The sequence below is a fragment of the Micromesistius poutassou genome (genome assembly GCF_964030765.1).
Source record: "Micromesistius poutassou genome assembly, chromosome: 18".
NCBI lineage: Eukaryota > Metazoa > Chordata > Actinopteri > Gadiformes > Gadidae > Micromesistius > Micromesistius poutassou.
Window position 1 is genome coordinate 4563245 of NC_140288.1, and position 143589 is coordinate 4706833.

The 143589-nt window shown below is 45.7% G+C and overlaps 7 protein-coding genes and 2 pseudogenes across 11 annotated transcripts in view; 7 read left to right on the top strand and 2 right to left on the bottom strand.

The window, feature by feature from the left end:
• Positions 1–2969: 2969 nt before the first annotated feature.
• LOC311363304 lies at positions 2970–8055 on the top strand (annotated as a pseudogene). The gene is made up of 3 exons: positions 2970–3507; positions 4116–4712; positions 7986–8055. The product of its transcript is annotated as an uncharacterized misc_RNA (transcript).
• Positions 8056–8129: 74 nt separating this feature from the next.
• Positions 8130–18819, top strand: stom (stomatin). The gene is made up of 7 exons (XM_084483108.1): positions 8130–8477; positions 9229–9338; positions 11274–11346; positions 12654–12736; positions 13181–13384; positions 15452–15586; positions 16071–18819. Exons 1-7 carry the CDS (start codon positions 8414–8416, stop codon positions 16257–16259), a joined length of 858 nt encoding a protein of 285 aa, XP_084339234.1. The 5' UTR covers positions 8130–8413; the 3' UTR covers positions 16260–18819.
• A 133-nt stretch (positions 18820–18952) lies between these two features.
• gsna (gelsolin a) lies at positions 18953–37711 on the bottom strand. 2 transcript variants are annotated; one of them, XM_084483106.1, is made up of 17 exons: positions 37584–37711; positions 32188–32388; positions 31430–31584; positions 31046–31207; positions 30352–30501; positions 29890–29979; positions 28750–28882; positions 26731–27035; positions 25684–25817; positions 24951–25041; positions 24707–24733; positions 22695–22865; positions 21917–22091; positions 21324–21445; positions 20984–21061; positions 20772–20832; positions 18953–20214 (listed from the first exon to the last, which is right to left on the bottom strand). In XM_084483106.1, exons 2-17 carry the CDS (start codon positions 32381–32383, stop codon positions 20045–20047), a joined length of 2220 nt encoding a protein of 739 aa, XP_084339232.1. In that variant the 5' UTR covers positions 32384–32388; positions 37584–37711; the 3' UTR covers positions 18953–20044. The 2 variants fall into 2 exon arrangements, with proteins under 2 accessions (XP_084339232.1, XP_084339233.1); XM_084483107.1 differs by lacking the exon at positions 24707–24733.
• Positions 37712–39994: 2283 nt separating this feature from the next.
• Positions 39995–52800, top strand: LOC311363217 (serine/threonine-protein phosphatase 2A 55 kDa regulatory subunit B alpha isoform-like). The gene is made up of 10 exons (XM_084483185.1): positions 39995–40221; positions 41671–41742; positions 44210–44307; positions 46058–46223; positions 46880–46992; positions 47742–47919; positions 48769–48933; positions 49501–49670; positions 50410–50501; positions 50964–52800. The coding sequence occupies exons 1-10, from the start codon at positions 40215–40217 to the stop codon at positions 51310–51312; spliced, it is 1410 nt and encodes a 469-aa protein (XP_084339311.1). The 5' UTR covers positions 39995–40214; the 3' UTR covers positions 51313–52800.
• Positions 52801–53090: 290 nt separating this feature from the next.
• Positions 53091–65915, top strand: LOC311362922 (BCL2/adenovirus E1B 19 kDa protein-interacting protein 3-like). The gene is made up of 6 exons (XM_084482832.1): positions 53091–53447; positions 59005–59248; positions 61235–61313; positions 62020–62123; positions 62588–62737; positions 63024–65915. Exons 1-6 carry the CDS (start codon positions 53363–53365, stop codon positions 63070–63072), a joined length of 711 nt encoding a protein of 236 aa, XP_084338958.1. The 5' UTR covers positions 53091–53362; the 3' UTR covers positions 63073–65915.
• Positions 65916–72691: 6776 nt separating this feature from the next.
• On the top strand, positions 72692–89790 carry LOC311362889 (dihydropyrimidinase-related protein 2-like). The gene is made up of 14 exons (XM_084482782.1): positions 72692–72871; positions 78746–78834; positions 79844–80028; positions 80401–80565; positions 81155–81216; positions 81594–81674; positions 81861–81929; positions 82602–82722; positions 83327–83483; positions 84081–84222; positions 84709–84879; positions 88050–88229; positions 88983–89160; positions 89662–89790. The coding sequence occupies exons 1-14, from the start codon at positions 72830–72832 to the stop codon at positions 89751–89753; spliced, it is 1734 nt and encodes a 577-aa protein (XP_084338908.1). The 5' UTR covers positions 72692–72829; the 3' UTR covers positions 89754–89790.
• A 10570-nt stretch (positions 89791–100360) lies between these two features.
• Positions 100361–103006, bottom strand: LOC311363305 (alpha-1A adrenergic receptor pseudogene; annotated as a pseudogene). The gene is made up of 2 exons: positions 102079–103006; positions 100361–100812 (listed from the first exon to the last, which is right to left on the bottom strand). The product of its transcript is annotated as an alpha-1A adrenergic receptor pseudogene (transcript).
• Positions 103007–109153: 6147 nt separating this feature from the next.
• On the top strand, positions 109154–112995 carry LOC311362937 (transmembrane protein 230-like). 2 transcript variants are annotated; one of them, XM_084482850.1, is made up of 4 exons: positions 109154–109290; positions 109935–110046; positions 110915–111037; positions 111446–112995. In XM_084482850.1, exons 2-4 carry the CDS (start codon positions 109948–109950, stop codon positions 111584–111586), a joined length of 363 nt encoding a protein of 120 aa, XP_084338976.1. In that variant the 5' UTR covers positions 109154–109290; positions 109935–109947; the 3' UTR covers positions 111587–112995. The 2 variants fall into 2 exon arrangements, with proteins under 2 accessions (XP_084338976.1, XP_084338975.1); XM_084482849.1 differs by lacking the exon at positions 109154–109290 and having other exon boundaries at positions 109806–110046.
• A 422-nt stretch (positions 112996–113417) lies between these two features.
• Positions 113418–143589, top strand: part of LOC311363306 (uncharacterized protein) — a 40469-nt gene continuing 10297 nt past the window's right edge. The window contains exons 1-12 of the mRNA XM_084483263.1: positions 113418–113481; positions 118506–118604; positions 119108–119308; positions 127751–127897; positions 130930–131078; positions 131513–131630; positions 134882–135023; positions 135878–136023; positions 136645–136787; positions 138470–138610; positions 141480–141596; positions 142337–142490. Coding sequence (XP_084339389.1) covers positions 118550–118604; positions 119108–119308; positions 127751–127897; positions 130930–131078; positions 131513–131630; positions 134882–135023; positions 135878–136023; positions 136645–136787; positions 138470–138610; positions 141480–141596; positions 142337–142490 — 1513 coding nt within the window. The 5' untranslated portion in view covers positions 113418–113481; positions 118506–118549. The remainder of the gene's footprint in view (positions 113482–118505; positions 118605–119107; positions 119309–127750; positions 127898–130929; positions 131079–131512; positions 131631–134881; positions 135024–135877; positions 136024–136644; positions 136788–138469; positions 138611–141479; positions 141597–142336; positions 142491–143589) is intronic.

Genomic DNA, 143589 nt, shown 5'->3' on the forward strand with positions numbered 1-143589 from the left:
TCCGCATTCACAGGGTTCATTCATTTAACCGGCGTGGCCACGAGCATTCCCGCGCGCGAATCTTTTTTCCGTAGGATGGTAGGGGAAGGTACCGCCTTTTTCGCCGCTGATTGGTTAGAAGTGCTCTCCTCCGATTGGTTATTAGATTTGGCGGCAGGCTCTCCTCCGATTGGTTATTTGATTTAGTGGCTGTCGGCTAGTTTACCACCAACAGTAGTAAACAAACTCGATCGAACAGTGATAAGTGCGTTCCGTCAGAATTAATTTTCACATTTTCATAGCCTGTTTAGCTAGTCATAGCTGTTTGGAGGACTGTTGTGATGAGAGGGAGAAGCAAGTGCTAGTGATGAAAGAGGCTGTGAAACCGCTCTCCAGTGGTGTGTATCTGCAAAGGAAATTGCAGTGCCCCTCAGGCAGAAGTTGCTGTTTAAATAAATTAAATGTAATCTTAGTAAATCAACCATATTATTTCAAAAGGCTCTTTTGAAATGAGTCTTTATTTTTAGTATAGGTCATTAATAAAGGTAGAAATTAGAACCTATCAACACTACGAACAACGCACCCTGACTGTAAGCCTAACCTTAACCATTGAATACCTGTGATACCTGTGGCAAAACCATTTATTACTGGAGCTACTGGAGCTGCTCCCTATCATTGACTTATTCCTAATCCTAACCTCAAGGTGATCCGGTATGATGGTCTCCAACTCCTCCTTTGCACAAATATGACACCACTTAACTGTCATGGCTGCACACACACACACACACACACACACACACACACACACACACACACACACACACACACACACACACACACACACACACACACACACACACACAATAATGTTTAACCTACAGTTAATATCTGTTTCTGTTTTAAAACACTGGTGTTTAATCCCTGCTCATCAAATTGCAATTGCTTTTTAGTTTTATCTACTTATTAAAAAAACAAAAAACACCACCATCACTAGCTTCTCTCTCATCACAAAATTCAACCAAACAGCTAGGACTCATCTTAACACGATCTAAACAGGCTATGAAAATGTGAAAAATAATCTCCCCCAATCAGATATGACTAACTTAACAGGCTATGAAAATGTGAAAATCAAATCTGACGGAACGCACTTATCACTGTTGGATCGAGTTTGTTTACTAGGCCTACTGTTGGTAGTAGACTAGCCCGCCACCAAATCTAATAACCAATCACACACACACACACACACACACACACATTAATTACTAGTAATGTTTAACATATGTATCTGCTTCTGTTTTTAAACACTGGTGTTTAACCTCTGCTCATCGAATTGCAACTGTTTAGTTTCTTTTACTAACCCTAACCCTAACAGGCTATGAAAATGTGAAAATCAATTCTGACGGAACGCACTTGTCACTGTTGGATCGAGTTTGTTGTTTACTACTGTTGGTGGTAGACTAGCCGACTAAATCAAATAACCAATCGGAGGAGAGCCTGTCGCCAAGCCCTTCTAACCAATCAGCGGCGAAAAAGGCGGTACCTTCCCCTACCATCCTACGGAAAAAAGATTTGCTTCCCGCGCCGTCGGTCTCCCCACGCCTGCGCACCAACCTTCTCGCTTGGTACGGTGGCTCACCTGTGACAATGCGTACGAGCATTGCATATCGTTCTACATCCTCCCTCTTTAGTTTCTATGCCCATAGAACTTAAATAATAAATCACAGAGGTAGTGTACTGAACTCTTAGCAAGGCATAATTGGTGGGGACAACAAACCCTGCCTGTTTATGAGTCAACAATATACATATGCAGGTAGATACAGCATGCAGTGCAATACATCCCTTTTTTTATGTTTAGCACACAGTAGTAGTTACAAGAAGTGTGTCCTTCCTTTTCGTTTTTCTTTCTGAAAAACAACAACCAACAGTCCGGTAGAAAGCCACTGTAACAGTCAATAAAAAATAGCAATCCGGTGGAAAGGCACTGTAACAGTCCATAGAAAAAAAACACAAACAGCCCATAGGCCTTGCACTGCTTATTGCAGGTACTTGGGCTTGCATACGCGTCCCGCTCGTGTGACGTATAGATCTCTGGCAGGCTGCTGGAGGGGTGGCGCCGGCCCTTGCACCACCGCGCCATCGCTGATGACGTCTCGGGCTCTGACCGGAGATGTAGGAGCCCCATCCTGTGACGGCTCACCGGTCAGCGGAGTGACCGCAGCCTGGTCGCCGTTGTCCACCTGATGTGCTGGTGGCGGCGGTGCCTCCAGGACAGGCAGGAGGTGCCTCCGGTTCCTCCTGTAGTCGTGTCCGCCCGATTCAACGATGTAGGACCTCGGTTCCTTGCAGATCCGCTTCACTGTCGCCAGACGGTCATGACCACGCTGAGTCTGCATCCGTATGACTTGACCTTCAGATAGTGGGCGTAGAGGCTTGCTTGTCTTGTCGTACCACACCTTCTGATACTGCCGCTTGTTGAGTTGTGCTTTGACAGCATCACCATTTTTGACAGCGGGAGCGAGGAGTGTCTTGCTGAGTGGAAGCGTGGTGCGCGTTTGCCTTGACATCAGTCTATCGGCTGGCGAGCCAAGTGTCGTGTCACGCGGAATGTTCCGGATGTTGAGCAGGTTCAGGAAAATGTCCGTTCCATCACGTTTGGACTTTTCTAGCAGCTTCTTTGCGCTGCTGACAGCCTTCTCTGCCAGGCCATTAGACTGCGGGAATTCTGGGCTGCTGGTGCGGTGGACAAAGTCCCATGTGGAAGCAAAGTCCCATGTGGAAGCAAAGTCCTTAAACCGCTGGCTCGTGTACTTAGCGCCGTTGTCCGAAAGAAGCAGGTGGGGGCATCCGTGAACTGAGAAATGCTGCTTTAACTTTGTTATGACAGTGGTGGAAGTCATGTCTTGGATGAAAGGAAAATGATAGAAAGAGATTCGTCTGAAGTAAGGATAAGAGAAGAAGAGGCCATGGAAATGACGAGACATAACACAAATATGAAAGACTCAATAAAAGAGTTAAATGAAAAGACACGTCAAGACATTGCAATGAAGATGCAATTCATAGAGCAGAATGTTCTTGATGCACAAAAACAGACAACCAACTTGTAAATTCAGCAAAAAGAAATGGAAGAGCAGAAATTGGAGATTGACACACACATCAAACTGTTACAAAGACACAGAGAAGATCTGATCAATATGAAATCGGACATGATCTTACAAAAACAAGAAATTCAAAAGAATTGGAAAGAGGAGATTCTACTGGAGAAACAAGATCTTCAAATGGAAAAGGAAGCAGTAGACAGGCAAAGCAAATATCTGGACACAGTAAGAGAAACAATCAACAAAGACAACCTTGATTTGGATACCATGAGGTCTGAAATCCAGAGAGAAAAAGAGGCACTGAACGAGACAGAGAAAAGATCCGGGAAGAAACTGAGATACTAGAAAGAGATCAATCTTGTGTGAAATCAGAAAAAGAAAGCCTTGAAATGGCAAAGGTGGAACTCCAAGAAAAGCAAGACAAAGTTCATAGTTGTTATGATATTTTTAGTCCAGGAAAGGCCGCCGAGACAGGGTCGCTTTTAACTCACTTTATTTGGTAAAGGTTTTGGTCTATTGTCTATCGTCTATGAAACAAAAGGAGAGGAATGGTATATAACACGTGCGGAGCGTCTCTAAGCTTTATATCTAGGATACGCCACCCAAGAGATTCTGGCTTCTTTCCGTTCAGCTGTTGCTTTTATAGTGAGGTGTGGTAGACTTCTTCTATAACGTTAAAAACTTGCTCACTTCATCTGTGTGTCCGTTGTTGCCCCCTATGTGCAAAAGGTCGCAGCTTTTCTAAATGTGCTCAGTGCTGCTTCCTGTGGCTATGAGCATATTTACCTCTCAATTGTTGAATGTGCTCGGTGCTGCTCCCTGTGGCTCATGTGAGAATATTACCTTCTAATTGTTAAATGTGCTCAGTGCTGCTCCCTGTGGCTCATGTGAGAATATTACCTTCTAATTGTTAAATGTGCTCAGTGCTGCTCCCTGTGGCTCATGTGAGAATATTACCTTCTAATTGTTAAATGTGCTCAGTGCTGCTCCCTGTGGCTCATGTGAGAATATTACGGCTGAAATGTATCGCTCTGTACATAGTTTACAGAGCGACTTGAACAGTGACAGAGCAAAGATGGACCGTTTACTTCTTGAAGTCCAAAAGAAAATCCAAGAACTTCATGAAGAGATACGAGACATGGCCCAAAAGCAGAAACAACAAGAGCATCTAGACAGTGAATTCAAAAGATTGGCGGATGACCTCCAAATTGAGCAGGAAAATCTGATAAGACAACAAGAGGAAATTCACCTTCTTAAGAGTGATGTCATGAATAAGAAGGAGGAGCTTAAATTGATCATGGACAGAATCTTTGAAGAGACAGCACACCTTGAACAAGAGAGGCTTGATATTGACAAAGAGCGAAGAAAGGCCTCGGATGAAAGGAAAATGCTAGAAAGAGATTTGTCTGAAGTAAGGATGAGAGAAGAAGAGGCCATGGAAATGACGAGACATAACACAAATATGAAAGACTCAATAAAAGTGTTAAATGAAAAGACACGTCAAGACATTGCAATGAAGATGCAATTCATAGAGCAGAATGTTCTTGATGCACAAAAACAGACAACCAACTTGGAAATTCAGCAAACAGAAATGGAAGAGCAGAAATTGGAGATTGACACACACTTCAAACTGTTACTGTTCATCATTGGATTGTTTAAGTTCACATTAGTTAATGTGGACTTCCACACACTTAACTTGTTTCTACACTCAACTGTTTTGGTCTTTAACATCCTAAACTGGCTTTATTTATGAGTGTAACAGCCCACGACCAGAGCAATACTTATATTATTCCCCATTGGCTGATGGACAATGTATTCCTGAGAGGAAATCAATGTAAACGTTGTATTAGCTGGTGTTGCAGTGTTGTGTCCTCATCCCCATCTCAGTTTATTCTTTCACTTTCTTTCCTTTTTCTACCTACTGAGACACATGCTGTGACGATCGAGAGCCAGTGTGTCAGTATACGGGAATGTCAGTTGACAGCCATTATAAGGAGGAGAAAGAAGCCACCGGTATTGGAGTGGAACTGTCAGAAGAGGAAGAAAGCTTCCCAAACAAACGTCTCAACCAGGTAACACATATGTCTACACACCCCATCCCTAGTGACTAGTTGTTTTCTCAAAAGGAACTCCTTTCAAACAATAAGGACTTCTGCTTAATGTATGGATTGTCCCTATATGTGACCAGCTGTTACCCATAGCAATGACCAATATCATTTGAAGCATTGGTTTCAAAGTTCCTTCATTCATTCATTCAACCTCGGGAATCTCGGGAATACATTGAGGGGAAAAACCCTATTTTTTAATGATGCCAATTGATCAAGAAGACATTAAGCAACAACAAACAACAAAATAAACACAAAAACCTATAGTTGACTAGAAATAATCTGTATACAGATAGAAAAGAAATGGCCACCCCATCTCCTATTGCAATCCTGCCTATTCTAAAGTAGTTATATTCATTTAAAGATACCTCAGAATCCCTGACATTTTTCTTAAGCCACGTTTCAGTGAATACCAACATATCAGGGTCCATTTGAGAGGCCCGAATCTTGAGATTAATCAAATTTCGATATCGAAGCCTTTTCTGTTTTTAAACGTATGCAGATGGATTTAGGAGTCTGGGGTCGACTCAGACCCACGCAATGCAAGCAATGCACAATTCACTAAAACGTGTTCATTACAAGGCAGAGTCATTGTAAATCACATTTAATCACATTTTAATAGGTCACATGAAATCTTAACCAATTATTCTGAATTCTGGAATAGCACCAAACACACATATGTGATGCAATAAGGGCAAGGTGGACAATGTTTGTCTCTATATTGGATGGATTTAACCTGGCAGAATTATTTCGATGATGTTTTATTTGGTGATATTTGTGCAATATTATGGCTTAATCCTCACCTTAGTTTCGTAGCTTTCCACACACATATGTAGTAGGTAATGCTAGATGACTAGATGACACTAGATGACGCATTTTCTCCACATTTTTTGGAACTCGTAACTCAAGGATACAATAATAATAAACCTCACACACATATTGGATGTGCTCTGACTTTTGACACTTTTGATTTTGACTCCAATCATCTCGTGATTTTCCTATGGCTAAAGACGGAAGAGGCAGGAGTAATATGGGAGAGCGATGATTCAGATGACCTCTCCCAGGGCAACTCAAAGGACAAGACGTTCTCAGCAGAAGGGCAGGATTCCATTTTAGACCAGTGAGTCATTTATTGGATTATTTTACACACAATGAATACTACATACTACATCTTTAGGTCAGGGTTATACACCTGTATCTCTTAATGGGGCCAAGATGGGGATTAGACTTAAACCATGACTACACCCGTTTGCAATTGCATTAGATCCAGATCTGTTTTCCTTCTTCATGTTCATTGCTGATATGACATCACCTATTGGTAATCAATCGATTCCAAATCAAATCCGATTCTTTGTTTGTCTCTTTATTTGACTTTGAAATATACGATTTCTTTTAGTATTTACCGAAGAAAAGTCAACGGCCAATGGCATCAGGGGAAATAGACCAGAACGCTCGGCAGATTAGTGTAACCTATTTTTTTTTTTTATAAAAACGGAAACTAAAATAATTTTAAAAATGATATACTGTGTTTTATATGGGTTTAAAAGTATGTGAAGTTTACGATATAAACTCATGGTATATTATTCTAATATTTCGTGCATTAGAGTCAGTGCAGGAAGTGCTTCCATCGCTCGTCTCACATGCGTTTGTCCATGGCTACTAGAAATAAGCAGCAGAAACGTAATTCAGATTTTTTTTTTTCAAGTAAGACTGTTATAAAAAGTGAAAATAGTAATGACTCTGCTCAACCAAAATATGTCAACAATAACGATGACGACACTGCGACTGAATCGGCTTCAACGAATGAGACAAACACTGTTCAGGCTAGTGTTATTAGCATGCCAGCCTCCGCCAACATGTTGGGGTTGGGGTCGGGGCCTATAGGTCCGTGGGTTAGGGTCAGCATGGACTGCTCATGAAGGTGGGAGCATCGGATGAGGATCACTGGAGATGACTAGAACCAACCAACCTAGGAGGACATCTCCAGGCAGGAGGATTAGTGGGGTCTGAAGTAGGCTAGCTTAGGTAAGCGCAATGCAGCATATCATAATTTATGCCTGCTTTTTGCGCTGTATTACCAACAGAACAGCTCAGCTTTTCTATATTTGATCTCAAATGTATTCAAACTTGATCACATTAGCTATCTGTCTAACACTTCACTTTATTTATTTCCAACCATTTTACATGTTTTAAATGGATGTTTACATTGTTTACTCCATTTATACTCTGTTCAAATCCCTTCACTTTATATAAGCCATTTAACATTTCTTCACGTCTTAAACTTTGTGGCTTTAGTAAAACATATTTTCAACCTCACTTTGCACTACAGCTCACTCATTTTCTGCAGGAAATGCATTTTCTAGTTTGCATCTGTTTTGATTTATGAATGTACACCCCATATGATATCCCCCAAAATGTATCTCAGTGTCAGCAGTGAATATTCCAATTATCCAATTAATTATTGGAGATCCCAATTATTTATACTTGGTGTTTACGATTAGACAAATGTTAAATTGTCACCAATCAATAGATTATAAAAAATAAAGGATCAGGATGAGACCTCTGAAGAATAAGGCCCGCCTCCGAGGCTCCATCTAGTTTCGATTGGCTTTTGGGATTGTCGGTGCCGTTAAAGTAGTAAACTATTATAAATGCTATTTTAACGGCACCGAAAATCCACAAAGCCAGTCGAAACTAGATGGTCAAAGTGTGTAGTTCAAAACGTGACGCAGCATTTACTTCTTCGCCACCTGCTGAGTTTGTTATGTACGATCATTCATAATAAACCCCATGTAATCTCCCATAGACATATGACCGAGGGAACCGGGAGCCTCGGGAGCGGGTTCTTCAGAGGATTCTATAGGACAGTGACGTAGGGAGACCCACCCTGCCCTGCCCCCACTCCCCTCCCCTCCTCTCCCCTCCCCTCCCCAGCCAACGACGTCTCACACCGAGACAACACTGCGTCACAACCCGAATTTAACCCGTTTATTCCTCCGACAACATCGTAACCATCTCCGTCTAATAATGCATGTAAGATAATTCTACAACGTGGTATTAGCTCAACTGTTAATAATAACACATCTGGCCCAAGACCGCCTGTCAATCACAGCGATAGGGGCGGGGCATGTCGAGTTACGAGAAGAGGAAAATAACAGAACCGGATTCAGCGCGCGGACGCGGACCGTCTACAGAGACAACGTTAATCGGTTCATCGGCTCAGAGAGAGACGCTATGGCTGGAGACGCGAGGGAATCCAACGAGATGAAGGAACAGAGGCGACGCGAACGGCAGTCGGGTATGTGGATGGAAGGCCAGACCGAATTAAGCCGATGTAAACACTCAGATTACGGTGAACGGAGCGCTAATCAGCCTAAAAAAGGTCCAGGATGATCCCGATGTCACTTCGGATCAACGGAGCATATTGTGTTCACTGTTGGCCTGTTACCATAGTCCTCGTGGTCTGGCGTACTGGGGGGACTGGGTTTGCATTGTTTTGTTATTACTGCGACGTTCAAACTGGTTTCCAGACCAGGTTTAACGGTCTTTAGATTCAGACGTGGTGATCCTGAAGGTTTAACGCCTCTACCTGATTACTAATAAACCCTAATAACAGAGATTATCAAAGATGATCCATTGATTGATTAGAAACTACTGAGGTTAATTCGTTGGTCTTTAAATATGTACAGCTTTGTATCAACTTTTAAATCGACTTGTTTTTCTTTAAAATATACCTGTGTCTGTGTAAAAGAGTTTGAATGAGTTTACATTCATTAACAATTAGTCAACATTAGTTAATGCAGTAATAAGCGTTAAGTAACAGTTAACTAAAAGTCTAATAATCATTTACTAAAGGTGTTCACTAAAGGTGCATTATTAATACATTATTTATTAGGTGTAGGGTTACCCTAACTCCAACTTAACCCTAGGCCTGAATGTAATATAACAATGCTTATAACTGCACTAACAAACGTTCATTAATTTATGTTATTTTTTGTATTACTATACACAAAGTGTATTTTATTCATTGTGTTCCGCTTTTTCTACAGCGTTGGACAACCATGACGATTCCTTCGGCCTGTGTGGCTGGGTCCTGGTATTGTTCTCTCTCCTGCTCACCTTGGTCACACTCCCCTTGTCCATTTGGATGTGCATCAAGGTCAGGCCAAAGCAAACCCTCTATTCCCTCTACTTATGCCGCTTTTCCACCGCCAGTACCAACTCGACTCGACTCGACTCGCCTCGACTCAACTCGGTTTGGTTGCGTTTCCATCTAAAAAAGTACCTCTTCAATGTGGGCGGGTCGTAGAAAAGAACCTCTCCACCATGGGCGGGTCGTCATTAGGTTTTAATCACGGGAGATGCGATTCCCGGGAAATCTGAATCTGATCAAGACTATTTCCTGATTCCCGGGAAAGGTTATGATGGGAAATAAAATAAAATAAAATAAAAAGCGCAATGACTGCGCGTCTATTGTTGTCATACGGTAACGTTGATAGAGGCGAAACTCGAGCCCTAGGAAAGGAACGACACTGAAACGAAACAGCGAAACGCCGGTCCGTGGACTCCAGCCACGCCGGACACACAACCACGCCCGACACACATAACGACGCGCAGCCTAACTCTAGCCCCGGGAAAGGAGCGACACACACGACGAAACGCTGATCAGTGTCCCCCTCGGGAGCGGGTTCGTGGACTCCAACCACGCCGGACACAACTTAACTTGAGTGAATATTCCCATTTACAGCCGCTGGCCAATCAGTTACCAGCAGCCTGTTTACGTCACACAAAAGTACCTACTCCGCTGGCATGGAACCTCGACGGAGGTAGTACTAAAAAAAAGTACCCGGTACTAGGTACCAGGTACTTTTTTTGCCAATGGAAACGCAAATAAGGCGTGGCGAGTCGAGTCGAGTCGAGTAGGTACTGGCGGTGGAAAAGCGGCATTACACTGCACCCGCACGCCTTATGTCCATTATTATGCATTGACTTGGAGTGGGCTCCACAAACCAGTTATGCCTCTTTTCCACCGACAGTACCAGCTCGACTCGCCTCGACTCGCCTCGTCTCTGCCCGCCTTTTTTTGCATTTCCATTGGCAAAAAAAAAAAAAAAGTACCTGGTACTTTTTTTTTGTACCACCTCCGTCGAGGTTCCAAGCGAGCGGAGTAGGTACTTTTGTGTGACGTAACCAGGTTGCTGGCCACTGATTGGCCAGCGGCTGCAAAACGGGAATAATCACTCAAAGTTAAGTTGTGTCCGGCGTGGCTGGAGTCCACGGACCCGCTCCCGAGGGGGACACGGATCGGCGTTTCGCCGTGTGTGTGTGTCGCTCCTTTCCCGGGGCTAGAGTTAGGCTGCATGTGGAAATCAGATTCAGATTTCCCGGGAATCCCGTCTCCCGGGATTAAAACCTAATGACGACCCGCCCACGTTGAAGAGGTACTTTTTTAGATGGAAACATGACGTGCCTGGAACCAAACCGAGTTGTGGCGAGTTGAGCTGGTACTGTCGGTGGAAAAGTGGCATTAGACAACTATCAGTGTTAATTGAAATACTCTATAGCAGCAAATAATATTTCCGTCTTTGCCACAATGAACACAAAAAGACAGCTTAGGGGGTGGAGTGTCCATGGTTTTGTACCGACCAAGGGGTTGATCTGAGCACTGGATGACTACACTGATGATTAAAGTTGTTCTATTTAAGTTGCCAATCGCCGTTGTTAAAGGGGACACATTATACCACCGGGCGTGAGTGTGATTAGCCATTACAAGCCGGTTTGAAAATGTGCCTCTTCTGACATCACAGGTGGGCGTGTCCACCTAGATGTGTGCTGGATGGATCAGTCTATCAGCCTCCCCGGTGGACTGTAGCAAACGTTGCTCTATCCAGCGCACATCTAGGTGGACATGCCCACCTGTGATGTCAGAAGTGGCACATTGTCAAAACGGCTCGTAGCCGCTAATCACACTCACGCCCGGTGGTATAATGTGTCCCCTTTCAAGAGGAGGAAAGGGTCCTGATTAGGACAAACGGCAGACGTTGTTTGTGAACAGGCAGTGAAACGGCACCATGCACTTTGTGCTCCTTAACAGATCGTCAAGGAATACGAACGAGCCATCATCTTCCGCCTGGGCCGTATCCTGCGAGGCGGGGCTAAAGGCCCAGGTGGGTCCTCTTGTTTATCTCAGTGTGACGCGCACCAATGTCGATTCAATGGACTTCACACGATAGGTTTACAGCCTCAGTGGTCAAAACACTCTGATCTAAACACAAGGAGCTTTTCAGCCTTTTTAGCGGCGTAGCCAACGCTGGCAGCCGAGGTAACTCATGTGCACCGCTCCCTAAATGTTGCTGCGTTTTAATTTACTGTGAGTCACTTTGACTCAGACAGAGCACATTATCCTCTGTGCAGCTCTGCGCTAGGGCAGTCTCTCTTGCTGTATCAAAAGCAGAGCCCTCCCCTTGTCCTCTCTAATGCCATTTAATCAAACGGTCGATGGCCCAACCCTTTCCCTTGAAGTCATCTGTTGCCATGTTGTTGCTATTGTCAAGATGTGATGTCACGTCGTTGCCCGTGCAGAGCTCAATGTTCCTGTTGCCCTGAATACGTGGAGTCACGCGAATGTTCCCATGCTGGGCCTCTGTGTGTAGGCAGGTGTGTATCCATTGTGACTATCTTCATCGTGTACCCATCGATTGGCTCTCTTGAGGGCAATTCAGTTCCCCCATTGGTCAGTTTAATTCCCACTGCAGCTTAGGCACAGGAGCGGGCATCTCCCAGAATCCTTAGGGGCATTTTATAAACAGATGCTCAGCCCCACCCCCACCGGATTCCCGGAGTTCCCCGGGAGCCTTTGGCAAATTTAAGTCTAGTGTTTGGTGTCTATTTCTACCCTGGTTTCCACCCCCACACACACACGCACACACACGCACACACGCACACACACACACACGCACACGCACACGCACACGCGCACATACAGAGCTGTTTGGTCCTGAAGCCTCACGTCGTGCCAGCACAGGTTCTAGGCTCCGTGTGAGAACCACAGGCCTGGTGTTTAGTCCGTGGGCTACAGGGAGGTTTTATTGGGTTTCCTGTTGTAAAGAAACACGCTGAAGAATGTCGGCAGAGCCCTGCGGTGGTTGTGAGCGGATGTTCCCAGTGTGCCTCCTGACTCGATGGGCGGTGGTTGTGGGAGTAGAGCAGGAAAGGAGCGGTATCTGGAGGGCTGGAACAAAAGGTCACTCAACGGAGGCTGTATTGTTGTATTCAATTATGTTCATTTTATTCAATATTTTTATCTTCAAATTAAACATCCTTATGAGACCCCAGTGACAGGTCCGAAACCAAACATAATGTAATTATTTAGTGTGTGTGTGCGTGTGTGCGTGTGTGCGTGTGTGCGTGTGTGTGTGCGTGTGTGTGTGTGTGTGTGTGTGTGTGTGTGTGTGTGTGTGTCCTTCCTCCCCAGGGCTCTTCTTCATCCTGCCCTGCACTGACAGCCTCATCAACGTGGACATGCGCACCATCACCTTCGACATCCCCCCGCAGGAGGTCAGCATGCAGGGGCACGCACACACACGCACGCACGCATGCACACACGCGCGCACACACACGCACGCACGCACGCACACACGCGCGCACACACACGCACGCGCGCATCTTCACACTCAAACATACATCTATACACAAGTGCACACACACACGCAGATATGCGGCCTGCTCTACATCATACAACACGCACACACACACACACTCACACACTCGGCACTTCCACACACACACACACACACACACACACACACACACACTTGGCACTTCCACACACACAATCGGCACTTCCACACACACACACACACTTGGCACTTCCACACACACAGTCGGCACTTCCACACACACACACACACACACACACACACACACACACACACACACACTGGTGTGAGCTGCTGTAAACACACAGTACCTCGGCCTCACCTCACTCTGCGGTCCCCGTAGGTGCTGACCAAGGACTCTGTGACGGTGAGCGTGGACGGCGTGGTGTACTACCGCGTGCAGAACGCCACCCTGGCCGTGGCCAACATCACCAACGCCGACGCGGCCACGCGCCTGCTGGCCCAGACCACCCTGAGGAACGTCCTGGGGACCAAGAACCTGGCGGAGATCCTGTCGGACCGCGAGGAGATCGCCCACAGCATGCAGGTGGGGCCCGCCGGGGTCACGGCGGCGTCGTCTTCTGTCGGAGATGACTTTATTGTTTGTTGTTGTTTATTTACTTTTTCTTACTTTTATTTAAACGGGTTACATACAAAGACGTTTGGGAGTTGTATATTTATGAATGAAGTTACTATATTCTGATCAACTTTAACACCTGGGTGAATAAGAGGGAAAAAAAAAGTTTGTTATAAACGTCAGAGTATTCTTATGAATGCGACCTGTGGGGTGTTCCACAAAGCCGGTTTTATCACTTACCCAGCTAAGTTAACCCAGGGTTAGCGGCAACCCCAGGTTTTCCGTTCCAAAATGACCACGGCATGTAAGTTGCTATAGAAACATATGCTCTCAATCAAACCTGGTCGGAGCAGGTTTTGCGCAGGTTAAGTTGGGAAGACAACCCGGTTTTGCTCAGAGTAGGCTATTTAAACCCGCGTTTATCGCAGCTTTTACGTGTTCGCCTGTTGATATCGGAGCGCAAATAATTTGTGCAATTCACAGAGAGAGATTAATTAGACCACGGCTCGACATATTGTCCTTTCCGGATGACTTTTTGCTGGAGAGATATCGTTTTTCACGTGATTCTTTGATATATTTAAATAGCCTTCTCCAACCCTACATTGCAAATGTTACCAATCGTGGATCTGCCCTCAGTTCACTACAAACTATTTGCATAGCTTTCCGTTTTTTTGCGACGGGTAGCTTTTTGTACAGTGTAGGAGATGCTGAGCACATAGGCAAAGCTACCGTCTGCCGCTCAGTGCGTCTGTCTTGCGCTGAAGCGGTTGTTGCGTAACTTTTCCAGGCCATAAACCCACGACACATTAAAATGGAATTTCACCAACTTGCAGGTCAGCATTATCTACTTTAAGTGTTCCCAAATGGCTCCGAAATGATCCTTGTTGACTCACAGGGCAACTTGCAGGGCAATTCGATGGGGATCTCCTAGGAGATCGAGGGTATCCATGCCTCCCGACGCTCATCACCCCGTACCCTAACCCCACTCCTAGACCACAGACAACATTTAACCCGGCACACAGCAGAACCCGCGTTAAGATTGAAAAAACATTTGGGATATTGAAGTCCAGATTACAATGCCTACGTGGACTAAGAGTTTGTCCGGAACGGGCATGCGATGTAATTGTTGCATGCGCCGTCCTCCACAATATAGCCACTCTGCGCAAAGAGATGCCTCCCCCCTTTGACCCGTTCCTCGAGGAGGAACACATTCCGCAAATGTTGGTAAGGGCTGACGAAGGATGCGAGACCACATTTGCAGAAATCATTTCAATTAAAAAAAAAAAACACACCAAACACTGTTTTCTTCCATCATTTTTATTCTTTAGTTGCTGAGGGAGGAAAAAGAATAATTAGTACCTTGAATAGCAATATCATCATCGTCCACTTTGAATTTCTGCTCGAGATCGGTAAAATATGCGGCCCGTTTCGCCATTTTGATCAAAATGGCGAAACGGGCCGCGTATTTTACAGATTTTACCAAAAAGCTACCCGTCGTCGATTTCCATGATCCATACAGCACGTCTTTATAGGTTTGCCGTGAACGCGCACAACTCTGTTAACCAACCCCGTGTTGATTGAACGAATTCATAACCGGTGCTGTGGAACCGACAGCTCTGGGTTAGTCGGCACAGGATCAATCAACCTAGAGTTCAGCGTTAACTCTGTGTTCGTTAATCCTCCGTTCTTGGAACACCCCACAGGGGAAAGGTGGCAGGGGGCCCAGAAAGTTAGTGCTCTGAAGAAGATTTCAGTGTCACGCAAGAAGGGTTGCATTGCAAAAATGAACCCTATTCCAACATGACATCATTGTGAACAATGTTATTTTGAATAATTGTACTCATTAAAAGAACATCCAATACCAGATCAAATGGGTGACGTAATCGACAGATGATGTTGTACTTTCAATGATGGGCTGATCTGTCAAGTGCCAAGACATAACGGACGCACAAAAGGAAGCCAGGGGCGTACACATCAAACAGAACAAGAACCGTGTGTCAGTTCGAATAACTTTTTGTGTGTGTGTGTGTGTATCAGTGCACGCTGGACGACGCCACTGACGACTGGGGCATCAAGGTGGAGCGCGTGGAGATCAAGGACGTCAAGCTGCCGCAGCAGCTGCAGAGAGCGATGGCCGCCGAGGCGGAGGCCAGCAGGGAGGCCCGCGCCAAGGTGGGCTCATCCTCCGTCTCTCACTCACGCACGCGTTCATTCGTGCTCATTCATTCACTCATTCATTTCTGTGTGTGTGTGTGTGTGTGTGTGTGTGTGCGTGTGTGTGTGTGTGTCCGTGTGCGCGTGTGTGTGTCTGTGTGTGTGTGTCCGTGTGCGTGTGTGTGTGTGTGTCCGTGTGCGTGTGTGTGTGTGTCCGTGTGCGTGTGTGTGTCTGTGTGTGTGTCCGTGTGCGTGTGTGTGTCCGTGTGCGTGTGTGTGTCTGTGTGTGTGTGTGTGTGTGTGTGCGTGTGTCCGCGTGCGTGTGTGTGTGTGTGTGTCCGTGTGCGTGTGTGTGTGTCTGTGAGCGTGTGTGTGTGTCCGTGTGCGTGTATGTGTGTCTGTGTGCGTGTGTCCGTGTGCGTGTGTGTGTCCGTGTGCGTGTGTGTCTGTGTGTGTGCGTGTGTGTGTGTGCGTGTGTGTGTGTCCGTGTGCGTGCGTCCAGGTGATCGCGGCGGAGGGGGAGATGAACGCGTCGCGGGCCCTGAAGGAGGCGTCCCTGGTGATCGCCGAGTCGCCGTCCGGCCTGCAGCTGCGCTACCTGCAGACGCTCAACACCATCGCCGCCGAGAAGAACTCCACCATCATCTTCCCGCTGCCCATGGACATGATGCAGGCCTTCATGAAGAAATGAGGAGGGAGGCACACGGCTACGCACACACTCACTCACTCACATACGCTTGCACTCAACACATACACTAACGCACTAACAAACGTACACATGCTGACACACAAACACACACACACACACACACACACACACACACACGTACTGACTCTCATGCACACACATGCTGACACACACACGCACATGCACGCACACACACGTGCTGAGATATTCATACTTTTAGTATACTCTTCTATGAAATATACTCTTCTCTTTGGTCCAAGAGAGCAAAGACTTGTTTCTACTTAATTTGCAGACTGGGAGAATTCATTGCCCTGACATAAGTTGATGCTATTTTAAAGGGAAATACCACTGTAGCCACGTCTGTGCTACTACTGCTTTATTCCGGAACGAAGCAATCAGCGGTGGTCGCTCCGTCTTTATGACGGAGGAGGAGGGGACGCCGCGGCCAATGCGTACAGTACACGTTTATCTGATGAATTTATCTGTCTGTAGCCAATGCCAAGCCCCGCCCCCCCCCCCCCCCCCCCGTCTGTAGCCAACGCCAAGCCCCGCCCCCCCGCCTGTCTGTAGCCAACACCAAGCCCCGCCCCCCTCATACCAGAACCGCCGATCGTCACGTCGCTATCGCCTATTTGCAAAACGGGACGAGTTGTGTGATTAGAAGTCATCTGACGTTGTCGTTAATCGGAATATTTCAGAAATTCCAATGAAGCTTTCCCTCTCTGAGACGAGTAAAACGAATTACCATACGCAGTATCACGTTTATAATTTAATTATCACTAATGCCCTTTGTTAACGCTACAACCAAAATATCGCCATTATATTATATCCCACCTATTCCTATGATATATGATCATACAGGAGTCATATTGCGAACCGGGAACCCCCCAAAAAACTGCAGTATTGTTGATCTATTCCACACCGACGATATGGAAGTGAGACGGTAGGGGGCCGACTGCGCGGCTGTGGACACTCCCGTCGCCCTGTGCCTGAAGCTTCATCCATTCATCTGGTGTCTGGTGTCCGTGTTTACCACAGGGGCCCCACGCGGGCCCCATCGGTGCTGCAAACACACACACACACACACACACACACACACACACCACTCTGACGCCAAACTGACACACAGCTCTAAACAGGATTCAGCACCGAACACACACACACACACACACACACACACACACACCACTCTGATGCCAAACTGACACACAGCTCTAAACAGGATTCAGCACCAAACACACACACACACACACACACACACACGGCTCCAGCACTCAGATTACATTGTCGAGTTTGATGTTTTTAACCACTGCCATTTTGTAGAGCGACGGGGTCACTGCTCCTCTTCCTCGAGCTGTCTGAGCACTAATATCTTTAATGTATTTACATGAACATGTATTTCTCATGTTACGTGCATTTGAACTAAAACCTCCTAACATCAGCTTAAAGCCTTAATCGCCACCGATTCACTAACAACCTCGTATTACTGATACTATGCATTTCCACCTTCAACTGACTTTCATTGAGATTTGAAATCCGTCATCTGTCATGTACACTTTAACATGAACACACATTGAATATGTTCGGATGTGTGTATACTAGGGGTGTAACAATATACTAAAGTTCACGGTTCGGTACGTACCTCGGTTTTTAAGTCACGGTTCAGTGTGTTTTTTCGGTATTTGATTTTGATTCGATTTATTAAATTGTATCAAACAAATGCCTAACACACAAATGAAAAGACATCAATATAAATACAATTGAGGATAAAAACACAATAAAGTCCAGGACTTATTTCCATTGTGGTCCTCAACACAAAACATCAGGACAAGACAAGACACTAACAGAGTGTGTGATCATCAATAAAAACAGAATAATTTTTCTCGGTACGTACCAAAATGAAACATGCATCGAACCGTTGAATACGAATACGCGTATCGTTACACCCCTGGTGTATATATATTAAGACACGTTATACCTACCATGCAAATATGCCAGTTGGATTAAGCTTTGGACACGTCTTCTTTTTCATGTTGTATATTGTGGATGACCATGTTTGAATGTGATAGTAGCTCTCTAACTTGTATGTTTATACTGCAAATAACCAAAGTTAAGTTTTTGTCACACTATTAACCATGGCGTGCTCTGTAGCATGTCAAGGTACTCAAACATGTTTTTGCCAAGTTTCTGTCCCAACGCTTAACCTGGTCTGCTACTAAGCCGGCGGCTTGTCTCTTTATAGAGCATCTCAAGGCTAGCCAGGTTAAGAAGAGTTTAGGTAAACATCACACTACAGAGCTTGCGTGCCTTAAGGAAGACCGATGTCGAAGTGTGGGCCAGCTAGTCAGGTTCTGCTCATTCCTACAGAGGTACACAGTATTGCTTTAGGTCTTTATATCTAGTCATGCCTGTTTGTCATATGAGATTTTGACGTCCTAATTGACCACTTCAAAATGGTGCAAGCCAGGGGTATTGTAGAAATATAGTCAATATTATTATTACTATTTTAAGTTTACAATTGCATGCTAGTTTTAGATTATTTTAACTATGTACACGGTCACGGTATGTGGTGTCATCCTGTTGTATTTGATCGTACTAATAAAACATATAAGGACACGTGTGTGTGTTCTGTGCTGACATGGTTGTGACTCAAAGGGGAACCAGTGTAAATAGTAATCCATACAGAGACAAACACGCTTCTTTCAAAGGTTTATTGGAACATCTTGATTGGTGTGGGCACTATGGGAAGGCCCTGTCTGGAAGTGACTTGTTTTGATTGTTGTCAGCAGCAAAGCTTTAGATTCCTGCTAAAAATAGAGCGGGCTGCAGCAGGGCCCAGTCACAAACACAGATGTAGGCACAGGCAACGAGCGAGGAGAACTGTTTTCTTTGCTACAAAGGCCCAGAGCCAGACGCCCCCCCATTAGAGAGTATCGGGGCGTCCAACAGTTGTTATTCAGCAGCAGTGTAAATACTAAAGCGTAGTTGAGAAGCTAAACAAGACCCTGGGATACAAACAGAGGTTTAAGGCATCGGTTGTATTGCTTTGGAAAGGCTTCGGAAGATGTTCTTGGCAGTGAATTTACCAACAAGCAAACGGCTTTGCACCTCACGTGATTTCTTCATCTCTCTCGTAACCTTTCAGAGGGGTGAGTTGTACCGAGGGGAATACAATAAAAAAAATCATATCAACAAAACGTTTTTTGTTTTTTTTAGTGGACAAAATGTGCAAAAGGCTCCCCTGCGGAAACTGGGGTGCATTACGTGAAACTACATATCCCATGATCCTCTCTGTTGGCACAACTTGGCATGCAAGACTTAAGAGTTAATAAATTAACACGTTGTGTGTGTGTGTCCACGAGTTATCGGCAGTCCTTTGAAACATTAAAAACTGTAAAAAATAAAATAAAAAGAAGCAGTTATCTTAAAAGTTATCTTATGGCGTTCTGATTAGTTGCCATGATAACGGAGTCCTTAAAGGTGCCTGACGTGATGCCACCACGTTTGCTACAGTCCACCGGGTTGGCTGACGGACTGATCTATCACAGCGCACATCTGTGGTGGACACGCCCCCTGATGTGATGTCATAAGGGGCTGATTTCCAAAACGGCGTGCAACGGCTAATCACACTCACACCTGGTGGCACGTCACGGGACCTTTAAGAGAACTCTTCAGGGCTGGTTCTAATTGGCTGTAGTAAAGGTTGAGCATCAGGCGGGGGGGGGGGGGGGGGGGCGGTAGCAGCGCGGCAGGACTAGTACTGGGGGGGGGGGGGGGGGGGTCACAGTTCAGAGGGCCAGCTCAGCCATGGCCCTCTCCAGGGGGTCGGTGGTCCAGTAGTCGTTGTCCCACCCCAGGAACCACCCGGTGAAGGTCGGGGGCTCGAAGGTCTGCTTGATCTTCACGATGGGGGTCCGGCGGTCGCGGTTGGCCGGGTCCGTCTCGATGTAGCGCAGTGCTGGTGGGGGAGGGGGGGGGAGGGGGGAGGAGGGAGGGAGGAGGGGGAGGGAGGGGGGGAGACAGGTCCGGTCAGTTGTCACAGACCCAGGTCCTCATGTTTAAAACACTCTCACACATCGCACCAGACGCGGGGTGGGTGGGTGGGTGGGTGGGGGGGGGGGGGTGTTCATGGATTGGGGAAAGTGCTCGGATGTTCGACTCCCGAAGCAAAGGTCACGGGTTCGATTCCCCGATGTCCGCAGCCGTCCTGGAGCACGACGCCCCTTAACCCCTACCTGTTCCTTAAGGTGTATCTAATCCCCTTAAGTCGCTCTGATTCAAAGCACCCACTAAATGACTAAAGTGTGTTTGTCAATACTGTATAATATATAGTAATCACTGAGATTACAAATGTTTAATGTCAATTAAAATTTGCCACAAGACCTCTATAAATATGGATGTGAGTGGCACCACTTGGATTCACACAGGCACACACACACACACACACACACACACACACACACACACACACACGCGCACACACACACACATGCACACACACACTCTCCTCCTTACCCGAGGCCATTGCTTCAGTCTTCTCCTCCTCCTGGGCTTCGTTTCCGATCCACACAAACACCTGGAAAAACGCCGGCAGTCAGACCAGTGAATTATTAACCATCTGCGTGTCTCTGTGTGTCTCTCTGCCCGTCGGCTGTGGACGGGCGGCGGCGGCGCGCGGCGTGCAAACCGGGCCCCGTCCGACCCGCCGGCCCCGCCCCGGCACTCACCTGGTCCCAGGTGTCCAGGATCATGACGTCATCGGTGGCCAGGTCGTCCTGGGTCAGCTCCCCGGGTACCTCCTCGATCTGTGTGAGAGAGACAGAAACCATGAAGGGATTATTATTCATCCACGTTACAGGGGAGATTGGGCTTTGTTTCTTTTTTTTGGGGATTTCTTCTTCGCGCTTTTCATCGCGAGCCGAAGATGATGCAGTATCCGTCGGCAACGTGCAACGCCGGGGTGCGGCGGTCGACTGCGCTCTCTTAGCATCGTTCTACCGTCTTGACACAGCAGGGGGCGTCCCCAGCGGGGGGGGGGGGGGGGGGGGCTGGGGGGGGAAGACGTACGGTGAAGTTGCCGGTCTTGTTGGAGCAGGCGAACAGCCTGGGAGGATGGGCGTCCATCCTGTTCTTGAGGCGCGAGGACGTGCGGTAGGCGCTCTTGCCGCCCAGGGCTTCCCAGAAGTCGTCTGTTGAGGGGGAAAAAAAAAACGAAATGAGTTGATGAATAAAAAGCACACACACACACACACACACAGTCTGTTAAGATGAAGGCAGGTTCAAGCCTCTGAATTCATTTTCCTTTTTCTTTCTCCATTCATACACCTTTGATGTATTAACTATTTTACATAATTCTGATGATATCATTGTTGGTTCAAAAAAATATTTAAAAAAGTAAAACATTCAAATTATTTCTTAGTTGTTGAAAGTGGCTCCATCAATTTCTGTAGCTGCTTTTTTGTAAAATCCTGACCCCTACAGGCGCCTATAGGTTAGTGCAGGTGAGCATTACCGCACATGTAAATCAGTTGAGGATCAGCAATTCAAGTGTCTAACAACATGAATATTATTCTCGAATGTGTGTACTTTGGTTGCTTTTTTAAATGCTGGGTTTATTTCTGTCTTTCACCGGGGTTGTGTGCGTGTGCATCTCCTCTCACCGCTCTCTCCGCCCTCGGGCAGCTCTGCGGCAGACACCCCCAGTATGTCACACAGCTGGAGGGCCCCCTGCTTCTCCGCGTCGCTGGCCCCCTGCCCGCTCCACAGGAAGCAGCCCCCAGGGGCCACCACAATAAAAGCGTCGTTGGAGTTCAGGTTGGCGGACGTTGCCTCGAGCTGGACGAACGCAAAGGTGGAAAATAATAAAATTATAATAAATCAACAACAAATTGAATTGTTTAGACGGCGTGTTGGAGCTTCCTTTCACACGCTGTATAAATCTGTTATTAAATACAGATTTAAATTAATCAAAAATGGAATGTGATATAGGCTACTGCACATTTGATAATAAATATCCCATTGACTTGATATGAGTGGATAATGTGTAATGTATTATGAATGTTCACAATGGTTACAGTTAAGACTTGCGTAACTCGACAGTATAAAAGTATCAAACATATGTATTGGGTATTAGGCCTGGGCAATAAAACAATATATTATCGTATCGTGATAGACTTTTGATCAATATCAACATAAAATGTGTTCAATATATCTCGATAAGAGACTGGACCAGTGTGTTTAAAGTGTTTAAATCCAGCATGGTAATTCCTAGTCTTTTTAGGTCATTACAATTATCAATAGCTATCGATATCGATCAATATGATCCAGTTATATCGTGATACGTCTTTCAGCCATATCGCCCAGGCCTATTGGGTATATATATATATATTTATATATATTTATTTGGGTTCCAAGTGGATACATGACCATCCGGTGTACCTCCACAGCCCGCGTGTGTCCGGTGGAGTTGGATCGGACTTGGAAGAGGCGGGTCTCCGCGGGCTCAGTCTGACCCCCGTCCCTGGAGGTCCCCCCCCGGTACACCACCATGGGCTTCCCCCCGAACAGGCTCATCAGGTGGGCCGGCTCCTTGCCTTGGACCACCCTCACCTGGATCACAAGCAATCACACAGACACACACATGGGTAGATGGACAGAACACACACCCATGTGACACACGTACACATATAGACACACACACACACACAAACTCAACATTTTAGACAAATCAAAGTATTATATACTGTACAATACATTATTATATACATTTTATATAGTAACATGCGACAAATCATGCTTGATTGTTTTGAAAGGTTGTGCATGATTTGAATAATGCTTAAAGGGTTAACCCTGACTACATGCGCTTACTTTGTCGAGGTTAGATTTCAAGCTTAATTTGCAACCCTGTCGTTTATTTTCCCCCGACGCAAGGTCGCGGAGTTGAGCTACACGTTATGTCCTGGTATAACAGTCCACGGAATAAACCTTCTGTATCCCGGACACTAGGGGGCAGTGTTGGCTACGTCTGTCAAGGCCACATATTTCAACGCTTAACAGATGTAGCATGTCTATATACATATACAACGGACGTAGCATGTGTCTACATACAAACATATTTAGAATATTTTTTTCATTGAGATTGTCATCAACTGAAGGAGTTGTCTGTCAGATCAGCTGTGGAAACAACACATGCTAATAATAATAATATATCATGCACATTTCTGTTTGAGAACACAGATTACGATTCTGTGATGCTGGGTTTAAAGTAAACTGCTGTCTCTTTCACTCTATTAGGGTTTACAGAGCATTATGTGTGTAGTTAAAAACCCATATTTAAAAATATGGGTTATTTTAAATCCAAACTAAATAAATAAATTATTTATTTTGTTTGGATGACTGCATGCATTTTACTGCTACTGCGCTTTCATGCAGTGAAAACCATTTGGCCGCAGAAGGGTGGACCAGTGCTTGAGAACTCTTCCACACGGTGGATTCATGCTGGTGAGTCAGCTGGTTCCCATTTAGTTATAGTGATTAGGACGCTTCTGGAACAAAGACCATCTCACATGAAAACATTCATCACCGGTGTGGACCGGACTGGGAGCATATCGTTTGACCACATGTTGGCATGCACGATAACACACACACACACACACACACACACACACACACACACACACACATTGTGAATAAAAACATGGGGTGAGGGGAAGACAGGGAGAGGAAACAGAGAGAGAGAGTCGAATAAAGAAATGGACAGAATGACTCGGATGAACTCCTATACAGAGCCAGGGTGTGGTCTAAATTTGAGTTTACTCATGTCCTACTCGTCAGATTTTTGTCATCATATTATCAAGTCTGTTTAGTTTACATTAAAAACACAGGAGTGCTCTATAGGTGTGTGTGTGTGTGTGTGTGTTTACAAGAAGGAAACTCTTGTAATCATCAGAGCTGATACATCCTGTCCTTGGCTTCCCCCAAACTCATTTGCTTGTTTTCGCTTGTTTTTCGCTTGTTTTCTTCCATCCAAGAGCCATACGTGCACAGAGCCTTATCCCCTCTAGATCCTAGGATTATAGGAACGCAATCTGGAAGCTGGAGGACATGATTCTAGAATTGTGGGGATTCTGGAATCTCACTGATGTCCTTGCATCACAGAGCTCACGATGCAAATCCATATCTCTAGGATCTAGTAGACGCTGGAAGGGAGAATGGTGAGATGTAGACTATTCTAGAAGGGGGAATTCTAGATGAGCAAAGGCAATGTGACAGAGTCAGATCATTGGACTACATTTTACGAGTTCTTCTAAGAAATAGAACTTATAGAAGGAAAAATTGCCGAATCCCCAAAAGATCTGACCTCTGCTACATTACGTTTCCTGGGTCTGTTCTGAGAGTCATAGGACAGAGTTTGGGAGGAGAGGAAGGGGGCGGGGGGGGAGAGATTCTACCTGGGTGGTTATGGGTGCACCAACAACCTGGAGAGGGCAAGGAGGAGCAGGGAGGGAGGAGAGGAGCAACGGGAGGGGAGAGAAGCGTAAAGGTGGTAACGCCACCAGGAGGGAGAGCAGAAAAAGTCATTAGGCCGGAGAAGCAGGAGGACGGAGTAGATCATGTGACAGAAGAGCAAATGAAAACGGAGTGATGGCTCCAGGCGGCGGCCCGGGTTGGCGTCGCCACCTGGGCGGGGTTTACCTGTACTGGCCCACCGCCAAGCTCGTCGTCCAGCTGAGCGCCCAGGATGGCCGACGCCCCGATCTCGTCCTGGCTCGAGTCCGCCCCCTGCCTGGGACACAGTGAGCAAAGATTTAAAGGTCCCGTGACGTGATGCCACCAGGCGTGAAAATCTGCCCCTTATGACGTCACAGGTGGGCGTGTCCACCTAGATGTGCGCTGTGATAGATCAGTCTACCAGCCTACCCGGTGGACTGTAGCAAACTTTGCCCATCTATCTGTCACACATCCAGGTGGACACGCCCACCTGTGACGTCATAAGGGGCAGATTTTCAAAAAACGACTTGTGACGGCTAATCACACTCACACCTGGTGGTATAATGTGTCCCCTTTAACATCTGGTATTTGAACAATATGCATGTTACCATTAGGCATGTGAACATTCAGCATTCCGACTACATCTAGAATGATAACATTTTACCACGATAACATCTAGAACGCCAAGATCTTACCACCCGAAATGGTAACAACGGTGACGTATGTCAAGCTAACGTCTTACCACGCTAGCATGCTAAGATGTTAGCATGCTAGCGTCTATGAAGCTAAAATGTAGCGTGCTAACATTTAGCGTGCTAACACTGAAGGACACCATCTCAAGGGGCTATCCTTGAAACAAAGAATAAAAAGAATCAACATCTCAGCACGTTAGCATTTCGCGCGTCCATGCTACGGACCGGGCCGCTCTCCCCCTCACCACATGTAGATGATGTGGCCCTGCCGCCCGGCGTGGTGGTAGTTGTACTGGATGATGTAGCTGTCTCCTCCGTAGAACTGCCCGTAGGTGGACTCGTCCACCGCCGCCTTGTCCGAGCCCTCGATGCGCCAGATCTGTACCAACACGTACAGGAGGGGTTAGAACGGGGGTGTGGACAGATCAGCAGGTCAACAGATTAACATACGACTACGTAGACAGTAGGGGTGTAACAAAAAACGATTTGTATCGGAAAATCGATTTTGATTTAAAAGATGCGAATCTTCTGAATCGAACTGAATCGAATCGTTCCATTTTAAAAATGTATCGTTCCTGAATCGTATCGTACCCCATGTATCGAGATACGCATCGAATCGTCTTTTATTGGAGAGATGCACACCCCTAGTAGACAGGTTAGACAGACAAGACCCAATACACACAGACTGGTGGACAGACCGGACTGTCACGGGGATTGTTCAGCATGACGTCACATCACAATTACCACCTCTGTTTCAGTTTAGAGTTTAGAGCAGGGGTCGGCAACCCTAGGCACGCGTGCCACCACTGGCACGTGGCCGCATAATCATTGGCACACTTGAAAAAAATATATAGAATTAATTAATTACTAAAATACATAGTATTATTCAATTAATATTAATTAATTAATTATTAAAAGACATAGTATGATCCGTACCCCATGAAGTATCCTGATACACAAACCCCGATCTCCAAGACAGACAGAAACGGACAGACAGACAGACACCAAACAGACAGACAGACAGACACCAAACAGACAGACAGACAGACACCAAACAGACAGACAGACAGACACCAAACAGACAGACAGACAGACAGACACCAAACAGACAGACAGACACCAAACAGACAGACAGACAGACACCAAACAGACAGACAGACAGACAGACAGACAGACACCAGCCAGACACCAGACAGACAGACAGACAGACAGCCAGCCAGACACCAAACAGACAGACAGACAGACAGACACCAAACAGACAGACAGACAGACAGTCCGTCCCGGTCCCTGACCTGCTTCTCCCCGGTGCCGTCGTCCACCATGCCGTGCTGGGCGGCCATGGGGGCGGAGTCGTGGAGGGTGGCGGCGTCGAACGCCACCTTCTCGATGCGGGCGATGCTGTTGGAGATGTAGGCCACGCCCATGCCCTCGGTCTGCTCGCGGTCGCGCCAGTTCTTGAAGAACTGCTTGAAGAGCGGCGTCTCGCCCATCTCGGGCAGGATCTGCACCTGGGTGTGCTTGGGGTAGCCCATCTTCTTGATGAAGTCGTCGGCCGCCTTCATGGCCGCCTTGCGCTCCTCCATGTTGGCGTCCTTGCCTGGTCGGGGGGGTCAGGGGGGTCAGGGGGGGTCAGGGGCTTAGTGTTGTGCAAGTTGACACTTCACGTGAAGAATAGTAGTTCAAAGTTCAGTTCATACAAAAAGAAAATGAATACATTCCCGTTCATAGTTCACCAGTTCAGTTTTGGACTAGTTCATGTTCAGTTCATTAACAGTTTTTTTTTAGAAACTGAAGAAAAACTGTTGGAGTGAGTATTTCTGTGCTTATCTTTTAAAATGAATCCTCTGCATTACCTGCTGCCCATCACTACAATCTCAGATTGTTGTGGATATTATTTGTACACCTGTTTCATTCATCACAACTAAGGCATTAATAAACATGTCATCTGGACCTAAGTATCAATTCAGAATGTCCCAAAACTGAACTAGTTCAAGTTCAAGTTCTTTAGTTAAAAATATGTTACGTTCAGTTCAAAGTTCATAGAAAAATTAACTTGTTCAATGAACTAGTTCTGTTGAACTAGTTCATGCACAACACTGGTCAGGGGTCGTCGTCGTTGTAAGCGTAAGCCGGCAGGACAGAGGAAAGGACATTTCTTCGGTAACCGTCCCGCCCTACTACTGTTCACTTGTTAGTGTAATGTTGGCCATCTGTGTTTGTTCGTTAGATTGCTCAAAGGCGTTGGATGCACCACATGACACAACAGGGATGGATTCGATTGACCTGATTTGATTGACCTGGAAATTAATTAAATTAAACAAATCGATTTCAATCTTGAGGATTTTCACAAACAATGTGTCAGACAGAAAAGCTCAAATGAGCACACAAAGTTACAGTGGGAGGGTTTCATCTGGCAGAGACAAACAATTACTCTTATATATATATACTATATTTAGTACTATCACTATCTTCCGTCTTCCTATTACTCTCAATATAACTATCTTCCTATTACTCTTACTTTAATATCTATCCACTATCATTACAATTCTTCTGAGGGTAGGAACTTGTGTGTCACGTAATATACGTGACACACCCTGCATGTCGTGTTGTGTCTATCCACTAACTGTGGAGCACATGATGGAATCAGACTGTAATGGAAAATGTTTAAACAGATTTATGTATCTGTGTTCCTGTTCTCTTGTTTTTAACTGGATCTATGAGATCATAGAAATAATGAGTTGAGTCTTTGGCTTTTTCTTTTTTTTTACCATTTGAATCAATAGTGTGGCCAGGTGAGCTGTGGGTTTAATGAGAGCTCTGTGAGAGGCGCCAGTGTGCAGCCCAGAGCTGTTTACGGGCGGAGTACACAACGTTTAACTCTCTTCCTTGTGAAGGGAGGCTACCGCCTGGGCCAAGCAGGAACAACACTGACTGCTGCTTTGCTCATGTTGGCACACTTCAATTTACTGAGTGGGACCCGAGGGACTCCTAGACCCGGTGGTTATAACGTTGAACGCTGTGTGATGGAGGCGTTTGTGATCTGGGATCCAGGCGTCCTACTGCGTTACAGCAGAACCTCTGATGGGTGACGGCACGGAGCCTGGGCCACGAACCAAAAAGTGATTCGTGCAAGTAGACAAAGCGTTCAGAAGGGGATTTATGCATGTGTGTTAATACAGTGGCCAGTCACACCGAGTTGATTCTGAATGACTTTGTGTAAATGAATGTCTAAATGAATCGGCGCCACACGTAGGACCATCCCTTCACGTACATTCAGATGTCACGCCCAGCACCGTCCGCACAGAACTGACCTTTCCAGACGAAGATCTTCCCGTCGGAGCCGTGGTCCAGGATGAAGCAGTCGCTGGACTCCAAGGCGCTCTGGGAGAACGGGTTCTCCGCCGCCACCAGGGCGATGGCCATGTCCCCGCCGGAGTTAGACACCTGGACGCCACAACCGGGATCACATGAGTGAGCCACCATCATCACGACCGTAGTTAATGTAACCACCATCATCACGACCGTAGTTAATGTAACCACCATCATCACGACCGTAGTTAATGTAACCACCATCATCACGACCGTAGTTAATGTAACCACCATCATCACGACCGTAGTTAATGTAACCACCATCATCACGACCGTAGTTAATGTAACCACCATCATCACGACCGTAGTTAATGTAACCACCATCATCACGACCGTAGTTAATGTAACCACCATCATCACGACCGTAGTTAATGTAACCACCATCATAAGTTAATATAACCACCGTCATAACCTTAGTTAATATAACCACTGTCATAACCTTAGTTAATATAACCACTGTCATAACCTTAGTTAATGTAACCACCGTCATAACCTTAGTTAATGTAACCACCATCATAACCTTAGTTAATGTAACCACCATCATAACCTTAGTTAAAATAACCACTGTCATAACCTTAGTTAATATAACCACTGTCATAACCTTAGTTAATGTAACCACCATCATAACCTTAGTTAATATAACCACTGTCATAACCTTAGTTAATATAACCACTGTCATAACCTTAGTTAATATAACCACTGTCATAACCTTAGTTAATGTAACCACCATCATAACCTTAGTTAATATAACCACTGTCATAACCTTAGTTAATATAACCACTGTCATAACCTTAGTTTATGTAACCACCATCATAACCTTAGTTAATATAACCACTGTCATAACCTTAGTTAATATAACCACTGTCATAACCTTAGTTAATGTAACCACCATCATAACCTTAGTTAATATAACCACTGTCATAACCTTAGTTAATATAACCACTGTCATAACCTTAGTTAATGTAACCACCATCATAATCTTAGTTAATATAACTATCATCACTAAAACCAAATACTAAAACCAACACGAAGATAGGACGGGTGCAGGCCTGCTGGATGGTGACAGATGTTCGGGGTCTTACTTTGTAGAGTTTGGCCATCTTGCGGTTGGAGGCGTCTGCCTTGATGTCATCAGAGGCTCCTTCAGGCAGATCCGGTTTAGGGCCGAGAACCTGAAGACAGACGCACCAGTGTGTGGGTGAGCAACACGCACATGTGTGTGTCACGTGGATATGTGTACATTTGTGAGTGTGTTTGTGTGCACGTGTGTGTGTGTGCATTTGTTAAAGTGTATATGCACGCGCACGAGTGTGCACGTGTGTGTGTGTGTGTGTGTGTGTGTATGTGTGTTTGCGTGGATGTGTAGCAGGAGGAAGTTGATTAGATAAACACAAATCATTAACCGATCATACATCATATCATACATCATCCCCTCCCTCCTCCCCCACTTCCCCTCCCTCCTCCCCCACTTCCCCTACCTCTTCTCCCCCCCCCCCCTCCCCTCCCCTCCTCTCCCCCCCCCCCCCCCCTCTCCCCCCCCTCACCTCCAGCATCTGCTCCCTCTCCATCCCTTCGTCGCAGACGTAGACGCGGGCGCGCCCGCTCCGCTCGTTGTCACGGATACCCTTAGCAACCGTGGTGGCCTTGAGCTTCTCGAAGCGGTTGCTCTGCGATCCACACCACTGGTAGATCTCCTGGACAGGCACGACGAGCAGAGCACAGAGTCAACACAAGCCCTACCCTGCCGTCAACACAGAGTAAACACAGCCGGGTTTATGATGATAGGGTCATCAACGAGGGTTTATGGGCATCGGTTAAACACCGGTCGGACGATAGTGTCGCTCTGCAATCACACGTGTTTACACCTCGCCCAGTTATTAACTATAAACGGAACACCAAATGCATCATTCAAACATGTGTATATCTAGTCATTCAGTTGACAATTTTATGCAAAGTCACTTATTGTCAAAAAACCTGATGAATTACTATATTGGTCGAGTTTAATCAAATGCTACTTGGAATGACATTGTGTAATTAATAAGAAGGTAAGTGTGAGGACATCTTGCTCATGGGTCCCTGCTCTGTAGGCACACTGCACTGTGAGGGTTTCGAACCCAGAACCTTGCTGATGGGAGTTCAACCACCGCTAGTCTATCCCGCCTCCAGCAACAACACAGTGTAACCATAGCGACCACGCTGGCTGTGTCCGGGACTCGTAAACAAAGAGGGGGGTCGTACCGCTCCCAGGTCCAGGATGAAGCAGTCTCCCTGGTTGAAGCTGTCCCAGCTCACTGGCACCTCCGTCGCCCGGACGACGCGACGACCCTTGACCTGGAGCACCCGCTGCATGATGACCTCGTTGGTGACAACGTGCTTGAAGCCGGAGGCCACGCCCCCAATCTGGAACGGAACAGAGACGCACCCCGTCGTTTCAAATAGCGGCGGTAGTGTTAATCAATAATTATGAAGACATAAATACGTAATATAACATAGTCAACATTGATCAAAGAAACAACTGTCAAAATTATGACACTGGTGTATTTGGCAATGCTCACTAGTATTGGGTATATATTGCTAGGTCATATAGTGGTCATATAGTGGTCATAAAGCATGGACTCCTACCATGTACTTGATGCCCGACTTGAAGTAGCCCAGGAAGACCTTGGACTCGTGGCCCTGGACCTCGCGGTACTGGATGGGCTGCCCGCCCAGGTGGTCGTCCATCTGGACGGTGAAGATGGCCGCTGAGCCGCTCTCATCCTGCGTGCAGAAGTCCCCTGGTATGCCGCGACCACAAGGACGACACGGTTTAACTCGGTTCTCTCACGCCCCAGCGAGGAACCAGGCCCTGGAACACACCGCCGCACCGACGGGACAGGGCGGTGTGGTCCAGAGGGCCACTGAGGTCCTCGGTGGACACAGGCTGCGCTCCAATAATCATTCCACGTTGCTTGATGTTCGCTCGCCCTCGCTTCCTAAATCTCCAGATGTGCTCCTCGATCTCCGTGGTTCCCACTGTCCCGATTCGTAGTAAGCTAGAGAAGCCGTCTTAAGTGGCTGCAGAAGAAGCTGCTTAAGCTATATTTGAAGTATGTAGTTAGGCATTCGCCCATCAAGCAAAGCTGACGGTTGTGATTGGCCCAGATCAAACACCTAAACAATTAACATACTCAAAGCGTAGCTGCAGTTCAGATAAACAATTACAATTTCCGAGTCACTCACTCTGCCCTAGATTCTGGCCCTTTTTTATTCCTATTAAAAGCCACGACACCTAAACCAATACTTCAGCGTCACAACCACAGTTTGTAAAGTACAGTCTCAAACCCCATGGCTCGTGAACCAGCCAACCACGATCACGTTTCGTCCTCGTCGTCGCTCACCCAGCCAGAAGTGGAGGTCGTACTGCAGCTTCCCGGAGCGCTGCTTGATGGTGTTGAGGACCAGGTAGGCGTCCCCGGTGTAGAAGCTCCCGTACAGGTTCTCGGGGACCGGCACCAGGTCGAACTTCTCGATCCTCCACACCTGGAGCCCCGGCGTCTGGCCCGCACGCTCAAACTCGGCGTGGTATGCTGCCATGCTTCCTGTAGGGGGGCAGGAAGGAGTTGAACCCGGGACCTCTAAGGGACAAACACTCCCCTAGGTCTCAGGGAAGACCCCTTAAGAAGGACCACAGGAGAGGGAGTCCTCCTTTGTTTGGTTAGGAGCCCAATAGGGGCCAGAATTGGCAGATAAAATGGTTGTCAGATCTTTGGGCCAGGGAACTGTGAGCGTCTGCCACCGGCTACTTGGTACGTTTTTTGTGCGAATTTGCCTCCACACACATTGTCGCAGCCCCATCAACGTCTGCCCGTAAAATCAATGTTCCAGCGAGCGTATTGCGCATTGCACCACGCTAAGCGATGAGCCGTAGTTTTCTCCTTTCTTCGTCCTGTACGGACAGACAACCCACTATTGAAGACCATTTAAACCTTTCAGTCAATAATCTCAACTATCGGCATTCGCCCAAACATCATATGCCTATCAGATGACTCCCAAGATGAGTCCTGACCCAAAGGCTGGGGACACACCGTACTGCGCGGTGTAGGACAGTGTTTAAATGATGACCTAGAGGGCACACTTTGAGGGCTGTAGTGGATCACCGGGTAGAGTGCGTACCATTAAGGCTTAGTCCTTAGATACCTTCCTGTCTCACTCTCACTGTGTCTGTCATGAACAAAGCATAAAAATGCCCCCAAAAAATATAAATGAATTATAACCTTGTTTATTATTATAACCCTGTTGCCATAGCTCCCAGGGAACCAGCCTGCTAATGTTTCCAAGATATTCACTCTGGGAACTCTTGTTTTTGGTACTGCCTTTTTTAAGCGTGAGGTACTGCCATGGAAACAGAGATAAACTGCGGGGGTGTAGTAGTTAGCTATTAATACAAGCAGCAGGGTGACTCAGTGGCACACAGCCCTGTGACAAGGACTTCCTTCTCTGGGCAGGAAGGGCTGGTGGCAGTTTTGACTCAGTACATGGTGATAGGGTGACTAGGAGCTGTATGTGGCAAGGCATGCTGCAGGAGATACAGTATGTGGTGCAGCTCATGCATGGTGCATGAGATGCATGGTGTAGGAACAGATGCTTTTATCCAAAGTGATACATCTGAATATTTAACTAAATAATGGTCTAGGTATCTGTCTCTAGGATGGAAAAACATAAGACGTAAGGGTTTGAATCCTGGACCTTTTTGGCTGGTCAACCACCCTGCTGAACCACTACTAGACTATGCTGTCTGGCTATAGGCGCTTGTGCAATCTCCATGCAAGCACCTATAGTACGTACATGAATAAACACAATCACTTGCATGCATACGCACAGAGACACACCCACACACATACACACTTGAGCCATATCTTTCCACTGCATAGACGGCTTGCGGCCTTGAATTAAGTGTTTGAAGTGGGTGCTTGTGATACACTGTCTTCAAGTGAAAAAACAAGCTGATTGTTGTTGTGGCATGCATTGCTGTGTCTGAAGCTGCTATGAAGTACTGTGTATTGGGGAAAGGACAAGAGACAAAATTCATCTCTTGATGTCGTACTTCTGACCTGGTATGAGGGACAGCCGAGTGAAACAATGTTGTGTGAGTAGCCCTCTGTGATTGAACAGAGGGAGCCGATTCTTCTGCATAGCGAGCTGCCCACAAACATGGGAGGAATCCGGGACTCTGGAGAGAGGGTTCATGAAACCAAGCCTCCATATTTGGGTTCCCTTCTCAGCCGCCCCGTGCCAAGGCCAAGTTCACACAACACCATTCCGTCTGGTGAACCTCGGAAACCCGGTACGTTTGTTTGCATGACGGCTAACGCGTCCGACTGGCTGCCTACAGACTTGATTTGTTGACATGTAGAGTCTGGGTTTCAAGTTTTAGTACTCGAGTTGCATATATAGTAGACGCTTTGAGCAAAAGAGACCACATTTTGAGTGCGTACTAAATAATTCCATGTGCTGCAGGAATCAGTTTCTAAAAATGATATCATATTATGAAAATACTTTATCATCATACTTACATTTTGACGTGGATATTCACATAGCTCCCAAATAAATAGACAAACTTTCCGTAGTCATTTTAGATTTCTTCAAATGTAGATTTTTCAATATCCAAACACAATTAGCCATGAACAGCAACAAGTCTTGTGACCCAAAATGGAAAATCCCCTGACAGGACAAACTAATAAAATGTTATTAATGTAATAATACTCGACTTCCCTGTCTATATTTCTACTCTGTCCTTTGTACATAGTTGTTATCTTCACAAGGAAGTTGCAGCTATGCGTATCCACTTCTGGTGGATAATTACAATGATAAACAACCTTTACGATTGGGGAACTAAATCCCTGGTACCCGACCGTTTTGCTTTATAATTTCAGAGTTGTGTACACAACAACACCTCCACATGCACACACCTAGCTCATCTGTTCAACAGATGAGCTGTTTGGGGGATGGGGGTGGGTAGCAGGAGCGTTTGGGACGTACAAACAAAATAAGTAAACTGACTTTTACAAAAACCAAACTATATTAAAGTGTTTATGAAATGGTAATACGCCAAACCTGCACGTAGACAACATCCTGTGAACCCATAAAGAACTACTCCCTGATGTCACGCAGAGACATCAACGCGCCAAAATAATTTTATTCATTTCTCTTTTCTCTTTTTTCAGCTAAACTAGACTGACAGCTAGACTGCCATTTTGCATCATCCCTTAAAAGGACATGACATTCCCTTGGATCCACTGAAAGCAATTCCCATTGGTCGACCCCCCCCCCCCCCCCCAGAAAAAAACAAAAACCTCTTTTATAAAATCCTGTGAAATATTGAGTCGTGTGGAGAAGAAGGGATTTCCACCCAACAGGGGAGTGGTGGGTGTCGCTCTTTCAGAATGCATTTCAGTTTATACAATTTCAGGCAAAACTACGTTATTTGAGTGACTACCGACTACAAAAGTGTCGGCTCCTTCAGGGGGGCGAAGCGTGGCTGGCGTCTGCGCCCGCTGAAGAGAAGTGGAAGTGTCTATCGGTGCACACAGTCAACTCAATTACCCACACTGCCAGTGAATCTGAACTCAACAATTTACAATTTAGTACGGAGACATCCACCTGTCTGAGGGGGCTGAGAGAGGGACCAGAATCAAAGATCAGAGCGTTTAATAGACCTGTGTCTATTAACGCAGGATTCTCTCACCGCATGGCAACATCTGAGAGAATCACTTTCAATATTTCTACCGAGAGGTGACAAGACAGTAGACGAGCCGATCCTTTGCAGCGTGCATTTTTTGGGGTTGTTCTGGGGGATATGATGGGGGGCAGGAGAGCGAAAGGTTCTGGGTTCGAGCCCCGGTGTCGCAGCAAGACGCCCCCTCAACCCAAACCTGCCCCTTAACCACATGTATTCTGATTCACTGTATATAATTCCCATTGGATAAAAGCATCTGTTAAAGAGTTAAATCGTCTGGATGAATTACTTCAGTCTACCAAAGAAAGAGCCATTCAACTCTGTTTTAGTTTGAGTGTGTCAGTCGGGGGTCCGAACGCAGGTTGAGGCATGAACAGAACAGGTCACATGACCAACAGGGGTCGCGTCTCGTCGTGAAACAATCCTACCCGCCGGTGGGACGGACCCCTACGGGCCCCTTCCCCTGAACACACGCTCACATTCCCGGTGCAGATATGGATCAATGGAGTCCATTCCAACACGAGCGGGCAGCCGAGAGCCCAACTCGAACACGGCCGGTAGGGCGAGAGATCAGAGGTGAGAAGAAAGAGAAGAGAACGGGACGGGGGGGAAGAATACGACGGAAGGAAGAGAGGTGAGGAGATGAGACGAGAAGAAAGGGGACGAGAACAGAAGCAGGGGAGATGATAGGAAAGAGAGAAGGAGAGAGGGGAGAACAGATGAGATAAGAGAGGAGAATAAGTGAAGGGAGGAGGTGGGAGGAAGGGAGAGGAGATGAGATTAAAGGAAATGTGCTAAAAAAAAAAAAAAGGGTTTCAATTGAGTGCAGTAAATGGGACAAACTATTTTAAAAGCCATATTGTTAAGTGGTGCAAAAGAAGAAAAAAAAAAAATCAAAGTTGATTTCAGACTAAATGTGCACTTATGATGTAAACAAAGGCGGTTTTAAGGTTTCTCCTCAGTGTCTGGGGGCCATTCCAGTGTCTTTATATGGTGGTGAAGAGAGATTCCCGCAGCAGGAAGGAGACTTAGGAGAGGGTGACTCACTCTCTCCCTGACCATCATCGGCTGAGGCGTCCTCAGCTGTTACTAACAGGCTCGCAGGGCCGAACACACACGCACACACACACACACACATATATATATATATATGCAAATACACGCACAAACTCGAGTGCATACGCAAACATATATGGGCACACACACATTAACACACACACACATACAGACATATGTATGGTGAAACACACAAACAAAAAGCATGTGTTTGTGTGTATGCCTTTGTGCATGTATATGTGTGCGTGTCTGTCTGTCTGCCTGCTTGCGTGTGTGTGTGTGCGCGTGTGTGTGTGTGGCTGTCTTCATTTAAGGCTGTCTTGTATGTTTCCTCATTTAAAGGGTCCTCTCTCGTGTGTGAGGCAGTTGCCTAGGTAACAGGAAGTGTGAACACAATATAGCGGTACGTTAAAAAACACATCCGGTGCGACCATATATATAACAACTTCCTCTCTTGCCCAATATTTATTTCCTCGTTTCTATGGAGACCTGGGGCATCCCATCATGAACAACACAATGTGGGAGAATGCAGTGAGTCCAATCTAGACACACACACACACACACACACACACACACGCACGCACACACGCACGCACACACACACACACATACACACACAAAACCCTTTCAAACACAACCAACCATCCACCCAGACTGGCCACAGACGTCTCTTTTCATCCCATAAACTGAATATATTTTTCTCGTCAATTCCTCGTCTCTAAACAGCGCTGACGTTTCTCTCGTGTTGGGACGAGTAGGCCTACAGCAATAAGACATGGAGGTACAGGGTACAAAGCATATATCTAACGCCACTGCAAGACTACACGCCGGTTCCAACATCCAACCCATCCCTTTGCGTTTGTTATTGCGTGGAAGAAACAACGGGTCTCATGCAATGTCATCGGGTATCATATTACAGTGTCATAATGTAAACTAACAGAGCTGCATAGCTGTGCAATGCAGGCACGACTCCACTAAATGTTTGATTTATTTTCCGCTTACCTATTGAGTAGGCTATTGACGAATGCGATAAAGGCTGGTTCTCCTCAGGGACACGTCTTCACTGCTGCGGGTTTAGAAAGGCTCTGATTCGGCAGCGTCTGTAGTTTATAGGCCGGGGCGGCTCCCCGTGACGACACAGCCCGAGTCTGTCCCACTGGCGGCTGCAGTGGTGGGACCATGTCGTAGGGGGGCGTAGAGTCCAGACCTGCCCGGACACACTCCCCTACTTTCCCTGATTTCAACCATGCCAACCCCCCCCCCCCCCCCCCCCCCCCCCCAAAGGGAGCTTATTACGGAATAATAGTGTCATCCTGTTGAGCTCCATGGCCGATATCTATTTCATGTGGGTTGTTGCTTCCAGAGTCAGACAAACTAGATGTGAACGGTCAGTTGATTAATAAGGAAAAAACTATTAAGAAATAATGTAGTCTGTCGCTTTTTATCCACAACAGCAACAAGAACAACAGTGTCACCTTCTGGCATCTCTGATAAACACACCCCTGTTGCTGACCGGCTATTTTAGTGCTTAATATTTTGTTGGAAATAATCTGTAACCACTGGTAGATTTTTACAAGTAGCTTTTTATTAAGTTAGGAAACTTCCAAATAGTGTATCCATCTGTTCAGATAAGCTTGACAACTCAAAATAACATGGAAAACACTTCGCGCACACCCCCGACCAGAACACGACGGTGCAATAGTGCCCTCTAGAGGACAACACAATAAACGCAATCATTTAACATTTATTTTTCAGATAAATGGAATTGTACTCTCCTCTCAATTTTTTGTGGTCTTCAAACACCCAATGCGTATGTTTTATCATAACTATTAAATCATCCACACAATTTTTACTAACATATGTCAATGTATTTGAGTTGTTTTTGTTTCATTCTATTACACTTCCTCTTTATATAGATGATGGATGCTGCTACCTATTTATTCCGTTCACTCGAAGGATGTCTCTTTCTTTGCCTGGTTTTGTTAATTATCTTTATCGTGCTTGCGCGGTTTCTCTTACCCTCCTGACGCTGTGAACACCTGAATCTCCCTCCAGCGCCTCGGGAGGAAGTGGTCCCCTCTGTGGTGAAACCGGAGTGTGGTGTAGCCTGGCGGTGATGGCACAGGCTACAGAGCGTATTCTGAGTCACCCAAACGGCCCTGGTTGAAACTTGGGTTGCATTTCCACTGGGAATGTGAGATGTACATTCATGTAATGTATTTTGGGAGCTGGGGGGGGGGGTCGCCTCACTCTGACGTTTCAGATCTTGTAGGAACAACGCTGGCAGACATTGAGAGGAGAGGATCCGTCTGGAATGGTTTTTATTTCTCGCCAAAAGCCGTCAATCACTCATTCGTCAATTCATCGTCACTCGTCGATCACTCATTAATCAGTAATTACCAATAATAATTAAAGTGTGTAATTAATCATTACTCATTAAAACATTCACAATTGATAACCCCATTCGATGAGTGACTGCATGCCTCTAAACAAACACACACAGAGAAACACTGATGCACACACACACACACACACACACACACACACACACACACACACACACACACACACACACACACACACACACACACACACACATGCCAAGTACCATAAGAAATAGAAAGAATTCCTTGGAGTTAATGGATCTTGTCATGTTTGGGGGACAGGTAGTGAAGTAAGTCTTGATTGTTAGTATTTTCTCACTTCTGTTAACTGGTAAATCTCTGCCTTTCCAAATATTAATATTAGATTGCACATTTATAGCATGGTTATTGAGACCATTGTGTTACAACTATCAATGAATATTCTGGACAGTCCAGATATGGACGCCGCAAGACTCAATTTTAATTACAAATCAACATTAAATAAAAACATTGCTGCCACTGCCACACATACATTGGCAGTGGCAGCAATGTTTGTATGTACATTTTGGCCCCCATTGCACTCCTGATCACCCCTTGAAGGAGGGATCCCCCACTCGTGAGTTCCTCCTCCAAATTTCCTCCTTGCTAATTAAGGGAGTTCTTTTTCTTCTCTTGGGGGCTAGGCTATAGGATCGGGGCAGGGGGTGTCATAAATATATGGGCTTTTAAACCCTTTGAGACTGTACCGGTGATTAAGGGCTATACATATACAATTGAATGGTATTGAATTGAACCAACAAATAACCACCCGCATCTACACACAAAACACCTCCTTCCAAGGGTCCCCAGGCAGCAGGAGCCCCCTCCATCCATCCATCCATCCATCCATCCATCCATGCATTGACAGTGAATGGCGATTGTCTTGCGCGCCGCTCTGAGTTGCCTTCGGGCGTGCGTGTGCGTGTGCACAACAATAAAGGCGAGTTTGTGCGGATGCAGTGGTGGGGAGACAGTATCGGCAGATGAGAGAGAGCGAGCGAGCGAGCGAGAGAGAGAGAGAGAGAGAGCTAGTGAAATAATTATTAACACACACACACACACACACACAGTTAGAAGACGTTGTTGGGGGGGGGGTTCAGACTAAAAAAGACGAGGTCGGCTGTTGGTGGTCGAACGCACCGGGGCTTTAACACTGGAAAAGTTCCCGGGTCTTGACGCGTGGGAGTGGGAGGACAGATCGTGACCGCCGGAGACGAGCCCCGCTGTCACAATGGCAGGTAATACCACGTGAAGACGGACTTAATGGACACATGACACACCGGGCAACTCACTACTATCCGTTGGATTGTGCATGCAAAGTTTACACTGATTGTGTCGGAATGTCTTCGCAATGACTGAGGCTGCTAACGCTAGCGGACCCGTTTAGCCTCACTAGCAGCCACGGCAAGCAAACTAAACTAACTCCTGGCTAGCGTGAGCTATCTGTGAAGCTAACCAGTTCCATTGCTTTGCATTGGAGGATGCTAGCCCACGGCTAGCGTGATCCGGAGCTAACGTTATCGCGTTCACTGTTCCAGGCGTTGGGTCCAGGAAGCTAACGCTAGCGGTGCTAAGTTAAAGCTTGTGTTTCTCTGCAGGTGTGGTTACTACAGATGTGTGTTTATGTGCGCGTGTGTGTGCGTGTGCGTTTAAGCCAAATCACATCCACACTGAGAGCCTGGATGCAAAGTGCGCTATAGCTTTTGCAAGTTGATTGACAAAGTTTTGAAACGGACCTGAACATGGACACTGTGGCTAGACAGCGCTAGCATCAACTTTGACATTGCAGCACTGCTGCTAGACAGCACGCCGGGCCCACTTTGACTGATCACATTATAATATTCAATTTATGAATCGGCCTTAAGTGCACTCGAGTGCGTTATCCGATGTTCAGACTGCAGACTGAATTGAGGATAACTATGAAGGAAATTTACACTGTGTGTGGATGGAGTGTGTATCCATTTGCAAAGCATACCTTGCATATTTGTTTCTCATTGTGAACATGTGCTCCAAGTTTACAATCTGCATGTTTCTGCATAATTATACAATATCTCTCCATGTTAAACCGTGTGTCAAATTGAGCGACTCAATGCAATGTTACTGGATACTAGTGACATCATGGCAGTATGAAACTTGTTCAATTGTGTAATATATGCCATACTTGATCAAAACAATGCCGAGTGTATCGTTGGGCAATGTGCATTGTCGGTGTATAACCTGTTCAGGCCCCTGAGGGAAGTAGTCATTCGCGTGTTTCAACTTGAACTCTGTGAATATTTATGCAGGCTTCACTACAATGTAAAAATGTTGGCTATGTCATAATGTGAGATTCTTTGGAACCTAGGCAGTTATTCATCACTGGCATATCTGGAATTTGCACATGAACAGAGATCCTAAATGTTCCCCATTATTATTATTATCATCATACGTTACATGCATGCTCCATATTTTATTAGGAGCCTAGTGGCCAAGACGGTCCCCATGTATGCAGCCCAACCTGTAGGCATCCAGGACTAAGATTAATGCTCATTCATTTATGGATCACCATTGACTACACATTTAAAGCCTGCTCCTTAATGGTGCTTACTTGCTCAGTAAGGAATCTTGTTGGGATGGAGTAGTCGTGGGATTAAACAGTGGAAGATGTTTTATATTGTGACACCATTTTTGTTATATTTGCTGTACAGGAGGTGGGAGTGAAGACATGCAGTGGTGTTTTTCTCAGGTCAAGGGAGCCATCGACGATGATGTGGCTGAAGGTAAGACGACACACTCAAGGGTTTCAGTCAGGTCTTAGGCCCGCTCTGGGTGCTGGGACCTCAGTGTGTGTGGAGCTGCAGCTCAGGTTGAATTAATGGGAATGGAAATGCATGTTCTCTGAGGGCTGCGGTACACAACTGTGTGTGTGTGTGTGTGTGTGTGTGTGTGTGTGTGTGTGTGTGTGTGTGTGTGTGTGTGTGTGTGTGTGTGTGTGTGTGTGTGTGTGTGTGTGTGTGTGTGTGTGTGTGTGTGTGTGTGTGTGGTGGATTTGAGCGATGTGTCCCACTTTACGCCATGTCAGTGTAATCAGTGCGTCAGGAACGGCACGAACCATATTGAACAAGTAGAATTCACTGAATTCTACTTGAACTCTGATAGGTCTGCCGTTGTAAGTAACAATATGTTCCCAATGCCTCGGATAAATGTAGGTTTAATTCTAAACCTATAAATAGTATTATGCTTGTACCGTAGCACAAACCCAGTTGGCAATAATCCCAGAGCCGTGTGTGTGCCAGTGACGTGTCACTCTCGTCTCCTACGACACCACTGGATGGAGGCGGTCAGTCAGGGCCATCTGTGTGGCCTCGCTTAGCTCCTCAAAGGCTTTCAGAAGCAGGACCATCTCCCACTGAACCCCCCCCCCCCCTGAAGAAGCAGGCCTTCAGGGCAACGTCCTATACACAAAGAAGAGCAACCACAACCTTTAGTGTGTGTGTGTGTGTGTGTGTGTGTGTGTGTGTGTGTGTGTGTGTGTGTGTGTGTGTGTGTGTGTGTGTGTGTGTGTGTGTGTGTGTGTGTGTGTGTGAGAAGTAGGTTAGTTCTAATTCTCCGTCTGCTCTACATACCCTGGCGTCCTTGTGCCCGCGGTCTGGCTGGGCGGACCGCGCTGGTTCCTTGACGGCTGAGCGAACAAGGGATTAACTGAACGCCGGTCGATGGTCGCGTTTTCATGAATGCACTTTGTGTTATGGGGATATTATGCAACGGGACTGTCGGGTTATTAGTTTGAAACGTTCAAAAGTGAACGACAACAGCGACAGAATGTGAAGGGATGACCGCTTTTTGATTGTTGTGTCAAATATGCATTGTGTGTTGCAGAGATATTGACTTAAAGTAATAATGCAGCCTACAAACACTTGACATAGTTTTAGAAAAACCTGTTGTACTTGTACAACACACCCCAGGGCCGATGTCGGAAATATCTGTTGAAAGTCTTCCCTCGGCTTCCCGCATTCTGCTCCAGCGTGCTATTTTTCCCACGTTACCCAGAATGCCGCCCGTCACCCCCTCTCAGCATCGCGAGGCAACATCCTGTCAATTGTACAGCTATACATTAAATAAACGATTAGAAGGCATTTTAACACGACGTATATTCGAACAATACGATACAATGTCAACAACCGCCTCGCGAAAACGACACACAAAGGGCTAGCCTGGCAGCGCTGGTCTCCGCTGGCCCAGCTGTGCGTTCTGGAACACACTATTGCAGTCGTTTGCATGTTGGAACCCAGATGCAGCAGCCGTATCTGGGGCTCCCCGACTGCCACAACAGACCACATCGTCGGGGGGTTAACTGTGACTACCTGGCCATTTCCTCATCGACCAAGGCCAGGCCTCACCAGCTGTACGGAGATCGTGGCCACGCCCCCCGAGTAGTTTTCATGTGGGAATGAAACTTAGTATCAGCTGCTCGTGTTGGAGGTTGATGTGGTTTAAAGACCTACCCCTCTGTTCAAACACATTGCCACTGCTACATAGGGGTGTAACGATACTCATTCGTACCGAAATTTCGCTACGTACCGAAAAAAAAGGTTGTTTTTTTTACTCAAGTTTTTATTGATTATCACACTCTCTGACTGCCTCGTCTTGTCCTGATGTTTTGTGTTGAGGACCACAATGGAAATAAGTCCTGGACTTTATTGTGTTTTTATACTCAATTGTATTTGATGTCTTTCCATTTGTGTAAGGCATTTGTTTGATACAATTTAATCAATCAAATCAAAATCCAATTGTTTAATAAATATAAAATAATAACAACTGCCGTACCGAAAAACACACCGAACCGTGACTTAAAAACCGAGGTACGTACCGAACCGTGACTTTAGTGTATTGTTACACCCCTACTGCTACAGCAGTGTCTCTCTGTGGTGTAGTACGCCACGACGTTCTTGTAAAACCAATGTCGGACTAGTCGGGTAGTTGACCAGCGGCACCCTTTTTCTTTTATGTTTTAAATGTTATGTAAAACAATTGCGGTGTGGCGTCCTTTTGCTTGATAGAACCTTGATAATTAAGTCTGGATTCTAAACCAGACTTTGAAAGGGCAAAGTAACGTGTGTGTGTGTGTGTGTGTGTGTGTGTGTGTGTGTGTGTGTGTGTGTGTGTGTGTGTGTGTGTGTGTGTGTGTGTGTGTGTGTGTGTGTGTGTGTGTGTGTGTGTGTGTGTGTGTGTGTGTGTGTGTTACAGCGGACATCATCTCCACGGTGGAGTTCAACCACTCAGGAGAGCTGCTGGCCACCGGAGACCGGGGCGGGCGAGTGGTCATCTTCCAACAGGAAGTAGAGGTGTGTTTCATACCCATAGTGACAGGAAGTAGAGGTGTGTTTCATACCCATAGCGACAGGAAGTAGAGGTGTGTTTCATACCCATAGCGACAGGAAGTAGAGGGGTGTTTCATACCCATAGCGACAGGAAGTAGAGGGGTGTTTCATACCCATAGCGACAGGAAGTAGAGGTGTGTTTCATACCCATAGTGACAGGAAGTAGAGGTGTGTTTCATACCCATAGCGACAGGAAGTAGAGGTGTGTTTCATACCCATAGCGACAGGAAGTAGAGGTGTGTTTCATACCCATAGTGACAGGAAGTAGAGGTGTTTCATACCCATAGCGACAGGAAGTAGAGGGGTGTTTCATACCCATAGCGACAGGAAGTAGAGGTGTGTTTCATACCCATAGTGACAGGAAGTAGAGGTGCGTTTCATACCCATAGCAACAGGAAGTAGAGGTGTGTTTCATACCCATAGCGACAGGAAGTAGAGGTTATTTATATACTGATACCAACAGGAAGTAGATGTTATTTATATCCTCATACCAACAGGAAGTAGAGGTTATTTATATACTGATACCAACAGGAAGTAGAGGTTATTTATATCCTGATACCAACAGGAAGTAGAGGTTATTTATATACTGATACCAACAGGAAGTAGAGGTTATTTATATCCTCATACCAACAGGAAGTAGAGGTAGGGTGGTTCAGAGTAAAATCTCAGTTTTACCACTGCATTGAATTGTTGTGGGTCTCAGCAATTCCCTCCTCTGTGATATTAACCTTTACAGAGAAAACTGACCTCAATTGTGCACTTGAACACACACACACACACACACACACACACACACACACACACACACACACACACACACACACACACACACACACACACACACAGAGGGATGTATATTGTCAAAGAATACAACACAAAAGAGACTAGGGAGACTGTGTCATTAGTAAAGTGGATCTGGTCACCTCGCTGGGAGAGCCATTCATTGGTTTATTTCTGCTCTGATAAATCCAGAACATCCCATAGTTTCACCGCTAATTTAACCTTTTCACGGTCAAATGCTGTGGCAACCTCCTTTCTAGTCAACATCTTGTCCTGAATCCCTCTATTAATGTACAGCATGGTAAATATGAATGTATAGTTTCAAGTTACTTGGGGCGTGTGCACAATAGTAGAAGTTATTAATGGTCAAGGAATGCTTTACATTTCAGCCAGCGTCAACCATGCAAACAAGGAAAATAAAATAAAAACAAATGGATATGACGAAAGATATAGGGAAAGTTAATAACAGACCTGCCATAATTAATTAATATATATGCAATATAAATGCATGAAATATTTCCCTGTGTGTCTTGAGTTCCGATACGATACTTCATTAATCCCCCGTAGGAGAAATCAGTTTGTTGCAACAGTAGAAAAACTAAAAAATAAATAAAATACAATAAAAATACAAAGTACTAATACAAACAAAAGTAGACGCTAAGGGCAAATGCTAAACAAAGCGCTAAGGTAAGGAGAAGACAAGACAAACACAACAACAAATGGGACAAAACAAAACGGGACGGTATAAACAGCATAAATTATTAATGATAAATGTGTGTGTGTGTGTGTGTGTGTGTGTGTGTGTGTGTGTGTGTGTGTGTGTGTGTGTGTGTGTGTGTGTGTGTGTGTGTGTGTGTGTGTGTGTGTGTGTGTGTGTGTGTGTGTGTGTGTGTGTGTTCCTCCCCTCCCCTCCGCCCACGGCCCCCCGCTGCAGAACAAGCGCGTCCCCGAGTACCGCAGCGAGTACAACGTCTACAGCACCTTCCAGAGCCACGAGCCCGAGTTCGACTACCTGAAGAGCCTGGAGATCGAGGAGAAGATCAACAAGATCCGCTGGCTGCCCCAGCAGAACGCCTCGCAGTTCCTGTTGTCCACCAACGGTGGGGCGGCGGCGGCAGCGCCTTGTTTCTTTCTGTGTTTTTTAAATTTATTTTAATCACCGCATCCAACAACTTGTTTTAATAAGCGTTCAACCGTTTTTCTCCCCGTGTGTCATCCTGGGACACGCCTGTTTATGGGGCGTTTTTCCTGCTCGCCGTCATTTTTATCTCTCAAAATAAATATTCCTGGTAATTCCCTTTTGATTGTTTATATATTTGTCATCAGACAAATATGAACGGTGACAAACCGAGGGATGCATGTTTTCAGTTTCTGCCGTGTGGCGGGCTAGAGTTTCAGCCATGCTGCCTCCCTCCGTCGGCCGTCTAAAAATAAAACCGGTCCACTTTATGTTGGCAGGGCGCCCGTGTTGTGGCTGAAATTAATCTATGTTTTGTGTTTCGCTGTATTCATCCCTGCCACAGCAATTTGTTAAACATTGTCTTTACCCACAATCCCTCTGCTGTACCTGTGGCCTAACCTTTATACGTCCTTCAGTGTAAAGGACGTACAAACCATATTTTTTATTACACAAACAAAGGTCTGAATTCAGGACTTTCAGTGTCCTCTTCTAGTCCTTAGGTAATCCATTCCCATGTACGTTGGCTTGAAAGTTCAACTCAATTCCTTTTTCCTCGTTTCTTCTTCAATGTTCCAGATAAAACCATCAAGCTATGGAAGATCAGCGAGCGAGACAAGAGACCGGAGGGCTACAACCTGAAGGAGGAAGACGGTCGCTACATCAACCCCGGGAACGTTACATCACTGAGGGTGAGTCATCCTCCAGCGCACCGGCAGCCAGCATTACCACCTGCTGGCGTTACAACGCTCAGTTATTTATCATTGTCATTTTTATTAGTTTGAACATTTAGAAGAACTCCGGTAGCAAACGTAAATTCCCTTTTGGGAATGAACAAAGTACCCTATCTATAGCAGCGGTATTGAGGCTTTGAGGAAACAGGCCAATTTGATTTGTAACCTTTTCAGATGACCTAGATTCCCATCAGGATGTGTGTGTTTGGTGTTGGATGTTGGCCATTGTTGGTTTGTTTCGGTCTTCACTAACGCGTCCCGGAGTGCACGGCATCACGCGTCACTCTTTTAGGATCGTACTGTGGACTGTTATATTATTCATTCACCTTTTCTATAGTACGTTTCGATTGGAATTTGTGGTTTTGTGTGAAGCATGCTTGATTCTGTCTGCCTGTAATTGCTCTCCTAGTTATCGTGCGAGGAGGAGAACCTGTACTACATTCCTTTCGGTCTGTACACTCAAACGGCGTTCTTATACGTTTGGAAAGCCTCCAAACCTGTCATTCCAATACCTTATCCTTGCTTCACATCGTCGGACTAATCGTGGTACATTTGTTACGGCCATCACTTTCTGGGACCCTCCTTCTGCCAATGTCTTGCACGTCATTGTCACTCTCGCACCTCACACACACCACTCCACTTTACACACACAATTGTATCTCCCATGGGTCAAACCATTAAGCTGCCCCCACTCCTCCTCCCGCCAGGTGCCCGTGTTCCGGCCCATGGACCTGATGGTGGAGGCCAGTCCCAGGAGGGTGTTCTCCAACGCCCACACCTACCACATCAACTCCATCTCCGTCAACTCCGACCACGAGACCTACCTGTCGGCCGACGACCTCCGGGTGAACCTCTGGAACCTGGAGATCAACGACCGCAGCTTCAGTATCCTCTCTCTGTGTGTGTGTGTGTGTGTGTGTGTGTGTGTGTGTGTGTGTGTGTGTGTGTGTGTGTGTGTGTGTGTGTGTGTGTGTGTGTGTGTGTGTGTGTGTGTGGTCGGGTGTTAGTGTGTGTGTGTGTTCTTTATCATTTAGGGACCTATTAAAACAGCCTACACCTTTTTATCTCGCTTTAGTAGCGCGGTGGAACTGCTTTGAAGTGTTTTCTTATCTCAGGTGGCCCACCCACTCAACATGACTATTGTTGTATTGGTTTGTATTCACATCCAAATCTTATGCCGTTTGTTGGACCGTCTTCTAAAATCGTGAGTGTATTGTGTTAGTAGGTTTACTATATGTAGGGATTGGCAGCCCTTTCCCTGGCAATTCAGAATACTTGTACTAATCCTGAGGGAAATGTTTATCAATGTGGTCAGGCAGAGTATGACATTGTGGACATGTCATGTCCATTTTATTGGAATCGCCCTTAATCACAGTTAGTCTCAATGGGCTTCACAGGCCATATGTGTACAACACCCCCTAACCCTAACCCCCAAAGGGAAAGATAACTCTTGAGAAGGGAACGCAGAGTGGGAAATCCCTGCTTCCAGGGATTGTTTGGAGTGCAACGGGTGCACTAATCGTCGTACATAGTAGAATGACAAAGCAAACTTTTGAAATACAATGTACTAAAAAGACAAGATAATAATCGCCGTCTTAAGCTAACCGCTTCAATCTTTTCTGTGAGCGTTTGCGTTCGTATTCGTCCCGTTCAACCCTCACACACACACACACAAAACAAACCCGTCCTCCGTCCGTGCGTCTTCTCCTTGACCCCCCCCCCCCCCCCCTCCAGACATCGTGGACATCAAGCCTGCCAACATGGAGGACCTGACGGAGATCATCACGGCGGCCGAGTTCCACCCCCACCACTGCCACACGCTGGTGTACAGCAGCAGCAAGGGCAGCATCCGGCTGTGTGACATGAGGGCGTCCGCTCTCTGCGACCAGCACACCAAGCGTACGTCACTTCCTGTGCCCCTCGGAGCGGACGGCCCTGAGCCGCTCGGCACTTCCTGTCGCGGGCGACTCTGGCCTCGACCCAGTGGTTGTTTTTTTTTGTTTTTTTGATCTCGTTTGTTTTGATCACGAGACATCGCTGTGTTACACTTGATTTACGTTGCTTGGTGGGAAAATGTTTGTGAGAATGTGAATAGTTTAATGATGAAACGTTAGTAGATTATATTGATTTATTATGTTAAAACCCATTTTCTGAGTGGATGTGGTTGCGTACTGAGCTGTATGGGCAGGAGGTGAGTAGGTATATGGAGACGGGACGAAAAACGTAGGAGGATGTCATGGGAACAGCTACTGAGTGATTTCTGACTTGTTAACGGACACGTTGACTGGTTGTGTTTCTGCCACACAATCACAAAAGCATCAGAAATAATCAACACTCAAAGTTAACGTTATCTGAAAGAAAAGAGAAACAGCCAGAGTTCTTTGATGGTGTTAAAAGGAACTGAACGTGGTGGTGTGTTCACTGACTCACCGTGTGACCGCCTCTCCTCCTCCTCCTCTCCCCCAGTGTTCGAGGAGCCCGAGGACCCCAGCAACCGCTCCTTCTTCTCTGAGATCATCTCCTCCATCTCGGACGTCAAGTTCAGCCACAGCGGGCGCTACCTGATGACCCGCGACTACCTGACGGTGAAGATCTGGGACCTGAACATGGAGAACCGGCCCATCGAGACCTACCAGGTGGGAGGACCAGTGACGTGGTTCACTGTTTGTTCATTCAGACATTTTAACGTGAAGGGTGTTTTCCTACTCTAAGAATATTCTAGTATCGATTGTAAACCCGACATCCCAATACTGAAGTGAATCCTATTGCAGTGCATATTGGAATTTTTCAGAGTCGTGTCATTTCAATATATTTATATTATATTTATTATATTTACGTTTCAATGCATATTCCTCATGGGTCATTTCAGTATTCTGTGCAGTCAGAAGAGGATTGAAACACAGTGCATGTACTGCCTCATTTTCCGTCAGTACATCACAGGATATCTTCTTGTCATTTGATGACTGACCACTAGAGGGTGTCCTAGCTGGGTAGAGGGTAGAGGGTGCAGATTTACTTCTGCACAAAACATCTCTTCTGAAACGTGTGACATATGAAACATGTTTCATTCAAGAAACGGCCAAATTAAAATTACTTTTTTTATTTCAATACATTCACTATGAACAATGTGTAAGATTGAGTCCCCCTCTGGTTTTAAGGTCTGAGCCTTTCAGAATGAACTCAAGAACCGTGTTATAGGATTTGCTTTTAATTTATGACATTATCGCACTGCCTATCGATCAGCATTGACCGATATGACAGATATCAGATATCAGATATCACAGATATGTCCAGTTTATTTTGAGCTACACGTTAGTTGTAATGTTAAAGTTTAATAATGGTATAAATATTTTCCCTCCTTCTCAATCTCTCCAGGTCCACGAGTACCTGAGGAGCAAGATGTGCTCCCTGTACGAGAACGACTGCCTCTTCGACAAGTTTGAATGTTGCTGGAACGGAAACGACAGGTTGGCATTACATACCGGCAGACGTTTTATTGTTTTTTTTACTAATCTTGTTTTGAAAATGCAACCATTTCACCACCATGGTGAGGACTGGCGTGAGGATGAGAGCCATTACAAGCCATTCCAAAATGAATCCACAATAAAACATCCCAGGTAGGAGTGTCCATCCGGATGTAGGTCCACTCTGGTCCCCTAAACGGACCGCACTAGCTGCTGGACTGGAGTCGGGTCCATCCATCATAACGCTGATCTGGGGGGGGGGGGGGGGGGTTATTTGTGATGTCACAAGTGGATAGATTTAGAAATGGCTTGTATTGAGACCTCAGAAGAATAAAATAGGGGCCTTTTTGAGTTGCCTTGTCCTTCCATCGCTGGCAGTTTATTCTCCTCTCTCGGTCTCTGTCTCTCTCTTTCTTCTCTCTGTCTCTGTCTCTCTCTCGGTCTCTGTCTCTCTCCCTCGCTCAGCGTTGTCATGACGGGCTCCTACAACAACTTCTTCCGGATGTTCGACCGCGCCCAGCGGCGCGACGCCACCCTGGAGGCGTCCCGCGAGCACAACCTGCCGCTGCAGCTGCTGAAGCCGCGCCGGGTCTGCACCGGCGGTGGCGGCGGCGGCTGCGGCAAGCGCAAGAAGGACGAGATCAGCGTGGACAGTTTGGACTTCAACAAGAAGATCCTGCACACGGCCTGGCACCCCAACGACAACATCATCGCCGTGGCGACCATCAACAACCTCTACATCTTCCAGGACAAAGTGAGCGACCCGGACAGCGCGGACGACCTCTCCGCGTCCGACATGATGTGTACGATCTGAGGGCCGCTCGCCCGCCTGGTTCCTCTTACTCCATTTTTTTTGTTTTGTTTTTGTTTTTGTTTTGATCCCGTCTGATCTCGAAGGCCCCTTATCGACCGCCGCTCGATCCCCTCGCTGTTTCCCCCTCGCTGTCGAGACCAGCGGTTGCTAGGGTCAAGTCTGTCCCTCGGTTGCCGAGGGCGTGTCTATGGCAACGCAGACACTAGAACCCTCCAGCTTTTCATTGACCGGTGCCATTCTTTGCGTTTCCCCGTTTTGTTGCTCAAACTGTCGCCCCCCCTCTTTCCTCTCCGGGCATCATGTGTTGTCCTGTCTGTGTCTGTCTGTCTGTCTGGTAACGGATGCACTTACTTTTTTCTTGTCCTTATTTCTATGAATATATTGTAAAAACAAGAAAATTCTTAAAAACATACTAAGATTTTTTTTTTCTTGATATTTTATCCTGTGCCATTTTTCTTTTCTTTTTTTTAATCACTAAAGGACTGGTCTGTGTTCCCATTGAGCAAGAAAGTGTGTGTGTGTGTGTGTGTGTGTGTGTGTGTGTGTGTGTGTGTGTGTGTGTGTGTGTGTGTGTGTGTGTGTGTGTGTGTGTGTGTGTGTGTGTGTGTGTGTGTGTGTGTGTGTGTGTTTCCCCCACAGTCATAACAACACTTTGTTGAGGTTTCCCCCCCCAACCCTTCCCCCCCCCCCCCCCCTCCCTCGCCGCCTCACCCTCCATCTTTGAGGACGTTTGTGTCGTTTCAACAAGAGCCTGAGACGCGGAGGGAGGGGTCCAGCTCCCTCACGGACCCCCGGTGACCCCCCCCCCCCCCCCGGCGCCGGGTACCAGGGGGGGGTCGGGCGGTCACCGTGTTCAACGAGAGGATGCGTGTCGTTGGCTTGGACCCTGGGCGCGCGTGCTGTCTCTCTGGACATGTTTTGTATTCTTTATTTTTTCCTCCCCTTTTTTTAGTTTTGTCTATAAAAAGGAGAAAGTAAGTCAGGTTTATACATTCGAGAACTTGTACAGAGTGTTGTATTTATGGAAAGGAACAAATACCGCACTGGGTTTAATGTGTCCGATGAAGCTTGACCTTCCTGTACTTTACGCAAGTATCGTCGTTTCTCAGAATACCAAAACGCTGAATCAGTACTTCTTAATACCGTAAATATATGAACATACAGTAGTTATCTTTGATCGGTGCCATATTGTTTCCTTGACACTGGATGCCACCGCTGCACTCGGCAACTCAAGGACCTGGTTTTCTGTGCCCTCTTTAAAGTGCATAATAAGATCTTGGCTCGAGGCATTATGTGGATTTTAAGATGTTTGAAACTACTGTAGACGATATTGTTATCATGTTGTGGTACAATATAGGATGCACTAAAAACAGTTGATGTCTCCTAGTACCTCATTTAAATGTTAGCAAAATCTCACAATAATGTCTCCTGTTTATAAGTTTGACAAAGACAAGTGTGTTTTCGTTTTAATCTATATAACAGAAGTTAATAAATTAACTACTTTTTCAATTTTGTGAATGACTGATTTTTGATGTCTCCTGGGTTTATGCCATGTGAACCTATTCATATTTATTTTGATTAACATAATTCATATATATTATGTTATTTGTGTGGGGCTGTTCGCATTGAAGCTTTACACATTGAATCTTTATGTAATACAATATATGGCATGTCACAATAAGTCACAGATGACGGGCCTGAGCTAATAATTAATCATAGCACAGATTTCCTAAGAAGGGATGGTTACTGTTGTACAGTTCCTAACATACTCCGGGCACATTTCTGGACCAGGAGTGGCGGGGTCAGATTTTATATTCTGCGTAATGTGAGTCTTCCGTCTTTGTTATTGTGCTGGCGTCATCACACAGCTCCAGGAAGACGCGCAACACACACACGCCCCGCAGCCCATGGTTGCATTGCACTGGTTTGCACGACCGCTCTCCCGACCAGAGTTGATACAGGCCATCCCGGTCCGGTTTGGTGCACGCTGCGTTGCGCACGTCTGCATGTGCGCTCGGGAAAGTAGTGTGTTGCGTTGACGGTCTCTCTTATGCAAACCAGCCAGTCATCAGACACCATGTCGGACGCTTCTTCCACTTCGTCCCCAGATAACCACGGAGACGCGGGACTAAACGGTAAATAGAGACGTCGCTCTTTACTGTAAAAGTCTGGCATTCGTTTTGTTTGTTGGTGGATGTGTCCGAGTACACGTTGGTGGATTTATGGGGGGTTATAACAAATAATTCGTAATTAAAAGTCTCTTATCAGGTTGGGTTTTTCAATGAAGGGCTTGGGGGGAGGAGTAGGAACGCTATGTTCCGCTTGTGTATTGACAGCCGCTCGGCCAATAGCGTTTGAGAAAGTGTCCTTTGCGTTTGACTGATGACCGAAAAAGCCAATCGGTGATCCTTGTCGTTACATGGAGGCGGGCTTAAGATGTTGTCAACAAGGAGAGAGATTTACGTAAAAAACTGGTTAATATATAAAAATAGAGAAATATGGTCTTTTAATGCGTTCAAATGTAATAAAAACATAATTGTGGCTTAGGAAACAAAGTAATTGTTTCTAATTGTGTATTTTGTGTATAGGTAATTCTGATTTGTATACATATTGTCAGCCAATGCGTCGAGCCTCAGCAATTTTAGTAAATGCTTTGTGAATTTGTTAAAGGTAAGGCTACGGATAATATTCATTAGAGAGAGGAGAGACGGACGAATATCCTTTAGTGCATTAAAACAACATGAAACAATATGCCTACGTTTGTGTTTAAATGGTCCAGTGTGGGAAATGTAGGGCGCCTCTAGCGGTCAGGTTGCAGATTGCAATCCCCCTTTCCCACCTACGGTGGCCTGTACTTGCTTGTATTGTGGAATTTGCCAGGAGGTACTTTTTATTTAGTTACTTAGTCTGCACAACTATAGGTCGTAGCTTACATTCTACCATCTCTGCAGAGATTGATACGGATGTCTGCGTCCAAGAGAGGGTTAAGCTTCGAGGACACTTATTTATGAAGCCACGTGTATTTGGATGTGGGGAGAAGTTGATGTCCACGTCCAAGAGAGGGTTAAGCTTCTAGGACACGTGTATATGACACCATGTGTTTGTGGACGCGTGTGGCAGTTCATGTCCTTGTCACAGCGAGGGGGCTCCTACGACACGTGTGTGTGTGTTTGTGTGTGTGTGTTTGTGTGTGTGTGTGTGTGTGTGTGTGTGTGTGTGTGTGTGTGTGTGTGTGTGTGTGTGTGTGTGTGTGTGCGTGTGAGCGTGAGCGACTGAAGGTGTATGGAGCTGCTGGTCGGCAGTTGATTTTGATGTCCGCATACCGGAGGGTTAAGATTCTTGGATTGTAGCTAGTAGTCAACTCGTACTACTCGTAAAACAGGCCAATATATCACCAGTCAGCTCAGTGGAGGAGACTCAGGCTGTAACAATTGCACATGAAAGTACACAACTTTAGTTTTTGCCCCCCCCAAAAAAAAGGTACAAAGTCAACAGCATTAAAATGAGCCCGAAATGAGCTCTTCTCTCTGCTCATCCCGGTCGCAGTCGGACCTGCATGGGGACCTCTAGGCTCAGCTCAGGGCAGAGGCCAGCCGGTCGGGGAGAGACGGAGATGGGGACCGGAGAGCGAGCAGACAGAAACATCATCCGAGCCTCTGCTGGATCTTCCAAGCCACGCTTGTTTTTTTTGTATATTCTGCCACTTTCTGAGTTTGTTCAATGGAGTGTTGCTACGACCAGGGGTCAGTGATGGCCTGGCCCCGCCGGACCCAACCCGCTGCCGCTCAGCGGAGGATAAACACTGAGCACAGCAATCAGGCCGGCATTGAACCCGGCCTCATTGTTATGGGGAGCAGAACAAACATGAACATTATTGTTGATCATCTCATTTAGCCCGTCAAGCAAGCCACGCCCCCTCACACCATTTGTATTTATAGGGGACTTTGATTGTTGTTGGTCAACTTGTGTCCTGGGCCTGTGTACACACTTTACACAATTTTCTTGTAAACCAACACTGCCCAACACTGACCCAAACTATTGACATGATATTCTGGGGGCTGCTTTCAGGCAGGGTTGTGTTTGACCACAACATGGGGGGGGGACAGTGTCATCATGACTATTTATGGAGATGGTTTTGAGTTGAACAGGAGGCGAGGAAATGCGGGTCAGGTTCTTATTATGCCAAAGGCCAAATGAATTGAAATGCTCCAGTGGTGTGCAGGGATTTGAATGTACATACACACACACACACACACAGGCTATGTGGCTATCAATAGATATTACGTGAGATGTTTGTTCACCTACATGTTGATACATGGCTGATAAGGATTTCAACTCGATTTTGAGTCAATCTTGTTACAAAAGCCAATGACTCACTAATAAAGTAGTGTTACACACACACACTCACACACACACACACACACACACACACACACTGTCGGCTGTGTGTGTACATCAAAATCCCTGCAGGCCAGTGGAGTATTTAAATGCATGTAACCTTGTGTAATCTAACACCGTACCCGCCTCTTTAACACCTCCTAAAGACCTGTTCACATTTGAACCGTTTTCTCAGTAGTGAAGTCAGTGTCCTGTTGTGGTGAAACGGGACCACAACATCCTCCAAAGGGGCCCCTCAAAGTCAAGCGTCAAGTCAATAGCTTTGGTGTCGGTGTTGGTTTACAAGGAACCACAGGTGTGTACAGAGGCCAGCACTGTGATGGAGAGTCTGTATGTTGTTTAGTTTTAATAAGTGGAGCGTTGTCTCCGTCAGGTTGGGTTATCTGGCCGACCCATCTGTTCACTGGTGTTACAGAGTTCCCCCCTGTTGTTCACCTGCTCCCTGGGGTGAACCGGGCACAAGGACTCGCTTATCTGTACCAGAAAACTCCTGTGTGTCAACAACATCCCTCACGTCATGATGTACGGACAGATGCATTAGGGGGAAGGGGCGGAAACTGTGTTAAAGGGCTGAGTGGAACTGTATTCTGGCCTCAGTCGAGAGGAGACTAGTGTATGCATACATTAACACAGGTTAATTATTGTGTGTTTTTTTGCATTTAGAAGGTTCGTCTGTCCTAGGCAAGGCAAGGCAAGGCAACTTTATTTATATAGCACTTTTCATACACATGGCAGACTCAAAGTGCTTCACATAAACATTGACATACAATAAAAGAAAATAATAGATGAGAAAAGAAGAAAAAAAAATAGAAAATAAAGGCAAAGAAAAAAAGCAATATCTCATAAAGAAATTTGCCATGACAGCACACATGTTGACCCCAAATGTTAACGCCTTGCATTTCAAGTCCCCAGTAACCCTAAACCAAAACAATCCTAGTCTCTGTGTTTAAACTCCAGAGGATCAAACTAGAGACAGTGTGTGTGTGTGTGTGTGTGTGTGTGTGTGTGTGTGTGTGTGTGTGTGTGTGTGTGTGTGTGTGTGTGTGTGTGTGTGTGTGTGTGTGTGTGTGTGTCCGTCCGTCTGTCTGTCTCGAGCAGCTGATAACGGCTCCGCGGCCCGGAACGTTCGGTGCGCTCGGGCGTCATGGCAACGCGTCGGGAGCTGGCGAGGCGCGGACAATAGGCTGTCGACGCACGGCAACCTGGCCCACCGCCCGGCATGTGAACTAATCCAGCATGAGGGGCGATCTGCTGAGTCGTGTGTGTGCGTGTGTGCGTGTGCGTGTGTGTGTGTGTGTGTGTGTGTGTGTGTGTGTGTGTGTGTGTGTGTGGGGGGGGGGGTTACTAGAAGGTACTATCCGGGGTTGGGGATCGTGTCACTGACCCCCACCACCCCCCCCCCCTAAACTTAACAACAGTCCTGCCCACCTCTTCCCACCTAGTGTTTATTTAGCAGTGTAGGGGGTCATGTGGGGGGTCTGTTTTTAAAGTTCCTAGGCGGAACTCTCCAGTAAAAAAAATTTAAATGAATGCCATGTTATGTCCCGGACGGTCGTACGTTTTTGCAATATATGTGCCCTGCCCTCTTTTCGCCTCCGCTGTGTTACATTTATAAACGGACTGAGACGTGGTGTGAGCTTGCGTGCCCCGGGTCACGTACCCGCCGGGCGGGGAGGTGGGTCTGCTCAGCCAAAGAAAACCCCAGGGCACTGCGCGGGGCACTGCGCCGGGCTCTGCGCTCCTGTAAATAACACACCGGGAAGACTTTAGGCTCCAGCCAAGCGGCAGCTCCGGCTCACTGGCCCGGCTCCTGAAGGCTCCTGAAGGCTCTGTAGATTAGTTTGGATCTTGTCTTTTTTTTGTTTTTGTGTTTTGTTCCACGTGGTCGTTCTGTACGGGGAGCGACGGTACATGTGCCGAGGCGACGGTCAACCATGTATGAAAAACACAGCAGGCCTAGAAGTTCACACACTAGTCAACTAGTACGTTACTCACCACTAGTTTCACCACCCGGTCAACTAGTCTGTTACTTACCACTAGTTTCACCACCCGGTCAACTAGTCCATTATTTACCACTAGTTTCACCACCTGGTCAACTAGTCCGTTACTTACCACTAGTTTCATCACCTGGTCAACTAGTCCGTTACTTACCACTAGTTTCACCACCTGGTCAACTAGTTGATTACTTACCACTAGTTTCACCACCTTGATAACTAGTCCATTACTTACCATTACTAGTTTTAACCACTAGTCAACTAGTCGTGGACAGCAGAATTGATCAGATAAATGATAGAGAATGTATCATCCTCTATCATTGACATTGGCGAATGTCAGCAAGTAACATGTTATGACCAACACACCGGATTAAGTGTTGATCGTGACGCCACAGAATGCTGTAGTTGTTCTATCGTGCTCAATATAAAACGCTAGGCTAATGTTTATGTGTCTGTTATGTCTGTCGTCACGGCAACCCAGCTGCCGGTGGTGAAGCCAGGGGTGGCCGGACTCTGGATGAGGTTAAAAAACTCCTGAGCAGGACACCCAACCCTGAGCGCTCCCGACGAGCTGGCTGTCACACACCGCCGTCGGTGCGGGAATGTCTGTAGGAAGGCTTAAGCTAAGCGCTTTGAGTGACCGCTGGTTAGAAAGGCGCTGCATAAATGCAGTAAATACATTTACTAAAACATACGTTTTTTATTTTATTTTCGAACAACCAAATGATTATTTGGCCCAGTGGAATGCTTGATCCTTCTGTGTCAGAGAATGTGACCTTCTGTGTGTGTGTGTGTGTGTGTGTGTGTGTGTGTGTGTGTGTGTGTGTGTGTGTGTGTCTCTCTCTCTCTCTCTCTCTCTCTCTCTCTCTCTCTCTCTCTCTCTCTCTCTCTCTCTCTCTCTCTCTCTCTCTCTCTCTCTCTCTCTCTCTCTCTCTCTCTCTCTCTCTCTCTCTCTAACTAGTAAAGCATGCAACGACCTGTCTCTTGAAAAACCGGCTGGTTTCGAGTCTATGGTTTATTGTTTTGATTATTAGGCCTATGTTGGCCTTATGTTTTTATGTTATTGTCCTTTATTAGGAGCCTCTTTTTAAATGTGCTGGTTCTGAATCAAAGTGTAATGTACATGAACCACGCAACAGGCTAGGCTAGATAAATCGCTATGCTAAAGACGACAGCTATTGATTGGGATTCAAGTGAAAATTCAATTAAACGCAATTAACCAAAGAGACCAGCATCCTGCCTTGATGACTAGGGGAACGTCCCAGGGCTGAGTCTCTCTCTCTCTCTGTCCTCCCTCCAGGCTCCTGGGTGGAGCTGGAGATGAACAGGGGCATGACCAGCCCCAGCCAGTCGTCCTCCGAGGGGCCCCAGGCCCCGGGGCCCCTGCTGCCCCTGCTGCCCCTGCCCGAGGTGGAGGAAGAGGAGGCCATGGCGGGGGGTCTGGAGCACGTGCCCTCCTCCTCCTCCATCCACAACGGAGACATGGAGAAGATCCTGCTGGATGCGCAGCACGAGTCCAGCCGCAGCAACTCCTCCTGTGATAGGTGAAGGGGAGGGGGTCTTCTTTCTTCTGATTGGTTAAAGGGACATTATGGAGATATCTGTCAATTAGTGCTTACCTGAACTTACCCAGATTCAGTTTTGTTTCAATTTCATCTTCATTCATACATCTTTGTATGTCAAGAAGGGGAGTTTGCTAGGTTAGCGTTTGCTTTCTGCTAGCTGCTTCCATTGACTCGCAGAGCTAGCCTAGCTCCTGTTCAAGTTAGGGGGAATACGATTTTAAAGTCTTTCCAAGGATTTTCAACATGTACTGATTAGTGCCAACAAAACCATAACAAGATTGTAACTACTATTTTGACTCTAGTGGTTGCAACAACTTGCAAGATCGTTTTTTGGAAAACAAAAGGCAGATTTTCCCTGTAATAAGGTTTTATTAACAGCCTGGAGAGTTAAGTTAATTATCTAGAATTACACATCAGCACCTCCCTGGTGTTTAAATAAACTGCTTCATTGTTGTACTTTCTCTCCCCCCAAACAGCTAAACAGTAATGTGTCTGAGCCGTGAATTAGTATTAAGGCCGTAACTTAGCTGGTTACATTTCAGTGAGTGGTTTCAGCAGAAAAAACAACTCTATCTCTATAAATATCTATCTAGAATAATTACACAATGCCAATTCCCACAGCACTAGAATAATCCTAGGAAGAACCCTGTATTGGCAGGAATCGCCTCCATAAAAGTATCATTATTTGCCGAAGGTGAAGTGAATAGTGGGGGATAGCCTATAGTGCGCTATTCTCCACTATTCATGAAGCCTGAGGTGAATGATTGTTTTAGTATATACTACACATGAACGCTCCAAAAATAAACAAGATAACACTTTTTTACCGGGATAAATTCGTTTTAATTAGCGGTTTATTTGTTTTTATTAGTGTGTGACGAGACGACCGAAAACAATATCCCGAGTTTGAGATCTCAATCTCGGGATATTGCACCCCGAATATCCCGAGATAGCGAACCAGTCAAATTGCGCCATCTCAGGAGGTCGACGTGTAGCATATATACTAAAAGCTGTTAAACCTTCAGTTTACACGCAAAAGTTCCACACTGCTAATAGCACACGGCTTATTGCTGTAATTAAGTAAACAGCAATTATTCAAACCTATAAATGTCTGCTGTATAAAAACAAATGCTAGTAGGACGACATTTAGATATATTGAGTCCTGTTTCGGTAAACTCCAGCCACATCTTACTCACCGTATCGTCATATGATACAGCTTATCAGCTAGGGGTGATGACAGCGGTTGATGACTCACCTGCAGATGCTCATTTAGACTCTGACGATGCTGAAGAGGCTGACCACCACTCTAAACTCATGCGGACCCGGACACAGGCCAGATTATTGCAAGTTCACTTCCACAGTTTACTGTGTTGAGTAAGGTCACCCACTAACAGTTAACTCAGAGCGACCATTCGCAGTTACCAGTGCTTCACCATAGGGGGTGCTATTCCTGCGGATTGATGTACTTGTTTGGTTGCTCTTTAACAACCTTCAAACTGTAAAATCGTAATAAATGAAAATTGTATTAATAAGCTTCCGGACGCATTAGGTATCCAAAGTGCTAGAGTAAATGCATGCAGGGACCGAATCATCTAGTTTCATTGGCGTGTACTTATTGATAGTGAACTTGCGTACTATAAATGCAGTTGTAACCGCATCAATAAGCATCCAATGCTAAATATTATGGAAATATATGTCATATATATACATTAACAATATTATTAGGATTCATCCACGATAATTATCTCTGGTATGTGTGCCACACATGTCTACATAAGGCCTCAGGTTTAGTTTTAGCTGCCATGTTAAACCTGATTAACAGTTCATTAACTGGTGGAGGTCGAACTATGACCTAGATTCAGGGGTGTAGTTTGTCCAACGGGTTCAGTGAGGCTGATTCGTTTCCCATGCAGTGTTTTTGTAGATGATGAGTTGTTTGTGTCTTTAACTGTTTGTTGCTCTGCTCAGCCCGCCCAGGCCACACAGCCCTCAGGATGAAGGGCAGATCATCTTCGATGTGGACGCAACCAGCCACAGAGGCAGCCAAGTGAGTGGCTGTCTCTCTCTCTCTCTCTCTCTCTCTCTCTCTCTCTCTCTCTCTCTCTCGCTCTCTCGCTCGCTCTCTCTCTCTCTCTCTGTATCTCTCTCTCGCTCTCTCTCTCTCTCTCTGTATCTCTCTCTCTCTCTCTCTCTCTCTCTCTCTCTCTCTCTCTCTCTCTCTCTCTCTCTCTCTCCTATCCCAGTCACGTGGGTATCGATGGTTGTTTGTAGCCATCGGTAATTCTGTCTATTTTTTTCTGTGGGCGAAAATAATAGTATTATTAATGGACAGCTTGTTCGGTGCCATTGGTTGTTCCACACCAGCCGAAGTACAAAGCTATTATTAGACGTGTTGTCATTGGGATTCTGGTTGAGCTATGGTAATCCAGCTCTGAGGAACCCACACGCACTCAACATACACACCCAAACCTTTGAGACACACAGCTCCGGCCGAATCACTGTGTGTGTGTGTGTGTGTGTGTGTGTGTGTGTGTGTGTGTGTGTGTGTGTGTGTGTGTGTGTGTGTGTGTGTGTGTGTGTGTGTGTGTGTGTGTGTGTGTGGTCCATAATGTCCTAGATAAGGCAGGGGGACGTCCTGATAAAGCTGCTTGTTGTATATGTTTGTTTGAAAGAGGAGGCCGGTTATAATGAGAGGGACTTCCTGGTGACGTTTGTTGTTGTGACTTTCCGTACGTCTGTGGATGTGTGTGTAGTCAGAAGAAGAGGTGGTGGATAAGGAGAGAGACATGGACATCCTGATGAAGGACACAGACTGGGTCGCTGATTGGTCGAGTCGACCAGAAAACATTCCTCCAAAGTAAGAGTCTGATTACTGGCCTTGTCCATTATGACTGATGGACAGACAGATAGACCACTTATCCTTTCAGGCTCTAACTTACCTGTAGAAATATGATCTTAGGATCTATTTTTATATCCAATATGCTACTAAAGGTCATTTCAAGAGTGTAGCAAGGAACGACAACCTTCATTTACTTAAAGTAATAGTCAGAGCGACTCCCAACTTTTAAGCGCAACAACAGAATTATCCAAAAGGCAACCAGCAAGGGTTATTTTTACTTATTTAGATTACTCTCTGACCCTAAGGGATTTACTTTAAAGAAAACATTACGAAATACTCAACATACACAACAACGATCGCTGCAGTAAAGCGCATTTATCCAGAGCGCTTTACAGTGTGGGCTGACATTCACCCATTCATGCACACATTCCCCCGCGCCCCTCTCTAGCGTTAACTGATAACTGATCGGATAATTCCCACAGGGAGTTCAACTTCCGTCACCCACGGCGACCGGCGACGCTGAGCATGAGGAACACCGGGGCCATGAAGAAGGGAGGCCTGTTCTCCTCCGAGTTCCTCAAAGTCTTCATCCCCTCGCTGCTCATATCTCACATCCTGGCCCTCGGACTCGGGTAAGAAGACCGAGGATGGCGGTTGAACGGTTGAAAAATACATAAAGATAAATTGTCACGGTTATCACCTTTTAAAGAAAAACCAGGAGGATGAATCGACTCGTGGATGGGCTTGTTTTATTCTTGAGAACTTTTCTAGTTCAGATGTTTTTTAATGGAGTAAATAGCTGGAGTAACATAGTAACATATTGCAGGTTTAGTATAATATATATTATCATTCACGGACGATTTTAGGTGCAAAGCGAGAATTCACTGGTGGATGTTTCCTCTCTCCTCCCCTCACTAGGGTGTACATCGGTAAGCGGCTCACCACCACAGCCACCAGCTCCTTCTAGGACCACCTGAGCACATCTGGAGGGGTGGGGGGGGCCTCTGTGGTGGAGGACGGGGTCATGACCTCTCCCCTCTCCCCTCTTCCCCTCCTCCTAGCTCTCTCCCTTGACCCCCTCCCCCCCCCCTCTCTCTCTCTCTCTCTCTCTCTCTCTCGCTCTCGCTCTCTTGCTCTCCCTCTCTCTCTCCTTGTGTAGATACCCTTCCCCCTCTCTACCCCTCTCTCACCCATTTTGTATACGCTTCTCATGGAATCACGATTACCGAGGTCATACACTACTCTCTCTGTCTCGTGTCGTTTGTTTTCATGGGCACGGTATTACTGCTACTAAACCAAGTTCTACTTCTACTCCTCTGCTTTTACTTTGACTTTCTACTGCTGTTAATGTAACATGTTGATGAGCCGGTCGTAGGAGCAGGGGAGAGTCATCCGTTAAAGGGAAACAGAGGGAGAAGCAAAAGGAATTAGGACTTGTGCCAACACTCAATCAAACCACGCCATCGGACAGGAGAATGCCCGAGAGCCTACTTTTGAAGGCTGCCATTTGTTTAGCGATTAGACGCTCGCTTTCAAAGGTTATCGTTATTATCGGCTTTGTATCTATTTTTTTTTTTCTTCCACAGCCTTGTGGAACCCGAGCTATTGAGATCTTAAGTTATAGCAGTCACAGTCCACTTATAGCTTTGCCTTGCACTGGAGATTTTATTTAAATTAATTTATCCTGCCGGAAAACAATCTGTATTACTGTATTAGACCACTATGAAGAGTATTCCGTTCAAACTCTGAATGAGGGTCCCCCCGTTTCACATTACTGTCGTTTAGAGCTCTGTTCTGCAGGATGTTATGTTCTCTCTCGGCGTGAAACCGTACAATGTGTTTTGTTGGGGTGCCAATAATTGCGATGTCCACAAACCTTTCTGTTGTTCGGCAGTCCGTGTGTGTTGATGCTGACGCCGTTGCCGTGTAACGCTGCTGTAGCTGTCTGTGACGTATCCCAGTGATCTGTCTTTTTTCTTGGTACGAACTGGGCTTTCCACCCACCCTCATCCTTTACCTACCATTAGCTTGTCTGCCCTCACATCGTAATTGTGATTTTATTTTTTTTTCCCCCCTCTGAGGGAATTTAATTTAATTGTACCTATATTCTGCTATACCTAATAGTATACTCACGTTTCTCTATTTTTGGTTTTGTTTGGAAGTGAAGTGACAAAGTTGAGAGTGTTCAAAAGTTTTCAAAATAACAGATTTTCTTAAATCCAAATTTCTGGAGCGATTATATAAAAAAAAGTTAGATCAAAAAAATATTTCACTAAAGGAAATGAGTTATAAATATTTAATATTTTTTAAAGCTGATTCCAATATCTTATCTCATTAAACCTAGACATTTGGTCATAAAATATTCATATCATTTAAAATTCTACCAAAAAATGAGCTGGAACGGAGGGACAAAAGTCCTACTGTACCAGCGGCATTCTGAATGGAACCAGAAGGACAGAAAGAAGCGTTTGTTCCTCTCCTCTGAGGGCTTTTCAGCCAGTGGATTCAGCCAAAGGCAGTGGCCATGTTGGCTGGACCGACCCCCTTAACCCCTAAACCCCTTAACCCCTGACCCCAGTCTCTAACCCCTTAATCCCTAACCCTAATTTCCCCAACCCTAACTCCGAAACCGCCCTTGAACCCTAAAACCTTGTCTGTAGTCCTTAACCCCTAGTCCCTTAACTCCTCATCCCTCCCCCCTAACCTCTGCCTGTATTTCTTTTCTCTGGTACGTGACTAGCATGGTAAACCACATACCTTTTTAAAGCATGATTTAAAACGATTAAAGTAAATGTAATAAGGAACATGAGGCTCGGACAGGCTTTCTTGCCGGGTCTGTTGAGAAGGGATGGTTGTGTAAACTGTGGCCTATTTGATCAAGCTTAGTGTAGCTTGTGTGACTTAAACTGATATTTTACATATTTTCTATCATCTGTTGTGACTGCTATACTGGCCCCAGGTAATAATGGGGGTTCTGCAGAACAGAACAAGGGCCCAACAAAGTTACGGCCCTCCCACAAAGTTTGCCAGAAAATATAAACAGTAAATGTCCATAGTTCTTCAAAGGTTACACACACTGTGTACACACTTTATTTGAACCATCCATGTTATTTTTTTTACCCCAGTCTAGCCAATAGGAGGTTGCCATCTGACGTGGGGGTGATTTTTGTTAAAAAATCACCAATTTCTGAATCATGTGTTTGATATGTTTTTTTTTCTTCTGTTTTTTTTATGAAGCTGTATTCATTACGTAAATTATGATGGGCCTGGAATCCATGTGTAGGCTTCCAGAGCCTTCCAGAAACTTCCTGAGCTTTTCAGAGACTTTATTCACAGTTAGGAAAGCCACAGATATTCTCCTCTTTGTCTCACTGCCACCCCTTTGTGCCACAGAGCAGATTGTTTGTGTGTGTTTTGGCCACGGCAACATTTGAGAAAAAAAAAAGTGTACAGCATTTTTGTTTACTCTAGTTGTTGTTGTCTTGGTCTGTGAGGAACTTAATTTTTCGGTTTGGTTTTATTAAGTGTTCGATGAGTTGGACGATGCGTGGAGAGCTAGCAGTGTGATGTGTGTAAGTGGAATGATCCCAACGTTTGTTTGTACAATCAAACCAAAATATAAGAGATGTGAATGACGCGATGTTGAGGGGTCCTCTTGCTTTAAAGAAAGGAATGAATGCGGGTTGAAGAAAATATTTTCCTCACCGCTATGGTAACAATAGTTACCACAATAATGTGTATTGCTTTAATTTTCTCCCTTTTCATTAACAAGTTGATAAACATTTTGTCATTAAAGATTATCTGAATCAAGCAATTTGCAGTCTATGTTTTGATGTTGTTTCAGTTGATTCACAAATTCACTTTTACAGATACTTCTTAATTTCACAGTTCCTTCAAAAGCCCTTCAAAGTTAAAGCGCGGAGATGTTTGAGACGGATATGGTCTAGAAGGCAGTAATAGTTTAACTAATGGGACCGATCAGGAAGAGTCAAGCAAGGAATGTGTGGCATTTCCCTTCCAGCAGGTCTGCTGACTTTCTAATGCAGGTCATGGCATAAAGAAGAAGCATTTGAAACACTTATTACTACAAAGAGGTGAACTTAATTCTTGAGATCTGCTTCCTGCTTTGGCAGCAGCAGTTCATAATATTCTTGGAAAGGAGCCAACCTTCACGTCAGTACAAACGCAAGCTTAGTCTCCTTAGTTTTAGATAATCCATGCACTTTCTCAAACGGCATTGTCTAGGTGCTTTACATTCGGAGGGTTACTATGAGATCATGTTTAATATCCTTTTCCATTCATTATTAATTTCAACTCAGAGCTGCGCCTCTGAGCGTATTCATTGGAGGTGGCTATCGAACCACAAGCCACTCAAGTAGCGCTCTCTGGTGGTCACAAAAGGCATAGCACCCTGATTCCTCTACATATCACACAGATCTGAGGATTTCAGAGATTTTCAGATTTTCATCACATATAATCTGAAATGTCCCAATCAGATCCACTTTCTTATGAGATCTGATACCAGATCTCCAGATTTCATATCTGGACTTGCTGCACTAGCAATCAGGGCTAAACATCAAGTTTAATCAAGTTAATCTGAATGAATCATGACGGTAATGTGAACGCAGCTTGGGTCTCTTTACAATTAGACAAATGGACACATCTGTTCTGTGTTGAACACCTCCATCAACTGAAATGTGATTTTGTTTAACGTTGCCAGCTGTGCTGTTATGCCTGTTACCATGGAGATATTTTGATGTTTGTCTTCATGGTTAAATCAACAGTACGCCTCAATATCTGAAACCGTGTCAAAATAATTTAAAATGGTGGTCTGGCCACTTTAATGTCCTTAACCTTGAGTGAACGTTCATATCAACTGTATGCCTCTTATCTGAAACTGGTTCAAAAATATGTAAAATAGCTGTTGGTTTGGCCAAATGTCTGAAACGTCCTTGAGTAACCCATATTACATTTTTCTGCTGTTGGTGTTATAGTTAAAATCAACTGCTCACCTCCTGAATTAAACCGGTTTTGAAGTATGCATATTTCACCTTTTTTTTTTACATTGTTGTGCTATTACAATGTGCATGTTATTGGAAGATGATTAATATTACTACCATGTACTCAATCATGGCCACTAAGGTTGGGTTAGGGTTGGGTGGGGATGTGTAAATGATCAGAGTCTGTGGTCGCATCAGGGCTGCACAATCAGCCCTTTATCTTTTCTGCAGAATCACTCCCCAAGAGCAAGGTTGTGTTTGTGTGTGTGTGTGTGTGTGTGTGTGTGTGTGTGTGTGTGTGTGTGTGTGTATATGTATATGTATATGTGTGTGTGTGTGTGTGTGTGTGTGTGTGAGTGTGTGTGTGAGTGAGTGAGTGAGGGCACTATGATTCACTCTCCATTATGTCTATGCACTTTGATTCACTCTCCATTATCGCTATTGTTTTACATCACCGCTCCATCTGAGCTACAGAGCCTCTATGTTTGGTTTGATCTCTCCCCCGACGCACAGCTCTACACCCCACAGCAACGCAGTGTCTTTCTCGCCGAAGCAGTGGGTCCACTGAGGGAATACAGACATAGGCAGTGGACACCACCCTGTAACCCATGGCAACGGGGTTAGCTGCAGTGGGCGGAGCAAGCGGGGACTGTGCTGCCTGTGGATTGGCTGAGAACAGGTGTTCTGAGCTTGGGTAAGGAGGTTGGAGGGAGGCGGAGGAGAGGAGGAGAGACGGAGAGGAGGAGAGGTGGCGAGGAGATGGTGAGGAGTAGAGGAAAAGAGGAGCGATGAAGAGCAGACGATGAGGAGTAGAGGAGAGATAGTGAAGTGTAGAGGAGAGGAGGAGAGATGGAGAGGAGGTGGAGAGGAGAGGAGGAGAGATGGTGAGGAATAGAGGAGGTGGTGAGGAATAGATGGAAAGATGGAGAGGAGGAGGACAGGAGGTCGAGAGGAGAGGAGGAGAGGGATGGTTTGTAAGGAGGAACCCTCGTAATCTGTGTGTTGATGAATAGGGGAGTGGCTTTCAGTCGAGGTCTTTATAGAATCAACACGATAGTACAGCTGTTTAAGTACTTCATTAAATAATTAAATTAATTATAATTATTACAAATATGCATTCAATAATTAATTAATTTCTTCATCCATTCATTCATTTAATGTATGTGCTAATATCAGTAGTTTGTCTCAAAATTCTAACATTTAATTTGCATACTATTATTAATTGTATTCTGTTATTCTGTTATAATTATGGCCCATCTATTCCATTTTGAAACGGTCAAGGTCAGGTATCCAAAACAATGTATATATGTATATGAAATATATATATATATAGTTGTATACTCTTATATATTATATATATATCATTTTTAACTGCTGTTGTTCAGAACATATTTTCTGGTGTGTTCTGAATCACAACACAAATTACTTTAGTTCTTTGTCTGAATGTCTTTATTCTACACACAATGTTTTACGTGTACTGTAAGCCAAGACCGTTTTAATATCACTGTGATGTCTGGGGTGACAGAGGACAAACACCACCCCTCCATCTCCCCAACCTCCACCCTACCAACCCCATCGTCACCCCCATCCACAATAACATCATCATCCCCTCCCCAACCTCCACCCTACCAACCCCATCGCCACCCCCATCCACACTAACACCGACCCCTCCACCTCCCCAACCTCCAAATTTACCCTTCTCTCCCCCAACCACCCTTGCTTCCATCGCCTCCACAACCTCCACCACCATCACCTCCACAACCTCCACCACCAACACCACCTCCACCACCAACACAACCACCATCTCAGGTTTAATCTTGAGTCAGAATGCAGTTAACATATCAATGTGTTTGTTCTATGTCCTGCTTTCACACTGTCACAGAATACCGCCCACACACACACACACACACACACGCACACACACGCACGCACGCACACACGCACACACACACACACACACACACAGGCCACCATGAGAATAGCAGGCGCACAGCTATGTTCAACACTGGGTGTTGTTATGGAAACAGGCCATGGAGGATAGAAGTTCCACATCCCAGGGGACAGTTCAGAGTGACGGAGCATGCCCAGAACAGACCTACCTATGGGCAATCCAACACTTGTATAACCCAGCAATCACTTCAAGATGATAATGATACATATAAATGGAAAAATTGTGAATGAACTAAATATTTCTTAATGGAATCAAAGGAAGCAATTGTTGGATATAGAAAGGGCATAGTGCAATCTGTATGTCAGATGAAGAGCTCAAGTGTGGAGCCGTATTTGCATTATGGATAGCAGTGTCATGTTAGTCAATAGAGCTTCAATATTTGAAGGTCACACAGAATAAGAATAGCCGGCCACAGGAAAGTATGAAGGATTCTTTAATAGATTTCATACTGCATGAGGAGACAACTACAAACAAACTACACAACTACAAACAAATAAAAACTGGAAGAGGATTTAGTAAACTAGGTTGTATGGCTTTACCTTTTATTGTCGCTACTCCAGTTTTGATTGCAATTGTTCTCAGCTTGGACTTATGAGTCACTTTGGATCAGAGTGTCTTCTAAAGGACTAAACGTAATGAAAACGTGAATTGAACATCAGATTTAATCTGGATTCTCCAATCGCAATCCGCTAGAGAAACACCAGCTAAATCTCCTGTTGTGTTTGTTATTCCAGTATATACTGCACAGCACAAACACCATCATTAGGCAGGCGCTGACATCAGCTGATCTTAATGTTATTCCAGCCCCTGAAGAATATTTAGTGTAGATTAAAGAGGTTACACTCAGTGTGTGGGAAACACCCTCTCCATCTTGAGACCTATCACCCATCTGCTGTGTGTCCCGGGTGGGGGGGGGGGGGGGGGGGGGGGGGTGCTGAAGAGACAGCACCCTGCTCTGGTGCACCAAGGTGGGACCCGGAGCTGTCCAGGGTTCTGGTCGCCTTCTGACCCCCAGATGCCCCCCCCACCCCCTGCCGCTGAGCCGCCCCACAAGGTGGGGCTCACTGGCTTCCATTCTCTCTCCATGTCCCTCCCTTAAGCCATCGCTCACTTTCCTCTCTCTCCCTTGCTCCTATACCTCTCTCTCTGCACTCTCGCTTTTTCTATATCTTTCTCTCTCTCCCTGCCTCCCTCCTATCTCTCTCCTTCTTGCCCTCTCTCTAACTCCCCTCCTTCTCTCTCTCTCTCTCTCTCTCTCTCTCTCTCTCTCTCTCTCTCCCCACACCACCCTTCCCACTCTCTCCCTCGCTCTATCCACCTCCCTCCCCTCCCTCTTTCTCCGTTTCCAATATTACCAGTCAAACAGCAGCTATTGATTGGGAGCCCGGGAGATCACACAGCTAATGGAGCAGAGTTATCGCGGTAAGACAAGAGGCAGCAGGAGGTATTTTCATTTAGGCACCGGTCAGAGGACTCCAGACACCGGACCGGTTTACACAAGCTACAGGTAGATATGCTATTATATTCTGCACACATTTCTTTCATTATAGCCTACGGCATGTCGGACGATATGTGTTTTTTGACGTTAGGTTGTCCGTTTCTCCAGACTCCGTCGGGTACCGGCCAGGGTCTGATTACAATACAATCCTATTTCATGAGTAAGCACATTCGGTTTTGGCTGTGGAGTCTGTTGGTTCGTTGAATGATGATGGGGCGTCTTTTTATTTAATTTAATTGCATTCCCAGCCAGCATCATCAATATTAATGGTGGATCGGTGTGTGCTTTGTCTTGCAGCCCGGATATGCATCACCACTAGCCGTGATTAGCAGCCTATCATTAGTATTATTGTTATTCACACCGCCCCACCTGCACCCCCCCCAAACGGCAAGGCGGTGGCTGTCCGAGGATCTAACGGCCCCCCACCACCACTATAGAGACACATCGGCTTGTCTGTGAACCAGAACCGAACCACCACCATCCATCCTCCTCCTCCACGTCTGCAAGCTGCAAGCATGTCGGCTGCCGGGGAGTTCCCGTCTTTCTTTAAGAACATGGGCCAGGACAGCCCGCGAGCAAGGCAGAAATTCTGCGGCATGTTCTGCCCGGTGGAGGGCTCGGCGGACAGCAAGACGCTGGACCTGGACTCGGGGGCGTCCGGCCGGGGGACGCCGGGGACAGGCGGACGGGTCATCGACCGGCAGACGGACATCTCCCAGCCCCGGAAGGTGGAGATCCACGACTGCAAGGGGAAGGAAGCCCTGCAGAACCTGGACAACAAGGTGAATGAGCCTTTATTTCCTGTTTTCTTCCGTTATTTTTTCTTTCTTTTCTGCTTTCTTTCCTACTAGTCGACGTGTCCACATCCCCCCCACCACCACCACCACCACACCCTCGGATTCCTCGAGCACATAGGACGGGATTTAATTATGTCATCACGATTGAATTAATCGATCTGAAACGCCCAGGCTATATGGCCTGTAGGCATATAAAGGGATTGGCCGTAGTGAACTTTACTTTGTTCTAGCCGGTAGGCGCCGTGTGACTACATCTCCCATCGAGCACTGCGACATTACGTGGTCAATTAGAGCGCTGATTGAAGTCCTCGGGAGGGCGTGGCGCGCTACGTCATCAAGGCTCTAACGCAAGTGGTCCATACAGCGTCTTGGAGGTCCACTGGTTGGTGCCTCGAACAAAAGGGCCATCTGTAGACTATTGGGATTAGCAGTGAAACTGAGACTGTTGTTGGTTGCTAGACGGCTTACGGGCAGCCACCCCCCCCCCCCTCCCCCTGGTGGTTTTTTACCCTCACTGCTTAAACGATGCATGCTTGCAGTTGCAGTGACTTGCAGGAAATATAGCGACAAAAAGTAATCAATCGCTTCGAATTACTGTCACTTGTCTATGGTGTCCTGCTGTGTGGCTGCACCGTGCATTTGTTTTAAATTAATGTTTTCGAATCATTGGATATTTAGACTGACATCACGTCGACATATGAGCGTTATGAAACAGTGATGTTATGAAGCTTTCTTTAAATGTTATGATGAGGCTTGGCTTTTTATATAGACCTAGGGCCTACTCCACATCCATATAATGTTCCTAAATAAGCATATTCTACATCGATTCTGTAGCCGTTATAAAAATAAAAAAAATCCTCTGCAGGAGAAGCCTGGAGGACGGCTGATATTATGGGATAGAGGCGCAGCAGTGTGCGTGGGGCGTCATGGAAACCATGCAGTGCAGGGTTACGGTTCGGCCGTACACAGATACACGAACCGTTACAATACAGATACAGCTACAGATCACAGTCGGTGATGACCTATGAAGAGTCAATAGGCCCGCAAGCAGCACATCACCATCCATTAGCTTTTCGCTTCTGAATGGGAGCAAGGCGGGGTCCTGCGCATGCACACTAAGATTTATGGAGGACAGGCCTTCCTCTCCTCCTCCTCCTCCTCCTCCTCCTTCCTCTCCTCCTCCTCCTCCTGTCTGGGTCTAAGAGTCCGGCGTGTGGGTTTGGTGCATCGGCAGGGAGATTTGTGAGAGTCAAGGCAAGGGCGTGAGTTTGTTTCCACATTTCACCCGGTTCTGTTCTCCTGGTGCACCCTGCATTGTCGTCCAGTGCAATCGGCATTAAACTTCAGACATTCCGGCTGATATTCGCCCACCCACCCCCTCCGCCCCTCCGCCCCACCACCGGTTGTTTCCACCCGGCGAACGGCAGCTCTAATCGGACCACCCCGTCGCACTAGCAGCGGTCCGCAGACCCGTGAAGATGTCCGGCTATCAGGGAAAGAAGAACATCCCCCGCATCACAGTGAGTCGGGTCTTCCTGGGTTCTTTTTTCCTGATTATGTTGAATTGTATTGATTGATATTTATTGAATTGTTTTAGGTGGTTATTTTAGAAGCACGGAGAACTGAGTCGGAGTCACACGAGTCCAGTTTAGCCCTAGTTTGCAAACGATGTGTTGATTTGTCATGGTGATAGTTGTTTTGGGGCGGCTGGTAACCAGGAGGTTGCTGGTTCGATTCCCGGCTCCTCCTAGCTAAGGGTCGCGGTGTCCCTGAGCAGGGCACTGCTGCATCTCGCCTTGCATTGCCGTCGGTGTGTCAATGTGTGCATTTCATGGGTGAATGTTTAGGCAATATTGTAGAGCGCTTTGAGTGGCCACTGGTCAGAAAAGCTCTATTTAAATGCAGTCGATTTACCATTCAGATGTTTTGCTGGTTAAATTTAAGCACACGACGGATGATCCGCCGGCTCTGTGGTGGGTTTGAGTGGCAGGTTGAGGGCTTGGTGGTTTTGAGTGGCAGGTTGAGGGCTTGCGGTGGGGAGTGTGCAGCACTGTTCACTTTAACAGTATCCTCTTTGCGACAAGCTTCCCACTCAGTTCATATCTTCACTTTTCTATGGAGGATCTGGTCACACAATCGTTGCAAACGCGCCACGCCGTCGCTAAATGATCAAGAGTTTGTGATTTATTGTTTGTTTCGAGTTAAGAGTTACCCCGAGATAAGTGTCGTCTCTGTATTATGTTCTTTGAGGCGCGGTTCAGTCGCTAGCTGTCTGACTGTAGTCCAACACGACAACTGTTGGGGCGCCAATGCTGCTCCTCCGCATCCGCCCATCCGCTCCGCTCCGCGGCCGGTATCGAGCCGACCCCTCCCCGGGAGAGCTGCTCCGCGGCCGGGTTCACGGCGAGTAGCGGTTCAGTGGAAAGTAGGTGGTGGGGTGGTGGTGGTGTGGGACAGAGGAACGGAGCGGAACATGCTCTCGTATTTCCTTCCATGTCTGTTTTTGCTCCTCTACGACACCAAACTTGGATGACATATCCTGCCAAGTGGACTCTGTAGTAGTAGGCTAGGCTACTACTCTAGTAGACCTGCCGTTATGTCCAGATTCTCGGTGCATGGTGCATAATTGCGTTCAGCAGGTTTTCTGTTTGTGAAACCTCCAAACACTGACCCAGATTCGGAGAGCACTAGTCTAAAGATTCCGGTTATTTATGCATTGGCCCAGCAGCCTACCCGTCTGTATTTATATATTTATGTATTTTGGAGTGAATCATTTATGTGAAGGCTTTTGTTTATGACTGGTTGGTTCGTTGTGCTATGTGACTTGACCAAAACTTCTCAGTAATTATGTAATTATGTAATTAAAGTAATTATGGTGGTAATCAGTGTTCATATTACAGCTTTGTTGATATGGCATTAAAGAAAACATAATATAGTAATACAACCATGACATTAGACATCTGCATAATAAGGCTAGAATGCACTCCCGCACACACACACACACACACACACACACGCCATAGGGCTCTCACACACACACACACACACACACACACACACACGCTCACACCATAGTGCTCACACACACACACACACACACACACACACTCACACACCATAGTGCTCACACACACACACACACACACACACACACAGCCACGCCCACACAGTCACAGCTAAACATCCTATGTGTGTTGTGCAGTTGTTGTTCCCAGTTGGTCCCAGTAACCAGCAGGGCGAGGTCTGGTGAAGCTAAAGCTACCACACGAGGCTTAGGCTACATATAGTATAGTATAGTATAGTAACAGTTTAGGATAGCATCTACCCTTCATAGTCAATAATATTGACAAGAATATATGACATATGTACAAACAGCTGTATATGAATACATATTGTAATATAATTAACAGCACACTTATAACAAAGAATAACAAAAGTTGACCGAACAAATGAATCGAGAAAACATTTGCATTGCGAGTGAGTATAATACACAGAAGGAAGAGGCCGTTTTATTGTTCTGATTCGTTCCGTTCTCGTCCTCCAGGGGTCGCTGTCGAGGCAGAACTAACCGTTCCCTTGTCTCTGAGATCAGACTGGGGATTACCGGGGACATTTTGGTGGAAACATCGATTAATCCGAAACTAAATGGATTTACTGCGTCTGTTCTTCAACAAAAGTGTCAGAGATGGGTGGGAAAGGGCCAAAGTTGTTTCGATTCATCCCGCAAAGCTCTTGCTCGCAGATGGCGTGCGTTCATAGTCTGTTGAGGTAGCCACTAGCCGTCTGGGAATTTTGGTCATGGATTTTACCTGACTCATTTAAAAAAACTCGCTCAGGAATTAAAGGCAGTCATCCAGAGTTTGAAAGGTCATTCGTGAAACCGTCAATTCCATCAGCAAACATTGTGTGAGAAAATGACAGAACGCCAAAGTTAGGCGGTTGGTGTGTGAGTGTGAGGAAGGCAGAATTAACGTTCTGAGTGCATGTCTGATATTTTCTTGAACATGCTAAATGTAAATCGTAATGAAATCTTTTTTTCTGTGTAAATGTCTAAATTCAGTTTGGGTGCGCTCAGACTTCTCGTACAACGTTATCTGATGGCTCGTTGTATTTAGTTCAGTAATCTGGAAACCGTTAGCGTGACCCAAACACAGGCGGCATGGGGACTTAGGGAGCAGGAGATGACAGAGTACAGAGTGGGGTTGGTGGGTCCGTTCTGGTGCAGACCAGGCCTTTGCATTATTAATATCAAGGTTCATATTGTCATATTGTGACATCGGGCTGAGGTTTGCACTGTTTTCTGCTTATATGAACTGAGGTTATAAAATGTTACAGACTGGTGGAACCTGCACTATGCTGTTTTTCCCCTGTAGTCATCACTTAACAAATGCACTGTGTGTTTGTGTGTGTGTGTGTGTGTGCGCACTTTTGTACGTGTGTGTGTGTGTGTGTTTCTCACACACACACAAACCTCCAGTGTTTAGCATTGACCTTTTTAACCATGGTCCAACTCTAACTATTGTATAGCTTCTAACTTTCGAGCATGTGGCAAGTGTGTCTGTTTTTGCTTTTGTTTTATTTATTCATCTACTACTATTTTAACTTTGTTTTAATTGCTTACATGTTCGAAATAAAGACAATCAATCAATCGATCAATCAATCAATCAATCAATCAACTTTTGCATGCTGATAAATATTGAACAAATAAATGAGTCCAAGCTGTAGTGCCTGGTGGCGACCTAGCCATGCGTACATGTCCTCTTTATACAGGTATGAATAAAAAATGGCACCGCCGTCTACACCATGGGGAGGACATTAGTGGATTTATGTGGTACTTCCAGCGTTGCCTTAGTGCTCAATGTCCAAGATAAACACTGACCACCCCTGACTCAGCATCGCTCCCTTCTGACTCAGCACTTTGCTTTTGAACATTCCGTTTTGGAAGACAACACTTTTCCCAGGTTGCCGCGGTTACATCGAAACAGACCAAGCGATCATGTGAGAGTGAATCTCCTTGTGCACGGTGTGATGTGTGTTGGTTCAATGACGTGACCTGTCCCAGGAGAACAGTACATGTTAGCATTGTGTAAAATGCTAACACTGCCACATTCTTTGTAAAGCAATTTCTTGCAACAAAAACAACGGAGGAAAAAACGAGTGTTTTCATTTTCTCTCTTTCAGCACTGAATTATTTGGCATTCACACCCTTTGTTGTGTGTATGTACTGATTCAACAATAATTCATGTATTGTCATGCTACGTTTACATTGGAGCGTTCATTCAATCACACTTCAACTCAGTGTACATTCCTCTAAAACAGACTCTTCTGTATGATGGGCTTACATCATACAGCTCCCAAACCAATTCTCTACGTCCTTCACAATAAGGTCTACAACCCAGCCATAAAAGGACACTATGGATCTCTTATGGAAAACACCCGTTTAAAAATGAAACAGGAACAAATGTTTCTGAGGTGCACTATGCATACTATACATGTTATTAACATACAATACTATTAGAAACAAGCAGGAGACAGAAAAGTTAATAACCATAGAACATCCGAACTACAGAACCGTGTCACTGCACATCTCTAGTGGATCAGGATCCTCAGTAATGTGATAATATCCTTTCAAGGTGGCGGTGGGGGTCGTGCGGTGATGACCTACGTCGTGTGGTGATGTGGTTGAGAGCACATCTGAAGTGCAGTTGCTGCTGTCTGGCAGTGTGCCGAGGAGAGAGAGAGAGGGCGAGAGAGAGAGGGAGAGGGAGGGAGAGAGAGAGGGCGAGAGAGAGGGCGAGAGAGAGAGCGAGAGAGAGAGAGAGAGAGAGAGAGAGAGCGTGCTAGCTAGCTGCAGGACTCGTGCCAGGAGGGTCTTCTCCGGACCGGGACGCGACCACATGCTCCTCAGCTCATCATACCGCTGTAGAAGTGCCACACCTTGTAGAACACATCCACTCACCCCACGCTAATGGATGAGTGGTCACGACCCTGGTGTTCACCATATTGTGTGAGGGCGTACTTGGCCGTGTGTGTGTACTGTGTGTGTGTGTGTGTGTGTGTGTGTGTGTGTGTGTGTGCATATTGACTATTCAGTGGCAGTGTGGAGGTTCCTGGGTCTGAATGCGTGGGCTTTGGGCGAAGTTGTCGAAGGAAGGAAGGAGGGAAGGAGAGATGAAGGGATGGAGGGAAGGAGGCTAGGCAGTAGGCGCAGGAGGAGGAGGAGGAGGAGGAGGAGGAGGACAGAGGCAGGTTGTAGAGATGAGGAGAGGAGGGCCGTAGAGGAGGAGGTCGTGGAGAGGAGGAGGCAGAGCAGCTGAATAGCCTGTGCTACTGGATGGGAACCAGGCTCCAGACAGACCTCTACACACTGCGGCCTTTGTTACCGCAGGATGCTTCAGTCCCCGTGACTACAACTTTGAGAGTGTGTGTGTGTGTGTGTGTGTGTGTGTGTGGAGTGGGGCTGGGAGGGTGTGTGTGTGTGTGTGTGGGGGGGGGGGGGGGCTGAGAGAGAGATTGTTACTGTGTTTGTGTGTGAGAGAGAACGGAAGAGAGTAACAGAGGCTGTGTGTGTTTTTGTTATTGTGTGTGTGTGTATGTGTGTATCGGTGACAGACACACAAAGAATCTGAGACAAAGTGTGGTGCGTGTGTGTGTGCGTGCGTGTGTGTGTGTGTGTGTGTGTATGTATTGATACAGGAACACTCTCCCCCTGGATGGTTGCTATGCCAGGCTGTTCAGCAGAGCAGTTTAGCTGTGATGAATGCACAGATGGAATTATAACGGACAATTAGAATTGGAGAAGAATGGCCATTAGCATTTGTATAGTACTGTCATAAGCTGTACCAGTGTACAGTAAAATGGACTGGGTGGACTGGCTGGACACACACACACACACACACACACACACACACACACACACACACACACACACACACACACACACACACACAAACTGTTCACACTGTCTTTGTTAGGCCAGCTGCGTACCCTGGTTCTGTTCTGAAGTAGAAGAAGTATAATTTGTTGTTCATGCACATTTGAAAGTGGACAAAGGTTCTTCAATTGTTCTTGAAACAAATGTAGAATAGATATAAAACTGAAAGATTACAGACCATAATAGGAGCTTGCAGGAGTAATCGTAATTCAGGAGAGATAAAGTAAGGAAAATATGGCTAAGAAAAGAAAAAGAAAAGAAAAAGAAATCTTTAAAATTGCAACTTTATTCAAAGTAATTCTTACAATAGTGCATCGCAAGTTAAAATTGTTTCGGAAAGCAAAAAGATCCAAAAACATTTTCACCGGTGTTCCTTCAAATTCTGACCGATCCGACCTACCGCCCTCCTAGTTATTTCATTGGATAGATGAATTCATAATTTCTCTCTGTTTTTCTGCAGAGCGATCGCCTGCTGATCAAGGGGGCAAAGATCGTGAACGATGACCAGTCCTTCTCTGCCGACGTCTACATGGAAGACGGCGTCATCAAGTGAGTGGACCCAGGGCTCCACAACCTCTCCTCGTCTGTGACTCTGTGTCTCTAATCTCCGACATCTTCACCGCTTACATATTTTTGTGTGTGTCTGCTTGGCCTCACATCGTAATAACAATGTCCATGTGAGCGTATGCACATCGCTCCACACTCAAAGGTCCCGTGACGTGCCACCAGGTGTGAGTGCGATTAGCCGTTACGAGACGTTTTGAAAATCTGTCTGTTATGACATCCCAAGTGGGCGTGTCCACCTAGATGTGTGCCGGATAGATCAGTCCACCAGCCTACCCGGTGGACCGTAGCAAACGTTGCTCATCCATCCGTCACACATCAAGGTGGACACGCCCACCTGTGACGTCATAACAGACAGATTTTCAAAACGGCTCGTAACGGATAATCACACTCACACCTGCTGGCACGTCACGGCACCTTTAAGAAGTCGTTGAGTTACGGCTACGATTCCTAGGCAGCTCCTTCCTGCTCCAGGCGCACATCAGACGACAACGTTGTGGTGCAGACGGCATTGTGAAAACACCGGTCCAACCCTGTGTCTTCAAGGAGTTGAACCCATGTCCCCATGGGGGGGGGCCAAACCGCTTTTCATGTCAATCTAAAACTCGTTAATCTTGCGGTTTTCCTCTGGTGCGACAGCTACAGTGGCTCATCCACGTTTCCGCCTTTAAGCCCAACGTTGGCTGGCTTCCTCTCTCCCTCTCCCTCTACATCCTCGTATCTGCGCCTCTCTCGCACAACTGCACTTTACCATCCTACTCATAATGTATAGTGGGGTTTGTGTCCTGATGTTGAGTGTGGGGGGATGTGGTAGGGGGTGGGGTGGGGGGGTGGTTGGCTGAGGGAAACTCTGTTGTTTATCCTGTCTTGTCTAACTGTCTTATTGTCTTTTTTTGTATAAATGTATCAGACATACTGTATGGCGCAGAACAATTTTCCGCAAGGACAAATAATAAATCTCTATCTATCTCTATCTATCTCTTTCGCCCGCCAGGCAAATCGGGGAGAGCCTGATCGTGCCGGGCGGAGTGAAGACCATCGACGCCCACGGCCGTCTGCTCATGCCCGGCGGCATCGACGTCCACACCCGCTTCCAGATGCCCGACCGGGGCATGACCTCGGCGGATGACTTCTACCAGGGCACCAGGGCGGCTCTGGCCGGGGGCACCACCATGATCAGTGAGCGGGGGGTGGGTGGGGGGGGGGGGCCGGGGGGGGGGGGGGCTGTCACTTCCACTCTGCTCCTCATTAAGCCATCGCCGGAGTCCACCAGGCTGTGGTGCCAGAGTGCGGGGGGGGGGATGGAGGGAGGGGTGGAGGGGTGGGTGGGTGGATGGATGAATAGATTCATGGAAATTGGATTAGACGGATGGCTGGATGATGTATTAGATTGAGCGATGGGTGGATAAAGCTATTAATAGATGGACAGCCAGGCTCTTTTATTGATCAGTTGATAGCACCGGATTAAATGAAAACCAACAGCTTCTCAGAGTTCAGCTTCTCTCCCCTCCCCCCCTCCCTCCCTCCCTCCCTCCCTCCCTCACCCCCCAGTCGACCACGTGGTGGCGGAGCCGGGCGTGGGCCTGCTGGCAGCGTTCAACCAGTGGAGGGAGTGGGCCGACAGCAAGGTGTGCTGTGACTACTCCCTCCACGTGGACATCACCGAGTGGCACCGCGGCCTCCTGGACGACATGGAGGCCCTGGTCAAGGACCACGGTACGTTACCCCCCGCCCAACCCATACTCCAACTCCCCACCTTCCCCCCACCCGCCCATCTCCACCTCCTCTCCCCATCTCCACCTTCTCTCCCCCATCTCCATCTCTCTTCCCCCATCTCCACCTACTCTCCCCATCTCCACCTCCTCTCCTCCCCCCATCTCCACCTCCTCCCCCCATCTTCACCTCCTCCCTACCCCCCATCTCCACCTCCTCCCCCCATCTTCACCTCCTCCGCCCATCTCCACCTCCTCTCCTCCCTCCATCTGCACCCCCTCCAGCTGCAGCACCACCTACTCCTCCACCTCCAATCACAGTCCTGCCTAAACCAGATGTTCATTAGCGTGTTCATTATCTACAGTGGCTGTTTATAAATATGATCTAAACCAGATATTTATTAGCGTGTTCATTATCTACAGCAGCTGTTTATAAATACGATCTAAACCAGATGTTGATATAATTGTCTTCTGCAGCAGAAGATACTTGTCGTGTACACTGTATTCTCGACTATGCACAGTGTGGAGTGTACGAGCGTACTATACAGGGTGCCAGACTCTCCCCTCATCTTGTGACGTGTTGTTCTCCTCAGGTGTCAACTCCTTCCTGGTCTACCTGTCTCAGAAGGACGACCAGCAGATCTCAGACAACCAGGTGAGACTTTTACTCTGGAGGGATTTCATTGGATTCAGTAATGATGTGAATCGTTTCATTCAAATGATGTGAATCCTTTATACATGAATAACACAAGTCAAAACATCCATAACACCCTTTACACATGTGAAAACATCACCTTTTATACATGAATCACATAAATCAAAGCATGATCCATCACATCATAGCATAACCAGGCTAGTATAATTACTCTTAAGTTTTGAAATTGTTCAATACTATAAGTTGTTAAATAATATTATATATATACTATATACTATAGACTATATATAGTGTGTGCTATTAAATCAAACTAATTTCACTATTTCTTAGTGAGACTATATGTCCTACTATGTATTTACTGTCCATCGATACTGCAGGTGTACGAGTTGTTCAGCGTTCTCCGTGATCTGGGAGCCATCGCTCAAGTCCACGCAGAGAACGGAAGCATCATAGCTGAGGTACGACAAACAGACCTTAAAGCATGTATCGGATGTTTACTTTAGATTTCTAGCTAATGCTAAAAATGGTGTGTGTGTGTGTGTGTGTGTGTGTGTGTGTGTGTGTGTGTGTGTGTGTGTGTGTGTGTGTGTGTGTGTGTGTGTGTGTGTGTGTGTGTGTGTGTGTGTGTGTGTGTGTGTGTGCAGGAGCAGCTTAGGGTCCTGGAGATGGGGATCACGGGGCCTGAGGGTCACGTCCTCAGCCACCCAGAGGAGGTGAGACACATGAACACATGAACACATGAATGATCTTCATCCGTCCATAACATGACCCGTCAAGTCAGCTGAATTGACACAGTTCTGTATCACAACTACAGTGTCAGTTGGAAAATCATTTAAAAATTGTCTGCATGGCAGAAATTGTCCGCACACCGTTTCTGTATCAACTAGACGCAGGGAGTAAGTAAAATGAAACATGCCGCAGGAGCAAGTTTCTAAAGGACAACCGGACACAGTGCAGAGTAGCTAAACGAATGCAAAAAACGAGGTTAGTCGGTTATATTTGCATTTTATTTTATTACTTACTACTTTCCTCAACTTTGGTCCTCTGTGAGCATTTCAGCGAGTTATTAGTTTCCAACTGAACAACCAGAGGAGGACATGCAGCCAGACCAGCTAACTGAATGAATAACTTTATTCATCAGCTAACTTTATACCAAACTACCTCCCCGTGTTCAAATCATAACTGTGTACATATTCCACATGGTCTCAGAACGCTTGCCTCTGCTGCTTCACTCTGCACCGTATTCTAATCTATCGTATTTATCACAATTCATTTTTACCTGGTGGACAAATCAATCCAACGTAACGTAACACACCTCCACCTCTCCCTCCACCTCCACCTCCACCTCCACCTCCACCTCCACCTCTCCCTCTCCCTCTCCCCAGGTGGAGGCGGAGGCAGTGAACCGGGCCGTGACGGTAGCCAATCAGACCAACTGTCCCCTCTACATCACCAAGGTGATGAGCAAGAGCGCCGCCGATGTCATCGCCCAGGCCAGGAAAAAGGGTGAGGGCCGAAGCATCACAAACCACCGTTCACACTGAGTACACAAGAAGAGCCTGATACCAGCCTGGCTAACGCCAGGAGGGTGCAGAGTAGCGCTGAACGATTAATCGGATTCAAACCGACATCGCGATGTAATAGAACACGATAAGCAAATCGCATTGGCTGCGATTACAAATATATATATATATATATATATTTTTTATTATTTTTTTTTTTTACTGTTACTGTACTGGAGATCAGTAAGATTTGTATATATATATATTTTTTTAACATATTTTTTACATTTACATTGTTATAATGTAAATTCATGCATCAATTCATCTCAACACATCGGCCTGGCCTAAAGGATAGAGCAGTTTATACGTTGACTGCTTCCAACTGCTTCCAACGTTGTGTTGGTCAGACTACAGACTGATTCATCGCTTGTTTAGTGAATAATACAGAACATAAAAAAAAAAGAATTGCATACTAAATCTCAATATTGGTTGAAATAATCGCAGTTTGATTATTTCCCCAAATGGTTGGGCCCTAGTGGACAGGGGCCCTAGCGGATCGGGCCCCCAGGCGGAGGCTCCGCCCGGCTGACGGCGGTGGTCTGTTTCAGGGACGGTGGTGTTCGGCGAGGCCATCACCGCCAGTCTGGGCACAGACGGCTCCCACTACTGGAACAAGAACTGGGCCAAGGCGGCGGCCTACGTCACCTCCCCGCCGCTTAGCCCCGACCCCACCACCCCCGACTACCTCACCTCCCTGCTCTCCTGGTGAGAGGGCGTGACCCCCACACACACGCACACACGCACGCACGCGCACACACACACACGCACGCACGCACGCACGCACACACACACACACACACACACAGTCACATGTGAGGGTAGGTCTTCATGAGGCACACAATGTGAATAAGGAAATGTTATTGATATTTGAGAACTGCGTGTTGTGCCTTCGTGGCCCTGCATGAGTTCACGTGAGTGACTTTGTGTTATTTTTCTCTAAAGAGAACCATTTCTAGAGATCAAAGGAACTCCATGTTCCATTCCTTAATCGCATCGGGGTGCTTTGAGGTGACGTGACGTCTCAATGGAACACCTCAGAGTCAAGGTGTTCAACCACATCAGTCGTACAATATTGAACCTTGCAGTGATTCATCATGACCAGGGCAAGCCCACCACAATGACACCTGACATCACGTGTGGTCACGTGACGTCACGCCACGAGATAGAGCAACCTCAGAGAAGATCATGTGACTGCGCTGTGACATTGTGGTCATGTGACGGAACGTGGTCTGTAAGGCGTCTGTAAGGCGTCTGTAAGGGGTCTGTAACGTCTGTAACCCCGCCCCCCCCTCCGCGGTGCAGCGGGGACCTGCAGGTGACGGGCAGCGCCCACTGCCCCTTCATGACCGCCCAGCGCGCCGTGGGCAAGGACGACTTCACCCTGATCCCTGAGGGGGTCAACGGCACCGAGGAGCGCATGGCCCTCATCTGGGACAAATGTGTGGTGAGGACCACCCCTCTCTCTCTCTCTCTCTCTCTCTCTCTCTCTCTCTCTCTCTCTCTCTCTCTCTCTCTCCGTACAAACCCCCCCCCCCCCCCCCCTGCTCCGAGCCCGTGGTCGTGTGGGGAGCCACAGGTTCCCATGTGGCCGTGATATCAGCGTACCGAGGACTTTAATAACCGTTAAAGGTTATCACCTAATGGTTATTAAAACGGTTACTGTAGACTACCCAATCTGATTTCCCAAAAATAAACAACTTAAAATGCAATCGTTTATTAAAAACCAATCATCATTCTTCAGCCAAGCAATGTGCTTCCTCAAGACAGAGAGATGGTTGCCAGGCAACACAGGCAAGCATACTTCAGGATCGGCAACGCAGTGATGCTAAAAACGAGTTGTTATGTGGCCCCAGGTTACAAGCTTACATAGAGTGTTCCCCCACCCTCACCTCTGACCTCTGACCTCTGACCTCTGACCCCTCCCCGGCAGGCGTCCGGCAAGATGGACGAGAACTACTTTGTGGCGGTGACCAGCACCAACGCGGCCAAGCTCTTCAACCTGTACCCCCGGAAGGGCCGCGTGGCGGTGGGCTCCGACGCCGACCTGGTCCTCTGGGACCCCGACGTCACCAAGATCATCTCCGCCAAGAACCACCAATCAGTACGCACGCTTCTTGTTCATGTTAATACTCCGTACCTGGTTACGGCTTCGCTTTTAGCTCCAGAACCACAACCCAGAGCGTCTGGTCTTATTGATGTTAATACTACCTGTACCTGGTTCCGCCGTCACGTTATGTTTCAGAGCCACAACTCGTTATATCTGGTTTATTAATATTAATACTCTATACCTGGTTCCACCTTCGCTTTTAGTTTGAGAACCGAAACTCAAAGTGTCTGATCTTATTCATATTAATAACCATACCTGGTTCCCTCCTCACAGAACCACACATGTTATTAATATTAAAACATATACCTGGTACGGCTTTTACCTTTACCTTTCTAGTAGAAGAGAGTCCTTCGTCATTCACGTGTTGTGAAACTAACGCAGTCTGAATTTGTGGAAAAATCTGTCCGGGATTTACATATGAACAGAACTGTTCTATTAGAAAATAGCCAAGTGGGGTGGTTCCCTGCAAGTAGTAGTCGTTTGTTTTACAATGACTACTATGTACGTTAAGTTCTTACTAAACGAATATACACATACCTGCTGCTTCCTTCGCCTTGGCGTGTGTCATTGTGGCCGGTTGTACTGGTAGTTAATGACAAGTCATAGACCGAGGCCAGAGAATGGTGTGTATCACAGATCAATACGGCTTGTTCCGCTTGTGACATCACAAGTGGGAGTGTCAGTCCAGCAGCAGCGAGGTGACAGAGGAGTTGCCCTATACATCATGCAGTACATCTGGGTGGACAGTCTCACTCGTGATGTCACAAGTGGACCGATTATAGCTTGCGATCACCCCCACACATCTGGTGGTGGGTGACTCATGACAACAAGCTCTTGTCCGTGTATATTCAGCTTACTCATGCCCTCCGGTTTGCAAATGTCTTTTTACGTATGCCACCGGAGAACCGTTCTAACCCACAGCTCATTAGACCTGGTCTGGTCACGTACACAAACCTTCACTTTACCCCCGCCTGTAATTCCTCTAATTGAGTTTGGCAGACAGCACACTACGTCCCACTGTTCTACCGGCCTATCGGATGACTTCTTTCACCGGTTTCAATGCGTCTGAGTGCTTCTGATTGGTTTAAAACCACAGAAGTAGGGCGTGTCCTTCGTACATTCACGCTGTACGACGCCCATGGGAATGATGTCATCTTAAGAATCCGCCAGTTCCAGGACATGGCAACCTCTCCTCGTCGACTCGTAAGCTTGTTACTGGAGCAAGGAGGGCTCGGCTGTGTGTGTGTGTGTGTGTGTGTGTGTGTGTGTGTGTGTGTGTGTGTGTGTGTGTGTGTGTGTGTGTGTGTGTGTGTGTGTGTGTGTGTGTGTGTGTGTGTGTGTGAGTGCAACCAGTAAGCCAATAGAAGCTAGCCCTGCGATGAGGTCACCGTCTGAAGACATTCATGCATCGTCTGAGCACTTTCCTTCCATGACATCATGGAAGAAGCCAATGAGACTGGAAGCAGATCCATAATGGTAACATCACAGCCTGTGTTACCATGTAGGATAAACACATGCATTATGAAGGACTGGCACACACGCATGCACGCGCGCACACATAAACTGTACGTGAACATGCATTCCCCGTTGATATATACGCACTGAGAAATGTATAAACACACGCCACGCGTACGCCAGCATTAGGACAGACACACATACACGCACACGCACATACAAATGTTTGAACACAACCCCCCAATACACAGGCATGAAAACACACACACACATACACACACACACACACACACACACACACACACACACACACACACACACACACACATATACACGCACAAGCATGTGTGTGCATGCACTCAGGCACACAGGAAAGCACACACAGTCAAACACACTAATGCACTCGCACCTCACATGTGCATGCACACACACACACACACACACACACACACACACACACACACTCAACACAAGCCTGTACTGTTGGTGAATAATTCCCAAATGAGATCGTTCTGTCTCTCTGAATCGGCTCCAGTTTCCTCACAGAGGAGGGATCATGACATCATAGCACATCACACCATGCAGGACTTCTATCTGTATTTCGTTAGTCAGCATTACAGCGAAACAGAAGGCTCCTCTTTCGCTATCGAACTCAACCCTCCCCCCTTTAGAGACGGCCATGTCTCTCCATGTGCTTGTGGTGTTATGATTATTACCCATCAGCCCCGGCACCGGAGCCCTGGGGAGTGGCCAGTCGGTTCCGGAACCGTAGCCGGTGGTAATGTTCCGGAAGGCCATCTGTCTCTAATGGATTGCGTGGTTTGCACTGAAAGTACCACTTCATCAGAATAATGTCCTCATGACACGACGGCCACGCCTAACGCCGAGGTGCTCCTGTGTCAGTCGATGCTGGGCGTCTACGACCGTTTGATTGAAGTCGTGTTGAAAGTGTGTTATGAATTTAACCCAAATGACAAATAATCTACCCCTACCCTTACTGCGACTCCTACTGTACAACGTTATGGCTGTTTACAGGATTCATAGTCACGATGGCCTTTCTTAATTTTATAATTCAGCTTCTGTACACTCCCTGAAAGGACATCATTATCTTCATTACTGAAAACGTACATCCATTCAAACATTCTCGCTATTATTTCAATTAGGCCTGGGCAATAAATCAATAAATGATCGTATTGTGATAGCCTTTTGATCAATATCAATATAAAACATGTTCAATATATATCGATACGAGACTGGACCACCGAATCTAGCAGCTGGGTTTGTTACACAAACACGGTCCCATACTTCTTTACAATATTTGAGTGTTTTTCATTGTTGTGTCGACATTGGAGTATTTATCAATGAAGAACAGTGGAAGGTCATAGTAAGTGTTAAACAGTGTTTAAATCCAGCATGGTAATTCCTAGTCTTTTTAGGTCATTAAAATGATCAATAGTTATCGATATCAATCAATATGATCAAGTTATATGGTGATATGTCTTTCAGCCACATCGCCCTGGCCTAGATTCAATCCATCGAGGTTAAGATAAGGTCAACTAAAATAAACGTGAAAATATGCCTTGAACTCCATGAACCCCGCTGTGTCAGTGGTCACCGCCCTGAGCCTGTGACTCAGGTCAGGCTCAGGTCGGTTAGACTCCACCCCTGAGTGCGTCCTCCCCCCCCCCCCTCCCCCTCCCCCCCCCCAGGCGGTGGAGTACAACATCCTGGAGGGGGTGGAGGTGCGCGGCGGGCCCCTGGTGGTGATCAGCCAGGGGAAGATCGTCCTGGACGAGAACGACCTCCACACCACCGCCGGGGCCGGTCGCTACGTGGTCCGCAAGCCCTTCATCGACCACGTGTACAAGAGGATACGCGCCCGCAGCAAGGTCAGTGGTGGTGGTGGTGGTGGTGGTGTGTTCAACGCTGCTCCAGGCGTCAACAACATGTGTGATTTGCTTCTGATTGTATCTCTAGGTTAGCTGTCGTATGTTATTATAATGTGCATGATCAAAGTAATAAAGGATAACATACTTGGGAGTGAATCTGTAGTGACACAAATGTTTAGGATTTTTGTTGTGTATTATCATAATTATCTTATTATTTATCTTATAAGAATAGCATTTTCTAACTAACTTTATTTTTTGCACATCGTTTGAAAAGTGTATAATACATGTCTGTCTATATCTATATAACTAAATGAAGGGAGGGAAAGCATTTCTAACCTGGCACAAAGAGGAACTTATATCTTAATAAATAAGATGTCGCCGTTCAGCGCTGTAACGCTGCCCAAAGACAACATAAAGTGAGATAGATAGATAGATAGATAGATAGATAGATAGATAGATAGTAACTTTATTGATCCCTAGGGGAAATTCAGGGTCCAAGTAGCTCAAAGACATAGAGACATCACACATAACATACACATAATAACACAAGCAGGATTATCAAAAAATAGAGATCCTGGTAGAAAGGACCTATAGCAGCATAGAGATAAAAATGCAACAATAAATAATATGGACATTATACTGAATAATGTAAACATTGGGAGATGAACACAAATAAACAGTCAATATTAACGTGACGTTGTTCATCATCATTTCTAATAAAAAGTGTTCTCAAACCACCCATGCGTTTCCCAGCTGGCGGAGATGCGGGGCGTCCCCAGGGGTCTGTACGACGGCCCGGTGTGCGAGGTGTCCATCGCCAGTAGGACCGCGAGCCCCGCCCCCTCCACCACCGCCTCCCCGGCCAAGCACGCCCCCTCCAGCGCCGCCCAGCCCGCTCGCAACCTCCACCAGTCCGGTTTCAGCCTGTCTGGTCAGTAGACACGACGTCTCCGTCATGCTGTTTGTTCGTACTTCCCATTCAGCGACAGGCGATCGTCAACCCCTTTTATTTCCCGGGCCCTAAAAGACCATTTCTGTCTGTCTGTGGTGACCCAACCAACACACAGGAAACTCTGTTATGTATTAGTTTAAAGAAAGAATCACTAAGTGTGATCTGAGTTTTCTGTGAGCGTTCTGTGCGCTGTCAGACCCATTTTGGAGTCCGATCTATGGTATAAGAATAGGTTATTATAGTTTGTGATTATTCAGATGATTGGAATTGTGAGGTTTATACGTCTCTACAAGCCATATCAGAATCTATCCACTTGTGACATCACAAGTGGGAGTGTCCATTCACAGTGCATCTATCGATTTTTCGGAATGGCTTATAATGACTGAATTACCCTCATATCTGTTCTGTTAAAAGCTATTTATACTCGGGGGGTAAAGAAAGCGACTAGACAATAACGTGAGTTCTGCTTTTGACACCTAGGCTCTCAGGTTGACGACAACATTCCTCGTCGAAACACTCAGCGCATTGTGGCGCCACCTGGTGGCAGGACCAATATCACCACGCTGGGATAGAGCCCTGCACCTGCAGCCCAGCGCCCCCCCACTGGAGAAACTAAGACGTAGACGACGACGAAGGAAACACTAATTTGAGCACTTTGTATTATGAGCACTTATAATTTGAGGGTTTTATACAGTACTTTTTACCCGTCATGTATTTTTTTTATCGATGCATTTAGTTGTTTTTTTCTCGATTATGTCGTTTTATTTGATAACAGTACAATTAAAAGGGAAATTTCAACACAAGCATTAAACAGATTTAGATGGATAAGAGCAGCAGAAGGATACACGTGAAGTTAAAATCGGCAAAGAAGAAGTGACATCAATATCGATTTGCTTAGGAAGGGAGAGAGGTAGCGGAGTAGCAAGCTAGCCTGCTTAGCTAACGTAGTCGTTCTCTCCTGTTGTAGTCTACGGTACAGCAGAAAGACAAATAATGTTTACAAGTTTACGTCCTTTCTCTGAAGATATTGAAGAGATTTTAATCTATTTTAACATTTTTTCACTGAAAGAGGTGACATTTTGAGTGACATTGTCTTTAAGTTGCAAAACAGTGCCATCTTCAATAATGCCATTCAGTTCTTGTACACTTTTGTTCTTCAATTTGAACTCAGAAGCATGGCTTTGTTCCAGTAGGATAACCCGTTGCATTAGCCTATGCTAACAGTCTTAATTCAACTTTTTAGAGGGTGCCATCTGATAAATGGCAGTTGAATTATTCATTCATTGCCGTCTCTTTCCCTTCCCCGTAACATTCATGAAATCTTTAAAACAGAAACACCTTCAAACAGCATTTAAAGTAAATTGGTTATTCTTTAAATAACCTATCAGTTTTCAAACGTCAATAATTTATTTCAGTTTGGCCTTTAAGGTCCAGAAAATGAAACAAACCGCCACCATGACTGTCGCCCCAGAGAACGACAGATGCCATCCGTTAAACTTAGAGTAGTGAATGTATTATCATCGTCATCTACCAACTGCCTCTTTTATACACACGCCCATCCTTTTACTATTTATGTGCCTGAACCCACAAGATGTATTGATCGTTTGGCTTTGTTGCGTTTTTCTTTCGAGAAGAGGTTGTAAGATAAACAATGTAAAATAGCCAGGATAAACCGATTATAAGGTGCCAGATTTGTGTGTACGCGGGGGCCTGTTCGACCAACGGTCAGTGCCTCTGTTATGACTATGCTCGATATCTTGAAATGTTTCTTGTCTTTACTTTAGCTAGCCGTCGTTACAATGCTACATGGTGTCGTCCTGTAACTATAGGGGCCTTAGGGCTACAGCACTTTTAATTTTCCCGCTTGAAAGTAGACATGAGCTGACGTGTTTGTTGACTAGCGCGTGGTGTTGGTGTGTGAGGTGTGTAGGACTCTCACGGCTGTGTATATACGCCGGGCTGTTGGTGCCTCAAAGTGGAAGAGTTGTATACGCTCTTCCTTTGATTTGATTTTGTTGCATGGGTCTGGTTCTTATTAAGCCAGGAATAAATCCTTCCGTTTGTCTCCACCCCTTGCTCTTGTGTCAACGCCATGTTGGTCATCACCACAGATCACTGAACTTCCTCCCCTTCCATTTGTTTTTGCCTTAACTCCCTCACACACACACACACACAGAAGCGTGCGCACACACACACACACACACACACACACACACACACACACAGTTCTCATGTTGAACGTTTAGCAGGAGCAGTCGTCAGCGTTACTAATAGCGTATCTATTTAAGGAATCCGAGGGAAAAGATGAAGGGAAAGATAGAATGATAAACAGGAAACCCTTTCCCACAACATGTTTTCTTACTCCTGACTCTTGACTCAGAAGTTGAATTATAGACAGTAGACACAGTTCACTTTGCTTGTTAGACACTGAATATAAAATGTTTCTTCTTCTACTTCAAAAAAAAGATACAAATCCGACATTGAAACTGCATGTAATCACAAAACGGTTCAAATAAAATTACCTGATTTACCGCGGGTAACTAAAACACAAGCCAGGTGACTCTGTGTGCCCTATTGACACCTCTTGTGAATGGATGTCCATGTCTCTGCTGTTAGGATTGGGGCGGGGGGCAGGCCTCAACACAGACACTTGTGTCTCACCCTCATCGTTTCCAGACGTCCGTTGTGCAATAGCCCCCCCACCATTTTTCGCCTCCTATAAGGGGTATTCCCTCCCTTGTGTAGGCTGAAGTCGGAGGGAGGAGGAGAGGGAGAGAGAAGGAGGGGAGGCAGGAGAGGTGAGAAGGATTAGGAGAGAGAGAGGAGAAAATGGACAGAGAAGGAGTGAGGGAGGGAGAGAAGGAGGAGACGGAGGGGCTCCCTCAGTAGGGGAGACGGCTCTCCAGAGACTCAAAGCAATGCACCCCCTTTTTTTTTCCTCCAAATTTTCCACACAGACTTATTCGCCTCAGTCTCCCTCGCCATTCTCCATTTGGCTTCTTCTTTGTGTACTGCGGTTGTCACGGCGACCGGGCCCTGGGTTCTTTCCTGTTGTTTGTGATAATGTCATGGCAACGCTGGTCCCATTTTAGATTACCATAAGGCCCAAAACCTCCTTACCGGTGCTAATCACACACACACACACACACCCACACACACATCTGTCTTAATTGTTTCCTGACGATATTACCTCATGTTGTTATAACACGTTTGCTATGTAACATGCAACACGCATGTTCACGGTGCTTAAAATGATTTTAAAGCAAGAGTTCAGAGGGTTTAGAGTTCATACACACATGCACGCACGCACACACACACACACACATACACACTCACTATTATGTGCTTCGTCATGCTGCAGACCCCACTGTAACCCCCCCCCACTATAAAAGCCTTTCCCATTGTGAGAGTAGTAGGATTCATGGCGCGTTCTTTTGTCCAGGTGGCTGTGGGGTTGCATCCCATAGATGATGTAAAGATGTATGAAGACTTGAAATGAAAAATAAAGAAGTTAAAAATAGGAAATGCTTGTCTTTGGTTGCTTGAACTGAGAGAGAAAGAAATTATGAGTTGATATAAATAAGCCAAACTGCCGGTGTTTATGTGTGTCCCTTATCCACGCACGATGTAAAAGTGGTGGTAAAATGTGATGCACATCTGAATATATCTGAATCGAATAAACGTGAAAAGAAACGTAAAACAGTTTTATTGTTATTCATCATTATTGTATTAGTAGTAGCAAGAGTATAAATACTCTTGCTACTACAATAATAACAAGGAAAAAACACAGAAGCATACAATTTGACTGTTCTTGGTACCACACATTGCGTACAGTGACAACTGTACAAAACAACTGTACAAAACACTACCAAAGCGCTACCAACTATAACGGTTGTATCCCTTTGTACCGCTAGGCGGCGCCACTGCACCGTTCGCATCGCATAGTAGTTCCATTTTTTCCACGCATATAACTTTTAATACCAAGTTAGTGCGCATGAGCACAAGTCTGTTCCATCGGGATTGATCCATCCCTGTTTTGCAGCCAACCGGCATCAACAATCAAGCTCACCTGTGTGTGAAATCAGGTAAGCGCACTACCTCAAGTTAATGAGGGGAATAATAACACACAGCAACACTTGTCTAACGTATGACCGTGCGTGTCTGATATGGATTCGGTCAGTCCTTTCTCTTTAGGGGTGCAGCACGTCGTTCCTTATGGAGGACGAATTGTGCCACGGAAAGAATTGATGAATGAAAACTAATGTTATGTAATAGTAATATATAAAGCAGATATAAATATACAGATATTTGTATAAAATGTATTTAATGACGGTCAAATCAGTCAATTCATAATGTGTGTTTTAAACACTCACGTTTAATCACTTTCGTTTAGTTTAGTTTTCCGTGTTAGTTAGTTAATGCTGTTCTGTTTTGCAATTCATTTCCCACGCTCCCCATCAACTTTTTAGGGTTTGGTCAACGGTATTAGCGAATTGTTCTCACAATTTTTGAGACCCAAATAAAAGTGATTTTGGGGTTTACTGTTTAATGACCACAAGGACGAGGCTGGTCGACTATTCTCACAGTACATCCGCTCATAACTAGACAACATAATTGTCAACAAACAGGCTTGTTGACAGGCTATATCTATATAATGTATGGACTTCAGGGTCATGGGGCCCAAAAAGTTGGAAAACATTGTATAAAATAAACGAAAATATGACTTTTGAAATTGAGGATATCCTTGAACCTTTAGGATATAGAGGTTTTGGACTTTTGTAGACCGAAGAATAATCAAATGTCCAGTCAGAGGTTTCGTCTTTCGTACAACGTTAATTGCTCTCCCTCTCAGTTTAACACTCTGGTGGTAAGCGCCCTCTCCCCCCCCCCTTTTCTTCCGTAACCAATATTCAGATCATTGTGTGTGTGTGTGTGTGTGTGTGTGTGTGTGTGTGTGTGTGTGTGTGTGTGTGTGTGTGTGTGTGTGTGTGTGTGTGTGTGTGTGTGTGTGTGTGTGTGTGTGTGTGTGTAACCCAGTGTTGTGCGTGAACTAGTTCAAAAGAACTAGTTCATTGACCAAGTTCATTTTTCTATGAACTTTGAATTGAACTTAACAACTAAAGAACTTGAACTTGAACTAGTTCAGATTTTGTGACATTCTGAATTGATGCTTAGGTCCAGATGACATGTTTATTAAATAGTTACTGCCTTAGTTGTGATGAATGAAAAAGGTGTGCAAATAATATCCACAACAATTTTAGATGGTAGTGATGGGCAGCAGGTAATGGAGAGGATTCATTTTAAAAGATAAGCACAGAAATATTCACTCCCACAGTTTTTCCTCGGTTTCTAAAAGAACTGTTAATGAACTGAACTGAACTGAACTAGTTCAAAACTGAATTGGTGAACTATGAACATGAATTTATTCATTTTCTTTTGTATGAACTGAACTTTGAACTTCACGTGACGGGTGAACTTGCACAACACCACAGGTCTGGGTTCTATCCTCACTTACAAGTCTAGTCTGTCTACTGGCCTGCTGACCCCCAAACTACTGCTACTGTGAGGTATCGGCCATCAGTGCTGGCAGGGGATTAACAGCTTCCTGGGCCCTCTGTGTTCTGTCATTTTACTGGATATCTGCTGCTGGGGAGAGGCAGTCCCCTCCCCTTTCTCTTTCTCAGTGGTGTCAGGCTCTGCCTTTGATGGTTGCATCAAACTGTGCCTCTCTGCTGTGTTCTTCTCGGCTCACAACACAACTTACATGACTGAAACCCTGTGCTTGATCTTTGAGGACACCCCTAGCCACCACGCCAAGGGTGTTTCCCTTCCCTCTCGTCTTTATTTGGTTACTCCTTGATGTCCCTCGTGTATTCTATCATGGATATCTTCCATCAGAGTCTCCAGTATGACCATGCAGTGTCCCCTTGTTGCCAGGCCATCGTGCTCAGACAGCTCCCTTCTCAAAGTGTAATAAGATCTCTGAAGATGACGGGTGCTTTACTCACTCGTCCTGGCCACCCGGACCGTTTGTGTCTGAGTACCGACTGTTCCTGCTAGTCTGCTGCAGTTGCTTTGCAAATCCAGCTGCCACATAATTCTAAACTTGTGCGTGACCGGTTCTCTTAGTGTTGTGAGGGAACCTTCGTCATTTGTGTCCGCAACCAACCAACCATATTAAAACTCTTGCCAAACGAAGGGTTGAAAACATGATTTATTAAGAAATCTAGTTTCAAACCAACATTCCATTGTTAAGTAGGTCGGGAGATCAACAAAGCATAATTGGGAGAGTCACTGAACCAACCAGCCAATGGGACGTAGGATTCAGTGGATCTCTTTCTAAACAAAAGTCTAAACTGAGAAATAAAGTGGTGATAGTAGGACTCAAGACCTCCTTCCCTCAGCAACATGACGAAGAGAACCAACTGCTCTGGGTCGACACCAGATATCAACACCATGCTTTCCTCCACTGGGTTTTATAGGCCCGCCCAGGTCATGTGATTGATGTCAGCTGCAGCTACCTTGGCGGACATAGAGAGAGAGACAGGTAGTGAGAGACAGACAGATAGAGAGACGGGTAAAAGAGAGGTACAGGTAGAGAGAGAGACAGGTAGAGAGAGAGAGACAGGTAGAGAGAGAGGTACAGGTAGAGAGAGAGGTACAGGTAGAGAGAGACAGGTAGAGAGACAGGTAAAAGAGGGGTACAGGTAGTGAGAGAGACAGGTAAAAGAGAGGGACAGGTAGAGAGAGACAGGTAGAGAGAGAGACAGGTAGAGAGAGAGGTACAGGTAGAGAGAGAGAGAGAGGTACTGGTTTGAACATTGAAAAAGTTGCTAAATACGTTTTTAAAACAATTAACGCCCCAACTGTGTTTGGGGTTTTGCATATTCTCACACTGGACTACAGATGTCAAAATGATACCAGAATATTCAAATAATCTTTGAATATCCAAAACTACAGAATGATAATTTGGTCATCCCGCATTTGACCATTCTGACGATGGCTGCCATTACCTCAACTGAAGCGTTGACGTGAAGTGTTCTCGGTCGTCTAGTGCCCTTACATATATACTTGATAACTGGGATATTCAGACGTAATGTAACCTAGCTTTCTACCCGTTGACCCCAAATATGCATAGATGTTAAAAAATATTTTTCTAATGAATGAATATCCAGATATTGTATTATTATCACCACCACATCATCCAAATACGCCTAAGATCAGACAAGACTGTGTTCACCGACCGCTGGAATGTAGCACGGGCACTACACATATCAACAGTATACTGTATAAATTATATGGCATGATAAATTATTACTTTAAAGGTTAAGGGGGATCTGCCAATACCCTTTTAAAAGATCCATCTTGGACATAAATGTAGCATTACCAACACTATCAACACAGTCCTCCATGCGAGGGAGAGGGGAGCGATCAGCGCTTTCTGACGTCATTCATTTTTACAAAAATGTAAATGCAATCACTTTTGTCCGATTTGTTTACCAAAAGACAAGGAGAACTCCATTAGCTAATGCTTGCCTAAGCAATATTGATCTCAAGCATATTCTGAACCTCTTTTCTTCACGCGGTTGGGATACTGTTTAATGGGAGCTGCATCTCACCTTTTGTGAGGTACCCTAAAGTGCCCGTCTGGTTTATAGGCCCATGTTGGCTGGAGCTAACTTCTCGTTCCCTGTTCCTTGATTTAGCTTGTGAATCCTACGGCGAAGGGTTAGGGGATGTTATCCAAATGAACTCGAGCTGGAGTACCTGTCGAGCCCTTTCATATTGTACATAGGACATATACCTAATCAAATAAACGTGACTGTAAACTTGACTTAGCTCACTCACTCACACGTCGGCAGATGGCTCCAGGACTATTTACATACTCGTCTCGACAAGTTTGGTGGTTGTCAACGTGAACTAGATAATGCATTAGAAGCTGTAGTTTGGCAGTTGGTAAACAAGAGAGCTGGTTTAAGCGTCGGAGGAACATGTTTAGGTTGGGTTTGCTGAGTGATCACATGTCTGTGTCATTGTTATATATATATATATATATATATATATATATATACATATATATATACATATATATACATATATATATATATATATATATAACCCTAACCCTATATATATATATATATATATACATATATATATATATATATATATAACCCTAACCCTATATATATATATATATATATATATATATATATATATATATATACATAACAACAGTTATCTATACTTATCTATACTTTACATTAGATAACATTAAATAATATGCGAGCAGGCCAACCAGTTATATGCCTATGACCTTTCTCAAGCGGTTGACGACCTTAACACATATTGTTATTTCTCGTAGGAAACACAGTTAGCTGCATCATTTTGAAGTTGTCATTGTTATATATATATATATATATATATATATAAAAAAGATTTGCGCTATTTTGTGTGCAATTTGTATGTTTGCAAAGAACAGTACACTTCCTCATGATGGTTTCCTACTGAGATGAGTTCTTAAATATTAAATCAATATGGGCTAATATGGGGCACTTCTGACGCTATCTCAAGAATAGCCACGCCCCGTTTTACCAGCTGATGTGAACAGGCCCGACGAGATCTGAACAATGTCATTGTCAATATATCCCTTCTGAATATTTAAGGTTATACCCTCCCAGTAACTAAATATTAATATTGCTCTTACGAGGACAACAACACAAGCAAATATTTGCGACATTATTATGGGGCCAGTCCCAAAGTGAGCCCTGAAGACTAAGAACTAAGGACCCACAGACTTAATTGATCTCAGGTGCTAATCCATCTAAGTGAGTGAGTGTGTGAGACTCAGATAGCTAACAATGGGATTGGGACAGCACTTACTAATTTTGCGAGTACGCGCAGCAAAGCCCATGAGTGTGTGAGTCCGGACTTTGGGATTGGCCCATTACATCACATCCCAGCGAAAAAGATAGATACAGATTTCAAAAAATGTCTACACATGTAAATCATGAATAGAAAAATGAAATATGAATGCCTATTCATGTCCTGGAGGGACTGGCATCTGTTTCTACTAGTGAGTATCTTATGTTAGCATTTTCAAAATGATGCAGCTCCTACGAGAAATAACATAACAATACGTGTTAAGGTTGTCAACCACTTGAGAAAGATCATTTGCATCTATGCATATGACGGATAATGCAACATGTTTTGGATTTGATTTCTTCCCTTTCCTATTTTCAGATTACCTAATATTTAATCATTGTTCAAAATTCATCAACTTCTTTCTTCTTCATGGTTTAAGGTTTATTATTTTTATTTTAATGATGAAACAATTAATCAATACGGTCATGAAAAGAGCTGTACTGTATATTTTACACTCACTTTTTCAAGGTTTAACATTGGCAATTTACCTTCACCTTTTGTTTTAACACAATTCCTTTTCACAATTATTCTTTTTTATGAACACAATTTAGCACATTGTAGTACATAGTTACCTTTGGAGATTCTTAATCATTCAACTTTGATACAGAAATATTATAACTGCTATAATGGCGAGCCATTGACATCCATTATAGTCCAAATGACTAACTTGGACTAGACAATTTCAACATTTAACCTGGGGTCTTAACAAACCAGACAAATACCGTAACTTGCAAAGTAGCGAAAGTCAAACTTGTCATCTTATTACACAGTGTAGATACACTTCACAAAAAACAAACGGGAAAATACTAAAAGTGCTTTAGAATAAGGAAACCATGTCCAATTCAGATTCTGTCTTTAGTTATTGGCTATATCACTTGTACAACAATACATACAAAAGGTTTCACACAACGATTAGCACTGTGTAGCTATCATACAGTGCACCTAAAATGGTAAAGACCACATCAGAGCGATCATTCAGAGTGAACGGGCACTGGGTGTGATGGGCGTTCCAGCTCTTTTCCCATCACCCGCTCGCAAACTGTTAACGTTTTCCTATACATAACATGTGTACATAATGCCTTAACATATGATGATATTGGTTGTCAATTTAATGCGATGACTTGTATAATAGTGGTGTCATCATTCTACAACGATCATTCACCGTCATGGCAACGCTGGACACCAGGCTACTGTTCTGAAAATGTGGCAGTGTCAGTCACTTTTACATCAACTGATGTTAATTCATTTCTTCTGTTTCCTCGTTACACCACGCCAAAACCAAAAACGTCTCTCTCTCGGCACTTCGGATCGCGAGTCTCCCCATCAGTGGAACACGAGGGCGTCACACAGGAGCGACACAGCGTCCCGACGACTTCTAAGATCACGTGCCGTGGTGTCGAGTTACAGCACTTTTGCCTTCATACTGCTGACGCAACATAAGACCAGAGAAAAACACAATGTTGCTCATCTGGAGACCAATCAGTGGAGTCGTTTAGTCTTCACAGAAGGACAGGGAGATTATGTACGAGGTCTTTCTCTACTTTGTTAGTTAACAGCCGGGGTCTTCACTGTAATTTACATGAACCTATGAACAGAGATGACTCTTTCCAATGGCATCTCAAACTTACCTAACACCCCAGGATGATCATATATAATTGATTGTATGAAATCAATAAGAGTCTGTTACAATATTTCGGTGACTTTATCTAATGTAAGAAATCCCCCCTATTGAACATTGATGTCTGTCGATTCAATATAGGAACGCACTAAAACACGTGATCAACAATGACTCTGCTGCAGGCTATTCGGCCACTTCAACAGAAGAAGCAGAGTTAGGCATATGTCTTGTTAACAACGCTAAAAAGGGTACCATATATACACAATTCAGAATGGTACACTGTCGATTCACTTTGTGGTTTTGACTGATCTCTTCTCACTTCAACTGGTTTTGGTTGATCTCTTTTCACCTAAAATAGTTATGGCTGCTGCAACATGAACGCCAGTGCCTGCCTTGTTAACGCACGCTGGAATGGCGACGGTTTAAGGTTGAACTGGAGGTCTAGTTTATCGTCAAGGCATTCCCGGCAGCCAACTAAGAATCAAGTGATACTTGTCCTGACCAACCGAAAAGGGGACGGCCGCCACCATTACAGACGGCGTCGACATCTATATATTGCTGCTTACATCTTCCTCAAGAATATTGTACTTCTAACCAATAGCTTGCTTCTAATGACTACGTTAGAGTCCTTGCCAATCACACTGCATCACCGGCCACTTCCAGGGAGGCTTTCGCGGTTTTCTCCGCCCGTCCCCCCCTGGTTGCGGTGGTGGCGATGCGGTCGTCTCGGGGCGTCCCGCTGCTGTCGCGTGCAGAGAAGCACCAGGCCTTTAGTGAACGAGCACACTTTCCTCCACTAGCGGACGAAGTGGTCTCAGACCGGTCCCGGCGGCAGCAAGGAGAGCACCCCGCTGTGTTTAACACCACCATGTGGCCCGCGTTGGAGTCCCTGCCCTTCTTGGAGTTGTGGATGGCGGGCCTCCGCCTGCGCCGGAAGCAGCGGCAGCACAGAACATTCTGGAAGGCCTTCTTGAACTCCTGGCTGAAGCAGGGGTAGATCATGGGGTTGATGCAGCTGTTGAGGTAGCCCAGCCAAAAGCACACTTTGAACACCGTGTCAGACGGCTTGCACGATGGGAAGAAGGCCCCTCGGAAAAAGGAAACAAAAAAACATATTACCGTAATGTAACTGGTTCTACAATATTTATATTTAACTGTCAACCCTTTTCCAAATAGTAGGCTTTTTGTTGATGCAAAAGTAAACTTCTTGCATCTTTCTTGGAAATCGTCCTAATGGAACCAACAGCCCACAGAACAACAGACACGCTGCGTTTGTTTAGTGGACATATTTAGTGAAAACATACAACAATTAAAAAGAGAATACGCCAGTTTGTTTTCAGAAGCCCTTTTGAAGAAAAACTGCCCAGCCGAGTTTTTTCTCTTTGATTTCCTGTTGATAGCATCACACTCGTAGCCCCAGCAGCTAACCAACGCTACTTTTTGTTTGTCATTGTTGGGCAGCCAAGAGATTTGTATTCATCTGAATGCTTAAATGGTCTCCTGAAGATGGATTCCAGCCTTCAGGCACTAAAGGAGGTTTAGCATGGGCGAACGCTAGCCAAAGCACATACAAGGTCTGGTTATTCTGATTTATGTATAGCAGCCTTCCTCATGTGAAAGGGCAGGCAGTAGTTTAGTCTGTCCTCAGAAACACAACCTGCTCCAGTCAGTTTTCTTCGCCCTGTTCTGCTGCCAGTAGATTAATTCCCTGAAGTCAATCATACAGAATGCCAGGAGAGTGTGAAGAGTTGGTTGTCGGTTTATTTTAAAGGGCCCATATTTTAATACCAGGTGTGAATGTAATTAGCCGTTACAAGCTGTTTCTAAATCTGCTATATATATATGGCTGGTTGACTCTATTCTGTTCAGCAAACATCTGGGTGGAAACTCCCACCTCTGATCTCACTATGTCACAGGGCAGGGCAGATATTGAAACATATTTGAATGGCTAATCACACTCTCTCCTGGAGGACAAATGGGGCCCTTTAATACTAGTGATGCCTCAACGACTACAGATAATATATAAAGATAGTATTTTCGGGGGGGTCTGTGAATTGATCGACGTATTGGTGGTGAAAGAATGCAATATTAGTGTCACTATATTAATGTCACCTTGGATATTTTTGTACTCATTCAGCGCGAGTGTGGTATCTCAAATTATCCATTTGAATCTTTCCCATCTTTTATTACCGGCTGTCTTATCAACTAAACCGAAACTCAAAATGAAAAACTTTTGAAAGCTCATCCATTTCTTGCCCTGGTCTTTTATCTCTTCAACAGCTAAACCTAAACCGTACATTTTAGATAAGGACTACACCAAATGTGCTCCACAGACACAGGAACAGAATATCTACCAATGCTCAAGACCAGGAAGAAGGGCAGCCAGCAGGCGATGAAGCACCCCACGACGATTCCCAGAGTCTTCGCCGCCTTCTTCTCCCGGGAGAACGTCAGGAACTTCTTCAACGCCAGCATGCGCCGCGTGCACTTCGACGCCTCCACCGCCGCCGCCGCCGCCGCCTCCTCCGCCTCCTTCTCCGCCGCGTCGGCCTTCCCGCGGTGGATCCGGAGCACGACCCCCTCGCCGGCCGAGCCTCCCCGGTTCCTGCGGGACTTGCGCTTGGCCACCACGTACACGCGGCAGTACATGGCCAGGATGACGGCCAGCGGCACGTAGAAGGACACCAGACTGGAGAACAAGGCGTAGCCGGGCTCCTCGGTGATGAGGCACACGGTGGCGTCCTCCGGCTCGGTCTCCTTCCAGCCGAACAGCGGCACCACCGACAGCCCCGCCGACACCACCCACAGCACCACCACGGCAGCCAGCCCCCGCTTCTCCGTGGCCATGGCCGGGTAGCGCAGGGGGTAGGTGACGGCCAGGCAGCGGTCGATGGAGATGACGCACAGGCTGAGGATGGAGGCGGTGCAGCAGAGGACGTCCAGCGCGGCCCAGGCGGTGCAGAAGGCCCGGCCGAACAGCCACTTGCCGAGGACCTCGGAGACGGCACTGAACGGCACCACGGCGGAGCTGAGCAGCAGGTCGGCGGCGGCGAGGTTGGCGATGAAGAAGTGCGTGACGGAGCGCAGGTTGCGGTGGCACACCACGGACAGGATGACCAGGACGTTGCCCAGGACGCCGCAGAAGAGGAAGGCCGTCAGCACGACGGACAGAGCCACCGTTTTGGTCACGTCCATCTGGAGATCGGCGCTGGTGGAGTTGGTGCAGTTGGTGCAGTTCTCCGTGATGGAGAAGACGGTGGTGTTTTCATGTGTGGGAACCATTGTAGTCCTTGGTTTGAGGATAAACAAGATGAAACAGGGTGGTTGTCAGGGGAATACGAGGGTCAGCACTGAAGGTGTCGTGGATCTCCTTGACCACTGCTACGTTGACTCTGGCTTTACCTATGAAAACACACACTGCACACATATCATATATTCAGATTGACAAGTCGGATCGATAGGTTGCCACATTTTTCAACAGTTTACTGTTCGTACAGCACAACTAGGAAAGACCATTTTCTGGTTGTCCTCTCATTTTTTATTCCGAGACCGGAGATAAATGTATGTTCTCTGGGACCAACTCAATATTGGCAAGATAAATGTATAATACAAAATGAAAAATAACAAAAAAGAAACTGGGACAATAACAGAGGGAGCGTGACAGATAACATTGGACAGAAGGAGACACTCTGAGCTCTTTTCTTAGGCCACAGACCGCCACGGGAGCCGGGAGCGTGGCAAGACTCGTCAAACAATAGCTGGCTTCCTCTCAGGGCATAAATAAACAGCAGACATATTGAAGCAGGCGCCCAGCCTCAGTCCCTCGAAGGTGTGATATCTGTGATCTCAGTGATGGCCTGACAGTTCCTGAAAAAGAACCCTTTATTAAAGCAGCAAGAGGAAGGAGGGGAGAGAGTGAACAGGTGGCTATGGAGGGGGCAAGCGTCTGCCCATTTGGCCGCCCGAGTATCAGGTGGAAAGATCTAGTATGTTCTTCTTTTAACGGTCTCCATGCTGTCTGCGGTAGGTGGAGGAACAAAGACGGACCTGTCCACATTCTATGGAAAGCCAATACTTTTTTTCCTTGTTTAGGATCTCAGTGGCTTGTCATTTTCATATTACGCCTTCAATGTGCAAAATATGGATATTTTGCATTGGCTCGTTGCCAGAATCTCCAAAAAAAGATGACGCTCCATAAATGCGAGTTCTTCACCCTCAAAATGATGGTGCATAAACCAATGGGTGATGTCACGGATACTTAATCCATATCTTTACCTTCTCTGAAATTTGCAGACCTGGCGGCAAGATTAACTTGGCAAGGGGGCATTGGAAATGACAGAGGGGGCACAACCATTTTTCACCTGCTAATCACACAGGAGGGATAATAATCTATAGGGTTAGCTAGGGTTAACTAATTAGGCCTACACACAATGTACTTGCAGCCACCCGCAGCTTTCTTGCAGCAAGAATTCAGGCTACTGCAGCGCTTGAAAAACATTCACTATCAAACAGTCTTGCCACCTGAGTGCCGTAATACGCCGTGACTTGAGCTGAGGAGGGCCACAGTTCAGCAGGGGGTAAACGACGGGCCCTGCTCTCCCTTTGGTCCGAGGCGGGGTCTGATAGGCCCCCTCTCGGAGTACGTGTTGGCAGATGCCGCATGTCACGGAGGATGATAAATATTGGCTCAGCGCCAACAGAGGAGCGTAGATAAAGACATGCAGGATGTTCTGTCTGCTTATCACACGTTACTTTTAAGATCCGACTGCACTGTACTTCACGACCCTCCTCCCCCCCAAACGGTGAGCTATATTGGTTGACAAATAGCAGAGGTGCTACTGGCTTTGTGTCCAGTAACGTACGTTACTGGACATAACTGGATAGTTTGGCTGATAACAAACATCATCAATTTCCACAGTTGTTTTTATTTGTTTTATTCAAATAAGCTTTGGTTTTGAGTGATGTCTTTGCCGGAAATGTGAAAAATGTGTACACTGAATAAAACCTTTTTAAAGAGTTCATATCTGCTTAAACAAGTTTTAATGGTAGAAATGGGGGCCTTCTAGCTACATCTTTACACTTTGAAATATATATTTATTGCTATTTTTCATGCAGGCCAATTTAGAGTGGTCAACAAATAGTTTTACATAATACTCAATATTGATTGAATAAAAAAAAATACATATCTTGGAACCCCAAAAGCTAGTAACTAGAAAAGCAAGCCGTCTATCGTCACCTCATGTCCAATGTCTGTCAACCAAAGAGGTGCCCTATATTTCCCAGAATACAAACTGTAAGTTGTGTGTAAATACGTACATACTTTGGATAACAATAGAACAAAAACCGTTGGTGCCTTGTTGCACATCTTACATGCTTAACCGTCAGCGTCCGTGAATAGCGCCGCAAGATAACTGCTTTTTTGATGTTGGTCCGGTGGCAACAGAACATTCCGTCTTGGCGAGAGCCATTTGGTGTAGGCCTATGCCTCTGGAATACTAATCGATTGTATTATTTTGTTTTATCAACCCTCTTGTTTTTGATTTGTTTCTGTCGTACGCTCATAAGAACAATGTTTATTTCTCATTTGAATGAACTACAAGTGTGTAGGGCTACTTAGGAATCAGTTTCAGCTATATCTCTAAAGCCGGGTGTCTGGTGTGGAGACGTGTTTCATAAGTGTGCTACAGCCTGACTTAGACTGAGACTTGCTCTTTTAGACAGAAGACACCATCAAGCCACATAATTAAACTCGAAATTATAGATTAAATTATTATAGTTTATGAGTGGCTTGGCAAGCCACTCATAAATAAAAAATAAAAAATAAAAAAATATATATATATATATATATATATATATATATATAGCCTATATCAAATAAAATCAGCTTCTGAAGGTAAATGTGTGTTAAATTAGTTGCATCATTTTGAGTGATGACCTGATCTTACAGTGACGTAAGGGTAGTTGGTTTTGGTCGTTGGCACATTTACATAACATTATACACCATTTTTTAAGACAACACATTTACAAAAAAATTTAAAATAAGCCCAAGCTGACATTTTACTTTATGAAAAGCCTAAAACCTGACCTAACCTAAAACCTTTTGTCTTCAACACCGTTAAACGAGGAACGATGACCGGCGCTCCGATAGTCTTCAAGTCAATAAATACAGATCCATTACTAGTTCAAAGAGTCAGGTGCCTTACCTTTATCAAGAGTGCAACAGTCTGCAATCCCATTCCCCAGCCATTCCCGTCTAACGGCGTTCAAGACAGGGCGAGAGGGGACGATAAATATCTTTCTTCTTCTTCTTCTTCTCTTTCTCACAACGACTTATTAGTCAGAAGCATATTGACAGCCGACCACCTTACTTTATGGATCCCCGCCCTGCATGTATGGCGCGTAGGCATCAGGAACGCCCTCCGCCATACACCGTGAGGGAACCGCACTGTGCTCTGCAAGTTCATGGGATGTTCAGGGGTCCTGAGTTCGCTTAGAAAACTGCCAATAAGCTGAGAAAACTGCCAATAACTCTTAACACGGCATCCTTAACATCAACGAAGTGAGTTGATGGGACGAGAGGAATCCTTTGAATCGAATCGTAAATAGAAGTGATGTAGGAGGCTTTGCCTTTATTAATATGAGCTATAATAAGTGAATGCTTTCAAACTATTTATTCTTCATTCTTAGATGGACATTTGATCAGAATAAGAATATGTGTGAATCATTTTGGAGTTGGTAAGGCAAGAGTTAGCCTAATGAAGAGAGGAATATATTTAAGTTAAAATCAACCGTTTGGAGTTAAGATGAAGATACCACTAGATGGCAATGTAGAGTCTTTAAACTCTGAGTAGCCCATATAACTGAGAGCGCCTAATGAACTTAAGGTCAACCATGTCCATAGCCTACTACATCTTTGTAATATTTATAAAGGCATGACCTTGATACATTGAGTAAAGTAAAATATTTTCAGCAATTTTTATTTTCATCGTTTAATCCCTTGGACATTATCCTACAGACAATATAAGCTTTGTAAATGTGTAAAGTGAAATTATGGCTGCACAAATAGCCCAAATAAAGTCTCACATATTTCAAGAGGGCACTTATGGTGTCCACTTGGAAGGTTTTATGCAGTAAAATAACATATACATTCTCATTCTCATGAGATATTATCGAAGTAAGTAGTAATGCTCATCTCATTTCTTTGTTCTTCACTACAGAGTATTCCCATTTTACTTCCTCAAACAAAGTTGGAATGTGAATGAAAACCTGCGGCATTATTGGTCACCCGCTGAGACCCACTTATGGGTCGCGCCCCACAGATTGATCACCACCGTGCTAAATGACTAGAACTAATAAATTCATCACCACGCCTCCATCTCTCTCCCTCTCAGTTTTCTCCCCTCACAGAGTCCACATTACCAAGGCTATTATTCCACATCGTCAAAAGTAATACACAATGAAAAGACCACTGAGAGTGGAAGGCTATGTTCTTATTATGATCCGCCTCCAGTGAACCGGTGCTGAAATATTCATAGAGCGGAGGCAGAGCGGGACTGTTTCCATTACTGAGACTTATTGTTCCCGGGGTCCAGTGCTGTTACCCCTGAACTGAAACCATGGACGCCCGGAAGAACTCTTCATTCACCTGGCGTTCCCGGCTCCTCATCAGCTCAGAGGATGCAGGGCTTTGAAGGCTATTTCCTATTCCAGTGCCCATTCCTGTGCTTTGAGATCAAAAGGTCAATAGGTAGCCTATGTATTGGTTGAATTAGGTCTTAATAGACATTTGATGTGGCAACAGTTGTACAGATCTTCAATATTTTTCTTTAAGTTCTGATTCTATAAGATGTTGACTGAATTGCAAAATGTCATGCAAAATGTCATGCAAAATGCTAAACCTCATTGTTACATTAGCATTATGTAATAATGCATTGGAACCTCAACTTGATCAAGGTTTCTTCTTTCTCGTATGGACAACAACAATCTATCAACAACATCACAGCATTGATCATTTGCAGGCCTATTGAATCTGGAAAAAAACAAATAATTAATAAAAAAGACTGTTGCCCTAAACACCTGAATAGGTGATTTGCAGCCTGTATTTAGTTCACTGCGACCACACCCTATCCTTCCAATCCTTGATAAGTTTCCTTTTGCTCAAACTCAGTTTATGACAGTGTTCCTTTTCACTAAATTCCTGACATTTAGCAATGCTTCAAAAGGATGACATCCTATTGGCCACACTGCCATGGCTCCAGGGCTGCATCCAATCAGCTACCGTCTGTGGCCCCACACAGGTAGCGGCACAGTAGCAGAGGGGCAGGAAATTTATTCTGGTCACTTCGTTTACTCACTCTCGGCACATAATGTGTCTGCATGTGCTTGGCGTGTGCGTGTGTGTCCGTATGCTTGTGCAGAGTTCCTGTTTGTTGCAGTATGATGAAGACGGACGATGCAAAACACAATTATACATTTTATTTGAAGCACCAGAAAATGTACATTTATTCCTCCTATACTTTTGATGTGAAACCGGATTTGTATCTGTATTTGTAAGTCATTTGTGAATGAGAAATGTTATTGTAAGCTATGTGTATGTAAATGTGGTACATGTACACTTTTTCACGCAGAAAGTGTCGCAAGTTTTGTAGGCCTATTTGAGGAAATTATGTCGAACTTGTTTCTAGGTCAGAGGGCCAACCTTGCAGTTGCATTATTCCCGAGCGTGTTGACTGAAGCCAAGGTATTCATCCCAAACGGATCGTACTGTGATAATATGTCTCCAAGTGAGTCATCATATGGCTACATCAGATCAAGGTCGCCCCCTGCCGGCTAAAACCACAACAACGGCAACCACGAACCTATACGGCATAGTTTGAGTGTAACGCTCGGGTATGGATGAGAAATCATTAAAACAATCACAAGAACCTCCAGGTCCTTCTAGACTTTTTTTTATTTCTTAAATAGATATGAATGAAGTTCTATGAACGACGTGTAGTGTCTAGTGAGTAGGCCTAGTTTCTGTTCAACGTCTCGAAATAACTAATGTACTAATGTAATATCTATATGCCTTTTATATAGACGCGTACATCGTGCAAAGTAGCACTAACAATTGCAAAACCTATGGTTTTATCTGATTTCTGTGTTTTTATTTTTTTAATCGCAGCAGAATCTGTGACGTTGGCGCCCTATGCTGGAGTATACATGTTATTTAAATACATTATTTTGGAATAAACACATGCTTAACATAACATTGTTATTGCGTTCAGTCGGGATAATGCGATGCCTTGACAGCTTATATGTATATGATGTATAATCTGCTATAAAGGATATGCGCATATGCACTGAATGGACACTGTACAACAGCTACATAAACAGTGAATATGCGCATGCGCCGTGTACAGGCGACAAGGAAGTTGTGCAGCAGCGACTTCGCAGACTGCAACAAACACACATCATGAACACTTTAATGACAACACTGGAACATGTGAACAGTATTGCACTCCGAAACTAACACCAAAGACCCCAGAGGGTCGTCACGTTTACTTTGTATTGTTGGTATTGTAAAGGTAGGTTGTTTTTCGGTGCATACCGTTAATGTTATTTGCTGGCATTTGCATACATTAATGCTCTTAGAATAAACCTTGGTGGTTCACCTTTTTGGCGATCGTGGTAGTTATATTGACTCCACACGTTGGGTGTTGTGTCTAATATATTGTGTCATGTTAGTCATTTAGTGAGCTGCTTAAACCATTATTGATATGATTATAGGCCTAATGTTGTTGAGTTGTAGGCTAATGGCTGTGATTCTCAAATGTCAACTTCTTAATGTTCGCCAAGTATTTGTTTATATTTATTTTCCTAACTTTACCGCATTTCCCCCTACATGGTAATGACGTTTAATAAGTCTGGACTACGCCTATACTTGACACAAACTGCAGGGCTGCTTGGCCTGCAAATTAAAAAGTAACAGATTTATGTTTTGTCATGTAGCAGAAGTATAAATAAATGACAATTATAATTAATGATCAACAATGATGGCGAAAGGAAGGATACAATACCTCAGCCGGTGGAGAACTCTGTGTAAATACCATAGGCTGTTGAGTAACCTCGTTCCCAGCCATAAGCAGGGTGCTTGTAAATAAAATGGCAAATAAATAAAAATGTCAAAAAGTGAAGGTAGCCTACGAAGAAAATGCTCTTTCCCATTCAGCTGTGTGTCCACCATGATGCCCAGCAGAGCTGTACTGGGAGGGGGCTCATCCAACAACAAGGTCAAGTATTCCAGGCTGGCTGCAGATGAAGACGGCTACATAGACTTACAGGTGAGAAACTCCAATTAATTCATTTTAAAGTCTGCAGTCGGCTGCATAGTAATACAAAATTTGCATGACACATTCTATTAAAATGCTAGGCATTGGCTGTTGGTTTTATATCTATCATATTAGTGTTTCCCACCCTCCGGCTTGCCTGATATGCATATGGGGTCGCACGGAATTGCCTCCTTGGCTTTTAATTTTTTTTTAAGGGTGGAAAAAGGTAAAAGTGTGGCGATGTGCATATATTCACTGGGTACTGAAGTTTTAACCAGTTCGATATTTTTTGTATCTATAAATGGTCATGTGACAACAAATAAAATAAACAAACACTGCTCTTAACAGAGATGACTCAATACCTATACATATTCCAATATTTACTTATTTTTGGCTCAAATTGTATTGGTGCTTCACTTCGGAATTCTGGGAATCGCTGCTAATAGCTGTGGATTAAAACGTGTTGGAAATAGGGCAAGTGGGAATAATAAAGCTAAATCAACCAGAACTAATCCGTCAAAGTCGCTCCATCTTTGTTTGTTGATGACGTGACACCTCCACGTTCACTACTCCAACACTCCAACAGATGGCGTAGTTGAGCCATCAGTTGAACACTCATATCAGAATCAGACATGGAGGGGGACTTTGTTTACTGGATCGATCATGACTGTTCAATACAAACTATGACTTTAAGGACGGACCAGAATAGCAATTTCTGATTGATTTGTGATTTGGGCACATGATGTCGACTTCTCCAACACTGCATATGCTTAAAGGAGTGTTTAAAATATTTAAAATAACTTCATTATTTCAGTATTTGGTGGGTGCTGCCCCAAATGAGATGGCTATAGTTGAATTTCTTTCTGTGTCTTGTGTTCAGTTCAAGAGGAGCCCTCCTAAAGTTCCCTACAAGGCGATTGCACTTGCGACCTTTCTCTTCGTATTAGGGGCCCTGTTGATCATCATAGGGTCCCTCCTGCTCACAGACTACATAAAGGTTGAGGTAGGTGTAAACACCTCTTACACATTCCTTTCTCTTACACAAGTTTTAAAATGTTTATATGAGACCCAGGCACTGGAAATCTATATATGATATACTTATTGATAAGTTTCAGGCATGCTTTCTCCGTCAAGAATGATTTTCTAGCAGTAGAGTCAATCCCGCTGCTCATTCAACACCCTGGTCCAGTCCACTGCCAAATCAATAGAAAAAGAAGAGGATGAGCCAATGTACAAACAGCATAGTGTTTTATTACTATCATTATTTTTTGGGGTGAAATATACACTTTCTATCCACATACAGAAGACCAAAAAGATAATAAAAAAGATAAATATAAAGAGAATCATCTGATATTTACACATGAATATCACAACATATAACCCCCCATTCTTTCTGCATCCCCTTGTCCAGCATCCGGGCCGCACCATTCCCGTCCTCATCATAGGGGTGCTGGTGTTCCTGCCCGGGTTCTACCACCTGAGGATCGCCTACTACGCGTCCAAGGGCTACCGTGGCTACTCCTACGACGACATCCCTGACTTTGGGGACTGAGAGCAGTGTTAGCGTAGCGTAGCGTAGATGTCATGATGCCATGCTAATGCTAATGCTAATCCTTTGGCCAAACCGGCATGCGCAATCTTTTTTTTCGTACGATATGTCTGGGATTCTCCCCTCTGATTGGTTGGAATGGCTCTCCTCCGGTTGGTTAGGTGAGATGCGTTAGGGTTTGGGTATGGGATAACCCTAACCCTAACCCTAAACTCCCCCAAACAGCTAGGACTAATCGAAACACGATCTAAAGGAGAGCCCTTCTAACCTATCAGAGGCGAGAATCCCAGACTTATCCTACGAAAGAGAAACACTGAGAAACACATCTCACACCGTACGGCCTGGCACCACTTTGACTTCGTTATATTACATACGGCTGTTTCAGACTACTCTGTTTTAAGGTAGTCTTTTCGCCTCACCGTGCTGTATGATCGAGTTTCTCTAGGCGACTGCTAGTTATTCTGTGACGTGTGTCTAGTTTACAGATGTTGCAGATTATGTAGCAAGGCTTGAACTGACATTATCAAACCTCAGGCTGTCAAACCAATGCTGTATTCCAGACTCACCGAAGTCCCGCTGTTGTTATTTGAATATTTGATGTAAATGGTAGCTACAGTTATGCACTATATATATATAAAAATATATATTATATTATATTATTTGATGGCCAAATTATACTACTCCGTAGACGGAAAGGGTGTAGGTACCTATCTCACAGAGGCCTTTGCTTTACGCTGCGTGCTCCTCTCCAAAGGTTTAACAATGCCTAACAACGACTGACAGCCTGCCCGCGTCTTTCCTGCTATGACGGACTAGTTGACGAAGTTTGCATATCTTTTAATTTGTACCACACATCATCTTCACATCTCTGAGATCACCAGACCTCACTGAGGCCCGGTCCCATTTCTCTCCCCTTAACAAGAACACTTGCTTTGAGTGCCCTTAGCTGCAAGTCAGCTACCAAGCTGGCTAGAGTGCAAGGGTTGATTTTTAAGGGGAAAAACAGCACTCCCCCCTTGCTCCCTTAAGTATTGGGACACCCTACACGTCTGCGGGAAGGCGCAAAATCTAGGGTTAGGACTCAAATCTAGGGGAAGGGGGAGAATTGGGACATGGCCTTAGTTTGTGACCCTTGGTAGGGACCCGACCTGCCTGCAGCAGCTTCCTCACGGCTGCTCTCTGACCCAGAAGGGCAATATAGGCTTCAGTGTGCGTTGCATGGTACCATGCATCGCTCCAATGTGCTTGATGCTACCTAGGCCACGGATATCCCCTCCTCAGGGCTTTAGATCCGCAGCATCTTATGTATTTGAAGTGATTATTAGGCTGAGTATTAGTATACAATAGAGGTTGAGTATGCTTGTAGGAAAAGCTTGAAGACATCCTTTGATGCAATGATTGTACTTGAACTGGCTGACTACTATATTCCTCAGAGTGTTTGTACTTTTTCAAAGAATACCTTTTTTTCTTTTGAATTAAAATAGATATATTTGAAAGTTGATGAGTGAGTCATTTCCTTTACAAGTAAGTGGATTTTTTTTCCCAATAGATTCTGTTTAATTAAGGAGGACCTCTTGCGGTTACAAGGACAAAAAAGTTTTTTTTTTTTAAATGTCAGGGAGCTTTTATGCCAACCAAAACAAATCTCCCTTCAATGCGGGAAGTGATGCTGGTTAGAGTGCAGGGACTAAATACGTTGAACCTGTTAGTCAGTGCAAGGTAACACAACTCCCCAACATACACGCAGGGTTTGTATGTGTTCGAAGTCCAACTGAGTTGAGGGGGTAAAGGCGACTCCTGATTGGTCGAGCGGGATTGCAGGAGGTGGGGGTGGACGGGGGCGGAGGAGGTGAGCGATGGAGCAAAGCATAAAGTAACACCAGCGGAGCGCAAAGCAAGTAAGTCACTCACTCACTGAAAACTATTTTATTTATTTAAGATATAAAGGGCCTAGGCTATTACCTGTTGTTTGTTTTGAAAAAAGTTGTGCGTGGCAGTTTCTTTAAGACAGAGTTATGCTAAGATCTAAGCGTCCTCGGTGTATTTATTATTGAGAGACGCGGGTGTAATAGAAGTAGGAAGGCCGTCTAGAAGGGATGCGTTGTAACCACAGAGTAGCAAGAGCGTCGTTCAATTGTGGTTCCCAGTGTTTTGAACGATATATTGACCCAAAAACACAGTCTACCCTTGAATAAGTTTGAATTCGTTTCAAGTACGTCTACTCATCCCGTCTACTCATGAATTAATACTTATTAGGAAATTCTCGTGCTGCAGCCTTTTTTCAAACCCCTCTTCGCCATTGAATTAAACCACCAGTGGGGCAGGAAGGCCATGCACGCACCTGCATGCTTCTACTGGGCGCACTTAATTTGTTGTGAAAAGCCGCCTTGAATTAAATGTGTTCAGATTCAGTCCCTCGTTGTGAAAGCCTATAAATGGTTTGAGTCATTGGACATTATACGGCTGTCCTATGCGTTTTCCTGTGTATTTCATTTTAGATGTGTTTCTGAATGTATTTTTACTTGAAGGTATTTTGCTTGAAGTACGTGTCAGGCCTACGTGTGCTTACAGGTGGATACCAATCCAGTATCGATTTTGACCTTACACTGGTGATTTTTATCTTGCTTACTGGTGGCAGATAGAATCAGGGCGATGACATCGACAGGTCGATGTCTAATTAGCGTCGGATCAGTAAAAACGAGTAGAAAACTCAAATCGATTCCCCTGTGGAGGATGACATCTTTCCTGATTGTTTTTTGATCATTAATCTATGTTTTACTGAGTTAGATAAAAATAAAAAGTGAATGTGTCCGGTTGGGCCTGCAATACATTCCGGTTCTGAAGTCCCTGGCCTAATTCCTTTTTAAATAACATATTTAACCGAAGAGGAATCCAAGAACACCTAAACATTTCCCCCAGTAAGAAATCTTCTTAATTATGACTATTTAAAACCACCTGAATAGTGTCACCACGCCATATACCATTTATATTGAATGAAACCAGCCAAATGAAAAGCCATCGATTGCGGAACTTGAGCTTTAAAACACGAGTGTTAAGGGTTTGGCAAGTGCAGCAGTCGTGTGAATATTTGAGTTACCTGGTAGCACTAAATCCCCTTGAATTCCCCTCCTATTTCATATGCCTTCTAACGGCGTGAAAGCACCGTCTCTTGTGCTACTTAGCACAGTATCGTAACCTCTGCTGTTATTACGTGATCATTTAAAGCTAGTGCCACTGCATGTTATTGTGCGTGAGTCTCGGGCAGGGGAACTGTCTAGGGACCGTGTAACCATGGCTGGGCTGAATCAACTGTGTGTTAATGGTGTGTGGAACCTATTGGAGTGAGAGTTGAGTTGGATTGAAAGAGAAAATATAAATGTTAACCAGGGCTTTAACAAGGTGTTAGTTTTCCCTTCTTGTTTCCCCCCCCCCCCCCTTCCAGATAGGCCTGTCTCCTCTCATAGTTTCATCTCCTGTTCTTTCTCTGTTACGTATTTTTCACCCGTCTACCCTTTATGCTGCTGCATCGCTCTCCCTCACTACTTTCTTTATACCTTTCCTTCACTCTCCCTCCCCATATGTCCTCAATATATATGTGTGTGTGTGTGTGTGTGTGTGTGTGTGTGTGTGTGTGTGTGTGTGTGTGTGTGTGTGTGTGTGTGTGTGTGTGTGTGTGTGTGTGTGTGTGTGTGTGTGTGTCTCAGTCTTTCCATCTCTATCTCTTTTCCCCCTCTTCTTTTGCTCTCTCCTACCATACGGTGTCTCTCTCTCCTACTGTCCCCCCCTACTCTCGGTGTCTCTCTAGTACTCTCTTTCAATTAAGTTAAAACAAGTTCAATTCAATGGGGCTTTATTAGCAAGGGAAACATATGTTTCAAAATAATGTACGTACAATTAATGATATACTAGAATAAAGTATGTGTGTAAACAGCTGTGTTTACCATTGAAATCAACTATATAAATAAGAGATAAATTCATCTCAAAACAGAACAGTTTTGCTTTTCGCTGCTCTCTCTCTCTCTCTCTCTCTCTCTCTCTCTCTCTCTCTCTCTCTCTCCCTACTCTCCCTCTGTCTCTCCCCTACTCTCTCTGCGTCTCTCTCCCCTACTCGCTCTCTCTCTCCCCCCCCCCCCCCCCCCCCTCTCTCTCTCTCTCTCTCTCTCTCTCTCTCTCTCTCTCTCTCTTACTCTCTCCTATTACATCCTGCTCACTGGACTCCCCAACGGTTTCTCACAGCCACAAAGAAAAAAATAAAATAAAATTCAGTCCTTTTTTTCCTGCTGCTGTCGAAATAATCCACCCCTCGTGTCAAATACAATTCTGTGCTCTGCAACCATCTGAAATCATTAGGGCTTTCATCCAGTTAAGGAAAACGCAGGGCATTTGAATTGTGTTTCATCAACCTTTTTAACTCACCAGACAGTTAATAATCAAGCGAGAATTATAATAATTGTATTGAGTTACCTTTTATTCCTGACACAAGGAAATGTTGTAATGTTTTTATTACATTGCATTACGTGCAGCAGTCATATCTCTACACCCTAATCATATATGTAGGTTTATGGCCTTTTTGTTATTTCACGGCCGGGGCAAAGTCTGAACTGGGGAAACAGTGAGTTTGTTTCAACACAGACCCTCGCTAAACAGCAGCAGCATTAGAACTGTATTTCTGTTTCCAGATTGCAGTCTATTTCGGTGGAAGTCAAACATACACTATGTGAGTAGCCTTGGGCTAGTGCTGCCCATATGCTTGGTGTATTTATGATGAACCAGTATTGGGTGGTACAGTGCTTTATACTGGGGCTTCATGCTGTTTGGATCAATGTACAGTAGTGTCAGCTGAGAGGTGGTGGCCTGAGAGTCAGTAGTGTTAGCTGAGAGACAGAAGTGTTAGCTGAGAGAGTGTTACCTGAGAGACAGAAGTGTTAGCTGAGAGACAGTAGTGTTAGCTGGGGGACAATGGTGTCAACTGAGAGACAGTGTTAGCTGAGAGACAGTAGTGTTAGCCGAGATAGAATCGCGCTAACCAAGGAAATATTTCTTGATCTGTTGATTCAGGAAGTTGGTTATGATAGGCACACTAACCCCCCACCCCCTTCCCACAAACACACAGACACACAGTCACACACACATATGCACGCACACAAGCAAACACACACACACACACACACACACACACACACACACACACACACACACACACACTGAGCCACAAAGCACCAGGCCTATCCATTACTTCAAGCACATATCCTCTGTCACCCGTCCACATGTGCACATACATGGCCTGACACGTGCACCCCAGGATTTGGTCGCTGGCATTCCTCCCACTCTCTGGCGCACTCTCTCCAGCGGGTGTAATTAAGTTAGCTTAATGAGGCTTGCTACAGCAGTGCCGCTGTGAGCTAATGCTAACACAAGCTTTGGCCGAGGATGAAGGGTTTATGACACTTCCTGTCCACTCCCACCCTGGTCGGAAGCCCTACCCTGGCGCAGAATACGTGTCCTTGTTGGGGGTGGTTTAACACACGTCTCGGGGATAACACGTTCCTCTGCTAGAGTCGCAGTTGTACTTGAGGATAGCGTTCTTGCTAGGTGGTTGAAAGATATGGTGTTTGATCGGCAAATGTCTGCAAGATGCCTCCAAGTTTCATGTTTATTGTCATGCGCACATGAATGAAAATACAAGCAAGTCACTACGGGCAATGAAACGCCACAATTCCAGGCTTCCTCAAGAAGAAATAGAAAATACCCGAAGAATAAACTATCGTTATTTACACAAAAAGATGTGTAAATCTTACTAACTGACCTCTTCAATCTGTGCTGCGTGCAATAGGCCGTATGAATATGATTGAAGTGTTTACCTCCTTAAGAACATGGCTTGAGCATGGAGAGCTGCCTGAAGAGCTGTAGCTCCACAGACTCCTTCAGAGGACCAACGATGGCGGCCTCAGGAGGTGCACACATTTCCAGAGCTCCCCACCAGGGTCTTGACTGTGGACTACAGCACTCTTCTCCGCACCCCTCCCGCTTATCTGCTCACCTTCTGCTGGGTGCTGGGTGTGCCCTGCATCATGACTGCATCGATGTTACCCCCGAACAACTCTGGTTTAAATCTCACTCTGCTGTGTGCAATTCCTTCCAGATTTATATGACATTTCTAAAATTCGGGCCCATAAAAGGCCATCCGGCAGGCAGGGGGGGAATGGGGGGGGGGGCGGTTCTGGCAGGGAATGGACTGGCCCATTATTGTAATGACATCGGATCAATTCCAACTCTTAGAGATTCTGCAGAATGGGCCGCCTTGGCTTTTTCTTTTTCAGCAGTGATCGGCGGTGTGAGTTTTTTGCGGATGTATCCTCGCAAGGTCTTCTTGTTTACCTGTTCATCCATTTTATCCGAAGCGACGGAACATTCTGTGAGTTAGAGGTCGTTATCGAGCAGTTTGGAGGTGTCAGTGAATACAGACAGCGAATGCAGAGACAGGTCAATAAGGAGCAGTTAGGGGTTAGGGACTGAATACAGAGACAGGTCAATAAGGAGCAGGTAGGGGGTAGACAGTGAATACAGAGACAGGTCATTAAGGAGCAGGTAGGGGTCAGACTGTAAACAGACAGGTAATTTAGGAGCAGGTAGGGGTTAGACAGTACAGAGACCGGTCATTATGGAGCAGGTAGCATTAGGCCAACTTGCTCAAGGATACCAACATTTAAGGATTTGAAATTCAGAATCCAGAAAACGAATACCTTCTGTGATATCAGACGCATGTCATCATCGGTAAGAGGTAACATATCCATGGTGTTCACACCCAGTACTTCTAATCTGGGATCCACAGACCCTAGCCGCTACGCTAGTCTAGCTCACCCTGAGGAATAGTGGTGTATCGAGCAGGGTAATGAATGTGTTTTGTCTCTGTGACTGACAGATTGGACATGCTGCCAATCATATGAGATCTGACAAGAGACGGAGATGGCACAGCCAGACCAACCCACGCTCACACTGGTCACGTTGTTCTGCATGTTCTGTGAGTATCAATCACCTCGACGCCTTTGATTTACAAAGCCTGCAGCAACACTCGATGAGATAGCTATATTTCACATGCAGTTCTGAATCATATTATGTGCACAAATACGTATACAGATGTGTATACGCATAATACTGTGTGCATAATAGTACCAGCCACAGATGGTGTCTTTGATCGAATTGATGGAATGTGTGTATCGTAGCGGGGTCGTGAATTCGATCATGACCGGGATTATCCCATGAATACTAAACACAAAAGCGTTCATACAGTAATGATAATGTATAGGGTGTAGTTAAAATGCCATCAGGCCTTTGACCTACATATCCTGTGTCCTTATTTATCACGCAGAGCAGCTCTTTATCTCCGTTCCTGTCCTGACGTTTTTGTGTGTACATTTTGTCTACAAAAATAAAAAGTGCTTCCTGGTGCGTGCCGTGCCATGGGTTCGGCTCAGGTACAGAACCGGACTCACAGGTCGGTGTTTCTCTGCCCCCCTGTCCCAGACGTGAGTCGGGGCTGGAGCCCAGAGGTCCGGGGTCGGGAGGGGGGCGCGGTGGAGCTGGACTGCAGCCTGACGGGCCCCAGCAGCCCTGGGGCTGGGTCGGCCTCCCCCCGGATGGTGGAGTGGATCCGGCGGGGCTCCGACACGCCGGTTCTGATGAGCTTTGGAGCGCACGCCTCTCGCGTGCACCCGGAGTACGAAGGTAAGGATTGCTCACTTTTCTTTTTCGAATGATTGTACTGTATATAGTACTGTATATATGCATATCTGGTGCAGGGGTCGGCAACCTGTGGCACGCGTGCCATAACGGGCACGCCAGGCCATTCACACTGGCATGCGGAGCCAGTGAACTTAATGTACACACTTATTGTATGTCGTATTTAGTTATAGTACTTAGTTATGTAGCATCTTATCCTAGCTATCTTTGTTGTAGACGGGGAATGGGTTAACTTGGCGATTGTTGTTGCTTTGCACTTGGTTCTATGAACATCTTGATTGTACCGACAGCGATATATTCTTTCACTTTCTTACGACAAATGTACTTATTGTAAGTCTCTTTGGATAAAAGTGTTTGCATGTGATTGCGTAACCACAAACGGGGACAACATATAATGGTTAACAAAATGATTAGTTTTAAAATAATACTGCACTAATTAACTAGTCTCAAACTACACAAAGGTTTATAACGGCACGCACGCGCCCACACAATACACGGTTCTACCGAGCGGGAGCTGACACCACTAGCTCGATAGCTATCTTTGTTGTTTTATTATGTCTTCAGTTGATAATGGCAGTGGGTTAAAAAAAAGAAGGTTGCGTCATAACTTGGACAATTTGGATTTATTTTATGAAAGGACCAAGCTGTGTGCGTACTTTGCTGTCAAGTTGTTGACTGTTGAACTTCCAGTGGACGTCATCATTCTGTAACGAGACGCGAGAAGAATTTTGAAGATGAGGCAGACGGATTTGAATCAATCAAGATGGCAGCGGTCAAGTACGAGAAGCAAAGCAGTGTGTTCACAACCGTATGAGCTGGCAACAATCAAGCTACAGAAGGCAGCTGTGAAGTAGGGCTGCTCGATTATGGAAAAAATATTGAAATCACGATTATTTTTCAGTTTGAAAACATGATGTATTTATTCAGCATGTCTCTCCCAAAAAACACTTTTTAACTGAGAACTTTGAAATTTCGCCTTAAAAAAATACACAAAATGGTCAAATAGAAAATGTTCAAATCTAAAACAATGTACAGATATGTATCCAGCTGTTCTGCACTTCCTATAAAACATAGGAAGCCATTCTCGAATGGAGACTATATAAAGGAGGCTTTCCTCAGCAGTTCAGAGGATTATATTTAATGGATTACCAAACAAAGTCACGATCATCTCCAGTATTAAAGAACCGGATGCCTGCCAGAACTGTAGAAAGGCGCATTACTGATGAAAACATACGGCAAACCCCAGCAAACTCTTGCATGGTTATGGTCCTCGCGACCCAGCACAAGTTGTTCCTGTTCCGGTTTCATTCACAATGTCCTGAGCAACATGGCTGGCCCCCTGACACCCTCCTCGATGGTCTTTATCGGCGCTGTAGCTCATTCTCAATAAAAGCATACACTAGGTGTTAGTAACACCTTGTAAACAAACCACAGCCCACGATGAACTTCAAAGCTTTTGACCCAGTGGAATCCTTGCGACTTTAACACTTTGCATTACGTTAGGGTAAATAGGGGTATCCAGTTCCCATGGTTACACCCATGTTCTCCTTTATCCTCGCGTCTCCGTCTGGAGAGCCGACTCGGAGGGAGCGGCTCTCACGATGGCTGCGAGGGCCCTCCGGCACCTCTCGGGTTTCATCACCCTCCATTGTTGCGCTGGCGTCCATTGTTCGTCGTTCGCCGCTCCTGCAGGGAGCCGAGAGCGAGAGCTCTGTGGTCGGGAATACCCTTTGTTTCACCGCAGTTGTTCTTGGAACGTGGGGGAAAACAATGGGACTAATGCGGACAAAGGTGAAACAGGCCTTGTGTTGCTTGAGTCTCTACCCCCCTATTGTTCCCTCTCTTTCTACCTCTTTTACTATTGGCCGCCCACCCAGAAAAATAAAGAAAAACAACAATGACCGATCACAATGTGCCGGGACTTTCCGAGTCCTCTTCTGGGGTTCTGCTAGTGCACTCCGACTTTGAGTCGGAAAATCGAAGAAGAAGAAGAATACGTTAATAATCGTTTTGGACTATGCCTTGAGTCCCATTGCCAGGATATATTTCTGGGTGCTTGGTGATTGGTTTCATCGGATGTACGTGGATGAAAATAAGTCTGTGCTGTAAATCTCGTGTCAGGAAAGCCGGGCTGCTCCAGTCTCTCGCTGGCCTGTTCCTTCCCCGGTAAGCAGAGTACCTGTTCCCCACGGCCGCCCCAGATGCCTCATATCAAAGCCACTCAGCTTCTACTGAAGCCCAGTTCCACCCCTTGACTTGGCTTTCAGATTTGTTTACCAATGGAGGAAAACTGCATTCGCCTCTCTGCCTGCACTGGCAATCACTCACACACACACACACACACTCAAACGCACACATACACGCACACGCACGCACGCACGCACGCACACACACACACATACACATACACACTAGCCAATCATTCACTCACTCATACACACACACACACACACACACACACACACACACACACACACACACACACACACACACACACACACACACACAGAGAGTCACCACGAAACCTCTGCCACACCCTAACCACCCAGACAAGGAAATATGATACAGTACATTTACATGGCTGTAAAGTGGGTGTAAAACCTTGACAACAGGGCTGTACAGGGCCAGGTGTATTCTGATGTCAGCCCTGAGCTCGTAAAGACCGCTTGTTGACAAAGACGATGATGTCACCTTTTCTAGAGAAGTGAAGCAACACTTTATTGCTTCCGCGATAAGACGTGACAGTTAAGCATGTGACGGTCACCATGGACCGGACAATGTGACACACCAGTGACGAAGAGAAGGAAGGCTCATGAATTATCCTGGCTTTCGAGGCCTACACCTACTTTCCACCACCACTCTCTGTCCATCTCTCAGATACGATACACAACGCCTCGACAAAACCCAACCGCCACTTTCTTGCTAACCAGACTGGCAACAGGTGACAAAGCGGCCATTGTGCGGGGCCCCCTGCGAGCGTTCTCACAGGTAGGAGCTGTCGGAGACGGAGAACAGGTGCATCATGGGACACAAAGGGGATGTGTGGTGGGCTCGGCGGAGACTGGTGTGTGGTTTCACCTCCCCGGGACGTGGATGTGCTCGGGTGTCTTCAGGCTTGGCTGAGCCCCCAGCCCCCCCCCCTCCGCCCCCCCCCTGTTGTGTGAGGGTTCTGTCCTGGTGTCCACCTGTTGCGAACCTGTTATTAACGCTTACTTAGGAATCCCGTTCGAGCTGCTCGCCAAATGCTGAAGCCTGTGATTGGGGCGATGAGGCTTGTAGTCAAACAAATGTGTGTGGCTGTATTTATTTGTCTCTGTGTGTGTCCGTGTGTGTGTGTTCATGTTGTATGTATATAGACCTGTATTTAAGTGTGTGGGTGGGCATCTATACGTGTACGTGTGTGTTTGTGTGTGTGTGTGTGTGTGTGTGTGTGTGTACATGTTTGTGTTTTGCGTAAACTAATGAAAGTGTCTGCTGGCAGCAATAACAACAGCAAACACTTCCTTTGCCATTCTGGACGCGACACCAGTTTCTGCAGCACTGTGTGGACTATGTATTCAAACGCACACTCCCTACACACACACACGGTGCCCTGCCCTGTGGAAAGGATTGGCCTTTTCTGTGTGTTTGCTTTTCTTTAATGGGGTTAAAAAAAGATCAGAGAGGTTAGTATCGGCTCTCTCTCTCTCTCTCTGTCTGTCTCCCTGGTGGGTTCAGTACACACAGCTTGTGACGAGTAAGACAAGGCAAATACAGCTGGATAAATCCCCTTGTTAGCTTGCCAGCTCGGTACCATACAAATCCTCTGATGTGTGGTGGTAACGTCGCCACACATCCACAGCTAACCTGCATAGTTAGTGTCTTCTTATTTGTGCCGTGGATTAGCTTCAAAAGTTAGCAGGAGGGTCCGTTGCAAGCTGCCCCGTTTGCCACAGTGGCAGCTTGTTCTGTCATCACAATAGAGAGCTAGAGCCCTTGGTTTGAAATGATCCCCATTTCAAACCATCACACGTGGAACCGAGTGGACCAACGAACGCTGAAGACTGAAACCTTATCTGCTCCCGTCCTCTTTTGTCAACTCGACTGAAACCCAGCGCCGCAGACATTTTACACCGGAGGAGGCATTGATGTACCATTGATTGGCCTGTAGGCCAACGAACGAAGAACAAACTGAAAAATATGATACTGTATTGTGTTGCAGTTACGTTTTAGAATTCTCTCAAACAAGCAAACAGTATGCGTCTGCAGAGAGTTCGATATGTAATCAGTTCACGCCTTTGGTCTGAATACATAAATGCGTTAATACATTGTTGTAAGAAATAGCTGAAGGAAATGTGCAACGTGAGATATTATTTATCAATGATGGAATATGTTGAAACTTAACAAAGAAAATAGACATCAGAGGTTACTTTCTGTTGTTTGTATTATTCAAATAGTTTGTTTTAAAACCGTCAGACATTTATAGACATAGCCTCAGCCAACAGTGTGCGGTTTCATTTGACAGACAACCTGTGATTATTATGTGAATATATATTTTTTATGTTCAGACATTTATAGAGATAGGGTTACGTGGCCGCCCCCTCTGTGGGTGGATTCATTGACAGGCAACTAGTACTGCACATTAAAAAAAATAGCAAATGATTGGAGATTATTTTGAATGGCTGTTTATTTTCTACGAGTTCAGCTGGTTCAATGTAGTGCTGACACTTTGGCACGACATAGTGGAGACACCAAAGAGACTTACCATGAACTCAGATACATGCCGAGAAATAGCAGGGAGGGTTAGAGCATCTGATCATGTGCAACCGCTAGGTTGCGAACATCATTTGTGTGTGTGTGTGTGTGTGTGTGTGTGTGTGTGTGTGTTTATGTGTGTGTTGCCGTGTGTGTTGGAATGTGCATCAGTGAATTCCGCCAAAGAGAAATTCAACGGGCAAAGGGCCACATTAGCAGCCATGATACGTAATTAAATAAACATCGCTAAAGATCAAAACGATAAATTCACAGACATTCAGCGAATGAAGAACGGACTGTTCTCTTTGAGACGCACGTCAAGGACATCAGGAGGAAGTCTCCCGAGCGCGTAGCTCAGAACTCAAGATGCCGTTTGGTGAACCTGCGGTGCCTTCAAGTTATTTGGATATTTAACGAACAGAACAGAACCTGTCTGCTCTGGAGAGATAGTGCTGCCTTTGTGAGAGCCAGGTAATTTAATGGAGAGGTAACCCACAGAGGCAGCTCGGATGAGAGCAGGAGCAGGAGGAGGAGGAGGAGGAGGAGGAGGAGGTAGGGGAGGAGGAGGAGGTGGAGTGGAAATTGAGTGCTCTTTTGTCAAAACTTAGTAAGTGGCGGAGGCGGGCATGGGGATCATTTTCAGCAACCGGTTTAGTTCAACCACATGTATCGATGTATCCCGAGACAAAAGCAATTAGAATGCAATTCACAGACAATTTGTTTTAACTGATTAAAAGCGTGGGTAATGTTATATCCGCGGTAGAAAGGGTTTTGTTTGGCTTCAGTTCGCCTTTTAAAAGGGAGGCAGAGCTGCAGTGGTATTTACATCTACAATGACAAACTAACAATTGCTAAGCTTTTCTAAACCCATTACCCTTGATCTGTGTCCAAGTGTAAGCACACACACACACACACACACACACACACACACACACACACACACACACACACACACACACACACACACACACACACATACTCACACACACACACACACACACACACACACCGTAGGATGCTAAAATTAGTACTGTGATACAATGACACGCACACACTTGGATACAAAAACGCACACATATACATCGACAAACATACACATGTGGATGAGGGAATCCAACTTTGGTCATTATTATTTTAGTTTCCCTTGTCCCGTCCTTCCAACTTTCGGTGACCTTTCTACATTGTCCCATGCTACGTTGACTCTTCTTCTCTTTCTCCTTTTCTCTTTCCCCCCCGTCTCTCTGTCCACCAACCTCCCGTTCTCTCTCCACCTCTCTCTCCTGGTCCTTTTTTGTTTGTGAGGCCTGAGTTACCCTCTGAATTGACCTCTCATTCAAATCCTCCTCCTGCCTTAATGCATCTGTTCAATTACATCACCGTCTTTGGATTGGACTGGTCCCTCCTCCCTCTCTCTATCTCGCCTTCACCCTTTTCTGGGCTTGGTCTTGTGGTTACTCACGGCCGTAAAGCGCTCGGTTTGATCCCCAATGTCTTCTTCTTACATCCTAGAACAAGAGGCCTCCTAGAACAAGAGGCCTCCTAACTCCTATCTGCTCCTTAATGTCATGTATCTGTATTCACTGTCAGGCACTAAGGGCCTCGGCTGAATGTTTAATACATCGAGGCGGTCCTCGGTTCCATCCTCGGTTCCTCATGGCAAGATCCTGCCCTTGAGCAAGGCTCTGCCCACCACGGTACCTGTGAAGCCACGTGATTGGCTGCAGTGCCTGGAACATGTATAATAATATACAACTATATATAGATCTAAACTCGAACATAATCCTCTTAAGTGCCAAAGCCGTGTCAGGACAGACTACTTCTTTTGGAGGAATTTTGTGTCAAAAGTAATCCCGACAGTTTTTTTTTTTAGAGCCTCCTTCACGGAAACTCTCTTTCTTTCCCATCTCTTCTCTCGTTCTTGAGACCTATTCCATTCACACTTTGTGTGTTTTTTTCGGTGCATTAATACAATATGATTCATTTTTCTATTTTTGGTTGCGCGACAACTATGGAACCGAGAATCGCACTCAATGTGCTTCAAGGCTCTGGTGTTTCATGAGGTGCTACCGTGACACACACCGTCCCCACCGAGGCCGCGCCGGACGAGCTGGAATAAAGCAAACACTGAACATGGGGGAAAAAAAAAAAAAAACACCCACACCCCAGCAGGGGGTCAGAGTTCACCGTTCCGAAACCCACCTTAATCCCCCTGTGAAACAACGCGCCGTGTGTTTTTAGTCCAGCTTCCCCTTCCTCCCCGCCCCTCCCCTCCCCTCTGTGTGGATTCAGTCCAAACGGACCGCCCTGTCGCTGGCACAACACCCACATGCCCCTCCCTGGAGCGCTGCCATTTCCTGGTCCACCTCCTGGGTCGTGGCAGGACGGGTTGGTCACAGTCCAAAGTTGGGAGTTTCACTAAGGCCCCCGTCCCATTTCTCTCCCCTTAACAAGAACAAGAGCTTTGAGTGCCCTTAGCTGCAAGTCAGCTCCCAAGCTGGCTAGCGTTCAAGGGTTGATTTTAAGGGGAAAAACTGCACTCCCCCCCCTTGCTGCCTTAAGTATTAGGACACCCTACCCCTTTGCGGGAACGCGCAAAATCTAGGGTTAGGGCTCAAATCTAGGGGAAGGAAGGAGAATTGGGACAGAGCCTTACTCTCGTCGCTCCATGTCGTCACTCAGGCAGGAGAGTCGAGTGGCGTATGAGTTTGACTCCCAGCTACAAGGTTCCAGGTTCGATGCCCTGTGTCTGCGTCCTACCTGCAGGCATCCTTGAGCAAGGTGCGTTCACCCCTACTGGATCTGTATCTCAATTCAGTCACCGTGATACATTCACCACTAAGTGGTCATCGATCAATCGCTTAGCGGAAACTCAACAAAACCGGCAAATGACAATTGCCACGGCAACGGATGTGTCCCAATGTTGCTGAGACTACCGCACTGCGGTGTGTGTGGGATCCGGCCGGCGCGTCTGTTCACGTGGTGGTGGTTTGCTGTTCTCTTTTTGTTTTTGTGCAGTGAGTGTCCAGTGTTGTGTCTGTCTCAACGTTTGAACGACCTTTTGTATGCAGAATAATTTGTCACACTTTTCTTTACCAAAGGTTGAGTGATGGCAAGAGAGGAAGAGAGGAGGAGGAGAGAGAGAGAGAGAGAGAGAGAGAGAGAGAGAGAGAGAGAGAGAGAGAGAGAGAGAGAGAGAGAGAGAGAGAGAGAGAGAGAGAGAGAGAGAGAGAGAGAGAGAGAGAGAGAGAGAGAGAGAGAGAGAGAGAGAGAGAGAGAGAGAGAGAGAGAGAGAGAGAGAGAGAGAGAGAGAGAGAGAGAAGGACATAGATATGAGGAGAGAGAAGAGTATAAGAGATGAGGAGCAGATATATATGAGTGTTGGAGTTAGAGGGGGTAGGGGTGAGATGAGCAAGCACTGGTGGTTGCCTAGGGAGCTGTCACCTGGCAACCAGGAGATCGCATTTCACCGGGTTGTTTAGGTGTGTGAGTGTGTGTGTGCGTGTGTGTATTGATGTTTGTGAGTTTTGTAATCGTTTCTCAATGGGTCCTCATCAAACTGTTTCCAGAACTTTTCACCTTGGATGTGAAATGAACCGTACAATTTTATTCTATTTGTATTTCATTTTCCTCTCTCCTTCTCTGTCTCTGTCTGCCGTCTGTCTCAGTGATTTGCTCTCTCTCTATCTCTCCCAGGGCGAGTGAGCTTGGTCCGCGGCACGTCCCTGAGGCTGGAGCGTCTCGCGGTGGAGGACGAGGGGTCGTACGGGTGTCAACTCTTCCTCCTGGACCACGTCACCAACGTGTCTCGCGCCGGCAACTGGACGCGGCTGTCCATCACCGGTACGGTGGGCTGCAGAGAGGCTCCGTGGAACAGAGCGTGACCCTGGTCCAACCCTCCGACCCCCCCACGGGCCCCCCTTCTGCTCTCTCACGTCCTGTGAGCTGTGTGTACCCAGTTAGCAGCCGGGAACGAGAAGTATCAGAACATGATGAGACCCAGCAAAGACGAGCAGAATAAATGTCCCCTTTTTCAGAAGTCCCTCCCCCTCTCTCTCTCTCTCGTCTCTCTCCCCCCCTCCCCCACGCTCAACCCGTGTTATCGAAGCGAACGACGATCCCTCCAAAGTGTGCTCGGAAGTAGGCCTGCACGATAAATCGTTCTAAAATCGCAATCTCGATTCACCCTGTGTGCAATTTAAGTTTTAAATTACTTTGATTCTCATTTTTTTTATGAGCCGACTGACACACGGTAGACAGTGTTGTGTGTAACGCGTTAGGTAACTACTTGTTCATGTACTTGTTCAAAGTCAAGTTACACGTAACTACTGAAAATATGGCAGGCCTATATATGGGAAAATACTAACGAAACGCGCAACGTTACTTTTCCCAGGGACAGCTTTGACAGCGATGCTGCCTTCTCATGCAGTATGCTATTGCACAAGCACGCAGCTGCGCAGCAAGCACGCAGCAAGCTCGCAGCAAGCACGCCTGTGTCCCTTCACAAGCTCTCATTCCACACCGTACGAGACGGACGCTGGTAGCGTGAAGCTGTTTCTGCATCTCAGACATTGCTTCCGCAGGCATTTTCCAAAGCTTAGCCTACGACAAAAAAAGCCAGCGGTGGAACGAGATAACAAACGCCGTCACTGTTTACCAGTGTATGGACTAGGGCTTTGACTCCGAGCTTCGTTATTTGAATATTAAAAAAATATATAATATTCGAACGAATATTAGGCAGGACTTAATATTCAAACCTTTTATTGGATTTATTTTTTGTAAACGGGACGTAGACCGACTAATTTCACGGATTCCTGTAAGACCAGGTTGCCTTAATTACATCTGTCACATATTTAAGGGGAAAACTAAATGAGGAAAGAGGCGGTGGTTGCAAAAAGTATTTTGATTGCTTATTAAGTTCACTCGTTGCCTATAATGGTTTATTCGTTTCCCAGTATCATTTCCTTAATTTAGAAGACAGTTTTGTTCATTTTTGAATTGTGAAATAAATAAAATGCAGTGCAGCGCAACGCAGATGTCAGCACAACACAATCTATTACTGACACCTTGCACAATGCGATCCCATACCCACGTAACTCTCTAAACTAAAACATCGGGATTCATATTTTTCCCCGAATCGTGCAGGCCTACTCAGAAGTCTCGCCCTCTCTTTCGTCGATAACGTTCATTTTGCAGCCCCACCGCCTGCAGCCCCACCGGCTCCTCCCTCGTTCTCGTTCAAACGAATCGCGAATGCACAGTTCTCAGCCGAGTCGGTCAGACTCGGCTCCTCCCTCGTTCTCATTCTCAAACGAATCACGATCGTGCAATGGTGCAAATGGTCATCAATCAACACAACATTACCTTTTAGCTGAGGAGCGCTTCATGTTCGGAATCGGGATGTTGTTGTCCGGCTGGCTCTCGTGACTTCTCAGTCCTCGAGTCCTCACCGCTAAACACAGTCAGTGAACGAACGGTGACTCGCGAGTCAGCGCGACTCAGCGACTAGTGGGCGGAGCGGGGAGTCGAGTCTCGGAGAACGAACGAGACGAACGAGACAAACTGAAACGGGGGAATCAGGTCGGTTCGTTCATGTTAAAGAGTCGTTTGTTCGAACTGATTCGTTCGCGAACGAGCCATCACTAGTGGGGAGTGCGTACGTTCAGCGGGACATTGATGCTACAGGCGCTGGCGGGGTTGAGCCGATGCGTGGGAGGGGAAGCAGATGGCGACCGAGTGAGAAGTCAGGGGTCACACCCTGCTGGTTCAGCACCTCAGAGTTGAGAGAGTAGAGCGAGTTGGGTCCCTGAGGGGCCAATTTGTTTCACAACAGTAGTCACACAACAAATACAAAATACACAAACAAGGAAATAACACGGTCGTAAGCATTGCCATCAGATGGAGAAACACATAATCCAGGGATAGCCGTGATTGTGCGTGTTTGTGTGTGCGTTTGTATCGTATGTTCTATTATCAGTCTGCTTTTATTAACAAGTAGGTGTCATGTTAATATGAAAAATATAGGTAGTGGTAATTAGAGGTTACAGTGTGTATAAGGAAAAAGTGTGTTTACACAGCTCAAGCACAGTTGTTTAAGAACGCCAGCATACGTGTGGTTGTGTGTGTTTGTTTTTCTCCACTACTCAACTACGACTCATCTACTCAAAGAATCAGTAGTGGGTATCATACTTTTAGCAAAGTTTCTATAGAACTATATGTCTGTTTGTATTTTAAAAGGCTCTCCAGGTCTCTGATGTGTCTCTGTCAACCTGGTCCCCCGGGGAGACGGGTACAGGGAGCTCTGAATTATATGTCGACGAATCTACGAATATAATTGGCAAAATAAAATATAGGTTGTATGTTTGGTTGTTTGTGTTGGCTTTGAAGTGGGGGACCGCCGCGGTGAATTTCCCTCACTGGAGGTTGTTGTTGTCGTGGCTCTTTAGCTAACTTCACAGATGTTAGCTTAGCGCTTCAGATCAAAGTGGGAACATCAAAACCTCTAAGTCAGGCGTCACGCATGTGTGTGTGTGTGTGTGTGTGGGAGGGCGGAGAGGAGAAGGAGGTCAAAGGGGAGTTTACCCTGGGTGACAGGTTTGGGGGCCTCAGATGTTAAGTCCCATGGCTCTTTAGGTGATCCGCGTCATCCAAGCCCAAACACAAACATCACAATGGTGCTCAAGAATAGTGACTGTGTGTGTGTGTGTGTGAGGGCATGAACTTTGTGTACGTCTGTCTTACACATTCAAAACAGTTTGCTTTCTTTGATCCGTATAATTAATAACTTTTAATTCATATTACTACTTTCACAATATTCCCAATGTTCTATAGAAATGATTTTAAAATCCTTTGTTCATGTTTACCTTGTTCCCTAGCCCCACCCACTTTTACCAAGACTCCGCCCCCTGTCGTGGAGGCTCTGGCTGGCAGCCGTTTGTCCCTGTCGTGCGTTGCCAAGGGCAACCCTGTCCCGTCCGTCACCTGGCTGAAGGATGGGGCGGGGCTCCGGGAGCGGGGCGTGGAGGTATGTGATGATGGCGGCGGTGATGATGTTGATCACTCGTCACTCGTCGTCTAGTATGATGCAGTGTGACGTATGAGGCCCTTCAGGATTTCCTCATAGTGTGTCGTTTGAATTATGGAGTAGAAGAAGTGTTCAAATACGCACAACGTGTGCTCGACGTCTGAGTCTCAACAAAGTGGTACTTTTTAATCAAGCAGTGGCCGAAGGACACACACACACACACACACACACCTTCTGTCCAATTTCCTATTGGTAGCATTTTAGTTATTTAAGGTTTTCGCTGACGAACAGGAAAAAAACATGCTTTCATGTTATTTCACCTTCATTGAAGTATCGTGTGGTTGTGTGTGTGTGTGTGTGTGTGTGTGTGTGTGTGCGTGTGTCAGTCAGTCAGTCAGTCCACCTGTCTGACCTGTCTGTGTGTCTGTCTTCAGATCCAGGGTGGGACTCTGCTCCTGAGGGTCGTGACCCCGGAGCTGAGGGGCCAATATGGCTGCCGCGCCTCCAACCCTGACGGAAACATCTCCCATGTGACCACACTGCAGGTCAAAGGTCAGTGAACGACTTGCCACTTCACCGTTACAGGTGAACAAACTAAAGGCGAGGCTGAGAATGAGCGCACAATATAGCCGGCTCTTGAGACCACCATGTCCTCCCACTCACCCCCCGTCTCTAATTGGAACTGAAAATGTTTCTTTGTGGTCGTCCATTACGTGTGCCTTCTCTCTTCCCCTTCTCCTCCTCTGCTTTTCCATTTCATTTTCTTGCTGAGGATGCTGAGGATTCTTTTTCTGACATTTTATAGGGGGGGGGGGGGGGAGAGAGAGCGAGCGGGAGAAGGGAGAGAGGAAGATAGGGAGGGAAGGAAGCAACAGAGATGGACTCATCGTGTCCATTTTTACGAAGCGTGTCAGACCACACTCAGAGCACTTTTCCTTTAAGCATCAAAGGGAGAGAGCAGGGCTCTCATCAGGTGAATGGAGTGGTTCCTTGTTTATCCTTAGGGGCCATGCATAAAGGCCTCTCAGACAGCATGAGGCACCAAATGACACACAACACATTACTGGGGTCCAGACCTAACGCCTACATGAAGATGGGAGGGGAGGAAAGGAAATATCGAGAGATGGAAATAAATGAAATGTACCTCATTTCACATACGCAAAATATAGAAGTGGATGGATACAGCAACATTTAATCTTATGGTCAAGGACATTGGGGACAAACTCAGAGAGAGAGAGAGAGAGAGAGGGAGGGAGAGACGGAGAGAGAGAGGATGTATCTCTTATCAATTTCAATATGTGCATATTGAGTTGAGCTTGTGTGCAGTTGAGTGTGTAAACGCACATCATGCTGAATGTGAATTGTGAGTAGCTTTGAACACACTCAACACATGTACGAGTGTGTGTGTGTGTGTGTCTGTGTTGGCTTAGATTTAAATATGCAAATTGAAAAAACCCAGCCCCCTCCCCATCCCACCTCCACCATGAGGTAAGATAGCCACACAATTTGAATTTATATATTGGACCGTGGTGGCCTCTATTTGTGATGTCACAAATGCACCCACGTACTGAAAGAAGTGCGGCATCAGCTCAGGGGGTAGAGCGGGTCGGCTGGTAACCACAAGGTTGCTGGTTCAATCCCCGGCTCCTCCTCCTAAGCTGAGTGTTGAGGTGTCCCTGAGCGAGACGCCCTCACCCTGACTGCACCTGACAAGCTGGCTGTCGCCCTGCGTGGTCGACTCTGCCGTCGGTGTGTGAATGTGTGCATGAATGGGTGAATGTCAGTCAACACTGTGAAACGCTTTGGATAAAAGTGCTTTATAAATGAGGACCATTTGATATGTGTATTAAAAATCCCTCTTCATAACAAAACCCTCTCTGCTTCAAAGAGGCCTTTGTTTTAAAGAAAACATCTCTTACATTAAAGACTAGTCCTTCACGACAACTTTAGGTGACTGTGGGCTGTGTCCCAATTCAGGGGCTGCATCCTTCGAAGGACGCGTCCTTCGAAGGGGCGTGAGTATATCGCTCGTTCCCAGAGTGACTCGCTGAGCAAATTCAAATTGTGCTCTCGCGAGAACTCCAGGGTGGCGCTTCAATCCTCAGTGGTGTGGTTGGATGCTGGGACATCATCCGCTTCAGCACTGTATTTTGGCACCTTAAGCACCTGCTTAAGGAATTAAGTGTCGTAATGTTTAACATTTCCCCCTGGCTCTTAGCCTAAAGTCACCTGGACATATCTGTGGTCAATGCTGACCGGATTTCAGTAATGTCAACAATAGAGCTGATATATTCTACAAATACAAAGTGCTGGCCCGGCCGTACTTCTCCCTTTGTTGTGAGTGTCTACACTCACAACACCCCTCCCACTCACGCCACCCAGCCAGCTGAGGTGCTCCACTTCACCTTACACAGCTGCTCAGCCGGTTGGACCGGACACAACACTTGTTATTGAGTTTTTTTGTAGTTCTGAAGGGTCCCTTGTCTGCTAACCTGGATGGGACGACTCTGAAGAGATAATATGTAGGTGAGGAGAGTGAATGACCCGGGAATCAAACCCGTGTTACGCTTCAATCGGTATTACATGAGAAAAATCATAGTAGTGAGCATGTGCAGTATGTAGAGAGAGAGAGAGAGAGAGAGAGAGAGAGCGAGAGAGAGAATGACATGCAGCATAGGGCTGAAGGTATCCTGAATCGTACCCTCGCTATGAGGAGTGATGCCTGCTCCCTACCCTCCCCCCCCCCCCACACAGGGATTAATAGACCAGCCCGCCGGCCCGCCAGTGCAAAAACTCGTCTCTTTTGAAAAGCCTAAAGTAATCCCGACCCGTCATCCGCGCCCGTCCATCCAGCGTTTAATTTCATAAACCGTCATCCGTGATTACAGATGATTATGTGTGGCTGATGCGTGTTTATTTAGCCAATAGGGTTAGTCCATTTCTCTCTCGGGGTCGCTTAGACGCACGACAGATTCCTGTACGCTGCGCTGTTTAGCCCCCCTGTAAAAAGACCATGACGATGATTCACCAAAAGGGGAGAGATTTGTCTCTCGGCAGTTTGTCTCTCGACGGTGTAAAGAAGCAGCCCAGGTAGTATTTTACTGGGCTATATCGCTTTTTCTTTTTCCTCTTGTAACGTAACTTGGCACAATGCCAGGAAATGACCTCATCATAGCAGGCACAGTAAATATTGAATATGAGCGTGTGCGTGTGTGTGTGTGTGCATATCTCGTCGTAGCATAACTAAAAAGGATCAGATATCGGCTTCATCCCGTGCATATATCGTATGCCCTCGAGTATTGTAAGATGCTTTGTCTTAGTGCAGCATATGGGTCACATTAGATGCTTTCCATTATGTGAATACCACCAGCTTGTCACACAAAGGGTGGTAGTGAAAGAAATGAGTGGTAGTGTCGGAAAACACACATCACACTCGGTGCAGATCAGGAAGCGAGTGCATATAACAGTAAAGCATAATTTTAGCAGACAATGGGAAACGAAAACCCTGGAATGAATCGACCATTGACTGCTCTGACCAATTATTTTCCGTCTTGTACTTTATTTGACATTTTACCTTTTAAGTTATAACAATTGACTCTACTATGATTACTTTTGACATTTAAATGATTCCTTCAATTGTCTTTGAGTAATTGTCCTCTCTGGCCTCCCTAAAGCACTCTGAATGGCGTTTGTGTTTGACGCTCGCTTTGCCTTAACTTACTCACTTTGCCTTAACTCACTTACTTCACCTTACCTTTCGAGAGGGAGTTCAACTCTTTTTTTGTTCTGGATCTTTCTCCCAGGCCCCCCGGTGATCGTCGTCCCACCCAGGAGCGCCTCCCTCAACATGTCCCAGAACGCAGACCTCACATGCAAGGCCATCGCCGACCCCCCCAACATGACCTTTGTGTGGACGAAAGGGCGGGACAACGTCCATCACATTGAGTGAGTTAAACCAGCCGTCAGCCGCGCCCGGCTGTGTTTTAATGAAGCCTTTTTACCGCACACAGACGAATCAAGACATAATCCTTGGAGATTATGGTGTCGGATGAGACGGCAATTTGATACCTTGCTGTAATTTTTCTGTCGCATAGCGTATGCTTTGTAAGTGATTAAAGTGGTAGGTGCTTTATATAGTAGCAGTAGGAGTAAAGCTCATATATAATATACTCTTTATGCTGGTTCACGTTGTTGTCAGAAGATATGCTAACACGAGACGCAGGAGAAAAGAAACAGCCACAGTATGCTATAGTCAGATCAGATCGTTACAGCATTTTGACGTTTAAAATCAAATAATGATATCACACACATGTGAATAACCCCATCTCACCGGCTCAAGTGATGGAAATATAATAATCATTTTTAATCAGTTTTATTTCAAAGCGAATTCTGTGTGTGATGTGTGTGTGTGTGTGTGTGTGTGTGTGTGTGTGTGTGTGTGCATGCAGTTTTTTTTACTGTGCTGGTGTCTATGTGTGTCTTGCTTGGGCTTCATCGACTCTTACTTAACTGCAGCGATATCTAAAAAATGTGTGGGTGCATCATCTCTGCCTAATCTTGTTGAAACAAAAAATCTCCATAACATCCTGGTTTTCACTGGTGAATAAGTCATAGAATGCAACTCCTACGCTGCAATGCTGCAGGAACACTTTGGCTCCGCTCTAAACAACAACTTGAAAATCGGCGTGATAATAATAATAACAACGATGTAATGTTTTATTCTCTCAGAGGTTCAAGGTCTGACTTAATGACACATATTCATGCGTTGTCGCTGTGGTGGTGGTGGTTTTCCTCTTAAGGTCTCTCAAATCCCGCGTGAAGATTATGGTGGATGGATCTCTGCACATCTCCACGCTCACCCCAGAGGATTCTGGGAAGTACACCTGTATGCCCACCAATGGCCTGCTAGCCCCGCCCACCGCATCAGCTGACCTCACCGTGATGCGTGAGTCACTCACTCTATGCTGAGGTTTTTCTTTGTTGTTGTGTCCAAAAGTTGTCTTTCTTGAATTCTGGTTTTTGTTTCTGGTTGTTGTGCATGTATTGTCATGTATTTGCTGGGAATATTGTTTGCCATTGATAAATAATTGATAAATAATATATCGTCACCCTCTTAAAGTAATGGCCTAAGTCATATTTTCAAGTTGTTCAGAAAACAGAAAAAACGGAACCATATATAGAGTATAATATACTCTATTATATAATATACTCTATTATAACAGAAAAAACTGAACCATATATAGAGTATAATATGCTCTATATATGGTTCAGTTTTTTCTGTTTTCTGAACAACTTGAAAATATGACTTAGGCCATTACTTTAAGAGGTTGACGATATGAATAATGAATGAATTAAGTATTGATCGAATTAAGTATTTTTCATGAGCTAAATCAATCGTTTCTAAATCTCATCGTCTGTTGGGGTTTTTATGTAGACGTACGATGAGTGAGCAGCTAATAACTTACTACTAGGAAGTGCACTATCCAATGAGTTTGGAGTTTGGATTGATTTAAGCAATTGTAATAAATGACATATTATCATTTTTATTTGATGTATATTATATTAGATCCGGCTCAGGCGCTGCCGATGCCCAGGGAGACGTACCTGCCCACCGGGATGAGGGGTCTGGTCACATGTCCCTTCTTAGCCAATCCCCCGCTGCTCCACGTGGACTGGACCAAAGACGGAACTCCCCTGGACGTCACCCTGGTGAGTGCCCAAACACGGACCGCTTTGGACCAGATCGGGTTCAGATCGGACTAGGTTAACATCGCGAGGAAAAAAACGGGTTGGCTGGGGGGGGGACACACACACATGCGTCTTCACAAATGAATGGAACATCCTGCTGAGAAACAACGAGAAGCCGCACACATTCACAAATACCAGTGAGCGTTCACACACATAAGTTTGGAGCTTCAAAGTTCAGGAGGTTCTTTGTGTGCGCTGTGCAAAAAGAACAGCGCGGGTTGAACCATAATAAAGTCACGATCTCGTCTCCGTCGTGTGACGTAAACGGCTCCAGCAGCCCACGTGTTTCACGCTCGCTGCTCACTCGACCTTAACCACCCGCACACCCACGCATACACCCCTGCCCTGCGCGGCAGCTGTGGACATCAAGCGCACACCGCTGTCTGTGTGTGTCTGTGTGTGTGTGTGTGTGTGTGCGTGTCTATAATCAGCCATCTGTGCGAAAGCGGCAACGTATGTGGCAGAGAAAACGGCGTTAAAGCAAAAAATCTGTATTGACCCATACTGAACAACCGGCCTCTGAGTCGAGGTCTCGATGACTCACGGAGATACAGTGGAGTGTGTGTCTGTGTGTGTGTGTGTGTCTTCTGTTTCTTAGTCAAACCAAGCAATCTTCTATTTCAGGTTACTGTGCAATCAAACTTTATTGTGTTCAGGCCCCATTCTCCCAGCTGGAGAACCTTGACTGTAAGTGTGTCACTGGCTAACAGAAAACACTAACTCGGCCAGCGCAGGTACGTTTCCAGTAGCTGTTTGGGAGACAAACCAATGTTCTGAGACTAAGGGACTGTAAAGGTTTCTTTACGATCATGAGTACGTCCACAGGACGCTCAATCAACCCATTAATCAACCATTCATCCCTGTAAAGACTGAATGGCAGTGTTCATGATGGACAGCTGTCACAGGTGAACCACCTGTATGTCGACCACGTGTGTGTGTGTGTGTGTGTGTGTGTGTGTGTGTGTGGACTTTGTGTGTGTGTGTGTGTGTGTGTAATTCACCTGTAGTGTCGACCACAAGTGGGTGTAGTTCAACTGTAGTGCTAACCCCAGGTGTTTTTGTGTGTGTGTGTGAGTTTTTTGTGTGTGTGCGTGCGTGTATGTACACCAGTCAGGGTGACTCACCAGGAACAACAGAGCAGCAGCAGAATGTAGAAACAACAAAACAACAACAACTCTCCAGTTCTGGAGGGGGCGGCTTATGTCAGAGAGACTCCTTCCTGCATTATTATATTATCATATCGCACTTTCAGTCTGTGAAACTAAAATAATACCATCACATGATTAGACGGGGTTGGAGAAACAGTGACAGTTCCTTTCAATTCTCTTTCTTTCTCTTGTCTTAATTTAAATACATTTTCTTTCGCTGTCTTCCTACCTTCATTTACATTATTTTATTTCTCTCTTTCTTTCCATCTTAAATTATATTACTTCTTTCTCTCTTTCTTCACTCTTTCTCTCTTTCTTTCTCTCCTTCTTTCTCTCTTTCTTCCAGTATTTTTCCTCTCTCTCTTTCCTGTGTTCTGAGCCTGTTAAAAACATTTCCATCACAGATCAGAAGAATCAGAACTCGTGGAACGCCTTATTGTGAACACTATCACTCATTTAATAACCATCCGGTTTTATTTGTGCATCCTTCCATAGTACCCGGGGTGGACCGTGACCTCAGAGGGCTCGTTGTCCATGGCGACGGTCAACGAGGACTCCGCGGGCGTGTACCGGTGCACACCCACCAACAGCTACGGGTCCATGGGCTCTTCTGGGGCCACGCGGGTGCTCCTGCAGGTGTGAACTCACGGGGGGCGGGGATGCTATAGCCTCATGGCATAACTGCCCAAGTCATATTTTAGGGTCAATCTTGCATCTAGCGTCAAAAATGAGTGAAAGTGAAGTGGAATAGATGACTTCAGCAGATAGTGGTTATGGATTGTAGAAAGCACTCTGATTGGCTTTAGGATATAGCCAATGAGGCGCAGTGAATCAGCGGCGTTAGGAGAGTAACGTTAGGTTAGATATCACAAATCGGCGAAAAATTTGACCTAGGTAATTATGCTATGAGGCTGAACGATATTATAATCGATGCATTTTAGCAGCGCTTTTCGAGGTTCCCAAAGTGCTTTACACAGTGAGTATGTGTATGACCCACCTCACCCTCCACCAACCACTGGAAGAATGAACCTATCCAATGAGAGACCGCGTGACGATTAGGGGGCCATGTTGGTACAAGAGGCTGTTAGGGAATCGGGCCAGGACACCGGGGGGGTACACACCTGCTCTTGCGGTGAGTAACATGGGATCTTAGGTGACCACAGGAAGTTAGGACCTCGGTGTAACGTCTCATCCCAAAGACGGTGATGTTCGACAGGACAGAGTCCTGGGGCCATGGGGATCTTACACAGGCCAGAGGGATGAGCCCCCCCTGCTGGCCCTCCAATGCCTCTACCAGCACCGACTGTTCTCCCATGCTTAGCTTGAAGGCAGTGTTGTGCAAGTTCTCACTTCACATGAACTAGTTCAAGGTTCAGTTCATACAAAAGAAAATGAATAAATTCATGTTCATAGTTCACCAATTCAGTTTTGACCTAGTTCATGTTCAGTTCATTAACAGTTTTTTAGAAACCGAAGAAAAACAGTTGGAGTGAGTTTTCTGTGCTTATCTTTTAAAATTAATCCTCTCCATTACCTGCTGCCCACCACTACAAGATTATTGTTTGTTGGATATTATTTGTACACCTGTTTCATTCATCACAACTCTGAACTAGTTCAAGTTCAAGTTCTTTAGTTAAATATATGTTATGTTCAGTTCAAAGTTCAACTGAATGAACTAGTTCTTTTGAACTAGTTCATGCACAACACTGCTTGAAGGGTAGCCAGTATTGCTAGGCAGGAACCCATGGGGCTGGTCTATAACAGTACAGGTGATCACTTAAAGTACAACAACACAAGTCGATAGGTGATCAAATAAAACAGAAGCAGGACAAAGAGCAGCAGTACATACAAATAAAATAGAGGATAAGCAAATACTAATATTACAAGATATCATAGATAATAGATAATACATATATTACACTGAAAAACATAACACAATAAATCAAAAATATATACAATAAATGACACAATAAATTAAAAAAGATAAATGCACAAGTAAGAGATTCCAGCAGAAAAGTTAAAAGATGACATCACATGTTTAAAGAGAATGATTTGTCAGAAAAAAAAACTTAAACTAAACAAAAAAAAACTAGACTAAAAGGGTTTGAAACGGACATACTGTGTGGCAGAATGACTCACATAACATCCCCAGGACTGGGCAACAGCCTATAGAATTCACTGGTGCCAGTAAACAGCGATAATTTATACCTTAAAGTGTATTCACTCCAGCACATTAAAAGTCCTCGGTAATCGACTGGCAAATGCGTCTGTCATAGTGAATTAAAACCTCCACACAGAAAAAACTGACATTTGTGGCGACCTTTAGCTGCCATGTGTGAGCCCTTTGGCGGGAACAAAAGTGAACCTACGACTTATCGCACCAGGGCCCCGGTGGAGGAATTAATTGTGCAGCTAATTCCGCCATCATTAGGGTAATCTTGTGCCCAGGCAGGGGTAGCGCCAGCAGTAATCAGGCTCTAGAAGGAGACGTAACACCCAGGGCCCTGGCTCCCCATGGTCACTGAAGACCCCAGGAATAGGAGTGCTAATGATGCTATCCATTTGTATGGTACACAGGTAATCTCCTGGCTTGCTGCACTTATATAGCATTTTTGCCATTGGTCATTGTTTTTGTTAGTTACATAAGCCTCTTTGGCAAACCAGCTCGAAAACAAACAACAAAACTTTGCTTTGTATTGCACACACAGCGAGACCGTGCAATGCATACACTGGTGAGCGGAATAAAGTAGCAATGTAATGTGAGTAAGAGCATTTAAAATCAACATTAAAATGACCAACGTGGTACAAATACAAAGAAAATAAATCTCTTTACGGGCGCAACCGTTTTCGTTGCTGGGTCGTGCGGTCGGCCTCGCGGAACTCGCTCTACTCTCAGAACTACGAGTGGGAAGGTTTACACTACGACCAAAAGGGGGCGGGGCTCTGTGAAATACCGCAAGAAAGCCGGGAGATGTACACCTTAGGACCCGTGCGGGCGTACCGTACAACGTGATCGCACCACAACCCCGCTGTCACCACTAATCATCGCCGGCTCAGTCAGTTCCACTCCTCTCCTCCCCTGGGGGGTAGCCAGTGTGTACCAGGAGTTCTGGGTCACACAGGCTGCCGTGCATCACCAGGGGGGCGGGGGGGGGGGGGTAGTGGATGAGGGAAGATATCCCCCCGAGATACACACACACACACACACACACACACACACACACACACACACACACAAAGACAATCAAACACACACACACACAAAGACAGTCAAGCACACATACACACACACACACACACACACAAAGACAGTCAAGCACACACACACAAAGACAGTCAAACACACACACACACACACACACACACACACACACACACACACAAAGACAGTCAAGCACACACACACACACACACACACACACAGAGCGTCTTGGGGGTCTTGTAGAGGCTAAACTAAATGCTGTTATCATTGGGTTGTTGTGAGCGTGTCCTCTGCTCCCCCCAGGGCCCCCCGGCGCTCCGCTCCGCCCCCCAGCAGCAGTACCAGCAGGAGGTGGGCCGAGCGCTGCTCATCCCCTGCCAGGGAGAGGGGGGGCCGGACACCAGGGTTACCTGGAGGAAGGTGAGGGTCCCGCCTCCTGGTGGGGGGGGGCTGTGTTAGTGTGTGTGTGTGTGTGTGTGTGTGTGTGTGTGTGTGTGTGTGTGTGTGTGTGTGTGTGTGTGTGTGTGTGTGTGTGTGTGTGTGTGTGTGTGTGTGTGTGTGTGAGAGAGAGACAGCTGTGTGTGTGTGTGTGTGTGTGTGTGTGTGTGTGTGAGAGACAGAGCTGTGTGTGTGTGTGTGTGTGTGTGTTGTGGCTGGATGTGTATGTGTGTGTTGGGGGTGGATCTGTGTGTGTGTGTGTGTGCGTGCGTGCGTGCGTGTGAGAACCATGGTTGTTTATGGTTGTCTTTGGGAGGATGACCTAATCTTTAATGGATGTGCGTTGACACCTGCATGTGCATAGACCCCGGCATGTAAATTGACAGGTGCATGTGCATGCATATTATGTTATTCATGTCACACTTAGACAAACAGACTATTTCCATACACACACACACACACACAAATTGACTTGCGTACATTCACTAATCTCCCTCAACACACACACACACAATCCTTATTCCCTGAGTACATACACTGACATGATTCATTGATCCGTCTCAACACCCCCCCCCCACCCCCCCTTCCCCCGACACACATGCACACGCTCCTACACAAATAGAACATTGATTCTTCTACTGCGCTCCCTGTGGTGTAACTAGTTATCAGCCAGCTTAACCCCATGACCTCTGACCCCTGCCCCGTCTCTTCCTCAACACCAGGTGATTGAGGGCCCCGGGGCCCCCAGCTTCCAGGTGACCGGGAACGGCTCCCTGCTGCTGCAGCCCCTCGCCAAGGGCCACCAGGGGGCCTGGGAGTGCAGCGTGTCCAACAGGGTGGCATCCGTCTCTGCCTCCACCCTGGTGCTGGTGCTGGGTGAGAGGGGGGGGGCCCCGCTGGGCGGTCTGGGTGGGGGAGGGGGTGGATGGGGTTGAATGTGTCTCTCAGGCCATGTCCACGCCTACGAAAACAATCTTTCCCCCCCCGAGTTTCCCTTGGCAGCGTGGCAAGAATTTTGCCGTAATGATGGAATCGTTGCAAAGACGCATCTAGCTGTAGAAACGCTGTAGTACATATTCCAGGCCCATATGTGGCACTGTTTCTCCACCGAAAAAAGAAGGAGACGATGCGGAGCACGCGTCATGAAGCCTGCGCGCTGTATGCAAACATACAGTCTGAGGGTCGAGGGGGTGGGGCGGGGCGATGACATCATCGTTTACGTAGCTGTGGTTCTCGTGAATCCTAAAACAAAAACGCAGGGGTGGAGTTTTTTCTCTTTTTCACCCTGTGGCCTGGTTTCAAAAGGGTGTGTTTGCAGGCACCAAAAACTCAAATGTGCAAGACTTCCGCGTTTTTCGTAGCCGTGTGGACATGGCCTCATTGTGTCGAGGCCTACCTGTTGTGTCTATCTCAGTCTGAGTCTGACACAAGGTCCTGGAGGACCTGTGGTTAAAGCTAGTGGGGTTGTCCTCCGTTTTGCTGGGGTCGTCTTTGGATGGATTTCCTTTGGTTGGATACTTTCCAAATCTAGCTGGTGTCTTCAGTGCCACCACCACAGAGTTTATTATATATGAATGTAATGATAATGATGATATATCGAGAGTAATGGTTTAGCAGACGCTAAGAGCCTTCCGTGATTAATTTAGTGTATTTAAGGAATCAGAGAGGGAATTTGGATACGATGACAGGGCTGGGAGTCAAACAGACAATGGTGAGCAAAAGTGAAAGCTATACTGTGAATGCGTTTATCCAGAGTGTCCTGCAATACTGTGACCGCATGCATACATTCTCGGTAGGAATCCCATTTGACATCTCGGCCACAGGTTCCGGGTTCGATTCCCTCTCTTCCCACGGCCTAACCCGTAGCCGTCCTAGAGCACTAAGCTCCTAACCCCGTACCTGAGTCACTACATAAGTCCCTAGTGACTCATTTATATACCAAGTACCCCCTGCAAGTCAGTTAGTGATGATGGCG

Bases quoted from the DNA above. Each gene is read 5' to 3' on its own strand.
- LOC311363217 (XM_084483185.1), top strand. The intron at 48,934-49,500 runs GTACGTCACTTC...CCTCTCCCCCAG, and splicing joins CTGCGACCAGCACACCAAGC to TGTTCGAGGAGCCCGAGGAC. The intron at 50,502-50,963 runs GTTGGCATTACA...TCCCTCGCTCAG, and splicing joins TGCTGGAACGGAAACGACAG to CGTTGTCATGACGGGCTCCT.
- stom (XM_084483108.1), top strand. From the start codon at position 8,414: ATGGCTGGAGACGCGAGGGAATCCAACGAGATGAAGGAACAGAGGCGA. The intron at 11,347-12,653 runs GTGGGTCCTCTT...CTTCCTCCCCAG, and splicing joins AGGCGGGGCTAAAGGCCCAG to GGCTCTTCTTCATCCTGCCC. The intron at 12,737-13,180 runs GTCAGCATGCAG...CGGTCCCCGTAG, and splicing joins TCGACATCCCCCCGCAGGAG to GTGCTGACCAAGGACTCTGT.
- LOC311362922 (XM_084482832.1), top strand. From the start codon at position 53,363: ATGCAAACCAGCCAGTCATCAGACACCATGTCGGACGCTTCTTCCACT. The intron at 53,448-59,004 runs GTAAATAGAGAC...TCCTCCCTCCAG, and splicing joins CGGAGACGCGGGACTAAACG to GCTCCTGGGTGGAGCTGGAG. The intron at 59,249-61,234 runs GTGAAGGGGAGG...TGCTCTGCTCAG, and splicing joins AGCAACTCCTCCTGTGATAG to CCCGCCCAGGCCACACAGCC.
- gsna (XM_084483106.1), bottom strand. From the start codon at position 32,383: ATGGCAGCATACCACGCCGAGTTTGAGCGTGCGGGCCAGACGCCGGGG. The intron at 30,502-31,045 runs GTACGACCCCCC...GTGCCTGTCCAG, and splicing joins TCATCCTGGACCTGGGAGCG to GAGATCTACCAGTGGTGTGG. The intron at 25,818-26,730 runs GTCAGGGACCGG...GTGTTGGTACAG, and splicing joins ACGGCACCGGGGAGAAGCAG to ATCTGGCGCATCGAGGGCTC.
- LOC311362937 (XM_084482849.1), top strand. From the start codon at position 109,885: ATGTCAAAAAGTGAAGGTAGCCTACGAAGAAAATGCTCTTTCCCATTC. The intron at 110,047-110,914 runs GTGAGAAACTCC...TCTTGTGTTCAG, and splicing joins ACGGCTACATAGACTTACAG to TTCAAGAGGAGCCCTCCTAA. The intron at 111,038-111,445 runs GTAGGTGTAAAC...CCCCTTGTCCAG, and splicing joins CAGACTACATAAAGGTTGAG to CATCCGGGCCGCACCATTCC.
- LOC311362889 (XM_084482782.1), top strand. From the start codon at position 72,830: ATGTCCGGCTATCAGGGAAAGAAGAACATCCCCCGCATCACA. The intron at 81,675-81,860 runs GTACGACAAACA...GTGTGTGTGCAG, and splicing joins ACGGAAGCATCATAGCTGAG to GAGCAGCTTAGGGTCCTGGA. The intron at 84,880-88,049 runs GTACGCACGCTT...CCCCCCCCCCAG, and splicing joins CCGCCAAGAACCACCAATCA to GCGGTGGAGTACAACATCCT.